This window comes from Carassius gibelio, chromosome A13, assembly GCF_023724105.1.
Source record: "Carassius gibelio isolate Cgi1373 ecotype wild population from Czech Republic chromosome A13, carGib1.2-hapl.c, whole genome shotgun sequence".
NCBI lineage: Eukaryota > Metazoa > Chordata > Actinopteri > Cypriniformes > Cyprinidae > Carassius > Carassius gibelio.
In genome coordinates this window covers 5,539,681-5,683,859 of record NC_068383.1, presented here as the reverse complement: position 1 = coordinate 5,683,859, position 144,179 = coordinate 5,539,681, and the positions used below count along the sequence as shown (strand labels likewise).

At 36.7% G+C, this 144,179-nt stretch overlaps 2 protein-coding genes and 3 long non-coding RNA genes across 6 annotated transcripts in view; 2 read left to right on the top strand and 3 right to left on the bottom strand.

The window, feature by feature from the left end:
• Positions 1-66,656: 66,656 nt before the first annotated feature.
• LOC128025959 (uncharacterized) lies at positions 66,657-108,209 on the bottom strand. 2 transcript variants are annotated; one of them, XR_008186303.1, is made up of 3 exons: positions 108,112-108,209; positions 74,185-74,362; positions 66,657-66,797 (listed from the first exon to the last, which is right to left on the bottom strand). It is a non-coding gene; the product is annotated as an uncharacterized LOC128025959 (long non-coding RNA). The 2 variants fall into 2 exon arrangements; XR_008186302.1 differs by lacking the exon at positions 66,657-66,797 and adding an exon at positions 70,612-70,754.
• Positions 108,210-115,489: 7,280 nt separating this feature from the next.
• LOC128025956 (CDGSH iron-sulfur domain-containing protein 1) lies at positions 115,490-117,989 on the bottom strand. The gene is made up of 3 exons (XM_052612601.1): positions 117,822-117,989; positions 116,996-117,201; positions 115,490-115,919 (listed from the first exon to the last, which is right to left on the bottom strand). The coding sequence occupies exons 1-3, from the start codon at positions 117,847-117,849 to the stop codon at positions 115,830-115,832; spliced, it is 324 nt and encodes a 107-aa protein (XP_052468561.1). The 5' UTR covers positions 117,850-117,989; the 3' UTR covers positions 115,490-115,829.
• A 5-nt stretch (positions 117,990-117,994) lies between these two features.
• Positions 117,995-118,806, top strand: LOC128025960 (uncharacterized). The gene is made up of 2 exons (XR_008186304.1): positions 117,995-118,170; positions 118,611-118,806. It is a non-coding gene; the product is annotated as an uncharacterized LOC128025960 (long non-coding RNA).
• Positions 118,807-120,777: 1,971 nt separating this feature from the next.
• On the bottom strand, positions 120,778-122,554 carry LOC128025955 (N-acylneuraminate-9-phosphatase). The gene is made up of 2 exons (XM_052612599.1): positions 122,389-122,554; positions 120,778-121,938 (listed from the first exon to the last, which is right to left on the bottom strand). The coding sequence occupies exons 1-2, from the start codon at positions 122,476-122,478 to the stop codon at positions 121,300-121,302; spliced, it is 729 nt and encodes a 242-aa protein (XP_052468559.1). The 5' UTR covers positions 122,479-122,554; the 3' UTR covers positions 120,778-121,299.
• A 20,637-nt stretch (positions 122,555-143,191) lies between these two features.
• The window catches only part of LOC128025958 (uncharacterized), a 1,245-nt gene continuing 257 nt past the window's right edge, over positions 143,192-144,179 (top strand). The window contains exons 1-2 of the long non-coding RNA XR_008186301.1: positions 143,192-143,389; positions 143,845-144,098. This is a non-coding gene — a long non-coding RNA (uncharacterized LOC128025958). The remainder of the gene's footprint in view (positions 143,390-143,844; positions 144,099-144,179) is intronic.

Here is a 144,179-nt window from a genome sequence, read left to right as displayed (position 1 = left end):
AGCAGACTTAGAGAATTGGATTAATTCAGACATGCAGAGAATCATCAATCGGAGCACTGATATCTGAATCCCTGATTTGGCACATATTACATATGCAAATATTACAACACACACATACAGTTCAAGGATATTGAATAAAACAAGCTAACGTTTGACACATTTATAGACGAAAGTAGACAAATCAGTTCAAATTGAACCCAAGGCCTTTTATTACAAGGGGGACATGCTGAAAGGATACGAGTTATAGTAGATCTGTGATGGAAAAACAATTTCAGACACCCAGCACAGCTCAATCAGCTTCTACTGATCACAGCTCTTCATCACAAACCCACTCCACTGCAGAGAGCCAAAGAATAAAGCAACAATGTCTGTTTTATTTGTGTTTATATCTGCTTATGTGGGTATTTACATCTTTTGCATCTTGATCGATCAAACCGCTATTCTATTTAACATGCACATTCAAATTATACTTGGCTACATATTGTCTCTGGTAAAATGGATTTAAATTCTATTCTCACACTATATGCAAAACAGAGTTCATTTCTACAATGATTGTAATGATTGGGGGAGTAAAGTTTGGGTTGCACTTTATTTTACAGTGCGTGTACTTTCATGTACTTATAGTGTACTTACAGTCTATTTATCTAAGAAAGTTCTGGTAATACAAGGTAACTACATGGGGTAGGGTTAGGTTTAGGGGTAGGTTCAGGGTTAGTACCTAGTTATTACATAGTTATTGTAATTACTATCATAAGTACATAGTATGTACACGAGGAACAGGACTGTAAAATAAAGTGCTACCAAAGTTTGCTATCTGTCTCATCTTGGAAGGTATTAACTTGGTCTTTTCAAAATCGAATATGTACTTGTACAAAATCTGTACATCTTTATATTCTCTAGCTCTGTTCCAACACCTAATGAACATAGACAGCATTTGAAGCCATCAGTGCTTTAAACGCAAAGACTGCTCCTAACAGAAGGCAGAAAAATTATGCAATATTACTGTATAATATAACAGATTTTGCCCAAATTATTGAATAGAATTACATCCCTCTTTCTTGAATAAAGTAATCCAAGAATGAATTTCGCTGAGCTCAAAAAAACACATTCATCCAAGACAACAGAGAATCCTGAGAAATGGGATTATTATTATTATTAAATGGGAATATTTAGAACTAAAGCATATGCTATGCATTTTTTTTAAAGTATCCACTGTAATCAACTGTGCACTAATTGTTGTTGTTTCCTATACTAGATTCTGTTGTTTGTTCATTTGTTTTTCTGTCTATCTTGGTTCAAAATTTAAGGATTTTAAAAATCTTTTTTCAAAACTCTTCCACAAGACTTTCTTGCTTTTCTAATTAGTTTTTATCGGAATTCCTTACATTCCAGTTTGAAATGCAATTCTGTTTTCCTAATCCAAATTCAGGAATCAGGAATTCAATTCTGAATGGTGTATACTGTAACCTTGGCTGCCATTAAACAATAAACAAAAATGCTATTTTTAATCAATATTTGTGCTTTGATCAATCGTTATGCTTATTTATTACCTTTCTGTAGTTTTAAGAGTAGCACAAGCTGCTAAAAACTTCAAAGTCATGGGTCTGATTCCCAGGGAAAGATAGAAGTGATAAAAAAGCACCTTGAATGTAAGTCACTTTGGATAAAAGCATCTGCCAAATGCATAAATGTAAATAATTGCAGCTTCAGCTTAGCAACATGTTAACACTAAACTCTATATAAATAAATTGTGCGTGCACGTGCAGTAATTGTTGTTGCATATATAGCAATATAAATCTTAAAATGTAGCTGTCTTACGTAGGCAGTGGACAGCAAGGCACCTCACCACTGTAGGCTTTGGATCAGAGGTAATGAGTTTCTTGCTGAAGATGATAAGAATATTCTCCCTGCTAAATATTTTAAATCAGTTCTAACAAAGCCTTGGGAGTAAGAGTCTATCTTTAAATAGTTGCTAAAAACTTAACAGTAATGTCTGTATTTGAATTGAACAAATGAGATAATTATTCACTTCGATATTCAGCAGCATTGACTTTCATGTGTTAACTATTCTCAACAGTCTCAATTTCTGCAGGTAGATGTCAGCTATCAGTATAATGAGTCACTGAAATGGTTCAAATCGCATCTCATTTTGTGGCCAATATATCAAAAACAAACAAACAAACAAAAAACACTTAATATGTTTTAACTATGCAGAAATGCACAATTTGGAATTCTGACTTACCGAGTTCAAATGGAATGCAGTATTGGCTAAATGCTGGTCCTCAGATCTATTGTACTCTGCAGTGTAGATCAAGGGCTCTGTTAGTATGACCATGGGTATCCAAGCTGGAGTTTATGCTCTTTCTGAGAACCTGATGACTGAAGCACAGATGGAACAAAGCGCCTGTGAACTTCTGATATAAAGCTAAAGTTGATGGGCTGATAATAAACACTCTTATAACACTGTCTTCCACCTACCCACATCACACATACAGTACATTACCTCTAAAATCAGACCCTTCAATAGACACACACTCAAACATATGGGCTAACCTCACACCTACATTCAGACCTTCACACAAGCAGCTGTCCACAGTCTGCTGTAGATGATTACTTTTGCAACCAGAGGCACAAAATCTCTGGAGACTCCATTAGGACCCTTACTTTGAGGCTGACAGAAGTGGAGGTAACTGGGACTTTTCCTTGACAATCATCCAAACTAAAGCACAGTATGCTGTAAGCTCCCAATCATGTCACTTTGCAACGCACCTTCATCAAAATTACTCCTTATTTCTATTTTTTATGCACTGAACTGCTAATTCAGCACAATTTCCCTCTTTGTCAAAAAATAAAATTATTACATCCAAGAAAGGTGGTTAAGACCGAAATCAATCAATCAATCTATCTATCTATCTATCTATCTATCTATCTATCTATCTATCTATCTATCTATCTATCTATCTATCTATCTATCTATCTAGTCTGTCTGTCTGTATGTCCATCCATCCATCCATCAACCCATTTTCAAACTTCAAGGCTTTAAAACTTTCAAACAAGACAAGACTGCTTTTCAGTTGCTTTTTACTTCCTTACATTTAAATTTGAATTGCAAACCAGTTTTCTATCTCAATTCAAATTCAGGAATACATTTGGAACTTTAAATGCAGTTATAACAAAACCTTGCAGTATATATGCTTCAGATAGCATTAGAACAGCTAAAAGCACAGTAGTCCTCCAATTACTGAAGAATTAGAGCTCAAGCCCTGAGGTTATATTCCTCTCCACCCGATTGCTCAGCTATCTTTCTGTGGATTAACGGTTCTCTGTTCTTATCTGAGACTGCAAGCTAAAATCCATGAGATACAGGCACATAAGAGCAAGGCAATAAGCAAAGAAGATGCAGCAAAGAGAAGAGAGGCAATATGAACTTCAGTATGTAAGACAACTCCTACTGACCTAATACAATATTTTAATAAACTGTACAGTATTTAAATGAGCTTATACAGTAGTGACCAACATGTTGGGAGGTAGACGTAGTTGCAGCTCTGGTCTGGTAACCCACAGGTTGCTTATTTAAATGCCATTAGGGGTGATTGATGACCTGGGGAGATGCTGAGTTCCCTATTTGAATCTGTTCTGCTGTTTCACTAGTTTTTATCCTCCGTTTGTCCTGTTGTTTTGGTCAAACCAGCAGTGTGTGACCGGATTGAGTGTTTGCCAACGCACTGTTCTGTGAAAAATGGAACAAACAAAAGATATATACAGAATACATGATGCAAACAGATATCCAGTTCACATATACTTCACATTCTGAGATACAAAATCACACACACACACACACACACACACACCAAGATCAATGTAATGACGAATTAGTTTGACTTTGAAATGATGAGAAACTCATACAGAGGGGTTGCAGTTTAAATTGAGGGCAGAGCTGATAACAGAAAACTATTGCAGTGAAAAGATTTCTTGAAGAAATGACAGCAAGAGCGGTCAGAGTAGAATACTCTCAGACATTGAGAATAAACACATAAACATATGTGTTTGTGTGTATTCATGTGTTAAGATTGTTTGACTGCTTGATAGGTGATTTTCAGCATGTCTGCTCACTCGTAGTCTTACAAAACAGTAGTTTCCTCTTTACTCAAGTGTCTTTCCATCTTGGTTTTGTGGAATTTATTAAATGTCTGTTCCTGCATTGTTTTAGGCTAATTCAAATACTTGATTGATTTCAGTCATTATGCTTAATAAAGCATTATTGATTCATTACTTTCTAGTCTGGCAGATGCATCAAACAAATCACCCTCCATAAATGATTTGCAGATATTTAGTAGCTACAAGATGCCACATAAATTTAGTTTGTACAAGGCAGCCAGTGATGAATCATTTGTTTTATTATGGTAGATAAACAAAGATCTGTTATCTATCTATCCATCAATCCATCTATCTATGTCACGTACGGGAAGACAGGAGACGGAAGATCCAAATGCAGTGTGAGATTTATTGGGGTAATCCAAATCAGAGTCAAAAACAAGCCGGGGTTGTAACAGAACATCAATCCAAACACAAACAAACTGTCAGGGTTTGCAAGGGAGGAACTCAAGTGCAGACAGGATTCAACACAAAAGGGTTTATTAAATACAAAAAGGGAAAACAAAAACCCACGAGGGGGAAAACAAGGGCTAGGGTAAGGACTAAATAACCAAACAAGACAGGGCTGACCAGATAAAGACACTAAACACTAACTATAAACAAACACTCACGGTATACAGGATACAATCACAGTCACCAGTGTGGAACACATCTGAGAAGCACATAAGTAACACAATGAACCGACGCAAGACAGAGCACACTAGGAGATCTAAATAGGGGTACTAATCAAGACACGACAGGTGGCACAGATAGCAATCACGACACGACTAGGTTAACAAGGGGGGCGGGGCAAGGGAACGAGACAACACAAGCACATGGCCCAAAGACAAGGCCATGCGCTTGTACACAAAACACGGGTCTGTCATGATCCTGCCTCAAGACTAGGAAAAATCAAGGACACGAGGGCAGAATCATGACAGAACCCCTCCCTTAAGGAGCGGCTTCCAGACGCTCCTCAAGGGAACATCAAACACGGGACACGACTGACATGACAGACTGGGACACCGACACAAACCAACAAGACATGACAAATAATAACAAAGGCAGACATGAATACACGACAGCAGGGTTGGGGTGACAAATCAAAAAAAACAAACAGGGAAGGGGAGGGGGCGGGACCACAAAGTTCATGGGGGACAGACCAGGGCGGGTGGGAGGGGTAGGAATCTTAGGAGGACAGGACAAAGGCTGACGACGGGGGGTACGGGCAGGTCTGGGTGGTGAGGGGCGGGGAGGGGCCTCGGGACAACTGACCGGGGACATGATGGGAGCAGACAAGGGACGCGGGGCAACACTTACGGGACGCGGGGCAAGACTTACGGGACACGGGGGGACAACATCTACTGGACACGGGGGGACAACATCTACGGGGCACGGGGGGGCAACATCTACGGGACACGGGGGGGGCAACATCTACGGGACACGGGGGGACCACATCAACGGGACACGGGGGGACCACATCTACTGGACACGGGGGGACCACAGGACACGGGGGGACATCAACAGGACACGGGGAGACAACGGCTGGACATTTGGGACTTCTGGGGACAGGGTCAGGGGACAAGACAGGACTGACGGGGATTTCTAAAATCTGGACAAGACGGGACAAATACTCAGAAAAGGCCTTAGCAGCTAGGACAATTGGCATCTCCTTATGAGATGAGACCGACTGTACAAGAGTCTTTGCTGCAGAGTCGGCCGCGGCTCTCTCCTCCGCTCTCACGACTGCCGACTTGAATACGGCTTTCTTCTTTGCCGCCTCGGGCACGCCAGCGCTCACCGCTGCTGGCTCGGGCACGCCAGCGCTCTCCGCTGCTGGCTCGGGCACGCTCACCGCTGCTGGCTCGGGCATGCCAACGCTCACCGCTGCTGGCTCGGGCACGCCAACGCTCACCGCTGCTGGCACGGGCACGCCAGCGCTCTCCGCTGCTGGCACGGGCACGCCAGCGCTCTCCGCTGCTGGCACGGGCACGCCAGCGCTCTCCGCTGCTGGCACGGGAGGAGACAGGGTCACAGGACCGGCAGGCCCCCTCTTCCTCCTCTTCCTCCTTGGGCGCGATGCAGAGGCCACAGCTGGGTCAGAGGCGGGTTTGGGGAGTTTGGTCTCGGGCAGGGCAGTCTCGGACGCCGAAGACTCAGAAGTTGACTCCCATGAAAACCGTCTCCCTCGTTTCATGGGGAGACTGCTGGCTGTGGAGGGCACCTCAGGACTCTGGGAGGGGCTTGCCTGATCCCCCAGGGTTGCCACGGCCAGGACACGACCCTCAGGGATCGTTGGCAGCTGGGTAGGTGGAGGGGACCTCTGTGGCTCCTCCTGGGAGATGCTTTCCCACAGCCGGGCATAATTACGGAGGACCCATTCCCCCTCAGGCGAGTATGGGAGGGTGACCCCCTTCCTGTCGGCGGGGGACGACGTCCAGCACAGCCTCCGGAACTCTGCCTGACGCTGAAGCTCAGAGGCCCTCCTGCCTGCTGAGTTCCTTGGTGGTCGGTTCATTCTGTCAGGGTTTGCAAGGGAGGAACTCAAGTGCAGACAGGATTCAACACAAAAGGGTTTATTAAATACAAAAAGGGAAAACAAAAACCCACGAGGGGGAAAACAAGGGCTAGGGTAAGGACTAAATAACCAAACAAGACAGGGCTGACCAGATAAAGACACTAAACACTAACTATAAACAAACACTCACGGTATACAGGATACAATCACAGTCACCAGTGTGGAACACATCTGAGAAGCACATAAGTAACACAATGAACCGACGCAAGACAGAGCACACTAGGAGATCTAAATAGGGGTACTAATCAAGACACGACAGGTGGCACAGATAGCAATCACGACACGACTAGGTTAACAAGGGGGGCGGGGCAAGGGAACGAGACAACACAAGCACATGGCCCAAAGACAAGGCCATGCGCTTGTACACAAAACACGGGTCTGTCATGATCCTGCCTCAAGACTAGGAAAAATCAAGGACACGAGGGCAGAATCATGACACAAACAAGATCAAGAACAGGAACTCAAAGACTAGGAAACGTGAGGAAACTAGGTGACAGAAAGTAAGGACTCCATGACAAAAACAGAACGGTTTAAATAGGCAGGATAATGACTATGAAAGTGAAGACGCCTGAGTGCAATTAACAGCTGTATCTATCTATCTATCTATCTATCTATCTATCTATCTATCTATTACTGTTCTGTTGTTCATTCCATCATCCATCCATCTATTGTTTGTTCATTCTAGTTGTCATTCTATCAGTCGTTCTATATCGTTCTATATATATATTCTATATATATTGTTATTTGTCAATCTATCCATTTATCACTCTATCATTCTATATATTGTTTGTTCTGTTGTTCATTCCCTTATCCATCTGGCTGTCTATTCGTTTATTTATCTTCAATCTTCAAGGCTGTTTATACTTTTTTACTATCTATCTTCAATTCTTCTATCCATCCAGTCCCACTAATAGTTTGGATCTGGGCTGTAGAAACTGATCATAGGCCAGCAAACTACTCAGCAAACTGATCTTATCACAAAGGGCAGTGGATTGAATTATATACAGTCATTCCAGGACAAAACTTAGACAAATCAGTAGTATTTATATTTTACTGTATGCACACATACACAAATCAGCAGTGACTAACACTAACACACAAAATACCCTACTCCAGTAAACTGCTCAATATTAATATTCTCAGAAAACTGATGTTTGCAAAACCATGCAGAGCAGTTAAGCAGCAAAAGCATTAGATGTACAGTCCATCAAATCTGTGTTAATTTAATAAGTGGCAAGTTCAATCTGACCCAGCTGTTGGAGGTTTAGGCTTCTCTGCGGGGTTCTGAAAGTCTGCTGCTCCACTGCATGAACAGATGTGACCACAGCATGATCCACAGAGAGACAGCCGTCTTTTCACTTCTCTTTTGGTGTCACACATGCATAGAGCATTTTTATTTCAATGACATTCAAAGGGTCATATCATCTACAACCAAATTTTCTTCAGAGATAAAAGTATTCAAAGTGTGTAATGAAACTAAACTGCAATAATGGCTTGTTTTACACCTGTGCAACCTGTTAACATTTTATTATGTTTTTATGACTGTGCCATGATGTAATCTAGAAGTTCAAAACCATTTCTTAATAATTAACGGTTTCTTATACTTCTTACGTTTTCTTTTATAGAACTTGGCAAAATCAGTCCTTATTAAATTTCTCATGAACAGACTGACCCCTCTTCAAACTTTGTATGTCTGTATGCATTTCTTTTATTTATTTTCCATTATAGTCATGAAAAACTAAATTCTGACTGATTTCAGAGGTGGAAAGTAACTAAATATATATATAATATACATATACATATATATCAATCACCATGTATAACCGGATGATTTATTCATATCCAAAACGAGACGATAGTGCGATATGGAGCGCTAAACACTCTCATGCAGTGCATGTTTCGTTCATACTTGAAACTGGAGTGCGCTCTCACGTTTGTATAAACCACTCCTAAAACTGTCATTAGGAAAATACAGGAAAAAAAATATACATATATACATATAGAATACCAATTATTGGTTATCATCCAGCAGTGAATTTGATTTCTAATCCAATTAAAATACCTAAGAAAAATAAAGCCTGTCAATTAGACTAAATTAAAGGATTTTTTTTTTCCATTTCTGTCCCCCATTTCTGTGTTTACTCTGCTGCATACACTTCCTTGTGTAAGTGTTCTTTAGCCTGTTGATTTTTATTTATAGTATTTAGCTAACAAGGAAATATTTTGCAAGAGTTAGAACAAATGTGAATGATATCTATGATTTTTCATTATTTATTTATTTATTTATTTTAACCTTATTAGAAACAAAATTTGGAATTGACAAGGAAGTGGAATCATAAAAATTCAAAGGATGCCCACCCTTACCCATACACCATGTTATTTTTTACTGGCACATTTCAGTACACATTATTTTAGACCCTTTCTTTCGTTTTAAACCTTCACTTACCCTTCTTTGCTTTTGCCCTTCTTAAAAACAACCACACAATCTTATACGTGAATGTACTTTTCAAAATTAGTTGTAAAGCAGTTGGTCCTGGCAACAAGGATAGGTAGTATGTTTGCTTAACATACCATCAGACTTGACAATTTATGAGACTAATATCATGTTTTCCTCCAAAATCACTATATAACATCAGCCATACTTGAAACAGTTACCGTGATACAAGCTGTCAATTAGTGTTGTATTGCAATTGTGTTTATTTATCCACATCTCATCAGTCAAAACATCTTTATCTGCATGTTATTTAGCTGTAGTGATATCTGATGCATTTGTCCTTATAAGGGATTTCCTGGGTCTCAGTTGTGAAACAGACATTAAAGTAGGGTTAGGGTTAACTCTGCTCCATAATGATCACATTGTCTCATTTAGGGTAAAAATATTAGAATATAAAAAATAACGAAAGTAGTTTTTCTGATTGAAAACGATCCCTTGGTGATTCTCTCAAGAAAGGCTCTTTGTTAAATTAGCTGTCTAAATCATAAAAAAACAAGTCTCTATATACATTAAGCCTGAAGAAAGTTTAACCAAGAAAGTAAAAGCATCCTTGTAACTGCTTTAGCCCCACATGCAGCTCTTCTGGTTTAATCATTGAACTGTGTATGTGAGTGTTTGTGTGTGTGTGTGTGTGTGTGTGTGTGCGCGCACACAAGGGTATTTCACGCACAAGCTGTTTTCCCTCAGAAAATCAATTTAACTAGTCAGTAGACAAAGAGGCTTATTATCGACCCTAGTTTGTAGGTAGCATTGCCATCTCCTCTCTTCTTAACTATTAGTAATCTACCATCTAATACAGTGCAATGAGGCAAAACACAGCAAGCACAATAGGAAACCAGACTAATAAGTAGTATGTCTCGATATAAACTTACAACATGTATGTTAGACCCTATACCATCTAAGCTCTTAAAAGAGGTGCTTCCAGAAGTCATAGGTCCTCTTCTGACTATTATTAATTCCTCATTGTTATTAGGACATGTCCCCAAAACCTTCAAACTGGCTGTTATTAAGCCTCTCATAAAAAAGCCACAACTTGACCCCAGAGAACTAGTTAATTATAGACCAATCTCGAATCTCCCTTTTCTGTCCAAGATACTAGAAAAGGTGGTATCCTCACAATTATATTCCTTCTTAGAGAAAAATGGTATATGTGAGGATTTCCAGTCAGGATTTAGACCGTATCATAGTACTGAAACTGCTCCCCTTAGAGTTACAAATGATCTGCTCTTATCATCTGATCGTGGGTGTATCTCTCTATTAGTTTTATTGGATCTTAGTGCTGCGTTTGACACAATTGACCACAACATTCTTTTGCATAGACTTGAACACTTTGTTGGCATCAGTGGAAGTGCATTAGCATGGTTTAAATCGTACTTATATGACCGCCATCAGTTCGTAGCAGTGAATGAAGATGTATCATATCGATCACAAGTGCAGTATGGAGTACCTCAAGGCTCAGTTCTAGGGCCGCTACTCTTCACGCTTTATATGTTACCCTTGGGAGATATCATCAGGAAACATGGTGTTAGCTTTCACTGTTATGCTGATGATACGCAGCTCTATATTTCCTCGCAGCCCGGTGAAACACACCAATTTGAAAAACTAATGGAATGCATAGTCGATATAAAAAATTGGATGACGAGTAATTTCTTACTGCTAAATTCAGAAAAAACAGAGGTGTTAATCATAGGGCCTAAAAACTCTACTTGTAATAACCTAGAACACTGTCTAAGACTTGATGGTTGCTCTGTCAATTCTTCGTCATCAGTTAGGAACCTAGGTGTGCTACTTGATCGCAATCTTTCCTTAGAAAGCCACGTTTCTAGCATTTGTAAAACTGCATTTTTCCATCTCAAAAATATATCTAAATTACGGCCTATGCTCTCAATGTCTAATGCAGAAATGTTAATCCATGCATTTATGACTTCAAGGTTAGACTACTGTAATGCTTTATTGGGTGGTTGTTCTGCACGCTTGGTAAACAAACTACAGCTAGTCCAAAATGCAGCAGCAAGAGTTCTTACTAGAACCAGGAAGTATGACCATATTAGCCCGGTCCTGTCCACACTGCACTGGCTCCCTATCAAACATCGTATAGATTTTAAAATATTGCTTATTACTTATAAAGCCCTGAATGGTTTAGCACCTCAGTATTTGAATGAGCTCCTTTTACATTATACTCCTCTACGTCCGCTACGTTCTCAAAACTCAGGCAATTTGATAATACCTAGAATATCAAAATCAACTGCGGGCGGCAGATCCTTTTCCTATTTGGCGCCTAAACTCTGGAATAACCTACCTAACATTGTTCGGGAGGCAGACACACTCTTGCAGTTTAAATCTAGATTAAAGACCCATCTCTTTAACCTGGCATACACATAACATACTAATATGCTTTTAATATCCAAATCCGTTAAAGGATTTTTAGGCTGCATTAATTAGGTAAACTGGAACCGGAACACTTCACATAACACCGTACTTTCTACATCATTAGAAGAATGGCATCTACGCTAATATTTGTCTGTTTCTCTCTTGTTCCGAGGTCACCGTGGCCACCAGATCCAGTCTGTGTCCAGATCAGAGGGTCACTGCAGTCACCCGGATCCAGTACGTATCCAGACCAGATGGTGGATCAGCACCTAGAAAGGACCTCTACTGACCTGAAAGACAGCGGAGACCAGGACAACTAGAGCCCCAGATACAGATCCCCTGTAAAGACCTTGTCTCAGAGGAGCACCAGGACAAGACCACAGGAAACAGATGATTCTTCTGCACAATCTGACTTTGCTGCAGCCTGGAATTGAACTACTGGTTTCGTCTGGTCAGAGGAGAACTGGCCCCCCAACTGAGCCTGGTTTCTCCCAAGGTTTTTTTTCTCCATTCTGTCACCGATGGAGTTTCGGTTCCTTGCCGCTGTCGCCTCTGGCTTGCTTAGTTGGGGTCACTTCATCTACAGCGATATCGTTGACTTGATTGCAAATTAAAACAGACACTATTTCAACTGAACAGAGATGACATCAATGAATTCAATGATGAACTGCCTTTAACTATCATTTTGCATTATTGAGACACTGTTTTCCAAATGAATGTTGTTCAGTGCTTTGGCGCAATGTATTTTGTTTAAAGCACTATATAAATAAAGGTGATTGATTGATTGATTGATATCAGGCAAATTACACAACCATTAGGCAGACATGTCTCTTTGGAGAAAAAAATGCACATTATTCTCTTCTATTAAAAATGCATTTGGGCTATATGGGCCAGTGCTAATCTTTCCAGAGGAATTAACATGTTGATAATTTAACATTCCAAGAGAGATATAGTTTGTGAAACCACCGTGGGGGTATGACAACTGTCCTGCATATGCTTGAATAAAGAGAGGTGCATATTATAGGCAGTATTATGAAAAATCTACGAGGCCTCGGTCTGCTCCTAAAGCTTAATCCAGAGACCGCGGCCTCATCTACTGATGCTACCCACACTGAACGGTGATGCCGGTGTGTGAAGAGAGGCAGACAAGCTAGGCTAAGGGCTAACCCCACTAGACCAGTGATTCCATCACTCATGCTCAGTGATTTGTGCATTTAGCAGATGCTTTTATCCAAAGTGACTTATAGTGTATTTAGGCTATACTGTACATTCTATTATATATTTTTTTTTTATCAGTATGTGTGTTGCCTGGGAACTGAAACCACAACCTATTGTGCTGCTAACAAAATGCTCTACCACTGAGCCGCAGGAAACCTTATTTCAACTCAGTCGGTCTATACAGCATGAGACAAGGGATTGTTTTTGTGTTTGTTTTCACTGAAACATGGCTAAACTACAACATCCTGGACTATTCAGCTGCATGGGTTAACCTGCTACTGAGCAGTCAGAGATACAGCACAGTCTGGGGGTGGCTTGTGTGTGTACGTCAACAAAACACTGTTCATCGCTGGTGGAGTTTATGTTTGTGAAGTGTCAACCGGGGCGGCAGTGGCTCAGTGGTTTATGTAGGTTGTCTACAAACCGGGAGGTTGGTGGTTGAATCCCCGGCTCCACCTGACCAAGTGTCGAGGTGTCCTTGAGCAAGACACCTAACCCCAGCTGCTCCCGACGAGCTGGATGGCCCCTTGAATGGCAGACACCACAGTCGGAGTGTGAACGGGTGAATGTGAGGCAAATTGTAAAAGCACTTTGGATGGCCATGTGGTCTGTTGAAAGCGCTATATAAATGCAGTCCATTTACCATTTACCATTTAACCTTTCTATCTGGCGCGGGAGTTCACGGCCATTGTTTTTGTCACAGTTTACATTCCATTGTGTGCAAACAGCATGGTGTGCTGATAACAATCTCTCTAAACGACAGCAAGACCAAGGAGATGATCGTGGATTACAGGAAGTCACAGAGAGAGGGTCACTTTCCCATTCACATCAATAGAGAGATTAGTAGAGACAATTACGAACTACAAGTTCCTTGGCATGCACATCACTGAGGATCTTTCCTGGAGCCTACACTCTGAGGCCAGAGTGAGAACAGCCCATCAGCATCTCTACTTCCTGTGGAGGCTGAAGAGGTTTGACATCTCCTCTGACATCATATCAAATTTCTACCACTATAGAGAGCATTCTGACCGGCCGCATCACTGTATGGTACGACAACTGCCCTTCTTTCGACTGCAAAGCTCTTCAGCGAGTGTTCAGAACAGCAGAGCTCATCATTGGACATAAACTCCCAGCCTTACAGGACATGTATCAGACTTGCTTCTTGAGAAAGGCTCGCAGCAGCATCAAGGACTACACTCACCCTGCTCATCACCTGTGTGCCACACTGCCATCTGGCAGGGGCTTACGATCCATCCCATCACAGACAACCAGACTGAAGAACAGCTTATATCTTCAAGCCATCAGACTGCTTAACAACCATAACACCATAACAGCCAACGGAGCAGGGAATTCTACTCCTTCAAAAAGGATGGAACTCGGACACTCGGAAGGGAGCAGCATACTCAAAGATGACCCTTTACAGTGATGCTACAGTAGCTAGATCAAAGACAGCTCACCAGGGAGGCAGCATTGTCAACCCAATCCAGCCGTGCTCTATACCCCGATAGAAGGCATGGATCCCGTTTAACCAGAACCGCAGCTCCTGGAAACAACAGGGCCCAAATAATGGATGGAGAGCTGTTCTCCTCAGATCCAGAATATTCAGGAAGGGATTTCCCACAGAAACAGTGAACACAAGCCCACTACGTGGAGGGCTGACTCACTGATTCACTATGACGGTAGTGTGTTGCAACTAGTGGACTGCAGAGTAGAGTTTAGGGTAGTAAAATTGCTCAACGCCTCAGTGAGAGGAGCTCCGTTCAGTCACCAGAAGGAAGGACCTGCTGGCCCTGGGATTGCAGAGCTGTACTGGGGACCTGATGACCAAGAAGGCTCCCATAAAAGCCTAATGACTTTGCCACGTGATCCAGGAGGCATGACAAGTGTGGCTATCACCGTAATGAGTTGATAGCAAGGGTTCTAAGTCCAGCAGACAAATCCTGGAAACACTGCAAAGAAGGCTAGGAGAAGGATTCAACACAACCTCAAAGGTCCAGCAAGTTAGACTGCAATGCAAGCACAGGAAGTTCCCACCTATCCAGTCAGGTGGAGTTGATGGTGGTTACAGGGGAATTAGGAAGGGGAAGAAGACGGCAGATGTTAGACCTCTGAGGGAGGTGAGTAGATGTTTCAAGTATTACTCTGGTCCAGACGAGAGCGTTGAGAATTCCTTGTCTGGATCACATTTCAGGCGCGACACTAGACTTCTGTGCTCATCTCTGCCCCTCAAACCAGGACGGGCCAGGAACCTTGCATTGTTCAGGCTCAGACTAGGAACTTTGCGAAATGAAACAATGAAGGTTTCTCTGTCTGCTGTCTCTCTTTCTTTCCTTTCCCAAACTTTGGTATTTCGTATAAAACATCTTCTCAAATGAGTACCAAAAAATGTCAGTTATTATTTCAAGTAACTTTTTAAGCAATGTGGGTATAATTTTTTCTAGTATCTGTCAATTTACAGAAATTCGTTACACAAATGCAATTATGCTTAATTAATCAACTGCATTCTCCCTTTTTATTATTATTTTTATGATTGCTTTAGTTTCATAATACAGTGTAGATAATCAATCTAAAACACACTTCTCTTTCAACCCATTCAACTGAATACACACACGCTTTGTCACAGAATTATACAGTATGCATTTATCATGATTATTGGTTTAGTTTCACACGCTCAGTCTCTGTTTGGATATATCAGTATACTGTTCATTAAGACTGATTTTTCCATTTCAGAGACCCAATGTATTTCTAAAGAGAGTGATGATGGATATCTCTCTTATTACCAATAAAAGCTGAAGGGAATAGGGGGAATCAGGGTTTTTACATATTATATGTGTGCCTGGAGATAGGTGTGTCATAAAAGGTCTAGTCTGCCCCATTCAAGAGGTTTCATGAAACTTTGAAGCAGGGACATAAGTCTGTGGACATCTCCTTTTGATCAAAACCAGGATGTCAAAACCTCATCTCAAATAACCTTCCAAGCTTTGCATCCAAAAGTTTAATCCAAGTGCCTTCAAGTTTGCTTATGGACACAGAACTGGCAAAAGACTATCCCTTGAGAGTCTCAGAAATGAGCTGCAGCTGAGGAGGGAATAAAATCATTTATTGTTTAGCACATCAAAGGCAAAGGAATGGAAAGAGGGAGGAGAGAAAGAGAGAGGAAATAATGAAAAAAAGAGAAGTGAGAAGAAGGGAGACATGCTTTGAATGCACGTTTCTGCTTATGCAGCATGTAAACTGCAGCAGTGACTGGAGTACGTCCCCATCTGCACAGCCCTTCAGAGTTCTGAGCCAAAGTCCTAGTTATTTCTGGTGCACTGAGAAACAATAATGTCTCTGATGCACTCACCCGATTTAAACCCCCAGTTAAGACCATAAGATGGGGCAATCAGTGCTTGAAACTCTCCGCAAATAAGTAATTTTTGGTTTGATGCTCTACCACTTTTCATGTGTCTTGCATTTTAATCACACAGTGAGTGACTCTTTTTCAAAACCTTTTAAGTACCTTCTAAGATCATCAGTTACACAATATCCATGACTACACCATCCAAAATTTAAAGTCATTGTCTTTGACAGCTGTTTAAAGTTTATGTGCATTCTAATGAAATAACATTTATTGAAATCAACAAATAAATAAAATATTATATATCTCCAAACAGTCAAGATGTTGAACAAAGTGTAAATGATAATAATACAAATTTATAGAATTCAGTAAAAAAAAAAAAAAAAAAAAAAAAAAACTGAAAGAATTGTAAAAATAATTTTAACATTTAACATTAACATTTTATATAAATCTATTCTAACAAAGGAATCATATTTAAAGCTCATATTTTGTTATTTTGGTTAAAATACATTAATACATATTAAATCATCCCTCAACAGCTCATTCACAAACCAGTCCAGCTGGGGCTCAACACTTGCAACTCTGCAACTGGCCTTTGGACTTTCTGACTGGAAGACCTCAGGCAGTAGGTGTCGACAGTAACACATCCAGCACCATCGGACTGAACACTGGGGCCCCCCAAGGATGTGTGCTGAGCTCCCTCCTCTTCACTCTGCTGACAAACGTCTACACACCATCACACAACTCCAACCTCTTCATTAAGTTTGCGGATGACACAACTGTAGTGGGTCTCATTAGCAACAGAGATGAGACAAACTACAGGAGCAAGGTGAACCGCCTGGCTGGGTAGTGCAGTGACAACAATCTCATCGACAGTGCACACTCAACATGTTCCTGTGACCATCAACGGTGCAACTGAGGAGAGAGTAAGCAGTACCAAGTTCCTGGGTGTGCACATAACAAAGGAGCTCTCCTGGACCGACAACACCGCAGCACTGGCCAAGCAAGCACTGGCTAAGCAAGCACAGCAGTGTCTCTACTTCCTCCACAAACTGAGAAGAGCCAGAGCCCCGGCTCCCATCATGTGCACCTTCTACAGAGGCACCATCGAGAGCATCACTGTGTGGTATGATGCTTGCAACACGTCCTGCCGCAAGTCACTTCAACACATAGTTAGAGCAGCTGAGAACATCATTGGTGTCTCTCTCCCCTCCCTCCCAGACATTTATGGAACCCGCCTCATTCGTAAAGCCCTCTGCATCGGAGGTGATCCAACTCACCCGTCACACGTCTTTAATCTGCTGCCATCAGGCCAGGACCAGCAGATTGAAGGACAGCTTCATTCATCAGGCTGTCAGGAAGTTGAACTCCCTCCCAATCTTGCCTCCCCTCCCCTCTTTTTCCCCAGTAACCACTGAACTCTGAACCCCCTAACCCTCAGTCTGAATAATCAATTTTGCACTACAATAATTTTATCTGCACTGTTTGTTTTCTTCACTGGTTTGCACTCTATCTGCCATGTGCCTTGTGCTGCTTTATTTAACTGTATTTAATTTTAATTTGTATTATTTTGTCAACATGCCTTTTTTGCATGGTTGTATTTTATTTTTTATCTGTAACTATCTGAATTTTTATGCTCTACTGTTAGTGTAGTCTGTATGCACCAAGTGTCTGAGAGTAATGTAATTTCAATTCTCTGTATGTATGTGCTGCACATGTGGAAAATTTTACAATAAAGCAGACTTGACTTGACAAATACATAACCAGCCAGTTTTTAAAACCATCTCCTTACCTTAGCCTGATACAAAAATGGTAAGCTTGTAATAATGTTTTCTAATTTGAGTAGTACTGGTAGGTTTAAGTTTAAGAAAACAAGCATGTCGCTGTTTGTCTTTGCATCATTACATCACATCTGTAAACAGACTGTAAACCAAAAGGTATACCACAATCATCAGCCACAACTGATATTGACTCAAAAGTTCCAGCTTTAAATGTGCATCTGATTACAAACACGTGGGATCAAAGATAAACAGTTCTAAGGAACATTAATTTGCTTTATGGGTTAAAAGAACAATTTCTTTATATAAAATTTGAATGGTATGAATGTAGAATCTTTTAATCCTTTAGTTTAGCAGAAGGACAGAACCAGTGTTATTTTATTATCATTTAGATAAATCTACTGTGTATATTTATATTTTGAATATTAAAAAAAGGGTTTATGGCCTTTACCTGATAGAAAAACACAGTTTAAAGCATTTACATGACTTTATATAATTATAATACATTATCAGTGTAAGATTGAGCATGTAAACACAATAATTAATTTGCAAACCCTTTGGCCTGTACTTTTCATACAATTCAGGCCACTAAAAAACACTGAATATTTCTCTTACTGTTATCAAATTCAAATTTGTTCAAAATCAGTGAGTGATGACTGCACAGGTTTGGTTAGATTATGAGACTATAAGGTGCACTACTTTCATTCTGTGTTCCCTCTTTCTTCTCTGTGTATAAGAGACAAGGTTTTCAAGCTCATAACCCATTTAGGTATTGTGGGATCTATCTTAGAGACTGACATCAAACTCAGAAACATGGACTCTCTAGAGAAGGCTAACTCGAACAGATGAGCACTGCATCATGGTGTACACACGACTAGAGCGAATCAACTTGCTGTACTGACACAACACATATACTGCTCACTGCACCCATTCACGACCAATGGCCATTAACAAAATGAAACATGACACAGACTGGAAGAAACACATGCACTGTTTGGTGTCATCTACTGCAGTACAAGAGGAGTCATAAATTGATCAGTGCACTGCAGCAGAATTGTATCGCTGGTCATTTTGACAAAAACACATATTATCTGCAGCAAAGAGACCTTGAGAGGAAAAAGTGTGAAATTAGGAAAACAGAGGGAGGGAATGCACCCTGGCAGCAGAGCTGGCACTTGCCCACAATCCGGGGCAAGCCATGATGGTTGGTGTCCAGGGTGCTGCCTCATCCAATAACATCTCTATGATTTAGGGTATGTGTACGTGAGTTCATATTTATTAACTGTGATACAAGTCCATATGGCTGAGTGTATGTGTCATGAATAGGGAAATTCAATAGGTGCAATGAATCTAGGCCACAACAAAGCAGATACAGGTAGTTCAGTGATAAACTAAATAAACAGTAGTTAATGACAGTAATGGTGCAGCGTTAACATGAAAAGATATAGGATTTTAGTAACATTTAACATTGCCAACACATTCTGAAACTATTGATAACATTGTGAGAATATTGTTCTAACATTTTCTTTTAACATAATGAAAAGTTTAAGAGAAAAAATAACATGATTAGGACATTCCTTGAATGTTGTTCTCGCATTGTTTTATAATAGCTTTATGAAAACATTCACAAAGAACGTTCCAAAAAAATATTCTAAGAATGTGATCTTGGAACATTGAGAACCTTCCTCATGTTCAAATTACATCATAATGACATTCTGAGAATGTTACATAAGAATGTTTACTCTTAACATTATGACAACATCCATCAAGTACAAATAACATCACTAGGTTGTTCCATAAACATTGTTCTCATATTGTATTACTAAAATATTAAGCAAATATTAATACCATCTTAAGAATGTTCAAACAATCAAAATATTTTCTCTCAAACATTCGGGAAACACTCCTCAAATCACAAGTAACATTAAAAGCACCTTCCATTAATGTTTTATTTTTTTATATTTTTTTAATGATAACATTATTCAAATTTTCAGAAAATATTAATAAGGAACGTTGTGAGAATGCTTTATTAAAATAATTTTCTCTCAACATTATGAAAATGTTCAAGCACAAATAACATCAAAAAGATATTAGATGAACATTGTTCTCACAACTTTTTATGATCAAGCAAACAATCAGGAAATATCAATAACAATTTAAGCTTGTGCCAAGAATGTGGATTGCAGAATGTGAAAACAATCAAATAAAAATAACATCCAAAGAAAGTTTCATAAAGATTATTTTAAGAACCCTTTGTCCTTATATTTACGAAAGCTGTAAGAACTTTGCCTATTTGCTAGGTAGCATTTTCTATTAGTAGGTCCCTCTGCTGGCTGATGTACTGTAAGCAGAGGGTCCATGGGGCTAAAGGTTGACAACCCCTGTATTATGTGTTTATACCCAAACTCCCCCTCAAACTGAAGGTTCTTCCTCCTGAAGGTTGCCAAGAAAAGGGAAAATGAAAGGCTCAAAACTTACAGTTCAGTTCTGTCTTTGTGCAAGTCCATGTCAGTCTGTGTGATTCCCACAGCCTGGAATGTACTTTAACCAGTCTGTTATTATTTATTCCGGTGGAAACAGGCATTGTCAGGGCAAATCTGTATAAAATAACCCTGAAGCTGGACTATGACAGTAAGGAGCTTCAAAATAAAAAAAAACTGAAACTAGAAACTGATCACATGGGAGATCAGAGGTCATATGCTTATTAAATCATGCAGTGTTTTGGTTTAAAGGCTTAGGCTTAAGGATTTGTCTTTTTTATCACTGTGAAAATCAATAAAAATGCACTGGTATTCCAAACAGGTCTCGAAATGGGTTTATTCAAATTTAACACAAATACTGTGTTACTATGGCATCTCTGACTGCTCTAATATAATGGGGTCAAACCCCACTGGGGGGAGGGCAGTAGTGTGACAGGACACTGACACTGACAGTGACTCATTGTGTATGAAATATATCTCAGCAATATTTGGTAAGCAGAACCTAACCAAGTTCAGAAACCTTCAAACCAATTCACACTGAATTTTTTTTATTTGTTCTAGTAGCTCAAGAGCATGGAACTAACAACATCAAGGTCATGGATTCACAAGGAAAGCAAAAACTGATAATATATAACCAACATCGTGAATACAATGAAAGTGTATTTTGGCTAAAGGGGTCATGAACTGTATTTTTAAATTATTTGATCATGTTTCCTGAGGTGCACTTATAATATTAGTATGATTTTTATATAAAAATTGCCAAATTTCATTGAATATAATCTTATCAACTCCAGCGATTATAAAGGAAGCATTCTTTGATTGCTTTCTGTGTATAATTTAATCACAATTTAAATAACAGATAATTTTCATGCTACTAAGGGAAACCATGTGTAGGTAGACAGTGGCTTGATTAACTGATGCATAAAGAGCAATAATTGATTCTGAGACATGAATTAGGCATTAGAATGAACACTTACTTATGTATACTGTCAGGTCCATATCTTACAGTAAATGTCTGTCTGCGAGAAAAAAGTCTATACTGAAACTGTGACTGATTTACCAAAGAATCCACAGTGAAATGTACCAAACAAACAAATAATGCTCTGCTGAGACATCCACATAGTTGAAAATAAATAACCACTTTCCTTTGGAAGGTAGTGTTATTTTTAGTCCAGTGATCCATTATTAATCTTCTCTCTGTCTCATCTTAATAACGTTCCAGTGGGCGGAGCCAAAGCTGATGATGCAAAAGTAGGCGCTGATCTGATTCTACAGAGGTGGGCTTTCGTTGCACTATTACATCGTAAAGAGACAAATGGAAACGAGTCATCTTCTGAGCTTGTTTTCAATAAAATATGTTTTGTCTAACAAGGAAGTTTGGGATCTGAAACTCACAAGATGTTTTTATAGTCCAATGACCTCTTACATGTCAAAAGATCATGGAAAACTTGATCACACATGACATGATCCCTTTAAAACAAATGCATAAATATAATATATCAAATGCATAAATATAAATGCATATACTACAAGCCAAAAAAAAAAAAAAAAAAAAAGATCATTCGGTAAATTTATTTTCCTTTCATTCCAATTCAACATCCCGTGGCAATTCTATTCAAGTTCCAAATCATTAATTGAATGGGAATTTTGTCCATGCCTGTCAAAGGGGGTTAAATGTCACACATAAGGGCAGCATTGATGAGATGAAGGCAAAGGTCAACACAAACAGGATTCTTGGAAGTGGGTTGACAGGCTCACAGTCAAAATGCAAATCCCAACATTACCCCCCCCCCCTCCTCCCCAATTTACTGAGTCATATATTAAGAAAAATTCAGCATAACGGCTGCATTTATAAAGTCCAAATCCACTCTCTGTATGTCCAGCACATTTACTATTATTCTGCTAATGAGAACACCTCTGAGCTGCCCAGAGTAAGCGATTATCAAACATCTTTATCCAAGATTATCCATCCGGCCAGCTCTACATCAGACATCTGTAGATTATAGCTTCTCTAATCTTTATGAAAATATTTCAAAAGGGACGCACCGTGACAGGATAATTACATTTATCTTTTCCATTCTCATTTTCCAGAATCACAGGGCTTGAAGGGTGTTGAAACAACATAAGGCCTTTATATTTTTATCTTCCTCTGGTTTAGACACTTGTTTGAGAAGCGCATATTAAATGGAACATTAACTGGGCTGTATTTACTCAACATTAAAAGACTCCCTGTTTCTCTAGCTGTGATGGCGGTGAATGTGGGAAAAATTCAGACTCACAAACCAGCAAAACCATGATGAGACACACATGGCATGCTGGGACTGAATCTCAAACATCTGTTATACAATTTATGCTTATATGAGATGTCCATGTTTCACACACACAGTACACCACGTGCTGGAATGGAAGTCTGATAAAGTGGCATTTAAATACAGGTGAACATGCAATAGAATTTTTTTTAACTATATTTCATTGAGCATTTTATAAATTATTATTTCGATTTTTTTATTTTAATATTTTCCAAGATATCAGTGTCAATAAATGGAAAGTTCCCACAGAAGTGTGACAACATGCACTTTTAAAATCTTTTAATATTTTTCTAAATCATGATATACAGCGAAAACCTAAAAAAAAAATAAAAAAAACATTATTCGAAAGATTTTTTAAAATCCTTAACCTTAAGGTAAAGAGTTTTCATTTAGATTAACTTGATGTATAAAAAGATCTAAAACTGAAATAAAGTAAAAGTTTATAAATGAAAATAAATCAATTGAATGATTAATAAATAAAAAATAAATTAATGAATCAAATAAACAAAAATATAAAGAAAACTATATAGACATTTATAAACTGATAAAAATGACAAAAACAAAATTACTAAAACTTTTACATTAAAATTAAAACATAAAATAAATAATAAAAATTGTTAACATTTTAAATAAATGATAACACTGGTGCTATATAAGCTATATAGGTCAGTGGCATAGCCACAGGTGTGCCAGGGTGTGCCTGTGCCACCCACAGTGGCAGCTGGCACACCTAAAAATAGATGCAGAATTATTTTTTATAGTCTCAATAAACATTTTTTACTAAACTTGGGCTATTGTTGTTTACTTAGAATATATATATATATATATATATATATATATATATATATATATATATATATATATATATATATATATATATATATATATATATATATGTACTTTGTTCGGAGCATGTTCGCGACTCGGTTGATTCAGATCGGCACTTCGGAGCCTGTTCGCGACTCGGTTGATTCAGATCGGCACTTCGGAGCCTGTTCGCGACTCGGTTGATTCAGATCGGCACTTCGGAGCCTGTTCGCGACTCGGTTGATTCAGATCGGCACTTCGGAGCCTGTTCGCGACTCGGTTGATTCAGATCGGCACTTCGGAGCCTGTTCGCGACTCGGTTGATTCAGATCGGCACTTCGGAGCCTGTTCGCGACTCGGTTGATTCAGATCGGCACTTCGGAGCCTGTTCGCGACTCGGTTGATTCAGATCGGCACTTCGGAGCCTGTTCGCGACTCGGTTGATTCAGATCGGGACTTCGGAGCCTGTTCGCGACTCGGTTGATTCAGATCGGCACTTCGGAGCATGTTCGCGACTCAGTTGATTCAGATCGGGACTTCGTAGCATGTTTGAGATTTTTTTTAAATTCAGATCTGGACATCGAAGCAGGAAGTGTTTGTCAAACAGTTATTTGGTGATAAATGAATATTTGGACTTGAGGCTTTTTTTACCTGTCGATTCAGCATGGACATGGACCCACACACAAAGGTGGACACACTCTAGACGGGTGTGCCAGGTAGGGTGACCACCCGTGCCGCGTAGCGCGTGCGCGCACAGCGTTTGAAGCCCAATACATGAGTCCCACAAATTGAGACTGTGTCACGCATAATCAATGCTTGCTCAAAAAAAGTTGGTCGCTATATCTGGAGTCACCAACCCGTCGATCGCGGTCGACAAGTCGATCTTGGAAGCATTTTAAGTCGATCGCGAAGATTTTTCAAAATCTGAGAAAAAAAGGTGCGAGCCTCCGGTGCGAGTTGGGAGGTGCCAGTCTCCGCTGACTGCGCGCGCACCTCCCGAAACAGATGAGACATTTATACTTGACACAACTGTTTTAGACTGAAAACCAGACTATACAACTGATTTAGACGCTGGTGCCGGTGTGATGAGATGTACTAATATCCGTCTGCTCGGGCATGATTTTTTTAGGCCTGTAATTGATTGATTATTGAGGTAATAATCAATAATCAATAAGGTTCAACTTAAATCTGACAAAGCATCTGTAATATCATCTGTAATATGGCTTGCTATAAATGGCACGTAAAAAAAAAAAAAAACAGGGTTCAGCTAATAAATGTTTCTGTTGATGCATGCGCATTCTGGCTTCCCAGACATTACAAAAACATAACAATAAAAAAACCTGGACAAATCATTCACTCTTGTTCAACGCGAATGCTGTATATGAGCAGTCATTTATTCCGTCATCACCTGGGTGCTGATATCTGTGTTTAAACTAAACTCATTTAAGCTTTGTCAGTTTAAACATTTAAGAGTCAGAGGCAGCGAGTTCGCGCGCGCAGTGAGAAGATTTGTGCATGCGCTCATCCGAAGCGCGCAAACCTTCGCCTCAGCACGCGCGATCTATATTGAGCAACTACAATTCAATTTATTTAAAGTGAATAAATTGTAATGAAAAATAAACAAAATGAAATAGCTAAAGTTCAAAATTATCGTATTTGGAAGAAAATTATTACATTTAACAATTAACTACATTTTGACACGACCTGCAAATTAACACTAGGAGTATGGTTGGACGGAAGCAGTGTGACAAAAATACTATCTCATAATTTTGCACAGTAATCTGACAATAAATGTGGCACACCCAGATTTTCACATGCACACCCAGAGTCTCTTTTCTGGCTACACTTTTTATGAGCAAAAAAATGTAAATATTCAATATTGTTTTTGTAGCCAAGTTTTTGGTTTGTGCCTGCACAGAAATTGACTTATCATCCAAATCATATATCATACAAATCATATATATAAGAACATGTCTAAAAATAGAAACATCAGCTCTGTGGTTGTAGGTATTTCATTATGTAGCAGTCCCAGAGGATCTAGACAAAGCTATTTTAAAAGTTGCAGTTATTTACCATACACATAATGTACATTCAGCATCAGCGTGGGTCCACACTGATATCCTCAGATCTCTTTTGCAACTGTTGGATTTGGAGCAGCAGAACAGATTTCGCCTCAGGTTACAATACAGCCAAGGACAGTTTTGAAATCTTTACCAAACCTGCTATTCATCATATTGAGACAGGACCAGAGAGCTTTTGCCTCCAACCCTGTTTCACTGAGCGTGAGTTCCAGCCCATCATCAACTGCTTCTCTAATGCGCACGGCATCCATTAGAGACGGTTTGCTCTGCTAATAATGCGCGTCAGAGTCAATATATTCTAATAGGAAGTTAAAGCCATTGAGTCTCTCTCCATGTTACAATAACAGGCCACTGCAATGACACTTCAACCATAGATGGATGACTGAGATGTGGTCTATTAGACACTTCAGATATTCAATAACAGCGATGGACACAGTAGCACATAGATGAAAGTGAGCAGAACAAGCCCACAAAAACATATATGTGAAAAAGAGACTGCCAGATGGGTTTTTAAAGCTTCTGAAATGGTGGATGTGTTTTATGGATAAACACACACAAAGTAAGTGAAATGTATTTTCTACAGAGTGATGCATGACATTGCACAAATAACGCTTTCCATTAGTGCATCCACAAACACTGCAGATCAGAATCAGCATTTCTGCAAATGACTACTGTATGTTTCAAGTAACTTAAGTTCACCGCTATTCATCATAACCTTTAATAAAACAGCTCACCGCCAAAAAAACTGAACCATCATTTATTCACCCAAGGAGGACAGTTGCAAAAGCATAGCTTTTAATGTAGTCATTTATTTAGTCTTTCTGACTAAAGATGCTGGTGGGAAGAATGCTGCAAAACAAGCCAGTCAACTAAAATGTTGAAGAACATCAATTAGCAGAAATGGTCATTAAAAAATTTATAAATAAATAGTAAAAAAAAATCCATCACAAAACGTCAAAGGTCAGAAATGTGTTAAATCTAATGCAAAGGAGGAGAAGAGAAAAGGAGAAGAGGAAAAAGTCTTTCAATAAAAGGGTTACCACCAAATGTCCAATTTAAATGCTCTTCCTGTTGTTTGGATTGTTCCTTGTGCTATTCAAGTAAATTGGATATGGAAATGTCAACGTTAAAAATTAAAATAAATTAATACAAAATATTAAGTATAAAAACCAAATGAATGAACTGTAAATGCCTAAATAAATGGTAAAACATGTATTAAACATTTGTTAAAAACAACAGCAACAGGATAATCACCAAGTGCACCATGTTTTATTTTTTATTTATTTTATATCTACATATCTGCACACACACACACACACACACACACACGTGTCTATGTACACAAAAGGCCTATTTCTCTCAAATATTGTTCACAAATCTGTCTAAATCTGTGTCAGTGAGCACTTCTCCTTTGCCGAGATAATCCACCCACCTCACAGGTGTGGCATATCAAGATGCTGATTAGCATGATTATTGCACAGATGTGTTTTAGGCTGGCCACAATAAAAGGCCACTCTAAAATGTGCAGTTTTATCACACAGCACAATGTCACAGATGTTGCAAGTTTTGAGGGAGCGTGCAATTGGTATGCAGACTGCAGGAATGTCCACCAGAGCTGTTACCCGTGAACTGAATGTTCATTTCTCTACCATAAGCAGTCTCCAAAGGCATTTCAGAGCATCTGGTAGTGCATCCAACCGGCCTCACAACCGCAGACCACGTGTAACCACACCAGCCCCGGATCTCCACATCCAGCATCTCCACCTCCAAGATCGTCTGAGACCAGCCACCTGGACAGCTGCTGCAACAATTGGTTTGCATAACCAAAATATTTCTGCACAAATAGTCAGAAACCATCTCAGGGAAGCTCACTGGTATACTCGTCGTCCTCATCGGGGTCTCGACCTGACTGCAGTTCGTCATCGTAACCGACTTGAGTGGGCAAATGCTCACATTAGATGGTGTCTGGCACTTTGGAGAGGTGCTCTCTTCACAAATGAATCCTGGTTTTCATTGTACAGGGCATAAAATGAGGGCAAAATGGTAGTAAATGGGGGCAAAAACAAAAGTGTTGTGTTTCTAATTTTGTTCAGTGTGTGTAGTTCAGTAATATATATATATACACACATCTCTCACACACACACACACAGAAAAAGTGAAAAAAGTAGCCAGATTCCATGTGAGCCTACATATGATCAGAGTTTGTAAACAGAGAATCTACCCTTGAACAGAATTACATGAATTGCATCCATTCATTTCTGCTGCCTCTCCACATTAACAGACTAAAGCTGATTTTCCTGCTACAGAAGTGCTGACCGCTGCTGATGGACACTGAGTCTGCTTTCATCAACACATGCGGTTTGTGTGCTGTTATTATACAGCTAAAGCAGCTTTAAATGCACACACACACACACACACACACACACACACACACACACTAATGCTGTCATCAGAGAGGCTTTAGAACCCAAATAGAGTTTTGGAGAAACTATTCAGACAAGCACTTCCTCATTACACACTGCTGGCCATTTAAGCTGGTCGAGCAGGTTTTCCATACTGGTGTTCAGCTGGTTGACAAGAGCTCAAAATCCATCTAAAGCCATCAAGTTAGGCCCTATTAATCAAGTTTCCTAAAAGCATACTTAGCACAACTAACATCACCTTAAGGCCCATTCACACCAATGATAACTGTAATATTAATTATATTAGCATTCATACTGATGCACTGTAATGTTCTGATTATTACATTGTTGTTGTTTTTGTCTACTGCTCTAAATGCTCAATATCTTTAATGCAGGATGAATTCTGATTGATAGCTGATGTTTTTATTGTTCAACAGCTGGATAAAAAAAAGAATTCTGAAAATGATTCCAATAATATAAATAAATATACTTCTGTTGCCATTGATGTCGTTGTAGTGTGGGATTTTAAATTTAGAACCATTTTTTAAAAATATAGTTATAGGTATTTCCCCTGGTGTAAACACTCTTAAAATAAAGGGTTTAAAAGAACGGTTCACAGAAAAGTCGGAACACAAAAAATGGCTCTTCTATTATTTTCAAGAGGGAAGGTTCAAGCTTTTTTTCCCCCTAGACAGGTGATGTTCCTCATCTCAACCTCTATAGTTCATTAACATACACACATTCTGTATTCTGATCTAACCTCCCTCATTAACACAAGGTTGTGACTGTTCTTGGTACATTGGTGAAATGAAACCTATGTCGTAATTATTCTTTCATGCACAAAATCCCAACTGCTCTCTAGATTGTTCAAAGATATACAGTATCATTAATGAAGGTCTTAACCTACATGTCCAAGTCTGCTTCTGTGCAGTAATAAGGCAGCAACAGCAGCAACTGCTGAGCTGTTACCTTGCAGGAGGAACACGTTTATTATTGAATATTGCAGAGAAGCATCACATTCACTCTCCTGCCGCTGCACTAACCAGAATGTCAGCGTGTTAGAAAGGGCTTTGATAAAGTTTACGCTGCATACTGTTTTTATACATTTGGCTTTTTTCTAACATTAAATGCCATCTCTGACATTCAAATAAAAAGTCAGATTTTTTATATCTATTGTTCCCTTCATCTGGAGAGCACTTTGAACCCAGCAGTGAGAGTGTGTATTTGGGCCGCCGTCGCAGACTGATTGGACCAGGGGCGATTCTAAGATTTTCATTTTAGGGGGGCTCAGCCCCCAATAAGGGTATGATTAAAAAATTCTATTTGACTATTAGGGTAGGGTTGTATACTACTAACCTTATTGCAATCCACTATTCCATTGTATTCCCTGTATTTCATATATGGGAGTAGGAGTACTGACTGAGCCATATACAACACTGTAAAAAAAAAAACTAATACAGTTTTTTAGATGTGACCAGTCACTGGAAAATTTTGAATTGGGAATGTAGATTTTTACAATAAAGACTTCCTGATTCAGTATTAGGACATTCATGTTTATCCTTTGATGATACCACAGCTTTTTCTTATGAAATGTACGTGGAAATTGGCAGAAAATTAAAACAACATAAGGGTTCAATGACTGCAATGAATCTTGGGAATACAGTGGTATTGTGTGTGTGAGGCTGTCTGTTCTATTCTCACCTGACTGTTGCTCATTTGCAGACCTACTCCCGCACGACAAAAAAATGTTGTATATCCATCTACAATGAAAAATAAATTATTATATTTTATTATTATTATTATTATTAATTTTTTGCTTTTTAGCCTTTATAATCAACAATACAGTTGGTTATACATCAAGTCAGCCCCCGGAAATTAATTTCATTTCAAATCATTTAACTAACCAGCTAATATTCATTAAGAATATAGACAAAACATGTATTAATGTAATTGTCTATTGGCAATGTTTAATCTGTTCTATATTTATTTCTATTTATTAAAAATAACACCATTATCAATTTGCCACTTCTATAAATCAATTACTTAAAAAAAAAAAAAAAAAAAAAAAAAAAAATCACAGATCCCTTTACTCTTACTCTAATATATGTATCATGATACACTAATGATTCATTATTACTTAATACAAAATCATATTTAATAATACAAAACAAAATAACTCCACATGATGTTTCTCTCTCTGTGACATTTAGTGCTTTCAGACAATGATGTGTGTCTTTAATCATTTCTGTGAATGGCTGCATAATGTAATGCCGAAATACAGTATAATATGTTTTGAATTTTGAAAAGTAAATTAAAATAAATCATGATCGTTTTGTAAAGTATGTTTTCATGGGTGTTAATCGCTTCATTTTTGTTGGAAGAAAAAACAACTGTCACACCGTGATAAAGGCTGAAGGTGAACGCAGCGAAGACGTACTGGTATTGGATGCGAGAACACACGCACACACACACACACACCTTGTATTCTCTGATGTTCGCTCTGCTCGGCGCCCCTGTGGATTGAAAAACGCGCTGAATCCGTGCAGACTCAGATAAGGGGAGGAGCCGGAACTTGATGCAGCTTGCCAACGTTTCAAATGAGTTTTTAAAGGGGACTGAAGCGATCACTAATTAATTAATCAAATATTTTTTTAGGGGGGCTGGGCATAAGTTTAGGGGGGCTGAAGCCCCCCTAAAAAGGGCCTAGCGACGCCCCTGCTGGTTATTATAGGTTGTTTTGGTTGCTTTAAGAGCTGCTAGTGAGCTGAACAAGACCCGGATATGACACACATCATATTTTCTCACAACTCTTTATCTTTTCTGACCCACTTCAGATTTTAAAGTCTTTACTAATGAGCTGACAAGTTGAATCGGATGTGTTAGATGAGGGAGAAACCATTTCAGAGACATGTTCTTAAATGTGACTCAAAGAACAACTACTTAATTTCATGCACAGTTTGAAGGCAGCTTTAATCGTTTTTTGGTAACTTCATGACTTATCTGATGACATAACTACACCATTGTAGTTCTACAAACATCTACAAACATCTGTATACTGAATAATATTCATTATTATTTTATTATTGTTGTTGTTGCATCCAAATAGTTTTAAGCAATTTAATAATAATCCATTGTTCAACAGTCTGAGGTAGATACTAGATCCCTCACACAGAACATGCTTTTGTATTTCATTTTCAGTGCTTATAAATTCTTGGTTTATATACACATGCAGACTTGTGGATTAAGTTAAAATTAATTAAAGTTAAAAAAAAATCTCAATCCTCCTGCACTTTGTTTTATTCCATTGCGCTTTCTTTGAATATTAGAATGCATCCTGCGTGAGCGGCTCTGGCTGCACCTGTAGTAGCAGTTGTAGGCCTGTGAAGAGGTCAGTTTCCCGAGGTGTGAAAAGTGTTTTTGACATAGTAAACAAGAGCATTTATCTTTGGTTTATTAAAGAAACAGCATAACTCATGTGCAGAACCTGAACATCATCTTCATTGCCACTGAAAATGTGCTGAATTCCTGCACTACGCTAATGGACCTTCAGCAAGTTCATTTAATCACAGCTGTCAACATCAAAAAATGACGGCGAGTGCTGAGGGAGGTGAAACTGTGGAGTTCACAGGATCACACTGCACCCACAGGGAGCTGGAGGATCCTCAGACACAGCACTGATTGATCTGAGTCACTCTAATCTTGTGGCAAGCACTTTAATTGTGCCTGAGATATTAACATCAAAGTGCATGTGACTGCGAAGAGCAGTTTGTACCACACGCTCTAAAACCACAGGCGCCTATGCACACAACACACGGACTGTTTCTCATGTTCAGCAACCGATGCCGCCCCCTGCATATTCTCTCAGCGGCTTGCTTCTGAAAATATGTCTCCTATTAATTCTCTCCATAGGGAATACAAAAGCATTCCTCAATAAAGAGTTCTTGAACCAACCATAAACCAAACCAGTCAGCTCCAGGATCAATCCCAACATAAAAATAAAATTTTTTGTATGTACTTACATACATACATACATACACATAAATTATTACAATATTTCTATGGTATATATATATATATATATATATATATATATATATATATATATATATATATATATATATATAATTACAGTGGGGATCGAAAGTTTGGGCACCCTTTGCAGAATCTGAGATCATACTAAATGCATGTTATATTTTATTTAGTACTGTCCTGAGTAAGATATTGTACATAAAATATATTAACATTTAGTCCACAAGACAAAAAAAAATGCTGAAATTATTAAAATAACCCCATTCAAAAGTTTGGGAACCCTTGGTTCTTAATAGTCTGTGTGGTAACCTGATGATCCTCGACTGTCTTTCTGTTTTGTGATGGTTGTGCATGAGTCCCTTGTTTGTTCTGAACAGTTAAACTGAGCAGCGTTCTTCAGAAAAATCTTTAAGGTCCTGCAGATTCTTCAGTTTTCCAGCATCTTTGCATATTTGAACCCTTTCCAGCAAAGACTTTATGATTTTGAGATACATCTTTTCACACTAAGGACATTTGAGGGACTCAAACACAACCATTTAAAAAGATTCAAACATTCACTGATGCTCCAGAAGGAAACAAGATGCATTAAGAGCTGGGGGGTCAAAAACTTTTGAACACGATGAAGATGGCCAAATTTGTCTTATTTTGTTGAAATATAATTTTTTTTCCATTTAGTTCTGCCCTTCGTAAGCAACAGAAGATACTTGTATGTTTCCCGGTACACAAATTAAGTACAATTTACCTTGATCTTCAAATTCCAAAAGTTTTCACCCCCCCAGCTCTTAATGCATCTTGTTTCCTTTTGGAGCATCAGTGAATGTTTGAATTTGACCTTAAAGATTTTTCTGAAGAACGCTGCTCAGTTTAACTGTTCAGAACAAACAAGGGACTCATGCACAATCATCACAAAACAGAAAGACAGTCGAGGATCATCAGGTAACAGAACACTGTATTAAGAACCAAGGGTTCCCAAACTTTTGAGTGGGGTTATTTTAATAATTTCCACAATTTTTTTGTCTTGTGGACTAAATGTTAATATCTTTTATGTACAATATCCTACTCAGGACAGTACTAAATAAAAAATAACATGCATTTAGTATGATCTCTCTTATTTTTTGAAAATTACTCTTATTTTCACAGATTCTGCAAGGGGTGCCCAAACTTTCGATCCCCACTGTACATGGTCACTTATTATGTGAATAAATATATGACAAAAATGTATCATGTAATATAAACAGGACTTCATTAAGAAGTATTGCCAAATCAGAAACTATGATCCAGAGCAAAAATGTGAATTTAGGGTCACAATCAAATAAATAAATAATAATAATAAAATAAAACAAAAGTAATTTAAAGTTTATTGCAATGTAGATATGTGTTGTTATTGTTTTATTACAAATAAGTATTGTTATTGTTGAAAGTATTAAAAATAATTTTCATTAACTGAAACGAAATTATATGAAATAAAATATGGATATTAGATGAAAACTTTAAATAAAAAACATTAAAATAGAAATGTCTTTGCAACTAACTAATATAAAACAAGTTTAAGCAAAAAAAAAAGAAAAACTAAAATTAAATAAAAGCTAAATACACATAGAAAAACTAATAAAAAAAGATGAACAACTCTTAATAAAAAACTTGAAAACTTAAATGCAACTAAATTAAAATAAGTTTAAGTACTAAAATGACTAAAACTAAAATAAAAGTATATTAAGATAAATATGATTAAAGTTTAATGAAAACCAAAAACAAAAACAAAAGCAAATAAATGTCTGACATACTGTATGAATAATTCTGAAAAAAAAAAAAACCTGATGTAAATACAAACTGTTTGAGAGTGTACTGTATCGATGAGAGTGCTTAGATGAGAGAAACTTAATTCTTTATCAGGAATAAGGAAATTAAACATCATTGAAAATGAAGATGAAATCTCCTAAAGCAACATATTTCATCACTTAATCTCAAGAGTTAGAAATGTTTATACATTAAAAAAAAAAATTCTCTATAGTGAAAATAAAGCAGAATTCCAGACTAAGCAATATTCTTAAGGCCCTTTCATTAGTGTCCATTTTCCCCAGTGCACACAACAAAATCATCAAGATGGAAGAAAGGCTGATTCTGTCACTAGATACACCAGGTTGTATGCCAAGGTCAAGGGCATTTAATGATATTTGCAGAGGGGGAAAAACATTCAACAGGTTCTTATTTTCTTTGAGCCATGTCACAAAAGAAATAGCCAGGATTTTCTGAAGAACAAATACGTTTTTTTTTTTTTTAGCTGCTTTAACTATTTCCAATCAACTGTGTCCACTTCCTGCATTCACATTTATTTTCTCTGTATTTACTCACTATTTTTAAACAACATCTCTCATGTGTCTGGAAAATATATGTACACATGTTAAATGTGAACCATGTAAATGTACTTTACAGTAAAGATGTGCATGTACAGGCATGCACGAGCAGCTGAATACCGACACACAGTTCTGGAGGTCAGCATTATCAATCACTGCATGCTGGAAACATGTACACACACAAACACATGTGCACTAAGATTCACGGAAGTTTTCAACACAAGTATAATTGGGCTGCTGCACTCAGATAAATTGGTTATTTAGTCATCAGGAAGAAGAGGCAGGCGGCGTGCTGCTGACAGCTAGGATCTACCCTTCACATCTTTGCCCAAGTGATCTACTTCTCTGTTCCTTACTCAACTTTGCATAGTGATTCCTTCAGTTCACCAAATGCAAATGAGAAACATACACTGACATAAATCACACTAGAAAAAAAAAACTATAGTTAAAAGGAATGGAAAATAAAGTTCACTCTTGAGACTCAAACGTGAGAAGAAAAAAAATTATATGTATTTGTTTTTATTTTATCCATTCATTCTTGCTGGATGAAGAACAGTTCAAAATCTCCCGCAAGCCAAGAGGATCAAAGTTCCAAAGTTCCATGACTGTTACAAACATTCATGTGAAAAGTAAAAGAATACAAGTCATTTCACACTTCTAAAAGCCCTCAAAAAAATAAGGTCACTCGGGGGAAAATTCCAATGATTACAATATATATGGTTTGTTATGTTTTTGAGTCTCTTATGCTTACCCAGGTTGCATATTTTAGATTAAAAATGAAGTAAAAACAACAATCTTGTTAAATATTATTTCAATTTAAAACTACTGTGCCTTATTTGAATATATTTTACAATGTGATTATACCTTTGATGCAAAGCTGAATTTTTAGCATCGCTACTCCAGTCACATGATCCTTCAGAAATCATTGCAATATGCTGATTCGATGCTCAAAACACATATTTTATTGTTATTGTTAAGTTGAAAACATGCCGCTTAATATTTTTCTGAAAACCATGATATATATATACACTCACCTTAAGGATTATTAGGAACACCTGTTCAATTTCTCATTAAGGCAATTAACTAATCAACCAATCGCATGGCAGTTGCTTCAATGCATTTAGGGGTGTGGTCCTGGTCAATCTCCTGAACTCCAAACTGAATGTCAGAATGGGAAAGAGAGGTGATTTAAGCAATTTTGAGCGTGGCATGGTTGTAGGTGCCAGACGGGCCGGTCTGAGTATTTCACAATCTGCTCAGTTACTGGGATTTTCATGCACAACCATTTCTAGGGTTTACAGAGAATGGTGTGAGAAGGGAAAAAACATCCAGTGTGTGGCAGTCCTGTGAGCGAAAATGCCTTGTTGATGCTAGAGTTCAGGATTAATAAAAAGAACATAATCTTTTTGAAATATAAATATTTTGAATGAGGAGGAGGAGGAGGGGTGATTCTTTTCTATACTAGCTGTTCACAAAAGAGAAACAATAGCCAACGGGGATCAATAGTTCTCCAAGACAAAAAAGAAAAAAGAAAAAAAAGTGCTTATCCTTGAGTCTTTTATAATATGCATGTGTGCTTCAGAGCGCCTGAATATATGTATCTTAGTGTTTAATTATTCAAGCATCAAGCGCAGATGCTTACCCTAATGCACCAAACACAATATCAAGAGTCTGTCTTTGTGCAAAGATATCTCTCGAGACATAATTTGTTTTCTCGTTCATCCATAGAGGTAAAATCACAGCCATATGGACTGCAGTTATACCACCCCTCGCTCACACATCAACACCAAGGTTCTGTAAATATACCTCACATACACTGTCATTCTGAAATAAACCTCCCCAAATGAAATTCCAGATGATTATAGACCCGCTTTCACTTTGCACAAGGATAGGATAGGACAGTGATGGGACAGTGGACAGTAGGACAGTGGCTGATAGAAAAGATGGGAGCAAATCTTCACATATCACATCCATATCGAAGTGTCCTTCTTCCACACACTCAGCTTGATAACAGGGTGTGTATTAAGTTTGAAGTATGGCAGCATAAATGCCTGTAATCTTTCTCAAATATGTAATTCTCAGAACTGCATCATTTCCAACCTATCAATGCCTTTCAGTGGTTTCTCTTGAATGCAATCATGTCTTAGGAAGATCCATTATTTTGCTCTGAACGTGCAACAATGGGCAAGCAGCTACCAATAAATAGTACTCATATTTCTGCTACCTCTAAAACAGGATGTGGAAAACATGATTTTTTTTAAAGATGTTCGTTAGGTTTTATCCCATGACATGTTCAACCATAAGTGCCATTTTCACATCCAGATCCAGACATGTCTAGACGTATTAAAAGCCAATAGAGACATTGTTTCTAAAATAAAGTACACTACATCAATTCACTGATTTTCTTTTTCCCAAAGATGCTAGTAAATGTTATTGCATTGGACTAAAACCTGCTGATGGCAACACTTTAAAATAAACTTCCTAAGTTCACTTTAGTCAGCTACATTAGTCAACATGAACTAACAATAAACATTTCTTTATGTTTAATGAATACATTTTTTTTTTATGTTTTTTGTACTATTTTGGGGGATTTTACTTGTTACACTTGTGGTGTTCCAGGTCAAAATTGACTTGGCCTATATAGCAATATTATTACAAAATATCAAAATCAATATTTTATCAGCTTGTTTTCTTTAAATTAGAACAGGCTTTGTATTTATCATCAATATATTCATTTATTTATTCAATAAAAACTGAGGTGCATAAACTTAAAAAAAATACAAAACCTGTGCCAACTGAAAGAAAACAAGATTTAAAAAGATTGAATCTGAAATACATGTATAGTCTTAATATAGCATAATAAGAGATTTACGATCAACTTTTAAAAGGGCGGTCATTTTTGATGGGAAATTAGGTAAAGGAATATTTTAGCACAGCTTTGGGGTTAAACATTCCAAACTTCTCTAAGTGCAACTGTCATCAACAGCACTTTAATCACCTCTTTATTAAATATTCAGTAGCGTCAGATGAAACTCATCATGATGGCCTGTCTTCAAAGTTGCTGTCCTTGTGTGCTGCTCTAGACAGAATTTCAACTCTAGAGTGTCAGGACTACTCTGATTGGTCTGGAAAACTAAACTAAACTTTTGTAGATATCATAACTCTGGGCTCAGTGCATGTTTTGAACATATAAGAGCTGTTGGTTCACAGGGAGTCAAGTTTGAGTATGACCTGGGTCGAGTTCTAATCCCATTGCCTCTAACTCATCCCATACTTTTCTGTTTATAGCTATGTCAATTAAAGCCAAAAAAGGCTAAAAATTTTATTAAACAGAAAACTGACAGTCAGCATTATGAAGAAGTCTTCTGTGAATAAAATATTAAGTGAAGCTTTTTGATGTTAAATACCATCTCATATCCCAGCTTAATATGCAGTGACAACTATAGGTAAGTCATTTAAAGGTTGAGTCCTCGACAATTATGTATAAATTCATCCACCTATTTCTTAGCACTCATACCAGAATCAATAGCATGAGATTGGAGTTGGATTATCTCAACATCTGACCAGTGAAAAACAGAGATCTTATATATTTGCAATTCTGTTTGGTTACAGTGGTGCAAAAATGAATTATATATGTATTATATGTATATGTATTAGTTCTAATGTATGCTTCATTATTCTTGGTAACAATCATTGCATTGAAACATTTAAAAAGCCACAATTTTAGATCTAGTTCATTTTGAGTAAACTACTTTGAAAGTAGTTTTTCTTCCAAATGAGATTAAAGGCAAGAATGATCCTCTGCACAAGAAAGTTTTGGCAAAATTGTGTCCTCTCATAGCTTATTTACTACAGAGAGTAAAAAAGAAACAGTTTTCAACACCTACTATCTAAAATGCTAAACAAAAAGTGAAAGGCTCTTCTAGCAGGATCTGACTACATCATTAAAGCTGATGAAAGCCATTGATGGAGCTCTCATACTGTATTTAACATTTAAAGCTAAGTTTTCTTGAATACTACATCCATTATGACATTTATCAGGATTATCATTTTCCCATGTTTCCAACAGTGTATAACCCTATCATGTGAGTCTCTGAAACTAATGAAAGTAGGAAACCGTTTGGAAGAAACAGCACGTCATTTCTTTCTATACAGTTGTCATGCATTGTACAGAACCACGGACAGCGCCAATACTTTTATGCATAGAAATTAGGCTGATCAGCACCACAGACAGTGACCATTAAGCTAAACCACTATCCAATTACATTTACATTCCTGCATTTAGCAGACACTAATAAAGTGGAATATAAATGAGGAAAACTATAAATAAATTATTCATGCTTAGAAGACAGTAACATAGGGAAGTATAGTTCAAATTGCACTTAGACATATATTCTGTACTAGACACCCTGAAGCTGAATTCTATTTTAATTTAATTTTAATCTACTTTAATTTAATATATAGTTCAAGTTCAAAGTCAAGTTCAACTTTATTGGTATGTATGTGACACAACCATACACAGTAAAACGTAGTAAAATGCTTGAAACGACTCTCCAAACACAATACAATATACTATAAATGTAAATATTATAAAAGTAGTATTAAGAAGAACAACAAAATAAAAACTGTATAATAATGAATGCTATTGTGAATTGCTATAAAGAAAAAAGTTACAACAGAATTATATAATATATAAAAAATGTGTATGTATGCATGTACAGTATACTGTATATAAACAAGTGCTCACATGAGCTGATTTATTATGAGCATTATGAAAGCCAAATGCTCCATCTGAACAGTGGGGCCCACTGAACAAGCTGTGCAAAAAAAAAAAAAAATAAATGTGGCCTAAAAAAAAAAAAAAAGAGAAAAAAAAAATGGTTTGTAAAAAAGCTTGCTAAAACAATCTCAGAGGGAATGGATCCACAATTAATTAAATGCAACCCAACAGTCATTTCAGATGAACAGAACAGTAGACAAAGCTAGACTTAATTTAGTAAATTATTAAGAAACCAAGTGTTAAAAATTTAAATGTCCTGTGGTCAGTTTCATCTTTCAGAGGCAAATGCATGCAAAATAGTCCAAACATCCCATGAGTCCAGAAGAGGAGACAATATTATATATATTATACAATATAATATAAAAAAGTGGTAAGTCTTCATCAGTCATGCATCCCAGCAGGCTTGAAACCAGTCTGTGAGGCCACTATAGTGACTGCCAGATAACTCAACGCTTCACGAGCACTAATCTCTTAAAGCTAGGAAAGTTAGTCGGGATTGTTTGTTTGTTTGTTTTTGGGAAAGTAGGTTGGAATTGAAGAGATTTCATGAACAGATGTTGAAGCTGCTGCCAGCTTGAGAAATGAAAGGAGCTATGTTATTAGAAAGTGCTTACAGATGATAATGTCAAAACCCTGATCGATGACTCCAGTCAAAGAAATAACCAAATCTCTTTGTGCAAAAGGTTTTCTTAGGAATCAGTCTGTAGATCTGTATAGTCTAATTCTAATCTGTTTTAATCTAATTGTCTTAAATGAGTAGAAGTTGTTTGCTTGTCTTTCTTTTTAGACAGACAGACAGACAGACAGACAGACAGACAGACAGATAGACAGATAGACAGATTCTAATATACTGATTTGCTGCTCAAGGAAAATTTCTTATTATTATCAATCTTGATAATTTCTCAGGACAACAGTTGTGCTGCTCAATGTTTTTGTGGAAATAGTGATATAATTGTTTTACATATTTTTTTATAATATAAAGTTCAAATTAAGAGCATTTAATTAAAATCCATTGTAATAATAATAATAATAATAGCAAACTTTTAAACAGGAGTGTATAAAATTTGTATACATACAGAGTTCGTAAAAAATAAATAAAATAAATAACCTTCATTTATTTATTTATTTACACAAGAGCTGAGCAGGGACTTAAACTACATAAGTACTAAAAGCGTGAGGGAGATGATCAATAAAAAAAAAATAAAAAAAACGGCATTCAATAGACTAATCAGGACTGTTAAGAGAACAGGAGTTTGTGTAAAATAAGGTTTTGATGGAATGCCAATAGTGAGCAGGCAGCCCCTCATTGAAGAAAACTCCATAAATCTAAATCTCGTCAAATGAGAGACATTTACAGACAGATGTTTAAGATGTATTTGGCTCTGGAATGACTCCAACCTCGTTTAATACAAAAAACTGGGGGAGGTTGAGGAGATAAGGAGGGAGAGAAAGAAAGACACAGAGAGCAAATTTAGCCATACTCATATGAAAACAAGTTTGATTTTAAAGTCAGCGAATTATGGATTTTCACACAGGTGTGTAAATGTCTTCAATTTCGATTACAGGGTTGGTAAACATGTCTTTTGAATGAAAGATATTGTGCTCCAGAGAGAAGCTCAGGAATAGCAAATGTGAAGCTGAGCTTCAGGTATTTAAGTGAAGAACTTATTTAGAATTGCTCTAAATATCAGCAACTGCAAATTGTGGTAAAGTAAAAAAAGTAAAAAGTCAACAGAACATTCAGAAAGATGACTTATCAATCAAACTGTTTCATTTGAAATCATTAAAATGGTTCTCATTAACGATTGATTTACAGTCTGCAGTCTTACAGAAGCAGAAAATAGCATGACAAGTTCCAAGTCTGGGTTTTGTCGCAGTTTTATATTTAGCAAATTGCAGAGATATTATTTTGCAGACTGGGTGTGGAAAATACATCTGAATCTCTTCCCTTCACACAAAACAAACTGAAAAGTCCTGCTGCTCTGTGAAATTGAAACATTAGTTTATACAAGACAACACCATTGTCAGCACACACACACACACACACACACACACACACGGAAAAACATCAAACTCTTTGGAGAAATGACATCTGTAATGTGATACGAAGTGAAATATTCAATATTGCAAGGATTTCGAGAAAAACACGGAATATTCTTTTTATTCTGAGTGCCTGACAGAAGTCTTTGACCGAAACATTAAATTATTTCATGAACTTTCTATTTTTTCTATTATAAAATAACAAATAAAATCCTCCAATTTGCATCTTTTTATTTCTATAATAATCACAGACTATTGTAAAAATGTCGGAGGCTTCATTAAAGGCTAGTAAAACACCTTATATTTCCCAGTTGTTCACATTATTTTGTCCAACACATGTAAGTCAAAATAATAATAATAATAATAATAATAAATAAATAAATGAACAGCATCAGTTTGGTTAAAAAAATATAAATATAAACTGGGCATATTTAGCACTCTAAAACAGGACTGAAGTGTGCTGTGTGAAGTGAAGCAGATACATTCTTCTCACTCTTTTCACTTAACATGACTCTCAGTGTTTACAAAATATACACTCTCTCAGTGAAAGTGAACCTCTAGAACGGCAGAGAGGTTGAGCAGCTGAGCTTTTGATTGTATCCGATTCGCTGTGACTTCAAAGGTGCTTTATTAGTGTTCTTGTAACACTTTTTTCACAGAAAATAATGTCAAAGAATGAAAGTCAAGCTAGTAAGAGATGCTTTTGTTCTCAGTCTGGAATAAAAAGATTTAAATCAGAAGAAAAGAATATGCCTTATCTAAAATATTGGATGACAGGTCTATACAAAAACACTATCTGAACAAAATCACAGATGCCTGTCAGAAACTTCAGCGAAACTCTTTCTCTGTTCTTCCATTGAGCATCTACATAACAAAGCAGAAGTAATCAATGAACGACACAAGTGAAGATATCTGGGCTGTTTTCATTTTCCAGTCCAATTCTGTGTCAATGGGATTTCTGATGTTAAAAATAATGAGCGTCCGAAAGAGACATCAACATTGTCTCAAATGTAGGTCCCTGTGATTTTGCAATGGATAAAACATGGATGAAATCATGGAATTTAATTATTAAAGTGGAATTTACTGCATAATATAGAATGTCATGGAATTTAGAACATTTTGGATTATTAAATATAAAGTATGACTGTACGATTATAAACAAGTTCACCTCAGCATTTCAGTTGCTGTCAAACTGCTGACAAATGCAAACTGAAACTCTCTTTGACAGTCCACCAAAATAAAAGTTGTTTTAGCTTGAAATTCTTTTTTGACAGAAATATATTACCATTGTATAATACAATATACTTCTCAAATTAACATCATTATTATTATTTATTATTATTTAACAATTATCAGAATAACAGAATAATCACACAATCAAAAATAATTGTATCCATAAATTTGTGTGGTGACACAAATGCAATGTTTTGTTTTAAATACAATTCTTTTAAATCATAAAACACAGAAATAATAATAAAAAAGCTTAGAAAATATAACAATTTCATAGGGCCTTTTTATTCTTAAAATTGCATTATTAAATAGTTTGTGTGTTATTAATTATTTTCTTTAAATTTTATTTAATTTCTTTTTAATGATTCATATGCATTTATACCATTTATAGTAATCCTGAAACATTAAAACAGAAATTACAGAATTTGGTGGGGAAAAATAAAAATGAGCTTGGGATTTGGATTTCAGAGCCCTATGTTAGGAAATACAAATGAGACAATGGTGACACACAATAATAGCACAAATCTTGATAATAGTTAATAATAGCAGTTATGAGAACAAATCTCAGAACACTCTGAGACACTGTTGAGGTTCTTTCTGAAATTGTAGAGAAGATATCTATTGTTTACAATACAATACAATACAATACAATACAAGTATAAGAGGTTCTGTGCTCCCTCTGGCACTTCACTGCGCTGTCTATTGACCATCAACCTGACAGATCAGCGCTCAGTCCCAGAAGCCCTGCCCTATGTGTGTGTGTGTGTGTGTGTGTGTTTGTGAGAGAGAGCAAGGACATGCATAAATACACATGGAAAACACTGTTTACATTAGCTATTCTTCTCAAGAGAGAATCATAACCAGGTGCTTCTGCCTCTGCCTTCCACTGTCACAGGTCAGAGGTCAGAACATCAATATTCTAAATATGTTACACAGTTAAAGGTCAAGTGTGTAATTTATGTGCCACTGACGTCACCAAAAAGAAAAAAAGAAAACCTTTTTCAACCTTGAGCACTCCCCGTGTGTCAAGCAAGATACTCAATGCAAGATTAATCAATGTATAAGAATAAAGCACTTACATTTCTTCACACTTAGCTCTCCTATGATTTTGGAAGACTTGGGAAATAGCATACGAGTTGTATGAACTACTTTACTTTCATGGATCTTTTTAACAGTTTTTGGAGCTGCAGTACTCATTCACTTTTATGTGGCCTGAAAATTCTAAAAAATTTCAACAGAGAAAAGAAAGTAACAGATTTGGAAGAACACGATGGATAAATAATGACAGAATTGTAATTATTTGGGGGAACTATACCTTACAGTCATGACACATCTCCCTAAAGACATTCAGACCCTCCAGACGACTCTAACTCATATACTGACTGGAATCTGATTTCTATGCTCATTGGGCTCTACACTGACGCCATACTAAATGCAAAGGAGTCTTTCAGATGACTGGACACTGAATCAGATGATTCGCAGAACTGCAGCAGCATTAGATCACTTCAGCTTGTGAAACATGAGACCAATTTTCTGGAAAGGCACAAGTCTTTAAAAGCTTTAACATTCAGAAAAATGTCCATACAGTAAGTATACTTTTTCTAAATAGCATCGTTATGATTTTCTAAGTCACTTTCTTTTTCTTTTGGCCAAATTCTAATGCAGTGTCAAATGAAATTCCATAATTATTTGCAATAAGCTCAATGGGGGGAGGGGCGTCTTTATATTTTTGTAAAAAACTGCGATGCCTTTTTAATTAAATATAATTAAAATTGGACTATTTAGAAAATATTAATACTATTTAGACAGTAAAGCAGATCATAAAAAAAACTGAATATTGTAATTAAAAAACTAAAAACAATGTAAATGTTTATATTTACAGTGCATTTGCACATTTAGCAGTTTACAAAGGTGGAACAAAAGCACTTTATCAAACATTTAGACAATTAACATTGAGTTTACATCTAGACAATTAAATATCTGTGTTTTAAGTGAGAAAAAAAAAGAATTCCACCCAGAATATTTCATCAACACTATGTGCTTTCAAAGGTGCTGTGAGTGATGTTTTATAGAGTAGCACGGTGACATGGTCCCCATAAACCTGACAGATATCACTGAAATAGCTGTCCTGAGAAATCCCACCTGTCTGCGACAGCCCTAGGCTCGGTAAACAGCAAACAAAGAATATGACCACAGGATGCTCTTGTTTAGCCAATCAGAAGTCTCCGAGGTGTTCACTTCCTGTCACTCATTATAAGCCTTCAGGTCTGGTGACAAGCCTGTGGAAGGCAAGTGTCGGTTATTGTGAGACGGCTAGAACATCACTTATAGTACCTTTAAGGAAATAAAACACAAAGGCTGAATGTCCCTGAGGTGCAAGATTATACACCTCTCCCTCCAGCATAACACCTGAAGGGTCTACAAGCCCTTCAGCAGATTTTTATTAATATTAGAGAAGAAAATGTAAAAAAAAAAAAAAAAAAAAAAAAAAATTGCAGATTTCATCCGGAATGAATTACAGGCATACAAAACTGAGGACTTGTTCAACTTTAATTATTGAAAACACAAAGGTGAAAATAAAATTTGACGTGAACCTGAATAAATTTGATGATGATATTGTTGGTAAATGTTTCTGGCTGTTCAGAAAACACACAATCAAAAACACACAAGTCATGACTGCAGGGGTTTGATTTGACTGAAACAGCAATAGAGACAAATGCCACAAATAAATAATAATTTCATGCAGACCTCCTGATAAACAAGTGATTCATCACATTGTGGTAGCAGATACATGCATACTAAGCAGCCAGTAACAGAATTCACTCCCCAATCTCATGAACACTCATGAACCGTTATTTGCTGATGTGATTGTCAGAGTTGGTATCACACAAGAGTGCATACATATACAGTACATATACAGTACACACACACACACACACATACATACATACATACATATATATATATATATATATATATATATATATATATATATATATATATATATATATATATATATATATATAATATTACCAAAACACTGTGGATAGTTTTGGACAGAAGTGTAAAAAAATAGACTGAAACAATTGGAAGATGTTCTGATAGACAACATTCAATTGGAAACTATTCAATAGTTGCATGAATCTATTCTAAAAGGTTGAAGGCTGTATCAAAGGCAAATGGTGGAAAAACACCACAATGAAGAAATACTGCCTATTTCCCAGGTGTTCACATTATTTTGTCCAACCTCTGCATATACGTCGTCTGATGTGAGTGCACATCACTAATCAATAAATACTAATCAAACATACTATTCATCTCTTCATACGTCAAACTTGCTGAGAGAATTCTTAACATTAAATAATCTGTAAAAGAACATCAATACGCCATGCACAAATTGTGTGTGATATTTCTATCAGACAAACAAGCTACACTTTCTAGAAATATAGCAGAGAAACCTCTGAGAGTTTATGGATCGCTGTGCTTCATGTCACAGAGTACGTAGGAGCAAGCAAAGCTTTTAGATTTCCAGGCGTGTTGACGTGTGTGAAATCACATGCATCTGATCTCCTGCTGTTTCATCAGCAGCAGGATGGCAGAAATATAAAATTACACACATACTAAACCAAACTGCTCTTTCACAGATCCATTATTTTGTATAGCTTGTGATATTCAAGCATGAAATGAACCTATTTTTTGGATTATATTCATTTATCTCTGAACATACAGGATAAGAACAATTTCCAACAAAGCTACTGCATATTATCAAGTGTTTATGTGTTTATCAAGTCCATTATATAACATTTTAAAGCTATTTGGTCTTGGCTCAACATGCAAGAAATCTCTAGCAATAATTGTTAGTATAATGGTGTAGTTTTTGATCAGCGAGTTTCAGATTTAAACTCTGTTTTAATATATAATTTTGGTTGCACTTTATTTTATTTATATAAATTTCACAAATAATTACAAAGAAACAGCAAGTAACACTTTAAATATTTTATATTTGTTATTGACATAGAATGCACAAAAATGGCTGTGTTTAGAGTTTTGAAGGTGTTAGTGCTATTATCTTTACAAGGCACGTGACATCTTTCACTTCTGTCTCTCTAATTTCCACTAAAGTCCATTTTCATATGTGGCTCTCACTGCATGGGTTTCACAGCACAACCATATTTGATTTTTTTACACTCTCTCTTTGTACGAGTTGAAGTCTGTAACCGTTGGCAACAATCTACAATGGATTTTCACACTGAGAGACTTTAAAAGCATATTGTTATTAGTAGTTCAGCACTTACCCTCGCATTAAAATCAGTAATGAGTTTTAAATTGATCTGATGAACCTCAGAATGCACAAAAAGCTTTAATCAGGTATTCCAATAGTTGTCTGACTACAACGACCAGAAACAGCAGGTAAAATAGCTGGTTATGTCACCCAGGGCAAGTCCGAGTGAGAAAATCCCTGGTGGTCATGATATAAAAGCAAGACTTCTGATAACAGTTTCCGTGTCAGCTGGCTCGCACCCCCTTATCTACGGGAAATTGTTGTGGAAATGGCCTTTCTATACATCAAGAGTGGGGCGGGTAATGAAAAGGGGCAACAGGTGATGGATGGACGGATGAATGGATGGATGTGCAATGTGAGTTATAACATTAGGAAAGATAGAAAACAGAGAGTTCCATCCATTTTCTGAACCAGAAACACTACCTGTGGGAAAAAAAGATGGGTTGTTCATGATCGGTGCAAAAAAGGAAAGAAAAAAAAGAAACACACACAGTGTCAACTTCCGAGTGAACTGTAGGGTTCTGTGAGGGTAAGCATGAGTACAGAAGAGAAAAACCATTCAAGCTGAGTGTGAAAATGAAGTGGGGAATTTGACCTTCGGCTCACAGGTGGGATGAGGCCACTGGAATCCCATTCCACAGGATTATGACCTCCTTTATTTTCTCCCATTCCCCTGGAGAAAAAGCCTCCAAAGCAGAGTCTTCTGTACAGAAACTGTACAAAGGCATCAGTTGTTTCGGTGATGGACATGTGCTGTTATCTCCACAGATGTTGCTGGCTGTCACTCGATTTTCAAGGCTCAAAATGCAATCAAGAAAAAGGTGAGTTCAGTTTTGGGAGCTTGAATTTGTTCAGTTTGAATTTGTTCAAATAACAGCACATATAATTATTAATCATGTGTGAGAATCCATTTGGTCTAAAGCAATAAATGGGTCAGTGAAAGGTCAGGGAAACAAAAACTGAATTTGTGAATCCCATGCATTGTTTGTTGCCAAAGAAACAACTGTCAGATATATAAAGCTCTGGCAGAACCAACTATGTAAATGCACTTGGAAGAGGGCTGGCATATTTCAGGATTAGATTTACATACAGGAAAATCCTCTGGTTATTAGCAGGTGGCGGTTAAATCCCAGCATGCTCATGGTGAGAGGCAATACATTGTGACCTGCCAGTTGTGCCAGCCAAAATCTCATTTTTCTTCATATGCCAATATGTATACATGACTCACAAGTAACTGTGCCCTTAAAAGCTTTGAGATTTAATCTTAAAAGTATAGAAGGCATTTTAAATAAATTTATCAGATGATACAAATTAATAAAACATTCCATTAAGCATCTACAAAAAATGCAAAAAAAAAAAGCCTTAATTTTCTTTTCTGACATGCACTAATTCTTTTTAAACTAAACTTGCTTATTCCATGCATTTTTATCACTTTTCTTATGTGAAATCATATGAATTTTGTCAATCAAAAGTGTGCTGTCACTTTAATTAATTTTGAGCAGCACAGCAAAATGGTCTCAGCGCTGTAACCATAGCTTCACATGTGCAGTTTCTGAAAAGTAGAAATATTCCCAAAGTTAGAAAACATCACTGTTTATTATTATTATTTTTTTTTTAAATAAAATGTTAGTGTTGTATATAGTTTATGTAACACATTTCAGTATCCAGTATCTTTATATCTTCTTTCAGCACACCAGGGAAAGCCGGTTCAATAAACAGATTATTAATTTCCTCATAATTCACAATAAAGCCACCAGATGGAAAAATGAACTGTAGTTTCAGACGGCATGGTGCTTAACGCAAAATATGAAGAGCAAGTAATTTCACGGTCCTGTCCCTCTCTACACTGAGCCAACCACAGAGTCAGAGAGCCTCATTAGTGGACAGAAAACTTCTTGAAACTTCATGAGGGAGAGAATTTGATGATGACGATTTTGGTATGAACTATCCCTTTAAATTCAAGAAATAATATGTTTGCACTGCTAAATCATATGACGTGTTAATTTTTAAAATCTTTTTTATTATCAAGGTCAATGCATTGCACACAAGGAACGAGGTCACACTTTAGTTTTGAGATCAATTGATTTCTCACTATTAAATAACTATTAACTATGACATTTGCCTCATTCAATTCCTAACTTGCTGCTAATTATTTAGTCAGTAGTAGTTAAGTTTGGGTGTGGGGTAGGATTAAGGGAACTAAAATATGGTCATGCAAAATAAGGTATTAATTTATACCCTTGAGAAAGGCACCGAACCCCCAACGACTCCATGGGCACTGCAGAAAAAAAAGAAGGCTGCCCACTGATCCAGGTATGCGTTCATGGTGTGTGTGTGTGTGTGTGTATGTGTGTTCACTACTCACTGCTGTGTGTGTGTGGGGGAGTGTGTGTATATGTGTGTGCGCGCACTTGGATGGGTTAAACGCAGAGCACAAATTGCAGGCCCACCCAAAAAATCACAACCACAAAAATGGTGAAAAACTATGTAACTATATATTAGGGCTGTCAAATGATTAAAATTTTTTATCAAATTAATCAGAATTTTCAGTGGATTAATCATGATTAATCACTATTTGCAATTACACCTGAATCCTAACCATTTTTTTTTCTGAAATGCGTACCAAAAGATAAATAACAGGACACAGATACATAACTTTCATGTATTGATTCATCAATATGTGGTTCTTTTTTTTCTGAATTTCAAAAGTTTAACATTTACTTAATCAAATTTACCTGATCACTATATCAAACCATGCCATTTAACTACAGATATTGTAAGAGTTTTAGGTGAACCAGTGGTTAAATATAGCCACATATCTATGAAATTATGCATAGAGAAACTCGAAAGAATGAACTCAGAAACACAAACATGCGCCCTCTATACTCTGGGCACTCTTGTTTTTGGGAGGTGTTCATTTGCTCTGCCACAATACTTTAGGATCGATATTTTCACGTTCTGAAGGCTTCAAGTGACAGTAAAACCAAGTAAAAATGCATATGCTTTTCCAAACAGCTGTAATTTTCGCAGCATTGCATGTAGGCGTTCTGCGCATGGGCAGTGTGAAACACAGGACGCTATAACAGGAAGAAGCTCCAGCGTATCAACTACCAAAGTCGTCTCTGTTTATCGAGCTTGGCATGAATGTATTTGAGAGTAACTGGGGTAAAACCTTAAGCTTCTTCTGTGTTTTCGTCGCAGCGCTCGCCGCTGTTTTTTACTATCTTGAGAATTCAGAGATCGACGAGACTTTCCTGACCTAAATAATTTGTCACACTGCGCATGCGTGAAATGCGTTAAAAAAAATTGACGTAATTAACGACAAACAGCTAATTAACGTCGTTAGCGCGCTATTTTTGACAGCCCTACTATATATCAAACTTCACAGTTCAATACTGCATAGTTCACAAATTTTGTTGTTTCAGCAATGCAGCTGTAACATTTATAATGTGTTTAGAAACAGTTATCTGAATTGCTTTTACACAGACTTTAATAATACTGCCATGTGCTTCTGAAAAAAAAAAGAATCCCACAAGCTGATTTAAACACATGAGCATATAAAAAACATTAGTCTAATAAATGAATTGTAGTAAAATGCAACCGCCTGTAATAATCGGTTGTAAAATTTTACTTACGCTGAATCCCAATTCGCCTACTTATACTACGACCTAAAAGTATGTACTTTTTTTGTGAGGAAAAAGTACATACTTTTGAGTGTGTAGCAAAAGAGTATGCACGTTCTGGGACAAACTTCGATGACGTCATGCAACGTGAACGACAACGTGGTTGCCTAGTTACGCACACCACAACTGTTAACGTTTCATTCATTCTGTATGTCCAATAAAATTCTTCTACCAAGTTGAGGAGTGAAGAAGCAGGGCAGCGTCGTCATAGAACCAAACGCAGGTCGTTTGTGAGGCGGCTGGTTCTGACGTTCATGTGCAATGTGTGTAACGAAATAAAATATAACTTTAATTAGGGTTAAACATTTTAATTCTTACACTTAAAAGCTGAGGGCGCATCTCCGCTGCTGCATCCGGCTGCAATGCTTACATCACCGCAAAGCCATCGCAAAGCTCCTCCCTCCCGCACGCAATAGGTTGTGGGCAATATTAGCACTTAGAGTGTGCATTGATCTGCACTTCGAATTCTAACCGGAAATAGTAGACCATCCGGGTATCTTTGGAATACTCTTTTCAACATACTACGATTTGGGACGTACTAATTCTAGTTTCGCATATTATTTAGGACGGATAGTATGCGGATTGGGACTCAGCATTAGTGCTTAACTGCACAACTCCTTGATAAAATACAAGGCAAAAGATTAAAAAAATTTTTTTTTTTATAAAAATAATAATAATAATAATTGTATTCTTCCACATTAAATATTATCCCAAAGCAGATTTATAGCTTTTCAGGAAGAAACCTTAAGAGAAACTAGGACACAACAATGTTGTTATTGTTAACAATTTTGCTATTCTATTTGATTTATTTAAATAAAAGATGAAATGCAATAAAATATAAATATCAGATTTATTTTATTTCAGTTAACTGCCAACGATTCTTTTCTAAATTTCATTTTAGAAATACTAAAATCACTACAACTGAAATAAAAGTATTATAGTAAATAGAAATAATTAAAATAGAAAATAAACACAAACATGAACAAGAAAAAAAACACAATTTAATAAAAAACTAAAATGAAATACATGAAAATATAAGAATAAAAGCTAAAATTACAGCTAAAACACTGATGCGCAGCACTTATAATCCAGTTTGACCAAGCAGCATTAGAGTATTGATATTTAGTATGACAAGGTTTAGATATAATATTTGTCAATCAATAAATTCAATGTTTTAGGATGCAGGCAGTAATGAATAATATCCTTCTTGACGTGCATGTTGGTTGCTGATTTCAACTAAATGAGATTCAATTCAGGGGTAAGAAAGAAATAACAAACACACAAGAGCATAAGAACAACAGTACGCATCTCGGTATTTCTGTAGGTTTTTACCTCCAGAACAGGTTGACAGTTGACTCCAGTTTACTTTATGGATCCATCAATCACTAACAGACACTAAGTCTTGCGTAGGCAGACTTTTGACTTATGGCATAAAACCTGGTCCACACTGCAGCTTATTCTGAATCACTCACTCAGACTCGAAGAGAATTGCTGTCTGACATGAATAACAGACAGATGTAGAAAAATAACCACATTCAAGTAATTGCACAGCACTTTCAAACCCAAAGAAATGTGTGTGCAGACTTAAAGGAACAGATTACCCAAAAAAAATTTGCTGAAAATATGCTCCCTCTCAAGCTATCCAAGATATAGATGAGTTTGTTTCTTCATGGGAACAGATTTGTTCACCAATGGATCCTCTGTAGTGAATGGGTGCCATCAGAATCAGAGTTCAAACAGCTGATAAAAAAAATCACACTAATTAACAAACAAGTTCAAAAGTTAACATCCTGTGAAGCAGAAAGCTGCATGTTTGTAAGAAACAAATCCATCATTAAGGCATTTATCCATAATATTGTTTTCTCCAGTGAAAATGCATCTAATCTGAATCAGGAGAGAAATATGCACAGATGAAGCAGTTTATAACAGTCCAAAACAGTTCTAGACATATTTGTCGGTGGATTTTGATGTGAGAGGACAACAGTGGAAGGGAATGTTTCACTGGAGGAAGTGCTATTATGCATTATAGACTGGTGAAGTGATGGTTTAAACTTAAAATGCCTTGACGGATTTTTTTCTTACAAACTTACAGCTTTTCATTTCACCAGACATAAAAAGATGGACTGGAGTCCTTTGAATTACTTGTGGGTTATTGTGATGTTTTCATCAGCTGTTTGGACTCTCATTCTGACAGCACTCATCCACTGGTTGCAATGCACATGGTTGCTAACAATGTTCATTGATTCTATCTGTGACCTGATAAAATCACAAAAAGCAGATGACGCAATGGACCTGTTTTCTCATTAAAAGCACTATAGTTTCTATTTCTGCAGCTGCCATTTGTGTAACACTCATGGTGAAAGAGCTTTGCAGCAGTGGATCAGGAGGCCCAGGAATAATGACATCCCTTCTCTCCTGCCCTGTGAAACCCACCCTTTGTCTTTCTTCCTCCACACAGATCTGAGGGGTAGGAGTCTGTGTCGTGATATTCCAGAGCTTACTGAAGAGCAAAAACATGAAAAGCTCAATGGAAAGACCCCCATTAGCTGTTCAGATTTCACTCTTAGTATATACACCGTTCCACTTTCTCACCCTATTTATGACTGGGAATGTGTTAGTGTCAAAATTTTGTTTTTATTAAACAATAAAACACGGCAACATTCCAATTCTAAGCTTTCTGTCAACAACAGTATAACAACAAGAGGCTTTTACAATTCTCAAAAGGATAGTTACTGTCACAATGCTAGCTAATGCTTTGCTATGTGGTTATTAGGATGTTGAGATTGACTGCTAGAGTGTTCTAGATGATTCCTAAATATAACTGATTACATGTAATCTGGATTATGGAAATTCCAAAATGCTGTTTTAAAATACTCACAATCAGATTACAGTTACTTTTTTATGGAGTACAAGTCCCCCTGATATTTAAACTTAATATTTCAATATTTGAACAACACAATGCATGTTCTCCGAGTAAATAACCACATTTAAAGTTTGACCAAAAGTAATCTAAAGTTAATCCAAAAGTAGTCAGAATACATTACCTGGAATGTATAAATGATTGCATAAATGAATACAATTTTCATCATTCAATATGTTATCATTTATAGACTACAGTTTGTAAGTAATCTACCCAGGACTCAAGTTTTCTAACTGGATGTTAAGGTGTTTTGGACAATTCATTTGGTGCTCTGAGTAGTTGCTAGAATGTTCTAGGTTGTTGCTTATAAATTCAACATGAATGCTAAGGTGTAAACATGCTAGTGTACACATACAAAAACAAAGTATACTTTGGGCTTTAAGATCTATTATATGGTTGCTAAGGTTTCTGAGTGATTGCCTGAGTGTTCTAGATGGTTACTAAGGTGTTATAGGCTTTTTTTTTACTCAAACAGGCCATTTTAAAGTCCATAATATTCTCATCTCTAGATATGGCTTGGATTCCTCCTCCATTGTAAGTCTATTGGATTTCTTGCCTGTTTTATCAGAAACTAGGCTACAAGTTCGATCATTTAGAAAACTAATCGCACACCTTTACTCAATAAGCCATTCAACTGAGGTTCATTGATGTCCAAAACCCAATCAAAAAGACTGAGTGTAACCGTAATAGTAATGACTGCCTTAGAAAACACTAGTAAAAAGCTAATAATTAATGAGGACAAAGCTAATAAAAGTAGCATTTGCATTCACTCTATGGCTTCACAATAGTCACTTCACAGTCTATAATTCCACTTTATCACCAAAACAACACAAGCTCGGTGTCAGCCTAATGAGATAATTGCCAGGCTAGAGCAGACACTGTACTTGACGGCACTAAATGTGTTTTAGAAAGTGAATTTAGAAGGTACTGGCCACTTACAATGTTCTGAAGTTGAATTGTAATAGCATAAATGAGCCTTCGCAGCCCTCGTTCATGAGAGTAATGTAAATGAGTGCTCCACAATGACAAGGAGAGGAGGCAGAGCCCGATGACATCATATGGAGAAGGTTGAGTCTACAAACAGCCCTTCAGAAGCTTTCTGGATTAATTGGCCCTGCGAGGAAACATTAGAACAGTTAGAGAAACTGTGGTGAGTAACACTCCCTGACCCGCGGTTAAGTGTGGGAAGATGCATGTCTGCAAACCTGTTATTACAAACAAAGAAATCTCTCGGGGCACAGGAAAGACATACTCATCAGAGCAAGGGATTCATACTGTAATTGTTGCCCTGTGCCATTGTAATGGGTTTGAGATTACAACAGCATGACAACAGTATCAGAGTTTCATGCACTGTTACCTGATGACAGCACAAACAAATACATCATGCTAATAACACACAATTCAGCAACAGAGAGATGATGATCCCAGTTTTCAGCATGTCCACCAATGTTTTCCTTTCTTTTTTTTTTTATTACAGTGCTTAAAAGGCAGGACTGTACTGATTAAAAAACAGGCAATTCTGTCTTTAAACTGGCTTAATACGGCACATTTTACATATTGCTATGTATTATTAATGTGTAATTTATCTGATTAAAGTAAACAAATAAACAAATATATACTACTATCAAAAGTTATTCATAAAAAATAAGAAATTAATACTTTTATTTAGCAAAAACACATTCAAATCACAAGTGACAGTAAAGATTTTATAATGTTATGTATAATCTTACCATTTCTATTTCATAAAAAATGTATCTCTATATATATTATTTATTTTGTTTAATAATTTGAACTTAACATGTATTATGGTCTCCATAAGCAGCACAACTGTCTTCAACATCAATATGAAATATTTCACCAATTTAGCATATTAAATTGATTTCTGATGGATCACATGAGACAGATCACTAGAGTAGGCTAATGACTGCTGAAAATTCAGCTTCACAATAATAAATGACAAATTATAATAATAATTTGCATTTTAAATTCATTCAAATAGAAAAAAAAGGAATTATTAAGTTGTAAAAATATTTCACAATATTACAGTCTTTTCTGTATTTTTGTAAATTGTATTCTTTGGGTAGGATACAAGACTTCTTTAAAAATATTACAAATATCTTACTGATCCTAAACATTTGAATGAAAATTTTAAAATCTCATAGCGAAATATAAAGTTGCAATTATGAGAAATAATGTTGCAATTGTGCAATATAAAGTTATTTTCTTAAGAAGAAAAAAAGTAAAAGGATAATATTCTTTTACTGCTTTAAATGCCCTGATATTTCTGTTTGGAAATGCAAATCTAGTTCTTCTTCCATAAAGTCTATAAAGTCATGAACCTAAACAGCTTTAGATATCAGAAGTGTCAAACTCGAAATATCTAGCGTCATCAATACGTTTGAGGACATGAAGCCTGTTGTCACCTGTCACCGCTGGCAGGATCCGCGAATGGAAGAGCAATACAGATGAACAAAGATCAAGCGTTCATGTTCACAACAGCACACGGCAGCAGCTTCGCATGTCAAGATCACATGACTTCTTGCTTCATAGTCATATTACTTCTCAAATAAAATCAGTTGTTTAGAGGAATAAAGAAGTGTCAGTCTGTGACAGGCAGGTTGTAGATGATTTATTTACATAAACCCTGTTGTTAAGTGTGCTGTTAGTTGAGGGCACTAAAACAACTGAGCCCCACTTTTACCCATGGATGGATGGATAGATATGTAATACCTGAATAGTGCTTTACAGATGTAATTTAGTTCAACATTGCAATTTTTTACCCTTTCTATGAATTCAAATGTAAGGCTTCTATGTAAACATCATCTTCACATCTGTTCACAGTTTGTGGGGATGTAAGTATAGCTGTGCTGCTCCATCCTTCAATAACAGCCTCTTTGGGAAGCCTGATTAGATTGTGATAGGTTCATAAAACAATCCTTGCTGAAATGGGGCACACAAACTATTAAGGTCAAAGGAAAATCAAACAATAAATGTTTTTTGATGCTCTTTAATGTGGTGTGACAAATCACTGTAGCTGCCGAGTCGATTCAAACGGCATCACTGTATAACACTCTCTCCCCCATCAGCCCGTCGCTTCACTACAACGCAAGAAAAATAAATATCACCATCAGAGGGTTTGTTGAAACACACAGTGCCGCTGAAATGCATCATCTCTCATGCAACCAGTGTTTCAGATGCAGGAAGACATCAAATATGTCAAATTGTCACCTAATATTATAGTTAACTCAGGAAAGGTATTCAGTGTCCACAGCTTAAAGCTAGACAAATGAAGCAGATTGCCAGATTTCAAAGGGATCATGATGAATGTGTTTAAATTATTCTGTTTCCTGAGGTGCACTTTTAGTCTTAGCATGCTTTTTTCATCAAAAACGGTCACGATTTAGATATTAATGTTCATTTTCCTCCCCAAATTAAAACATCTAATATGAACGCTCTATTGGAAGGGGCGTGTCTGCTGCGAGACTTCAATGTAAACGCCCACATCTCTGATTGGCTAACATCTATGCGTAAGAAATGACCATTATACATGGAACTCTTGAGAAAACGTTCCTGCATTTTTACTATAACAGCTGCCTTAGTGAACTAATTGTGAAAAACGTTGATTATAGCATTATATTCAGAACTGCTCCCATTGCATCAAAGGTCTGAGCACACAGTGTAATGATCTCCATATTGCAACAGGATTCTACAATCTGATTTCTTCAGTCTTGTTCAGAACACATCTCTTCATTTACATACAACAATGACGCATGTTAAAGGGCATGTCAAGGAGAATCATGATGTCCCAATTCAAATCCAGGCATTTCAGAAGGGTACAAAACAATAGCCTAATAAATATTTATTTATTTAACAGAAGAATTAGTTTTGAAACATGCAGTTTGTTTTACTGTAGAGCAACCTCTTATAAAGATATGTCTAAATATTAAGATTTTTATTCTCCATTTAATGACCCCTTTTAAGAACCATCACTGAAAAATCATATTATCCTATAATCTTACCTATAAGAGTGATAGAATTTTCTATCAAATACATTAAAGTTCTTTTTTTTTTATTTAATTTATATATACAGTTTTCCTAATATCAACAGTCTGACAGCTAATACATATTTAGATCATTGTGATAAGACTTTTTATTGCATAAAATTTAAAACGTGTTTTTTAGGTCAGAGTGACTCAAAATAACTGTATGCCGTACTTTTTTAATGCAAAAGGCTTGTAAATAAATCAACAATTTCAAAAATAGTCAAATAAGTGAAAGAATAGATCAAAGTCTCCATGTTAGTGACAAAGCCCGATTCTAAATCCATTTTAGTTTAATTAATTTTACTAACTAAAGAAAAGAAAACCTCACATTTCCAGAAAAATCATATTTTCTCTTATATAGTGCCAATGTAACCATATGTCTTGCTGCTGTTTCATGACATGTACCATTGTAATGTGTCTTTCATGTTTTAGCATTCTGTGAAAGACGATACTACAGAGTTTCTGGGGAAAATGAAACGGGGATCTGGACTGATTTCTGAAAGTGCGAGATAGTCTCATCTTCTCTCACATTGTCAACAACCCGCTGTTTACTGTCTCTCTGAGTTTCTCCATCTCACTTACGCATAAAACATTCATAACTGAGATGGCAGATGAAAGAGTAGCGCTGGGTAAAAATGAAGCAAAAAAAGAGATGAAGAGCAAAAGAAGGAGAGGGAGCACGTAAAAGAGGAAGAGGAGAGGAAGAGAGCGATGGATCTCCTGAGGGCCAATCCCTATCTGATTGCCATGCAGAAGTATAAACATGGTCTTTCAAAGAAGGCACTAAACATAGACTTATCATAATCCTCACAAATAATACACAGGATTGCACCTTCCGAAATGTGCAACTCCAAAAAATAACTTCGTAAATCCTACACAATAACAAGTTAAATTGCTACACCTCAGATACACAGTGAAGATATAATATTTGCTTCTTTGGCAGATTTTCAATGTTATCTCTGATACTTAGGAAACGTAGTATTTTTAATGAAAATCACTGTAGGAGACAGCGGGGTAAGTCACAGTGGCTACAGCTCAGTTTTGAGTCAGACACACACAGTAGTTCAACGCTGTCAAAAATTTGAATAATCCAACCCTTCAAATGAACAGTTTCTAGCAAAAAAAAAAAAAAAGGGTTTTACATTCCGTCAGAAGACATAAATGTACCATAAAGTTTCAGGTAGGATAATTTATTCAAGCATTTTTTCAAATTTAATTAAATGAATGTAGCAGAGATACTAGTACTATGTGACGTTTTGGCACAGAGCTTTAAATAAAATGTTGATTCTATAAGATTTCTCTGTTTGATGTCAAATTCATTTGTTTCTTTATTGGAACAGATTTGAAGAAATTTAGCATTATATCACTTGAATGGGTGTTGTCAGAATGAGAGTCCAAACAGCTGATAAAAACATCACAATAATCCACCAGAAATCCACATGACTCCTGTCTATCAGTTAACATTTTGTGAAGTAAAAAACTGTGTTTCCAAGAAACAAATACGTTAAGGCATTTTAACTTTAAAGTGCCACTTCTGGTCCAAATACATGTCCATAATCCATAATAATGCTTCTTTCAGTAAAAAAGGTAAATCCCCCTCTCACATCCAAATCCACGCACATATTTGTTTAGAACTGTTTTATCTTGTAATAGCTACTTAATGCATTTATTTATTTATTGGGGGGGGGGGGGGGTGTTAATGTTTGGTTTTCTCATTTTGACGATATCCATTCACTGCAAAGAATCCATTGGTGAGCAAATGATGTTATGCTATTTTTTTTACCCCAGATCTGTTCAGATGAAGAAACAGACTCATCTACATCTTGTATGGCCTGAATGGGAATAGATTTTCACCAATTAACATTTTTGGGTGAACTATTGCTTTAATTCATTCAAGATCTGTGCTTATCTTAACGAGGTCAAAACAAGTGCAATGCTGTGTGGCATTCAAAATACCCCTCCAGATGTCATATCAAAGCCACTGGAGCAGTTTAATCAATTATAATGACTAATTAGATGATTACCTGGTATAATCTGCATTTGGCATGTTTTCAATACTGTCAACCGCTGCTGAACAAACCCTGACAGCAACGACACCATGCTTTGAGTTCAATCACTCAAATGACAGTCTACTGAGCTGTGGCTTCCTTTACAAATAGTTAGAGAGCCATAGGTAGGTCTGAAGATTTCAAAAGAAAAAAAATATTGTCTGGTAAATAAGCCTAGTAATTATGGACAAGCATGGGCTAAAAGGAGTCCACTGAGTGGTGCAATGGAAATGCAAGGAAATAACTGACTTAAATGTTATAACTCGACCTAGAGGCAAACTCACCTAAGTGACTCTATAATGCGATGCCTACAGCGCTTCTGTTTTTCTTCAAGCTCAATTATCTACAATTGTCCTGAGAAATTTTAACTAAAGAATTTAATTTTCTCTCTAGGTAGCAATATGCATTTTTACTCAGATGGTAATGAACTTTTGCAATGCTAAAATTAAAATGAATTCTTCTCTTAACATATAGTGCACAAATAAAGGTTTATCTCTTCAATCACTTACATTTGACATTCATATAGTCAAGGCTTTTAGTGAGCAGCTAAGAAAATTATTTTTCCTTTAAATTACCCTGGGAATAATTTTCTGATATTACTTGCTAAATATTTCTAGTGTCTTTCTTTGATGATTGGCTGTTTGTTATGATGCGGCCTCTACAGTAACGCCTCCTGTCAACATCAGTATGTCAGAGAGTTTATTCATTTATTTATTACAATTTTTTGATAAATACAAATCTGAGAAATATAAATATTTCGAAGCATAAATGTCTTCAGTGTCACTTTTGATCAATTTTAATACATGCTTGCTGACTAAATGTCATTAATAATAATTATTATAATAAATCTTACAAACTATGAACATTTGAAACGTCTTGGTAGTGTATATAATAAAATATTAGCAATTAATGTAAATTGCAAATTAAATTATTTTCAGAATACAGGGCTATATTTAAATGGTTATGACATCTATATCTATAATAATAATAATAAATAAATAAATAAATAAATAATCTGGTGACGTATGCAAGACTCTAATCATTGTGTTTGCCCATATACCACCCCTCCGAACTCATATTCATCTGCCTCCACTTTGGAGTGCCACGCCCACATCTCAAAAAACAATCAACACATAGAATCAATTCACTGCCATATTTTTTTTTCTTCTTCTTCTTTTTTTTATGACAATAATCTATAATATAAGTCTCAATACAGAAGAAAAGCTCTGTTGCTACTTCTGTTTCATTGCAACTTTTAATGATAGTCCACCCAAAAATGTAAATTGTGTCATAATTGTTCAACCCTCATGTTGTTTCAACCTGTATGACTCACTTAGTTTAATTCTGTGGAAAACATATAAGATATTTTTTAAACAGGTCTCTTCATTTCTATAGATTTTAGGATGAAAAATAACTGTGATGTTTAAAACAATACTAAACTTGTTTCCTCCTCCTGTATAAATGCCCGTGCAATAAAGAACCAAACACAGAGTACTTTACAGAGTACTTTACACAGTACTCATATACTGAGCAAAGATTAAATCATCATATTTAATGATTTTATGAAGCCTTCATGCACCACCTAATGAAAGAGAAACATCCCTAAACAGGTCTGGGCCGGGTTTCCCGATAACGATGTATCTTAGCTCTTAAGAGCGTTTTCTACGTGCAAACTTACGAACGCTCGCAGCAATTCCACGAGCGTTTCCCAAAAATGCACTTAACATGAACGCGCGAGAACGCGCTCTACGTGCTACTTACGAGTCGCTGTCCATTCGCGAAGTGCTAAAATGTAACCTTATATGGAATCGTATTCTGAACGTTTAACCTAATAATTGTCACCTGTTTTGGATTACCAATCAATACAATCAAGTCTATATAAAGCACCTACATACAGGCGGAGACACTGACAAAATGGCTGAACAAAAAAAAAAAAACAAGAAAAGATACCTTTCAAAAGGATGAAATTAATGTCCTCTTAGAGGAGATGGAGAAAAACAAAGATGTGATTTTTACCAGATTTAAAGGACACCATACTAATAAAGAAAAACAAAACATTTGGGAGGACATTGCTACCAAACTAACTGCAACCAGGGGTGTTCAAAGGTCAGGGAAGGAGGTCCGCAAGAAGTGGCAGGATTTTGCAAGCCTGGCAAAAAGGAAGAGGGCACTGCAGAGGACTGCAATTAAAAAAAACATGTGGTGGGACCAATGAGTCCCCCCTTCTTACAGCCGAGGAAGAAAAGGCATTGTCAATACTTGGCACAAGTGCTTCAGATGGAATTAGTGGTGGTATTGACATCCATGGAGGAGTAGGGATAACTCAACCTGAGCCTGAGCCTGAACCTGAGTCAGGTCCTTCATGCTCAGAGGAACCATCAGTTTCATCTGCCATCTCCGAGCACCTACCATCTCCTAGTCCTCCAAAAAACCCTCCCAGGCCACAGCCTCCATCTTCAGTGGTCCAGACTGCAGCCACAACAACTCAGCAGTTTGAGAATGTCTGTAGCTGTAGTCAGGACCTAGTGCAGCTGGAGAGAGAGAAACTAGATGTCTTGAAAGACATTAGGCAATGCCTTCAAGAAGCCAATGAGAGAGACAACAACTTCCAACAGCAGCTCATTGAGCTCAAGAAGGCCAAACTGGCCTTAGAAGAGAGGAGGCTTGCACTGGAGGAGATGAGTTTTGCAAGGCCCTCAATTTCTGTGCCAATTATCTTGCCAGAAGACACAGGTAATGTGATTTATTGTTTCAGTAATTTGTGTAATGTGAAATGTTTTCTATATGTAGTTATGACTCATCTCACTGTACAATGTATTTTGCAGGTTGTGGGGAACTGAATAACCCAAATTAATAAAACTATGCAATGTTTTTTATTAATAAAGCTATATGCAGTGTTTTTAATGTCCATGTGTTTGTTGAACCATGCACACGAGGCCTAAGACCATATGAAATAATATAATAATTGTTATGAGTTCTTCCAAATGTTTCTGAAGTAAATGGCTAATGGTTGATGATTATTTTCAGACATAAGCATTTAAGTTTCAATATTATTAATATAAAGTCTATATATTTGGTGTGACAGATAACACAAATATATATACAGTACTTCATCTAGCCAATACATTTCTACAGGTATAGACAAAAAAATCAGTTCTATGTATACATTTTTATAATAAGCACAACTTTTCATCATTATGAACAGAGGATAGATTAAAGGAATATAATATGTAATCTATACAGTTTCTAAGTATGCCACACCTTCACTTTCTTCAAGGTAGGGCCTAATGTCATTACTGAAATTGATGATAGGCAGTGGGATATGTGAACATTATCACAGCCTGATGACCTTCACATGGTTTCTTCAATTAAGCTAGGATTAGTATAGAGTTTACACCTCACTAGACTTGCAGAGGAAATCATGGCTGCACTACAGCGTGTTCTTCAATTGAGGGTCAGAGAAAGACAAAGACCGAGACGACCACGAAGTAGACTGGTGACTTTAAATGCCTTCATCAGACAGCATCAAACCCCCTTGGATATCCTTGATGACATGGCTATAATAAGGCGATACCGTCTGCCAAGAGGACAAATAGCCCAATTGCTAAATAGCATTGGACCTCAGGTGATGCGTGCCACCAGGAGAAATTTTGCCTTGTCCCCTGAGATCCAACTCCTATCAGCCTTGAGATTTTATGCAACAGGCAGTTTTCTCCAGGTACTTGGTGATGGGCTTGGACTAAGTAAGGCATCAGTTTCAAGAGCTGTTCAAGCGGTCACCAATGCATTACTTCCACTTGCTGTGGAACACATTCAATTTCCAGCATCAAGACAGGACATCACAGAAATACAACAGTATTTTTTAACACATCATCACATCCCACAGGTCATTGGAGTGATCGATGGTACCTTGATCCCTATCCTTACACCATCTGTGGATGGCCATGTATATATATGCCGCAAAGGCTATGCAGCTATCAACTGCCAGGTGATCTGTGACCATAAGGGTTTGATTACAGACATTGTGGCAAGGTGGCCCGGAAGCACACACGACTCCTTCATGTTCACCAATTCATCTGTTGGTCAGGAGGCACAAAACTTACAGGGACAGTGGAGGCTGCTTGGGGACAGTGGTTACCCACTGAGGCCATATCTCTTCACGCCTGTGGCTAATCCTATGAATAACAGGGAGACAAATTTCAACGAGGCACACCGTGTTGCACGTAGTATTGTGGAACGCACAATAGGGAGGTGGAAGATGCGCTTTCGGGCAATTCACCAGTACAGCGGAGGTCTTTTGTTTGCTCCACAAAAGTGCTGTGCAGTAATAATAGTAACAGCTATGCTGAACAACATTGCAGTGCAGATGAGAGTGCCTTTACTTAACAGGGAGGAAGATGAAGAGGTGGAGGAGGTGGAGGAGGAGGAGGAGGATGTGGAGGACGAAGATGGCATGGGACCACATGGCCAACCAAGAAATGCCCAATACATGGCTGGTTTTCGTGCACGTCAGCAAGTCATTGACAGATTTTTTTGAATTCATTCCTATTTTGCCCAGTCTTTGAAGCAAATTTCCCACTTTACTTTTATGATTTTTTTGTTCATTCATTTAATTTAGATGTGTTTTTTTTTATCTTGTTTTCCCCTTTTTATTTATTTCATTTATAAATTCATGTAAACAAAAAACGAGTACAATAAAGTGTACAATAAAGTACAATCAAAATATTATTATATTACTCGCGTTGCAGTGTGTTAAATCTAGATAAAAGTGTAATCTGCCGGTTGTCCTGCAGGTGTCCTCATAAATCTGTCTTCTTACGATGCACTTGGGGATGTACGATTACTCCAGAGCACTCGTAGATCTACGAAGATTTTCAAGTGCTACTTAAGCTACGATGCTTTTGGGAAACAGACCGTAATAATAAGATCAATCGTACGATCGTTTTTACGATCAACTTAGGCTTACGATGCTTTTGGGAAACGCAGCCCTGATTATTACAAAGCAAATTACTGAAATTCCCCATGGGATCTGATTCAATTAACTGCTGTCTTTTAGTACTCGTCATTAATGGTGCCTGAATTTCCCCAGGTGCTTCAACATGGAGATTTAATCCCATGATTAAATTACAGCTCTAGTCCTTTCAGGCGTGTGTCATATGTCCAGAGCTCTCATGGTACAGTCACATGATGTAATGCATCTCATCCTTTCTGAAGCATAACATTCCCTGCATCTGGCAAGAGCTGCGTAACAATTCTTCCTGAAAATTATTTTTTTCCTGAAAAAATAACAGCATGTGGGTTTGAAATGTCATGTGGCGGAGTAAATAATACAGAATTTTCATTTCTGTGTGGACTACTCCTTTAAAGGGATAAACTAAAACCATTTAATGCAGTGTTTCCCAACCACATTCCCATATTAGTATAGCAGGAACTGGAAATGTGTTCCTTTTGACTCATGGGATATCTCATCAATATTATATATACACACACAAAATGTTAATCATTATTTTGATCTTTTTTATAATTATTGTTTTATTTGATCTTAAACTTAAGAAAAAGAATGATTTGATATAAAATCAACATATATTAAAATAACACACACACACACACACACACACACACACACATATATATATATATATATATATATATATAAAAGACAAAAAAAAAATATTTTCATTTCATCCATTACAACTGGATGTGTTAAAATGACTAAAAAAATAAATAAAAAATGAATAGGCATATTGTAAATAAATAAAATACTGAAACAGAAAATGTATATTACACTACATTATACATTACACACACACACATTATATATATACACATGTGTATATATATATATATATATATATATATATATATATATATATATATATATATATATATATATATATACACACACACACATATATACTGAACAGAAATAGACTGTATTTCTAGGGTTTTAAAAAATCTAAATCTTCCAAAGATTCCCCTTACATACATGTACCCCTGGTTGGGAATCACTGCTTTAATGACAGCTCAGATCCGCAAGAACAGAGTTTTGGAGCTCATGATATAACTTTGTACTTCATCCTGTCAATGATTATAACCTCAATCACATTCAGCTGCACAAGAGACTTTCCAGAGTTTTTTTCTGGTGCTGCTCTCTGAATTTTGACTTCACTGTCAATGAGAACTGTTCTTCTTTTTGTGTTTCTTTACCAAATGCATCACCCGCAGTCATCACACACAGGAATCAAAGCTCACAAAGATAACAACATTTTTCACTGACCTGTAAAACTCCCCATGCAGAATTGAGTCTAATTCTAGGAAACAACAAAGTTTATTCACTAGGTTTTATATGTACCACGGCCTCTCGGGTCAGGACAAAGGGGATTGGTTGACCCTCAAAGATTCTATTTTGAAGTTGATGAGATTATATATTTCATATTGACATTGGTAACCTTGACTCTGTTTAGAGTAGTTCTGTAATAACTGTATTTTATCTGATTAGTTTTCTCAGAGGCACACAGACTATGTAAAAGGGATATATGGAGCTATATATTCATATATTGAATATAATACTTTAAAGTAACAGGATTTTTCCTTTTGATTTTGATTAAAAAAGCCAATTGTGAGACAAAAAAAATAATACAATTACATGAGCAAATACTGTGAACGTTTTACTGTATTTGTACTTCAATACAAAATTACTTGTTTAATTTGATCATGGGTGAATCCTTATGGAGCTAGACAATTCTAAAATAAGAAAATTACCTTAATTTTGGCCAAATGTTTGTAAAATCTTTATTATCTAAAAGTTACATAATATGAAATAAAAACTATCCAAAAGGCAATACATAAATAAATAAATAAATAATAATGATTAAAATGCTTCAACTAAAATAATGTTTTTTTTTTTAAGTTGTAAATTAAAACTAAGATTTTTGGAGTATGTTTTACAATAAAATGTTATCTCAGGCTTTCTATGAATTCATAACTTACTTTTTTGTGTTACTTAGAGCTTCTCTGTAATTAATTTGTGAAATAAGGGAAAATTGTTTTTTCAGAGTGGATCAATTAAATAAAAAAAAATACCTAAAAAGTGCCAGCTTGATATCAATTCTACCAAGATCCCTTAGGAAAAACAACTAATAACTTAATTAACTTTATGAATGAAACAGTCATGTTTAAAAATACTAACAGAACACAACATATTAACACTGATCAGAAAAAAAAATCCTTAAACTAACCTTAAATAAATCTATAAATCTTGACCAGGACCTGCTGTTGCTCAGTTTTTTAAGTCAGTGAGTCTGTCAGTGGTCACAGCGGTGCAGCTCAGTGAAGGTAAGCTCAGGGCCACAGCAGACCCCAGGGAGCTGAGCTCCCCAACACACAAGGAACAACTCCTGTCAATCAAAGCCCAAAGAAACATGAAGCAGAGACAGTGAAGAGCAGAGAAACTTCAGTGCAGAGGTCACATTCAAATGAGTGTTACGAAACTTTATGCACATTCACATAGATCAGCACTCAGAGAAAGATTGCTTTATACTACACATGTGACAAGTGGTGTTTTATTTATTTCAGAATGGCCAAAGAAGTGTTTCTGTGAGACCTCCTAGTTACACAGTAGACACTGCCTGTCTAGAGCACTTCACACTAGACTGTGAAATATTTAGGATTTTTTTTTTTTTTTAAATGGGCAGTAACTTTAGTAAATGTACACACATACTCATCCTGTTTTCATTCAACAACAACAAAAAAAAAAGTACAAAAGCTGCCACTGGGGCCACCTTTGCACCTAAAGGGTTCTTATTGTACATTAAGTATATAGTACATATAAGTCAAAGCCAAACAAAATTGTTTTAGATTTCTGACACTATCTATCCTGAACATGGGGGAAAATATACAGCAATTAATTAAAAAAATATTAAATAAGAAAGAAAGAAAACAAATCTTTCTTTCTAACATATTTTATGCAACTTATAATTCATTTAGAAAGCTGCAGGTAATCCTGTCTGAATTGTACTATACAGCTGTAATTTAGTCCTACATGGCCATTTTCTACCATGTCTATGACTTAAAAACTGCTTTATAAAAGCTTTATAACCTGTATGCGACTTGTATGTAAATGTCCTCTTCACATGTAAAACTAAATATCAATTAGAGTGAAGAAAAAGCAAGCAAACTCAGTGGCAATAATCATAAGAACTTATTTTATTGGAAAAAAAAACAGAAAGAAGACGGATCCTTTGGCGTGTGTCTCTAAGGACACTGAAGTACATTGTGTCTTGTGTTGAGGATATGGTCCTGTTCACACTGTGATCTATAGCTGAAGGTCTAGTGATGTGAACTGATACGTGCTGCTCACCTAGTCAACATGAATCAAAGCTTATGAGAAAAGACATGCATGACATAGCCAGCAGAAGAGTTCTGGCCTGGGTATCCGTTTACAGACCCTTGAGCCCGAATCACACAAACTGACATGTGCAATGCAAATGTAATATGTTACGAAATCAATTTACCTTCAGGTTCGAGCTTATTATTGTAAAAGCATTGAGAATAGTGAGAGGCCTTATAAAGTGTACCAGTTCTGCTCAACAAAACTGGAACAGTAAAAAGACAAATCAAGCAAAAATAAACAAATTCATAATGTCAGCTTGATAAAACCTTGTCTGAGAGTTGTAATAAACCATTTTAAAAAGCATTTGAAGGTTACAGAGAATTACAGACTATCCATTACAGGAAATCTGAAAGTCTGAACCGGTTTGTTAAATTTGTATTTTATTTTTTATGACACACTCAGTAGTAAGTTTTGTGGATATAATGAAAAGTCAGAAAGGAATTAAACATTTTCAACATTAATGTGCAAACGCTGTAAGTATGCTATTTATAGGCTGAATTAAGTGTAGCATTTGGCTCTGTTGTGTTTTTAATAAGCTTGCTCTGTTACTTTGACATTTGTCAGTTTCTGGCTTAAGAAAATTTAGATGTAAAAAAAGAGATTAAGAATTTTTAGTTTATATCTTGCAATTCTGAGAGAGAGAAAAAAGTTAGTCTGAGAAAAAGAATAGTTAATCTGAATTCCTAGATATTGTGTTATTATTATTATTATTATTATTATGTGGCAGAAACTGTCTTCCATAGCCTTCTAAAGTGGAATTACTTTTCTTAAAAATATAAGTCCACAAAATTTTGTTGTTCTTATGTCTTTATACAAAAAAAGAAGACCCTTTACAGATTCGATTTATGTATTGCTCTTATCTGTATGATCAAAACTGAAAATGTAATTTAAGTTCGTTTCAGGGTTATCAGGAGCTGTGACTCATAATGAGTATACACGTTAATCGACTCCAGAGGGTTAAACTAAGTTAGAGAAAGCTTTTTAACATCAAAATAATTAGTCACATCATCCTAAGTTCCACTGATACAAGGAGTATATTAGGTCCAGGCGAGGGCACCTTCATTATCTCCAGTCTGGCAGAAGAAATGGACAAGTGAGTGTGTGCTTGACTTATTAAGGTCAATGAACAAGTGTGTGGGTGAACGGACTTGGCAGATGCCAGCAGGTAAAGACAACAGCTCGAGCACAAGAGACTAATCAGTTCTTTAGCACATCCCTCTGGAGCCACATACACACACATGGTTCTCCAAGCCGTTGAACCAGGACCGACCACGGTGTCAGACAGTGTTTATTCCAGCTGAAATCACATAAACGGTCACTAAACATAAACGCACACCAGCAGCTGCAGCAGTGACCATAACATTGAAGAATCCTTGAAAATAAGAGTGCATATGTAGAAAAAAAAAGTTTGTTGTCAGAGCGGTAAATACAAGGCAGCAGAGAGGAGACCTGAACCCTGTGTTCTGGACCTCTACAGACCTCTGATCCTCAGTCTTGTAGTTTCTGCTCGACTTCATCCTGTGTCCTTGTGAGGTGGGAAGAAAATGAGTTGGGCCTCAGCAGAGTGATGCCTGTACTGCATTTAAAACATATGACTGAAAACTATATCCAGATCCAACCATAAGGATGCCATGAAATTGCTTGACAAGAACAGTCTTCTGCCCTGTGTTGATGTATTTCCTGTTAAAACAGGATACAGGTGAAACTTGAACCAAGAGCTACGTGTCTCAATATGACACAAGCATATTTTTGGTTAGCAATAAATACAATTTACATTTTAATTCATTTTAAAACACCTAAATACACAGTCAGGAAAAGCATTACGTTTATGTTTTATCACTATTTATATCGTATATAGTGTTTATTAATATTTTAAACAAGCCTTTTCTTAATTTTAGCTTTAGTACTTGTTTGTGCTTTTGACATTTTATCAGTTTTTTATGTTTCTATTTAGCTTTGATTAAATTTTTATTTTGGTTTTTGTAATTTGTGTTTTGAAATAAAATGTTCTCAATTTCAGTATTTTTCTCAAATCTATAATACTAGTAATTTAATTTTGTTATCTGCTTTTGTAATTTCTATTAGTTCTTCATTTAAATATCTATACTTTATTTCACCATTTTTTTTAATTAACAAAATTACTTTACTACTATCAGTTTTGTTTAGTAATAACAACATTGGTGAGAAATTACTAAAACCATCACTTGACATTGAATAAATTATTATCATATGATATAACCCGTACCCTAAAAATATATGTAAAAATGAATTATTTTCTTGATTTACTAAAGATTGATGTCATAACATGTAAAGTTAGTCTTTATCTTCAATGAAACCTAAATATTTGTGAAAACACCCAAGCAATCGAAAAGGCCAACCGTGAATGAGTTGCTTATAGAATTTATTATAAGAGCTTCATTCACCAAGCCGTGTTATATCTCTGTAAGAGAGATATGAGTTGAATATTCCTTTAACTTCTTATTAATTCTATTTTCCTGCAGAACATGATTTAGATGTTAATGACAATAAGTTGAAGATGAGGTGAAGTCAAAGCACATTAATTGAGTTTGGTGACTTCTGTGGCTACTTTAGGAAATTTCACTTTCATTGCTCTAACTGTTAGACTAAAAAGGCAGATGTTGGAATGTTTGACAAATATGGCCATTACATTAAGTGAGTGAAGTAAGAATTTACTGGAAATGTCCAGCTAACATTTTCAATGTCTTTAATTTGCTGTCAAGCGTAAAATTGTTGTCCTCTGTCATAAATGGCATTATATAATTTTTTCCTACCATTTTTTGAACATAAAGCATCTTTATTTCACAAGACAGTAAATCACTTGATAATTTCAGAACGCAGTCTGATGTCAACAGTGAATAACAGTCTGCAGTCTGAAAAAAACCCCCACTTCTAAACACTCCAGCCGTGTAATGAGCAAGCAGACTGGGCTAACGGCGTATTCCTGTAAGAAAACAAACACATTAGAAGAACCCGCCTATCTAATGGCCTACAGCTAGAAAGACATGATCAGAGAGAGACTTAACCGAGAGAGTTGGACAGAGACATATGAAGGACGCCATTCTGTGAATGCTCCTGTTCAGAAGATGATTTTCATAACCAGCCTTTAAAATTAGTTCAGATGGATCAGAGAATGTCCACAGAATGTTAAGAGCACAGAGGTCAATTATACTTTTTTTTTAAAAAATAAAACAAAGATTATTGGAGTATGTTTTATAAGAAAATATTATTTCACTTGTTCTACTTTAAAATATTATGTTTATTTCAATGTCAACTTGCCATCTCCTTGTAATTATTTGTGAAATTTAGCAATTTCTGACAGAAAATGAATTATACACAATTTTTTTTTCAATGTATCTGTGATAAAATTCAATAAATTCCCAAAATATCCTGTCCATCATGTTTTTTACTGAATATCCCTTTTTACTCAGTGTCACATTATGCAAGTAAAATAGGTTGCAAACTGTTTACTGTATTTTAATGCATTTATGTCTGTATCAATTTAACATGTAATTTAACATGACCAAATTGATTACTTAACACATTTGCGGATAAATTGATTAATTAATCAACAGCTGGTAAGCTTAACTAATAACTAACAAATTACAACTGACAAATTAAATAAGAAACCTGTTGATATTCCTCTCATGCAAACAGAATCCTATTTTGACAGCCCTAAAAAAAATCAAGAATACAGCAATATTGTGAAACATTATTGTAATTTAAAACAACCTTTTTTTCTGTTTTAATAGATTTTAAAAAGTAATTTATTACTGTGATAAAAAAGCTGTATTTTCAGCATCATTACTTCAGTCACATGATCCTTCAGAAATCATTCTAATATACTGATTGGCTGCTAAAGAAACATATTATATGTAGAAACATATTAGGTATTTTTGTGGAAATCATGATTTATTTATACATTTTTTCATGAATAAAAAGTTAGAAAGAACAGCATTTAATTAAAATAGATTTTTTTTTATTAATTATCTTTTAATATAATCACTTTTAATCAATTTAATGCATCCTTGCCGGACAAAATAGTATTAATTTCTTTAGTGCATTTGTGATACATCTGTAAAACTGAAATGAGTTGACAATTATGTATAGGGCCCATCAATAAACTTTACTTTATAAATCCTAATGGAAAGAGCTTAAGCAGTTTTGCTGTAGTTACATCCTCAGGTGAATGTGACTTCTGTTTGTGAGCATCTATTTAGCACATTGTGACAAGCATGTAAAATTTATGGTGGCTAAAAGGTCACTTACAGCACAGTTTAATGTGTATATATACACTTAACAGTCAAAGAAACAGTAACCAAGCTCTCTTAATGCTGTTCGTGGACAAACATTTAGTCCAGTCCATATCCTGCAAACTGGCTGAACGTCGGACCGTGCTTTCAGGAGCAACGCAACTCTCTGGACGGCAGGCTGTAGTGAGACTGAGCAGTAGGAGCTCACAAGAGCCTGACTGCCTGTGAAGACCTCAGATCCAGCAGACATCCTCAGACATGAGGTTGCCAGTTCAATATTAGCAGCACAGAGCAGGATGTGATCTGAGCCCAGAGGAAGACACACATTCAGGGCCCTGCTGAGTGCTGAAGAGCGCTAGCATTCACAAATCACAGTGTGATCTCTTACTCACAGAGCCCAGAGGAAAGCACCACACTCTTGTGGTTTGTATTTTACTCTTTGAATATTAAATTAAGATTAATTAAGTGTCTGTATAGTGAATCTGCATGCATTGACACATCTCTGTGCATAATATAACAGCAATTCCATTATAAAGATTTATTATCCTTTGCAAAGTTCTGCTCATTCATAAAGTCTAATTACTTGTTGCAATTAGATGAGCAATACACTTCCTTTTTTTCTTTCATTTAGCAGATGATTTTATCCAAAGCCTCTTAAAAAATGAAAACATTACAACAAATCTGATTCATCCTGAGAAGACTTCCTTAAATTTTCTCATTAAGCAGACAGTTACAAATGAGGAAAAACTTCAGCGAAGATGATTTAGAATTGATTTAGATTGCAGACAGTGATATGAGAAGTTTTGCAAAATTTATACGTGAACAACTTGACAGACATAAGTGTTTATGACTCCTTATTAAGAATTTACCAAGGATTTATTAAACTCAGTTTGCTCATGCAATATAACACATCATTCTGAAATGACTGCTTTTTGCCATTTTTGAGGAATCGTAAATATTTCATATTTTTATAACTGTAACTATAACAGTTTATCCATATACGTTTTAGCATATACCCAAAAAAAAAAAGAAAAAAAAAAAGGAATGAACCTTTTCAACCTGCTGTAAATATTATGCACAAATATCTATGTTTAAAAATTTAGACCAGGCTGAATGAATATCATTTGTGGTATATTGTGGATTACAACAAAATATACATTTTGACTCATCCATCATTTTCTTGGTTACATTGTATAATGGGGCTAATTTTTGGAGTACTTTAAAAGCAGGAGGAAGCCAGTCACTGAATTTAGACGGTTAGATGATTGCGTAACAGTAGAAACCCTTTCTCACCAAAATACCATGAAAGATCTACCTGTGGCATAAGACTTAAACCATCAGGGTACAATTATAGTGACATAAGAGGGGACAAAAAGATCCAGTGATTTACAATGTCTCGGGCTGCAGACATGTCTAGAGGAATGAGGACGGATGATCCAGAGCAGCTCTGGCCAGCCGCGAGGCAGCCTCCATTAAATGCCCGCTTCTGAAGCCTGACTGATTGCTAGCAAGTACTTCTGTGAGAGGGAAAAGTTGCCTGATTTAAACCACTGTCTCAAGTGTTTTTGCCATGAACCGGAGGAAAGATATAGGTCTGAACTGTTCTACTGTAGAGCAGTGAATTCTTTTAAAGCAGTGTGGTTAGAATGTGATGGGGCAAATGTCAGTGAGGATATGATGTTTTACTGAAATGCATTTGCAAATCAAACTGATTTTTATTTTAATCTTTTTTTTTTTTTTTTTTTTTTTTGAATGATATTAGAAAAAAAACTGTGTATCAAAAAATAGTAACACTTTACAGTGAAGTTAAAATTAGTTAATATATAAGGCATCATGTACAATTATTTTGTACAGAAATTATTCTCTTTTTTATTTTGCAAACATACAATTATCCACTCCTAATTCATGGGTGGTAAAATTATATAGCTAATGTTAATTTACACAACTTTAAATGTAAAAATTATTTGCCAGCTTTTCTTTCCTCCAAAAAAATAAAATAAAAAAAGCATTTGTGGAAATTGTAAAATAATCAGAGTTGATACACTGAACTGAAGCCCAAACTCTTCTGTCTCAAATCCCAGATGATCTGACTGTGAGCAGAGTCTCTGCAAACTTTCTTACCCTTCCAATCCATGGATGTTACAGCTCTGACTCTTTTCTCACAGCATGGTTTCTTCCCAAGCCTTCTCTCGGTCCTCATCCTCAGGCTGCCCCCCGCGTGTCCGTGTGGCTGTGATTAATTCAGCTAGGCTCTGGGAGCTTTACACAGCTAACGGCAGATCAGCTGTTCAGCAGTGTCCTGCACAGAAGAAAGATCATACATGATATATAACAACAGATGAGAAGGGGAAAAAAAGAGGACACAAGAGAGCAGTACAGACGTATATGAGGAGCAAAAAGGGTTTCAGTGTCCCTTAGCGATCTAGAGATCTGTCTCTAGAGATCTGATTCTACCAAACAGAATTATTGATGAAGCAAGTATAGTAGAAAACAACACACTTATGAAGACACTAGGAAACTCCAGATAGTTGGAAGGGAAACAGAGCATGAAAAAATGAAAAATACTAGTAAGAACAGTAATAACAATTATGAAAGCCTCACTGTACAATTATGATACCCGCTATGATAGTACTTGGTAAAAAAAAGGAAAAAAAATGATGTTTTTTTTTATTATTATTCTATATTTATCTGGGGATATATAAATACTTTTAAGATTAAGTTTTAATGTATGATTAAATGCAGAAAATAGTAAGATGCATTTTTTAATCGATTACCCTAAAAAAAAAAAAGTTCATCAAAATCAAAATGGCAAGTGCCCGTAAAATTTCAATGGAGTAAAAAAGTTAATAAATAAAGAAGAAGCAAATAAAGCAAATAAATAATATTAATTCTTCCTCTCAAAAAAATTGGCCGTTGACATCAAAATGAATAAAATAAACTAAAAACTAAACTTAACTAAAAGTACATTTTTGAAAGCTCCAAAATTATTCTTATAAAATCAAAGAACAATGAATCAATCAAAACCAAAAAGACAACAGCTCATAACACACATCAATCAATCAATCAATCAATTTAAACAACCATTGCTTTTTAAAAAATAAAATCCAAAGTATACAAAATACAAAAATTTAAGCCATTGACATAAAAATAAATAAATGTTAAAAATGTTCTGAAAACTCCAAATTAATTATATGAAATCATAAGCAAATAATCAAGAATCAAAATGACAGCAGTCCTTACCATTTCAAGCTAGTAAATAAATAAGATAATTTAAGTATTTAAATAAATGCATAAATAAAATGTATTCTCACTCATAAAAATGGAAACCACTGATGTCATAAAATAAAATAAAATAAAATAAAATATCACTTATAAATATCAAAACAAATCCAATGTAATGTTAAAATAAAATCAAGAATCAAAAGTTAAAATAAAAATAAAAACACTCACAGATATCAATATTCTACAGAGAAGCTCAGAACCAGAAAACACAGCAAGAAGATGCCTGTGATCTTAATTGTTCACCTTTTTTAGTAGCTTATTATTACAAAGAAAAGAGCTGGTGACAAAAGGCCAAGAGTAATCAGAGACTACAGCACTAATGAACAGTAATATCTTCTAAGCACACTGAGGCAACAGATACAGGGGTCCGTCGAAGCATGAAGCCCAGTTTGAATAGAGATGAATGGCTCCATATATCATTAACACTCCCAAAGAGCAAATAGCAGTCAGGCAAAACAAAAGCACACAGGTTTCGGACACCATTCATTCCATTTGTAATATTAACCGCTGTGTAATCTCTATGTGGCATAGAGAACTGCAGTGAGAAGAAGGGAAAAGTGCACTGAATAGACATGTTTTATCAATAAATGATACCACACTGGGGGATTCTGGGAGGCTCTGCTCTCAATTTAAAAGCTCATCATCTTGTGACAGCAGGAGAATGTGCATGCATGGGCTGGGATCTCCTTTGTCCTGTTCATTACACAACCCTCCACATTTAAATCTCATCAATGGTGAATGTTTTTATCTCAACTGTAACAGAAGCCGACCTTTCTTATTTCTCATAGAAGAGTGATTAGAAATCAAATGGGATAGAGGAGCGGATGGCATTCTCCCATCAGATCCTGAGCGAAAGGTAACGTAGTAGGAAAGTTACAAGCATTTCATCATTGTTACGTCACTGTCATGAGCACGTAATGGAGATGCCTTGTGAGATTTCTATGTGGTGTTTGAAGGCTTCACAATGGACCGTACAGAACTCAACCCAACCTGACACCTTTATTCAAGCTAAACTCAGACAAACTGCCAAAAAGTGAGCAAACACAAACATATAAATGATTCTCATATCATTTATCCCTTCAAAATGTTAGACATACTCACATTTAGTGGCAAAAATTAGCATTTACAAAATAAAAAAATAAAAAATTACAATTAATCTTGATTCCCTACAAAACCAAGCAAACTCAAACAATTTATCCCTTCAATCCATTCTATCCATTCAATATTTGAAAAGTTCTCAAATAATGTGTCAAGAACAAGTATTAATGTTCAAAACGTGTTGTCCAGACATGCAGTGCACACCAGGGTTGTTAATTAAATTACATGATATGCAGAATAATTAATCAGATTAAATCCCAATTACTTACAAATCTACATTAGCTGAAAAAAAGCCTCTAAATAAAGATAATTTAAAGACAGATTGAGGCTATGTCGATTTTGGATTTGCAAAAAAAACTACAATAATTTCCGCAGTATTTATTCATGATTAACTGCATTCATTTGTCACTTTAATTTAATGTAACCCTAATCTAACACATATTTATTAACTGATCAACCCCACAGCAAACACTCAATCATACCAACGTACAAGGAAGGTTTCTCCAATCATAGACTCTAGAATACCCTGTTAACAGAAATAATCCAACCCAATTAAAACTGATTCATGTTTTAAGCTTCAGCAGGTTTGGAACCGAAAAATTGTGTGGACATTAGCAGGCTCATTGTTTATGAATGAACCCATATTTTTGTTTTGCTAGTGGAGATGTTCTTGAGGGTTGCTAATATTGAATTCAGTGATGAATGTGTGTAACGATGTTTACGAGCAGTAATAAATCTAAGGGCTTCATGGTGAGATGAGTCAAGAGCATCTGAAGTTGAGCAGGCGAGAGTATAGAGATGCAGTCTGGGGCGGGGGGATGAGAATAAACCAGCTTCTCCTGAAAATGACTTGTTTTGTGCCAAAGCTAAATCAAAGAAGGACCTTGGGTTTCACTGCCGAGTGAGCCAAAACAGTTTTTTAGAGAACAAGTCGCATGGACTGTTTTAGTGTCTAAGGCTCTTGCTAAATGATGTGCTTTAAATGTCCAGTCAATGTAATGCAGAAACAGAATAGTTGCCTAAAGCAGTCCTGTTTTATCACGACTATATCCTTAACCAATATAAAGTCACTTTCTGAGGATTTTCAGGGTAATTTGTGTACTGCAATCCACGTGTCAAAATAATCACGTTTCATAATGCATGAGGTAGGAAAAGTCACAAGCATGTGAATTTATTAGTTCATAAAAACTATCAGTGCGGTGACTCATCAGATCAGACCGTACATCTTATCACTGTTGTATGAGCAACATGTCATCTGCGCTTAATTAGCATGCTAAATCAAACCTGCGCTGTGCCGAAATACTCAGGAGATATTTTGTTATCTTAAAAATTTACAGTCAAGCAGTCAGGGCCAGCCCAAGCCTTTATGGGGCCCGAAGCAGAATTTTATTTGAGGGCCTCTCGGTGCCACAAATACAATGAATTATTTTCAAATACTTGATTATTCGCACACTATAAATCTAACACAACCATTGTTCTAGCTGTGTTGATTACATCATACCAATGTCTGCCTGGCATGTTTTTACCCTTCTGTGATTTTTAATTGTAACAGCAGCAAAGCCACAAGATTGGTCAGGTGTTAATTTTCACTTTAACATTCAGTCTTACAGTATTAACACGTATGGTACTTGTTAATGTGGAGTACTGAAAAGTAGCTAAATAAGTCAGCAGACAATGTATTTACGGAACAGAGTGTTACTTTAACAACATAAATTATTAAACACAGAAGCAAGCCATCTGTACACCTAACAACAACTCTTAATCTATAACTAGATAATTGAGGCATAATGATATGCAAAGACCCAAAATGTAGGCTAAGGTAAACAATGTTAAGCTGTTATTAGAGCCAAGTTTATGAAACATTAGGAGGTTTATTTTTATTACAATAATATATACCCAGGAAAGTTATTTTTATAAAGAAGACAAAAAACTTTAATCTAAAACTAAATTAAATGTTATGTTATAATATACTGAGATGTCAAGGCTATTTATGGACGTATAATCAAACGTTAACTTCCATAAAACAAGAAGATACCTTAATTACTAATTAACTAGCCACCACTGTGGAAACAATGAGATGATACATATAGATTATTTAACAATGTTTTTGCATAATTACCATTTGCCAATTAACATACGAAATAAATAAATGAAACTTAGGGCCACGGGGCCCTAAGCATCCCTTTAGTTCAGTTAGACCTATGTATTTGTGTTGGAAAGCTTGCTGCACAACAAGCAGTAAATATACCAATTTAGTTGTCAAATGACATAATTATCGAAGCTAGACAAATTTATACAGTTGTATTTTGTATAAGATTGTGTCCAATTGCTTTTTGATTCGCGAACCCGCTCCGAACTCCCGAACTGACTCAATTGAGTCGCGAACCCGATACAAACTCCCGAACTGATTCAAATGATTCGCGATCCCGTTCCGAACTCCCGAAATTACTCAAATGATTCGCGAACCACAAACTGACTAAATTGATTCGCCAATTTGCTCCAAATCCCCAAACTGACTCAAATGATTCGCGAACCCGCTCCGAACTCCCGAACTGACTCAAATGATTCGCGATACCAAAACTGACTCAAATGATTCGCGAAACCGCTCCGAACTCCCGAACTGATTCAAATGATTCGCGATACCCAAACTGACTCAAATGATTCGCGATCCCGCTCCGAGCTCCCGAACTATTTAAAATGATTCACGCTCCGAACTCCCGAAATGACTCAAATGATTCGCGATCCCCGAACTGACTCAAATGATTCGCGCTCTGAACTCCTAATCTAACTCAAATGATTCGCGAACCCGCTCTGAACTCGTGAACTGATTCGAATGATTCACGATTCCCAAACTGACTCAAATGATTCGCGAACCTGATTCAAACTTCCAAACTGATTCAAATGATTCGCGAACCCGCTCAAATGATTCACTCTCCGAACTCCCAAGCTGACTCAAATGATTTGCGAACCCGCTCCGAACTCCCGAACTGATTCAAATGATTCGCGAACCCGAACTCCCGAACAGATTCAAATGATTCGCGATCCCCAAACTGACTCAAATGATTCGCGATCCCGCTCAGATATCCCGAACTGAGCCGAAGTCAGTGGACAAAGAGAATGATAGTAGAGAGAGAGAGCAAGAACTATCCACACATCTGAGATTCTGCTGAATAACAGTTGACATTAAATCAAAATAACCATTTTACTGACCAACATGACCAACTTACTGACCCCACACTGTTGTATATCACAGTACCGGATTTCTTGCTGCATTTTCCTAAAATAATGCATCCTTGGTGAGCAGAAGAGACAACTTTCCAAAACATATGCACATATTATGACGTGACATACGTGGTGACCCATACTCGAAATTCGTGTTCTGCATTAAATCCATCCAAAGTGCACACACACAGTAGTGAACACACACACACACACACACACACACACGGAGCAGTGAACACACAGCCATTTGTGTTTCGGCACCAGAGGAGCAGTTGGGGGTTTGGTGCCTTGCAAATCTTCTCAAACCAAAATAACAAACACACTTACTTTTTTTTTAATGGAGCAAATCTTGATATAAAAATAATTTCATCCCACATAAACTCAAGCATTCCATGTCTCCTGGAAATCAATTAGCAAACAACAAAACAACTACAACAAAAATACTTGCAAAACTATTACAGCATATATACAGTCAGGTCCATAAATATTGGGACATCGACACAATTCTAATCTTTTTGGCTCTATACACCACCACAATGGATTTGAAATGAAACGAACAAGATGTGCTTTAACTGCAGACTTTCAGCTTTAATTTGAGGGTATTTACATCCAAATCAGGTGAACGGTGTAGGAATTACAACAGTTTGTATATGTACATCCCACTTTTTAAGGGACCAAAAGTAATGGGACAGATTAACAATCATAAACCAAACTTTCATTTTTTAATACTTGGTTGCAAATCCTTTGCAGTCAATTACAGCCTGAAGTCTGGAGATCAATTAGACATCAGCGTACGCTGGGTTTCATCCCCGGTGATGCTCTGCCAGGCCTCTACTGCAACTGTCTTCAGTTCCTGCTTGTTCTTGGGGCATTTTCCCTTCAGTTTTGTCTTCAGCAAGTGAAATGCATGCTCAATCGGATTTAGGTCAGGTGATTGACTTGGCCATTGCATAACATTCCACTTCTTTCCCTTAAAAATCTCTTTGGTTGCTTTCCAAACACCAAACTACCCGGAAGACCATGGAAAACAACTGTGGTGGATGATCGAAGAATTCTTTCCCTGGTGAAGAAAACCCCCTTCACAACAGTTGGCCAGATCAAGAACACTCTCCAGGAGGTAGGTGTATGTTGTGTGTCAAAGTCAACAATCAAGAGAAGACTTCACCATGTGAATACAGAGGGTTCACCACAAGATGTAAACCATTGGTGAGTCTCTAAAACAGGAAGGCCAGATTAGAGTTTGCCAAACAACATCTAAATAAGCCTTCACAGTTCTGGAACAACATCCTATGGACAGATGAGACAAAGATCAACTTGTACCAGAGTGATGGAAAGAGAAGAGCATGGAGAAGGAAAGGAACTGCTCATGATCCAAATCATACCACCTCATCAGTGAAGCATGGTGGTGGTAGTGTCATGGCGTGGGCATGTATGGCTGCCAATGGAACTGGTTATCTTGTATTTATTGATGATGTGGCTGCTGACAAAAGCATTAGGATGAATTCTGAAGTGTTTCGGGCAATATTATCTGCTCATATTCAGCCAAAAGCTTCAGAAATCATTGGTCAGCGCTTCACAGTGCAGATGGACAATGACCCGAAGCATACTGCGAAAGCAACCAAAGAGATTTTTAAGGGAAAGAAGTGGAATGTTATGCAATGGCCAAGTCAATCACCTGACCTAAATCCGATTGAGCATGCATTTCACTTGCTGAAGACAAAACTGAAGGGAAAATGCCCCAAGAACAAGCAGGAACTGAAGACAGTTGCAGTAGAGGCCTGGCAGAGCATCACCGGGGATGAAACCCAGCGTACGCTGATGTCTAATTGATCTCCAGACTTCAGGCTGTAATTGACTGCAAAGGATTTGCAACCAAGTATTAAAAAATGAAAGTTTGATTTATGATTGTTAATCTGTCCCATTACTTTTGGTCCCTTAAAAAGTGGGATGTACATATACAAACTGTTGTAATTCCTACACCGTTCACCTGATTTGGATGTAAATACCCTCAAATTAAAGCTGAAAGTCTGCAGTTAAAGCACATCTTGTTCGTTTCATTTCAAATCCATTGTGGTGGTGTATAGAGCCAAAAAGATTATAATTGTGTCAATGTCCCAATATTTATGGACCTGACTGTATAATCAGTTTACATATTTCAGTCACTGAAGTCTCAGTGTTGTTTAAGATATTTTAACTCTGTATTTAATGGTGCTATATAAGTAAAACTGACATTGACATTAAATTCTTAAAAGATGTAATATATATAAAAGATGTTATATATATATATAATAAAAAAGTTTAGGCAGAGTACATTGTACTCATTTTATCTAGAAAATACTACTTTCAAAATGTTAGTATAATTTTCAGTGTATGTGTATATATTATTTATTATTTAGTATTATGTATTATTTAGTCACTAATTTTGGATTATTTTAGTGACTTTGCGGTGTATCAAAATACGTTAATAAGTTACAGAAAGGATATGGAGTTAATGCTACACTATGAATAAAAAATGAGACTGCAGATTCAGATATTTTGGTCTTGGAAGATTCTATTGAAAAAGTTTATATTGAAATCTGAATTATAATGCAGACTTTAATTCAGTCTAAGCACAATTTGAGACAACTGAGACAATGTTAAGATCTCTTTTGAAGCTCTGAGAGCTTTTGTCTAATAAGGAAATAGCTGTAAAACAATATCTGATTTTTAAAATATCACATTTGTGGGTTCTGTTTGCTGTGGGTTGAGTTCTCTTAAATATTTAGATTGTTTTATTATTATCCTGTCTCAGTTTTTTTATTTTATTTACTGAAATAGTAAGGTTCACCTAAAAGTTCCTCTTTTCAACACTTTCACAAAACAACAAACATTCATTTATTCAGAGCTGGAGGCAAAACAGTTGCTTCTCTTTTTTCTTCTGTGCAGATAAATGGTTGGTGGGACTGATAGTTTAATGTGCTGTGGAGTTTAAAAGAAACACATTAGCATGTCTGTTTCATATTCAAATGTTTGTGCTAATCAGCAGTTGTGTTAATTGGTTATAGCTGGAGGAATGCCTCAGAGAACCTTTAAGAATAGACCATGAAAAATGACAAATGAGGACAACAGGGAGAAAACCTGCATGAAATAAGAGACGGACTGGGAATTTTGTGTTTTCCCTAGATGCCGCCTTTGCAAGACCATCCAATAGAGCAGCTACCTGTAAACTAGATTTTAAAGTACTTGGACATATGTGAGGACTCTGGAGAGCAATTCCGTATCATTTCATGTGCGAAATACACAATAAAACTTTATAATAAACCCAGCAGTCCTGATGCAAAAACAACAGCATGTTGCAAACTGCCCATGGTTAAATACACACACAATCCAGATCATTTTCTGCCATTACAACTGTTTGTTTAAGGGTTGATCATAATAGTGTCACTTATAAAAGTATGAACTATTACAAATGTTTGGTCATGTGTGCAAACACACCTGTCGTGAAGTACAAGGCTTTTTAAAAAAGATATTTGGTCAAACATTCTATTACTGCATTCAATTTAATTAACGATGTTTTAGAAGTGAGTGAAGCACTTAAATGTAGCAGAAGAAAAAAAAAAGAATAAATAATTAAAAGCTAAATCTACTGTTAAATTGGTTTTTACTGTTGAACAAGGTCAGGTTTCTTAAATTTAAATTAAAGCCCCACAATCAATCCATGATCAGAGCGTTAAATCCATTTTTAGCAACAATGGTTGGGTTGTGCTGAACACTTTGTCATTGTTTGACTTGTTTTAAGTTAATTTATACTATTAAGATGGCTACTTCTGAGTTACATTTCTGACTGAAATGTAAAATCACTGATACACACTGCATGACTTCAACAATACTCAATGTGTTTAAATAACCAAATCTTTTGAAGGAATAATTCATTTTTATTAATATAAACCCGATTCCCGATGGAATAAATTACAAATATCATAAACGTATATTTTATTCACAGTAGAATATAAATAACATATCAAATGTTGAAAGTGAGACATTTTGAAATGTCATTCCAAATATTGGCTCATTTTGGATTTCATGAGAACTACACATTCCAAAAAAGTTGGGACAGGTAGCAATAAGAGGCCGAAAAAAGATAAATGTACATATAAGGAACAGCTGGAGGACCAAGTTGCAACTTATTAGGTCAATTGGCAACATGATTGGGCATAAAAAGAGCCTCTCAGAGTGGCAGTGTCTCTCAGAAGTCAAGATGGGCAGAGGATAACCAATTCCCCCCAAAATTCTATAGATCAAAAAAGAAACCATATCTAAACATGATCCAGAAGCGCAGGCATTTGCTTTGGGCCAAGGCTCATTTAAAATGGACTGTGGCAAAATGGAAACCTGTTCTGTGGTCAGACGAATCAAAGTTTGAAGTCCTTTTGGAAAAATGGGACACCATGTCATCCGGACTAAAGAGAACAAGGACAACCCAAGTTGTTATCAGCGCTCAGTTCAGAAGCCTGCATCTCTGATGGTATGGAGTTGCATGAGTGCGTGTGGCATGGGCAGCTTACACATCTGGAAAGGCACCATCAATGCTGAAAGGTTTATCCAAGTTCTAGAACAACATATGCACCCATCCAGACATCGTCTCTTTCAGGGAAGACCTTGCATTTTCCAACTTGACAATGCCAGACCACATACTGCATCAATTACAACATCATGGCTGTGTAGAAGAAGGAAGAAGGATAAAGAGGAAGATGCGACAAAGAAGACCTAAGACAGTTGAGCAACTAGAAGCCTGTATTAGACAAGAACATTCCTATTCCTCAACTTGAGTAACTTGTCTCCTCAGTCCTCAGACGTTTGCAGACTGTTATAAAAAGAAGAGGGGATGCCACACAGTGGTAAACATGGCCCTGTCCCAACTTTTTTGAGATGTCTTGATGCCATGAAATTTAAAATCAACTTATTTTTCACTTAAAATTATACATTTTCTCAGTTTAAACATTTGATATGTCATCTATGTTGTATTCTGAATAAAATATTGAAATTTGAAACTTCCACATTATTGATTTCTGTTTTTATTCACAATTTGTACAGTGTCCCAACTTTTTTGGAATCGGATTTGTATTATTACATATTCAGTGAACATGTCTAGCCTAATGAGACAATTTTATCACATTAATGTAGTGTGTACAGTAATGTACATTCAAAGCTTAATGGTTTTTGGATTGATTAAAACATTCATTTTACCAGCTTAGTCCTTTGAGATACTTGAAAGAGACTTGCAGCAATGCATTTTAATTCTTAAAACAGTACTAATGGAATCTAAATATTTCATAATTAGATGAGTCACTGCTGTATTTTATTTAACTTTAAATTCAAAATGTTTTCTGATTATTTCTTTCGAATTTTAGAAATAGAAATTAGTATTTTAGTGATATAAAATGCCTTTATTTAAAGGCCCAATTCTATAACAGTGTGGTGAAATCATGGCCTAATGGTCCGAGATTCTGACTTGTAATCTAAAGGTTGTGAGTTTGAGTCTAGGGCTGGCAGGAATTGTAGGTGGGGGGAGTGAATGTACACTACTCTCTCCACCCTCGATACCAAGACTGAGATGCCCTTGAGCAAGGCACCAAACCTCCAACTGCTCCCTAGGTGCTGCAGCATACAGTAAATGGCTGCCCTCTGCTCCAGGTATGTGTTCACTGCTGTGTTTGTGCACTTTTAGAGCATGAATTCTCAGTATGGGTCACCATACTTGGCTGTATATCATGTCACTGTCACTGTGAAACCTAAAAAAACTCAAACTTAATAATCTTAGGTCAAGTCAAAATTTATGCATCTAAATATTTGAAGAGATTTACGTCATATTCTAACACCAGTTCTACACTTAGTGGCCATTAAAAAAAGAAACATTCATCCACTTAAACCTCCTGTCTACCCTTCAGGCATTTAAGAAGCACTTAAAAAGTTCTTCAGTATTTAACTTTAGACTCCCTGCATATGCTACAAAGAGAGAGAGACTAATTATAAATATCCAGAGAACACAATGATGAATTCCTTTTGGACTGCACAGATGATCATTTTTCCTCAAGAACAAAAGCCTCAGAACACAACTATTCATTTGCTCTATCAAAAGATTGGATTCTTATTCTGTGTTGTGTTTTGCTGGCTGTATACCTAATTCCCCTTCTCCAATTTCCAATCTCCTTCCAAAACCACTAACAATGAAGGCAGAAATGCTTTATGATTGCGTTTCAGGAAATCAATCAGCACGTCACATCACTGGAGATTGAACAGTTGTACTAAATATAGCAAATAAACAAACTGCTATGAGGGGACAAAAATCAGATCCTTTATTCCAGGAAAAAGTGTACATGGTTAAATACAACCTGCTCTGTCAACAACATATGTGTGAAATGGCATTAACCTATTTCATCACTGTATTTCAACAAGTCAAGTCAATTCCCTTTTATTTCTATAGAGCTTTATACAATTCAGATTGTGTCAAAGCAGCTTTACAGTATTAAACATGGGGGGGGGTAATGATCATTATAACCAATCACACATGATTCTGTTGAGTTTATGGATGCGATAGACCGAAGGGTAACGCCCCTTTTTGGGGGAAAACAAACAGATTTCCCTGATACAGAACTCGCTGTAATTTCTTGATAGCAAAAATGGCAGAAACATACACACTCTCTTTGCCGGCCAAAGACCGTGAGAGGTATTTAAAGAAGCTACTGGATACGGTGTTTACAGAGGTGTCCCTTTGAAATGGTCGAAAACTGGATTAATAACCCCATGCAGTGGCCAAATATGGACATCTAACGTTACCATTATCTCGTGGAATCACCAAGTAGCCTATTTTTTGTCATTAACATACTCACAGTATGATAATCTAGACGATGAGGCCATGTCAAGAGGAGTCGGTGGTTTACTTGGATCATATTTCACTTGATTTAAGCTATTGACAGTTTTATTGTAGTTAGAAATGCAAGTGATTTTAAAAGGGGTGGATTTAGTGATTTGGGGACAGTTGGGTCCAATGTTTCTAATTTTTCCATGTACATGTTATAATGGCTTTCTTTCATGCTGTAGACCATGAAATAATAAACCTCACAATTGAGACTTTAAAAAAAAATTTAAGAAAAGAGATGAGTCATAAGTATAAATTATGATATCAATTTAAAACCGGGTTATGTGGGGAGATTTTCGCATTGGTCTGAACAAAAACTGCAGATGGGATTATTGAAAATGCTCATTGATTTCTACCAGCAGGAAGCACTGTTGGAACATCAGAAATACAGTGGTTTCCCTGGTAACAGCTGTAAACAAAGCAGCGCTGCTCATAAATGCTACTTTATCAGATAAAATGAAAATGTCAATGAAACTTTTCTGAAGACAGTGGGTGCCCTTGAGAGAAACTTGAATTAGTGGGAATGAGAAAAATATAGCCTATATTAAAAAAGAAAGTCCATTGATGAATTACCAGCATAAGCCTGTGTGCCAAACGCTGTCTAATTCTAAGCTTTAAAATAAAAACTTAATTTATGAAAATGAAAAATAATTATGAAATGGAAGTGATACATTTACATACCTACGGATTATCTCAACTAAACAAGTAACTGCGTATGCAAGTATGCAATAAACATATAATAAGCACCGTTGAGTAATATTTAATTATATTTTCATTTTCCACAAGCAGGATATACTTGAGAAGTGTGTTAAACAAGATGGTTGTCATGGTGATAAACACTGTAAAAAGCAACCATTCTCATGTCAGCGATTAATGCACATCTCGTATCTGAAAAGCATTTTAGGGGGCCCTTGGCTTTTGGGGGCCAAAGGTGGTCGCCTACCTTTGCCTAATGGGTAAGTCCGCCTCTGGATTTTAGTGGGAGTCATTGAAAATGCTTGAACCATGCCTAGAGTGAAGACAGTGATAATGTTTTAGATAATGTAAATGTTCTTTCCTTTCTTTTTGTACCATGAAAGTGTTATAATTAGTAACTGCAGGAGCAAATACTTTTAACTTTCAGTTGTTTATCACGCTTGCTTTTAAAGCAAAAAGTTGGGTTCCAAACTTGGGTTTGGAACAATATTAGGGCAAGTAAAATACTACATTGAAAAAAAAAAAGTGATGAAATGATTTCAACAAAAATTAGTGGTAAATGTCCCAATAATTACAAAGAAACAGCAAGCAACTCAAAATGTTAAAGTACAAAAAAAAGTTAAATGCTACTTCACCACCCTCCATACATCCAAAATACTTTTATAGAAATTACAAATTGTACATTGTTCTGGCCAACAATCCCACTCCATTAGAGTGAGAACCAATTCTAGTACTCTAGACCCACATTTCAATCTCACCTATCTTGACTGTCCTTCACAGCCACAAGCGTGGTGAGAGATCGGCCCACTGAAGCCAGTCCATGGAGAGAGGCTGCTTTTTCACAGAACCTTGCTTTGATTTGAAGGTCAGCCATTGGTTTGCATTTTTACACAAGTGCAACATCAATTCTTCGATTTTATATCATTCTTATTATTCCAGGACTTTTTATGTTTCTTGACAAAGACGTGTGAGTATAGCGTGTGTTTGTCTTCCCTCAGCTATTCTCTGAGCTATGGAAACAATCAGCTGTGTGAGTCCTGTGTGCAGGAGATAGCAGAATTGGCTGTGAGGAATGAGCTTTGCTGTTGAGCAGAATACCTGCTCATCTTTCACCGTCTGCATAGAGCCAATACCCAGCCAGCCAACACTTCACACCGCCGCAGAGACATAACCTACACCGAGCTGCATTTGTCCTTGAAACTCTCTTTCATTAAAACTTTCACTCTGTGATTGACAAAATGTTTCCGAAGGATATTATACACTAAGCTTAGACTGTAGAAATATAAAGAGCCACTACGTTTCAGTCAATCGATGTGTGAACTCTCCATCACTGTCATTATAAAATCTCTGAGGTGAACTGAGAAAGAGAGTGAAATTACTTTTGAATGGCAGGTGAAAATAAGAAAATGAAACAAAAATAATAGCAAAAGAAACAACAATTGTAATAATATATATTATTAACATTTTATTTTTCTTTATAAGAAATTATTAATCAAATGTGTTTTTATTGTTAATTTTTTGTAGTTTTTTTGTTTTTGTCTTTGTTTTGTTTTTCTATTCACCAAAGAACCCTGAAAAAAACTGCATCATGGTTTCCACAAAAATATTAAGCAGCACAACTGTTTTCAACATTGATAATAATAAAACGTTTCTTCAAGAGTAAATTAATATAATAGGATGATTTCTGAAGAATCCTGTAATACTGAAGAAATACATTAAACTTTAAAAGGTATTCAAATAAATAAAAAACTGTTTTAAAATGTAATAATATTACACAATATTAATGTATTTTTGATCAGATAAATACAGCCTTAGCGAGAATAACAATCTTCTTTCAATTTTTTTTTTTTTATATATATCTTGCCTATTCCATAATTTTGAATGGTAATGTATTGCAAATGCAATAACTGTGGAAAAAAAGTATTTTATTATTTAATTATAATATTATAATAATAATAATACTAATTATTGTTATTATTAAGATTATTATTATCTTTTTTTAGGAAATGTTTGTAATAAAAAAAACTAACAATATATTCTAAAGATGAGGTGGAAATGCTTTCAACAAAGACTGAAAATATGGTTGAAACATAGAATATAACAATCTCAAATAAATAAAAAAATAATATAAATTATCCCATTTTTGTATGTATTCTTCTAAGTACTTTTGTGTTTGTAAATCTTCAGGTTTGGTATCTTGGGAATTGACTGTTCAGCACAGCATCTTAAAAATCAACTGTGAAAAGCTTTTCCTTATGAATGCATATGAGGACATGATTGGTAGGTCCCTAAGCCTAATTTGAGACTAAATACATTAGCAAAAATTATCCTCACTCATCAAACGATTTAAGGGCATTAAATGCATTTCAGAAAGAGAAAAAAAAATAACCAAAATAATATGCATAAGCAGACTGCTTGACCTGTTGTGGAGCTCCAGACTGAAGCCCAGAACCGACGGAGTGAGACAAACTAATAGTGACTGATGTTTAGAGTGCGTCCCTCTCATCTCTGGATCTCTCATCTTACTCTTCTATCATTCCTTCAGGCTGACAACCAATATGCTTTGGTAAACAGCCCCCAAAAAATGTGAAGGGCCAGATTCATTCATGTGTTTGAAGGTGGCCAATTCTTGCTCCTCTTTGATAGCAGGCAGAAAAAAAAGAGGAATTTGATTGGAATGATAGAACGGAAATGGGAGCAGACGAGGAGGGTGAGACTGAGTGACAGAAAGTAATTACCCCAGAGAAAATAGGAGGAATAGAAGGAGCATCACTGCTTCAGCGGAGGTGCCGAAGATTTAATGTCCGAATGATCATGAAAAATCACCATCATCTCATGAATACACAGGCAAAGACGCCATCAAGAGACAGAATGATGGAGTGTGACACAGGATGAGAGTGAGAGAGAGAGAGAGAGAGAGAGAGAGAGCAAACCAGGAACATTTAACAATGATACAACAAAATCCAATCAGAAAATTATTAAATAAATCACTGCAATCACATTCTAGAGTTTCACTCTCCACAAACTTGTAATACTATATAAAGTATAAGGATGGGAAATAAAATTTCTTAATTGCACTGCAGAAATGCACCCATTTTTTCTGACTACCATGCACGAGAAAAGATTTTTGGATGACAGGCAAAAGTACAAGAAAATGTTATTTGTTTTTGGAGTCAGTATAAGATTAAATGTTTCCCATTCAAGGCCCATTAAAAGAATAGTTCACCCAAAAATGAAAATTTAACTCATCCTCAGGTAATCAAAGATATACATGGGTGCTGTCAGAATGAGAGTCCAATCAGCTGATATAAACATCACAATAATAGATAAGTAATCATCACCACTTCAGTCCATCAATTAATGTCTTATGAAGTGAAAAGCTGCGTATTTGTAAGAAACAAATCCATCATTAAGTTGTTTAACTTCAAACAGTGTTTTCTGGCCAAATACAAGTATTCATAATATTGCTTTTTTTCTCTCGTCTGAATCAGGTGAGAAATATGAACAGATCAAGCATTGTTTACAAGTGAAAAAATTCCAAAACAGTTCTAAACAAATATATCATGGTTTTTAAAGAGAGATGACACATTTTCACTGGAGCAAGCATTACTATGGATTATTGACTCATATTTTGGCCAGAAGCAACGGTTTAAAGGTAAACACTACAACTTTATCCAATAGATTCCCTCTCCACAATCTTGTAATATTAAACACACAAAGTACAAACATGGGAAATTGCTAGAAATAGCTTAATTGCACCACAGAATTGCACCTATTTTTTCTGACAGGACGACTGAACACAAGAGACTATGTTCCAAACCACTCTCACGGTTAAACTCTGCAAACAGCTCATTGGGATAGTTTTAAATGGTTATTTTTAAGACGTTATAAATGAACACTTCAGATCCTAATGGTGTCATCCATAGCATGGCCCAGACCGAAATCATGGATCATGTCCTAACCTCACTAGGAGGGGTGAGAGATTAGCGTAATGTGCCGTCCTCTTCCAGCAAGGAGACAAATAACTCCAACAAAGCCGCAATTACCCAAACACCCAGAGCACGCTTATTAGCATACCTGCCACGGATTGGCTCACATCAAAAGAAAGTTCCCCCCAGACGAGGCTCATGCAACGTTACCCATATTTCATTGACCAGGTTTGCATTAATGTCGTCTCAATGACCAGCCTCATCTGTATTAAACTGACTGATGTTATATTAGGGATTTTCAAACTGGATAACACAAGGGGGTATATATGTATACATATATATATATATATATATATGTATGTATTACACTCACTCACAAATCAGAAATAGCTACTTTGAGTAAATAGCAAATGCTTATATTGTTTCAAAGACATGAACAATAACAGGGAGATGCAAGTACCACAGCTGCTTGTCCTCTAAGGGAAAAAACAATTAGTTTGATTAGAGCAATACTGCGCTAGTCCTTGAAGAAGTGCATGATATTGACCTTTCAAGGTCTCACTAAAACTTATTGTATTACACAAGTGGCATCCCAGCTCAGCGTGTGTCAGTAGTTATATTTCTCCAGCCAGGATGCTGCCATTTAGGCCTGTTCCATATATGAGGAACAAGGTGTAGCAGCTTCTTTGAAAATATTTAATGATCCTCTTTTTGCAATGCCATTTGTCTAGTAAATCACTGATCATTATTAATAATGCTTGATAGACTGTAGCTGTCCTCAATTTTCTGTTCACTAAAAAAACAAAAACAAGAGTGTTTGTGATGGTGGGGGATGATGAGATTGTCCTGCCTGCCTCTCATAGTTTTGGATGAGATGTGACAGCAATGCTTCATAGCACCATCTGGCTCTCGGGATAAAAATCATCAGTGCTAAAACCTCCCCAACATAGCAAATAATGAATGAAGAGGCTCCTTTGCCAAGGAGATGTACAAAGACTGGCCCAAACTTTCTCTTCTCTTATTCTCCTCTCGCTGTTGTTTATGGAGGAGAATGATATACAGCAGCATCCAAACGGAACAGACCCAAATATTTGCCCACAGCTCAGTCCAGCTCACTGGGAATTTCACATCACAAAAACACGCAACTTCCTCCCATGAGCCAAACCATAATGCAATTAATAAATTCCCATCTGAAATGACCTCTTCTAAGTAAAGAACAATTAAAATCTTAATATGTAGTGGTGTACAAAAGTCTGAGATTACTCTAAATGTTTAATTTTAAATAAATAAAACTCACAGACTAATACAATTAATTTTAAAATGTTTTTTTTTATGTATTTGTCATTTATTTATGTAGTAGGGAAAATGTAAATGAAGGAGATTACATATTTAATATAGATATGTATTTGGGAAGATATATATTTTGTATATTTTATGATATACATTTTTTTTAAAGTTTTACAGCAATTGAAATTACTATGCATCCATTTAGAATAATAAAAAAGGTATTTTTTGAGAATAAAATATTAACAAACAGTGGGGTCCAAAAATAAAAAAATCTAAATCATAGAACTTTACACACACACACACACACACACACACACACGGCACATGGACACGCACACGCACGCACGCACGCACGCACGCACACACACACACACAAAACAGTGTTCCTGTAGCTCAAGTGGTGGAGCATTGCATTAGCAAGCAAGCGCAAGGTTGGGGGTTCGATTCCCTGGGAACACATGATAGGCAAAAATTGTTAGCCTGAATGCACTGAATGCACAATATTTATTTAAACTTAAATTTACAAATAATAAAAAAGTTAAATAGATATATATTGATTTAGAATATATATTTAAAGCTGCAGTAGGTAACTTTTGTAAAAATATATATTTTACATATTTGTTAAACCTGTCATTATGTCCTGACAGTAGAATATGAGACAGATAATCTGTGAAAAAATCAAGCTCCTCTGGCTCCTCCCAGTGCTCCTATTGCCATTTGCAGGAATACATCGCTCCCGGTAAGAAACAACCAATCAGAGCTAGTACACCATGAATCCATTTTCCAAACAGTGTTTTTAGCTTGTCGTGAATCACTAGGGTACACCTATAATAAGTGTTTATATTCTGACTATTTTAGATTGCTTCGGGGGTACCGCGGCGGAGTAACCCAGTACCTTTGTGATTCTTCATAGACATAAACAGAGAGAAATATTTCCGGCAACGATGTTCTTCCGCAAGACGCAAGCAGTTCTGTTTATTGTCCATTGAATACATAATATAGTTCACAGTAAACCAGAAAATAAAAAGATTTTGGACATCAGTTTGAGTATGAATCAGAGAAACATGCCACCTGTCAAAAGTTTTCCCCTTAAATTCCAGTTTCATTACAGACTTTAAAACCAAACAATAGCTACGCACTAAAATTATGATATCTTGCCTCAGTCACAGTGTCACATTACACTGTAATTCATTCATTCTTATCCATTTATCTCAATATCTGTTAATTAGGCCAAGCAAGAGAAAAGCTAATGTTCAACATATGTTGTTTATTTGATGTTATCACCTTCGACTTTGCCCTCTTTTTAGGTTATTAACATAAAAAGTACTTGACATTCTGAAAGACAACTTCATTTAGTTCTAATAGATCCCACCTGTCTCTCATGAATATTCATTACATTTTTTTTAATAGGAATTAATGAGTTGCAAGATACAGCTGGCATTTCTAAGCGCCTGACTTCATCCCTTTCCCTTTAAACACTACAAAGGTGACATAGTCCATTTGCAGTTTCTGCAGTCAAATTTCGTTTAAAAGTCTTTGAAAAGTTTTTTATATCTTGTTCTTATCCAGATGGTGCAAACTGGCAATAATGATCACATAAAATATCCTCATGATATTCATAAAAAATATTACTGAAGACATAATTTCTTAGTCTTACAAAAATAACAAATCCACAGTCAATGTAGAAAAAGGGGAAAAAGAATAATAGCAGAGAGCTTGAGCAGTTTTATCTCACTCCATCTATGCCAACATGTTACACAACAATGCATGAAATATGCATTCATATTGATTTTACACCCACTCCGAATGAATTAACCTATATCGTTGATTTACACACATCCATACTCTCAAAATGCATGCTTGGAAAAGCAAAAAATATAAAATGATACTGGCTAAAATATATAATTTATATAAATAGTAACACTAACCTCCCTTTCACTATCTGTTCACACATGATGCAATCTAGTGCCAAATGTGCTGCAGGACATCCCACACAGGGCTGCTGTGATCACACATCACTAGCAATAGATATACTGTCTGATCCACCAAGGATCAAATGAAAGAGCTCAAGCAGAGAATTAAATGATTTGCCTTCAGGACTATACATGGATATTTCAAAGTGTTTAAACCTCAACATCAGATTCCATCAAAACTTTTCTTATCTTTTTTTTCTGAAAGAAATTAGAACTTTTTCAGCAAATTAATAAAAACAAAATTACAATAGGCCTATATAAATATATATATATATATATATATATATATATATATATATATATATATATATATATATATATATATATATATATATATATACACACACAGTAGAGACCAAAAGTTTGGACACACCTTCTCATTCAAAGAGTTTTCTTTATTTTCATGACTATGAAAATTGTAGAGTCAGACTGAAGGCATCAAGGGCTATTTGACCAAGAAGGAGAGTGATGGGGTGCTGCACCAGATGACCTGGCCTCCACAGTCACCGGACCTGAACCCAATCCAGATGGTTTAGGGGTGAGCTGGACCACAGACAGAAGGTAAAAGAGCCAAAAAGTGCTAAGCATCTCTCGGGGAACTCCTTCAAGACTGTTGGAAGACCATTTCAGGTGACTACCTCTTGAAGCTCATCAAGAGAATGCCAAGAGTGTGCAAAGCAGTAATCAAAGCAAAAGGTGGCTACTTTGAAGAACCTAGAATATGACATATTTTCAGTTGTTTCACACTTTTTTGTTATGTATATAATTCCATATATAATTCCATATGTGTTAATTCATTGTTTTGATGCCTTCAGTGTGAATCTACAATTTTCATATGAAAATAAAGAAAACTCTTTGAATGAAAAGATGTGTCCAAACTTTTGGTCTGTACTGTATATATATATATATATATATACTTTTTTCAGAATTGTGCAATAATTTTTTTTAATTTTGCGATAAATAAATAAATATATATATATATATATATATATATATATATATATATATATATATATATATATATATATATATATATATATATATATATATATAAAAGCTGCTTTGTGAGAACATTTTGAGCAATGAATCAGCATGTTGATTTCTGAAGGATCACTTGACACTAAAGACTAGTAATGATTCTGAAAATTCTGCTTAAGACCCCTAAACCTATATGTAATGGCACTTGTTATCAAAAACTTTGCAAAACAGGGACTGGAATTTTTATGGTTTAAATGCAGAAATCAAAGTATGTAGCTGATGTATCCCACCAGGCAGAGAATATCTAAAATAAGTTCTTTGAGCTAGTAGAATTGCTCTGAAATGTCATTGACATGAAGGGGAATGTTAATAGATAGCTCTCTCTAGCTATTGCAGATGTCCTTGCTTACTGCAGTTTTAACAAGGTTTGTGATTAAAACATTTATCTTAAATGTTTCTGCCGTGGTGTTATTGCATTAGAGCTCAATAGCCACTGATCACCTTGGGCTCAGTTATGGATCAGACATAAAGCAGAATTCTAATAAATGGCCCATAAAACAGTAACATAATGCAAACATCGACACGCAGCATGTAATCAAACCTAAGACGCTCTGATCTCATGATAAGCTGAATTTAATTTTAAGTTGAAGCTTATTGACCAAACATGATTCGACTTAATCTGGAGCGCAAACTGAACACCCACACACAAGTCAGCACTTAAACCCAGCATGTCAAATCAGTAAGAGACTCTGACTCATCAACTAAGAGCGTGCACACAGTGTAAACACCGCTCTATTGGTTTTATTCCATCAGTTTTGCTTCATTAAACCCTCCCAGGCACTCAATACCCTTATATATGATTAAACCTTCTCCCCCATCAGTAGCCACATACTGAGAGCCAATTCTATGGTCCACACTCTCAAAGCGATCTAACAATCAGAATATTTACCAACTCTTTTACGAACAGCTCTTTACAAACTGCATGAATGTACTGCATGCTGATTTAGACACTAGCCCAGTTGTTGATGATTTCGTTCAGAGTAAACAATGAATATTCATTGCCATCTAGTAATCACTGACCATGTTTACAAGCACATAATTCTCCTTTATTCTGAAAAAGAGACACGCATGCATCGCAGCTAAAGGAATATTCCTGTAAACACGGTAATAAGCATATTCTGAATAAATTAAGAAATGCACATTTAACTTTAAAATAAACATTTAAATAAAAAACAAACAAATAAATAAATGGCATGGTTTATCAAATGCCAAAACATTAATTCATAAATACAAAAAAAGAAATTGTATTTAATATTATTTCATATAAAAAAAGGCGAAAGTACTTCTTGTGTTTTTTGCCTCAGTTTTGCATGCTTGTAAGAAACATTAAAGATTTCTTAATATCCTTTTAGATGTTTCTGAACATGTTTCTTAAAAGAAAACCTTTCCTTCATTTTGAAGGCCCTCAATTGTTCAAGTCCCAAATATATGGGCCTGCTTTCACAGACATGACTTTTCAGACATAGACATAGTTCAATTAGGACATTTAAGTAATTTTTTATGTTTTTGTTTTTTGTTTTAAGTAATTTTACATTTTTATAAATGCGTGTTTATAAATTTGACATTTGACTAATGATTTAAATTTGACTCAAACTGAGTGAATGCTAGTAAAACCCTTTCCGATATTAGCAAAATCAATGATGTAAGCAAAGCAATAACATAATAAACAAATCTGCTTACAACTTTAACTCATACAAAAACATGAATACAGCAATGAGTTCAAAACGAGTTATCAATATATTGGTTCCATTTTCCCAGAAGAGACAAACTGCAATGTTATATTTCAGTTCATTTTGTCATCTTTTATGAGTACACTTGCATATAAATGTCCTCAAAGCTAACACGTGTGGACTAAAAGTCACGTACACTCAGAGCTCCTGCTGTTCAGAGTCTTACTCCAGGACTGTAGATTGTGAAAAGGCTGATCTGAGAGCTGAAAAGGTTTTAAAATCCGTTCAAGAACAGCATGGGGCGAAAAGCTCACAGCTAGTAACCCGATGGTTGCTAGGTTAAGTCACCAGTTCCATTGAAAAAGGCATTTAAAATTTATCCAGAGAATTGTTGCTGTAATAAAAATATATATTTCTGTTATAAAAAAAGACAAATTATATCAAATAATTGATCGCAAATGAAGTGAAAATTAAATTGAAAGTGTTGAATGCAGAATTCAGTCTAGATCATATTCTTTTGATGCATTTTAACAGTGTTGAGCCTTGTAACCAATGCAGTGTCCAATTAGAGTCATTCAGATTACCCATTGTCATCACACTGAAATGCCGAAGTTTTGTTCAGTGCGCACTCGTTGACTGAAATAGCCATTGTAAAAAAAGTCAGAAAGAGCTTTATTGCCAAGTATTAAGCAATGTACACACTAAAGAAACAGATATAGTACAGACTGATAGTGCAAATATACATATGAAAGTATTATTAACACCAATATAAAAATAGAACATTAAATAATGCAATATAAGAAAGAAGTAGAAATATAGCGAAAAAAAAATGTTGTAATTGTTTTAATGAATGTATAAATATGTTATTTACAAGTGTGTACAGTTTAAGTCATTTACAATTGAAAAATTTTCATATGCTAGTTAAAATGGACAATGTACAGTTATGAAGGTTTTATTTGTTCAGGCTGTATGAAAAAAAAACTGTTCTTGTAACTGGCTGTTCTGGTGGTTAGTGCTTTGTAGCGCCAGAGGGCAGGATGGGTGTGTGGGTCTCAAAGTGATTTTCTTGGCCCTTTTCCTCAGTCTAGAAATGTAAAGATCTTAGAGGTAGGGCAGGAGAGAACCAACAATCTTCTCAGCAGTCCTGACTGTCTGTTGGAGGCTCTTGATAGCTGATTTAGTAGTTGAACCAAACCAGACAGTTATGGATGAACACAGAACAGAAACAGCAGATCAGCTCTGCTGCAGCCACAGTGCTGTTCATGATAGTGAGTGGGGGAAGTCCACTATCATCTCCACTGTTTATAGCGTGTTCAGCTCCAGGTTGTTAAGACTGCAGCACTTTAACCTCCTGTCTGTAAGCAGACTTGTCTCCATTGTGTATGACGTCGATGATGGCAGTGTCATTTGAAAATATGAGAAGCTCAAGTGTGTAGAAGAGTGGAAAAGCTTTGGGATATACTATCATGTCATACAACTGCATATTTAATGGATGCTCTATTGCATAGTTACTCGCACCCTGTCACTGTGAACTGGCCTGTCAATCATCTTGTTACAGTTAACATCCTCCACATTTAATTTAACTTCTTACTGTACTGGAGAGAAAAGAGGTAGCTTGTTGATCTGCCAGCCGTGGGTCTTTATGCAGAGAACTCTGCTCACTTTTTATTTTATTTTTATTTTTTTCATAATGATGCATTTAAAAGTTAATGGCCAAACAGATGTTTATAAAAGTTCCCATTGTTGTTCCAGATGAAATATAATGCAGATCACATTAAACAAATATAGGCATATTTTACCAGCTTAAAGGTTTAACATTAGTAACTCAAACTCCTTTATCTAAAACTCTCTACTTACCCGTTGGTCGTGCACATCTGCCATGTTTGTAGTTTTTTTTATGCTTTTTATTCATGTTTGTAGGTCTGAACCGAATTTTGCCAAAGCACAATGGATTGTGTACAATGTTAACAATTAGAGTGTGCACGGCAGTAGTGTAGCCAGAAAAGAGACTCTGGGTGTGCATATGAAAATCTGGGTGTGCCACATTTATTGTCAGATTAATATGCAAAATTATGGGATAGTATTTTTGTCACACTGCTTCCGTCCAACCATACTCCTAGTGTTAATTTGCAGGTAGTGTCAAAATGTAGTTAATTGTTAAATGTAATAATTTTCTTCCAAATACGATAATTTTGAACTTTAGCTATTTCATTTTGTTTATTTTTCATTACAATTTATTCACTTTAAATAAATTATAATATATAATTATAGGATTAAAATGAATTGTAGTTGCTCAATATAGATCTTTTTTTCATGTTTTTGTAATGTCTGGGAAGCCAGAATGCGCATGCATCAACAGAAACATTTATTAGCTGAACCCTGTTTTTTTACGTGCCATTTATAGCAAGCCATATTACAGATGATATTACAGATGCTTTGTCAGATTTAAGTTGAAGCGCGTGTCGAACCGTGTGTGGTGAACCGAACGGTTTTTTTTTTTTTTTTTTTTTTTACTTCAGCGATCCCTATTACCTCAATAATCAATCAATTACAGGCCTAAAACAATCATGCCAGAGCAGACGGATATTAGTACATCTCATCACACCGGCACCCGCGTCTAAATCAGTTGTATAGTCTGGTTTTCAGTCTAAAACAGTTGTGTCAAGTATAAATGTCTCATCTGTTTCGGGAGGTGCGCGCGCAGTCAGCGGAGGCTCGCACCTCCCAACTCGCACCGGAGGCTCGCACCTTTTTTTCTCAGATTTTCCGCGATCGACGGGTTGGTGACTCCAGATGTAGCGACCAACTTTTTTTGAGCAAGCATTGATTATGCGTAAGTCTCAGTCACAGTCTCAATTTGTGGGACGCATGTATTGGGCTTCAAACGCTGTATGCGCATGCGCTACGCGGGATGGGTGGTCACCCTAACTGGCACACCCGTCTAGAGTGTGTCCACCTTTGTGTGTGGGTCCATGTCCATGCTGAATCGACAGGTAAAAAAAAAAAAAGTCTCAAGTCCAAATATTCATTTATCACCAATTAACTGTTTGACAAACACTTCCTGCTTCGATGTCCAGATCTGAATTTAAAAAAATCTCAAACATGCTACGAATCCCGATCTGAATCAACCGAGTCGCGAACATGCTCCGAAGTGCCGATCTGAATCAACCGAGTCGCGAACAGGCTCCGAAGTGCCGATCTGAATCAACCGAGTCGCGAACAGGCTCCGAAGTGCCGATCTGAATCAACCGAGTCGCGAACAGGCTCCGAAGTGCCGATCTGAATCAACTGAGTCGCGAACATGCTCCGAAGTGCCGATCTGAATCAACCGAGTCGCGAACATGCTCCGAAGTGCCGATCTGAATCAACCGAGTCGCGAACAGGCTCCGAAGTGCCGATCTGAATCAACCGAGTCGCGAACAGGCTCCGAAGTGCCGATCTGAATCAACCGAGTCGCGAACATGCTCCGAAGTCCCGATCTGAATCAACCGAGTCGCGAACATGCTCCGAAGTCCCGATCTGAATCAACCGAGTCGCGAACATGCTCCGAAGTCCCGATCTGAATCAACCGAGTCGCGAACAGGCTCCGAAGTGCCGATCTGAATCAACCGAGTCGCGAACAAAAAAAATATATATATTTTTTATATATATACTTTTAGGACACACTTACTCTAATCTCACCTACTAGACAGACATAGAAACAATATTAAAAACTTGATTTTCTCCAAGGGGGTCTTTAACTTTTAATGTCCACAACAAAGTAATTCATAAAAAATGCATGTCCTCTACCAACATATTTGCATCTCATACTCAAACTAACATATAACAAATTTAATAAACACGTACAGCTGCTGCTTCCTTCAGATCTCTTAACAGCCTTTAAAAGTATCATAAAATCCTTGGCCGATTGTATTTGTTCCAGCAGCTCTTTCACAAGTGAAAGCCTCCTGCCCTTGTCATCTTTAGCAGAGGATCCGTCCTGTCCGTGTAAATGTCTGTGTAACTTGCAACCTTGTTTGATTTCTGTGCCATCATGACACCTGCATTCTGAGCCACTTACAGTACGAAATGTGAGGACATCATGTGTTGACACAATCAGAAGGAAGGGTTATAGGTCTCCTTCAGTGGGTTAGGTCATCATGACATAAATTGCATCTCTAGAGCGTGTTCAACAGTTACAATTCATACTGTCGCTCTCACCTGAATAGAATCTTAAGTCCTTGAATTATGGATCTGTGAGGAAAGTCAGCTGAAATTTGCACTGTAATTTACCCACAAACACACTCATGAACAGATTTAAAAGACAAGGGCAATTGAAACAGGAGCTATTACTGGAGTCTGACCTGCTGCTATAGAAACGTCCAAAAACATAATTCATCCCAAAAAATTATATTTTTTCTGTTGTTATAGCCAATTACTCATATGACCGTATGTTTTTAAAAAATAAATACATCTGTGAGCATGCATCAGTTTAATTTTATATTAATGCACAAAGTTGCTAGCTTACAATGAGCTACAGTAATTGGTGGATGAAATCATTTTTTTTCACCCCTTCTGATAATTTTCATAAACATGTAACAATTTGTTGAACATTAAAGTGATTTTAACACAATTAAATAGGTTAGAACTCAAGAACACTTCAGATTATTTTTCATTTATACAGTATCAAAGCATAAAACCTAAACTTAACTAAAAATTTAACACCAATTTAAAAACAAAAAACTTTCACAACAGCCATTTTGCTGCTTTACAAACACTATAGATGTGTATTTCCTGAAGCAAATACCAGTTCATTTTGTAGCATGGGGCAATACCATCTGAACAGGGAAAAATAAGCCATAATGTTATACCAGCCAGCATATAACTTATCATTTACAAAATCATTAAAAAAAATAATTACAAAATAAAATAAAAGATAATACGGGACGATGCTGATGCTTTGCCAAACCCTACAAAGATAGCCTTCAATACTCAATTAATACTTCAATTCAATAATACTCATCAACAGACAATTGGTGGAATATATCATATCGGTGACATCTAGGTCATTGATTTTTCTGAAAACCAGACCCTGTCTGTCACTTGCACAAACATACAAAAAATGACTGATAATACTCTCCGGCCCCTACAGAAAAGGTCATCATGTGTGTTAATTGGGTAGCATGAGTTCATGGATGTGTCCTGAATGTCACTGCACATCCGAAGATCTCATTAACTATAATGCTTGCAACACACACACTTTTCTACATAATACTAAACAGAAGGTGCGTAGTATGACTGCGTAGTATTCTTTTCACAACATTCTTTCTCACACAATTCAGAATTCAATGTAAAGACAGCTATATAAACTCCTAATTCAGAGAAGAAAAGTCAGAATTGTGAGGCACAACCTGCAATGACCTATTTTTGCTGCTATTCCATGGCAAAAAAAGATATAAAAATCACATTTTTCATTTCATAATTTCACATTTTTAATCCACAAATCAAGTCAAGACTAGCTGTGATGGTCATAGTGGAGTGATAAGCCAGATGGAATAGTTCAGTCTCATGGTTTTGAAGAACTGCAAATTATAGAGCAAACTAAGTTGGACCATCACCACTGTGACTATGTAAAATTATAAGACATTTTGAAATCTCAACTTTTTCTACATTACATAGTTCATTCGACATTTAAAATAGTATATGCGTGACAAAATAGAATTAGAATTTTGTACAAGCAGGCAGTTGTCTAATGATGTGTGTCATATACTGTAGGTTGCTAGTGTGAAACTGAATTGCCGCAAGACGATTCAGTGCTTTAGATTTCTTCCTCTTGTTTTGTTCTCCCTCTATGCCTCTCATTTACTACTAAAGATGAATATTTCATCAAATTTTTTATTTCAGGTCCAGTGAAACTCCACTTCTCCAGTCCTGTCAATGAAATCTTCTGCAAAAGAAAAAGGTGTCTCTATTCTTGTGGATCCAAGACGAAAGATGCCAGATCTTTCACATGCATTAAATCCTACAAGCCCAAATCTTCATGACAGATCAACTCATCAGATACTGTGGGTCCAGTTGTTTCTCTGAATCCTATCTCATGTCTATCCTCTCTCCCTCCCTCCAATCCATTTACCATTTAAAGTGTCCTGGCATCTTCCTGCAAATGTCAATTAATAGACAAATAGATTTCATCTCCTCTGCCGCACTCCTGCAGTCATGGGGAATGAATTTGACCTTTCTATTCTCTCCATGGTGATATTGTTTGATATGTTTTTTATTGTTTTTTTGGGGACTTGCAGAGATGTTTAACAGTGTGTGTTGCTTCTGGTTGTCCTTTCAGAATTTCACAAACCAATAATGTATTTCCCAGGCCCCATGGTACAAAATACTTGTTAAAGTGTGAAATGTGAGTCAATGGTTTGGCAAGTACAAAATAATAATAATAATAATACATTTAAAAAAGTTCAGAGTATCACCAGTGGCTGATAACTTTATAGAGAACTGAAACAATACATGGTTTAAATAAAATTATATGACCGATACATCACTGATATAAGAGACACTAAATTATTCAAATCAAAGATATAAACAGTAACATGAAAACATGCTGCTATCACATCTGCAAACTTTAGTCCTCTAACAAACCATAATGTGTCCATGTTTTGTGCCAGATGCCACGTCATTAGACAGGGACCGATTATCTCATATTTCTCATTTTTGAGTGCATTATCACAAACATGCAAGAATAAAATGCAAATATTTCAGCTGCCAAGTTGTTTTATCCAAGTTAATTTTGGATCTGGCAGTGCCCTTGTACACAGAAACTGAAAATTTTAAAAAGAGAGGCTTGATGAATAGTTTGGGCATGGCATAATTTTCAATTTTTTTGTTTTTTTATATTAATAGAGAACACGGAGGACATAACATCTGCTGCTCTTTAATACGGGTGCTTCTCAACAAATTAGAATGTCATGGAAAAGTTAATTTATTTCAGTAATTCAACTCAAATCATGGAACTTGTGTATTAAATAAATTCAATGCACACAGACTGAAGTAGACTGAGTGTTTGGTTCTTTTAATTGTGATGATATTGGATCACATTTAACAAAAACCCACGAATTTAAGATCTCAAAAAATTTGAATATGGTGACATGCCAATCAGCTAATCAACTCAAAACACCTGCAAAGTTTTCCTGAGCCTTCAAAATGGTCTCGGACAATCATTGACACCCTTCACAAGCAGTGTAAGTCACAAAAATTATTTGCAATTAAACTGGCTGTTCACAGAGTGCTGTATCCAAGCATGTTAACAGAAAGTTGCGTGGAACAAAAAAGTGTGGAAGAAAAAGATGCACAACCAACCAAGAGAACCGCAGCCTTTTGAGGATTGTCAAGCAAAATTCACAATGAATGGACTGAGGCTGGGATCAAGGCATCAAAAGCCACCACACACAGAAGTGTCAAGGAATTTGGCTCCAATTGTCGTATTCCTCTTAATGAGCCACTCCTGTACCAAAGACAACATCAGAGGCATCTTACCTGGGCTAGGGAGAAGAAAAAAAATTACTGTTGCCATTGGTCCAAAGTCCTTTTTTCAGATGATGGCAAGTTTTGTATTTCATTTGGAAACCAAAGTTCTAGAGTCTGGAAGAAGTGTGGAAAAGCTCACGGCCCAAGTTGCTTGAAGTCCAGTGTTACGTTTCCACAGTCTGTGATGATTTGGGGTGCAATGTCATCTGCTGGTGTTGGTCCATTGTGTTTTTTGAAAACCAAAATCACTGCACCTGTTTACCAATAAATCTTGGAGCACTTCATGCTTCCTTCTGCTGACCGGCTTTTTGAAGATGCTGATTTCATTTTTCAACCGGATTTGGCACCTGCCCACACTGCCAAAAGCACCAAAAGTTGGTTAAATGACCATGGTGTTGGTGTGCTTGACTGGCCAGCAAACTCACCAGACCTGAACCCCAGAGAGAATCTATAGGATATTGTCAAGAGGAAGATGAGAAACAAGACACCAAACAATGCAGATGAGCTGAAAACCACTGTAAAAGAAACCTGGGCTTCCATACCACCTCAGCAGTGCCACACACTGATCATCTCCATGCCTCGCCGAATTGAAGCAGTAATTAAATCCAAAGGAGACCCTACCAAGTATTGAGTACATGTACAGTAAATGAACATACATTCCAGAAGGCCAACAATTCACTAATTGTTTTTGTTGTTGTTGGTTTTATGAAGTATTCTAATTTGTTGAGATACTGTAGTGAATTGCTGGGTTTTTGTTAAATGTGAGCCAAAATCATAAAAATTAAAAGTACCAAAGACTTAGTCTACTTCAGTCTGTGAGCATTGAATTTATTTAATACACAAGTTCCACAATTTGAGTTGAATTAGTGATTTATGGAGAAGCACCTGTAAATAACTTGGAATCGCTGTTTCCTTATAAAAGTCCCGAAATTTGCCAGGTGTCTTTTTTAATTACATGATGTCATTATGTTTCTGTCCTGCTGCCAGCCAATCACTGCATTGCTGGTTGTGGTTTTGAGTATCGATAAATCTGCCCTTTTCGAGGAACACCAGAATGCGCAGTAATCTTAAAACAACATAATCCAGATATTTCAAGTTAGCTAAAGATCAATTATCATGATTAGAAGATCTGGCATCTTTCAAATCATCTCAGATGTATTTAGTGAGGTATGAAGTACGAGCACCCAGAAGCATCTACCTTCTAATAGCTTCCTGATCCGTGAGATTATAAGTGTTTCTGCACCTATTCTGATACCTTGACCTCAGTAACTAAGAAACAGAACAGCAGAGTGACTCATTAGATTTCCTACGCTTCCTTATCTTTCCTTTGCTATGTTCACCTTGGTCTTCGTCATTAATGTCATGTACGAACTAGAAAATTGAAATGCTTACATTTTGCTTTGTTTGTTTTTACCCTTGTCCTGACTCTTCTATTATAATAACCATAAAATCGCATCATATGTAAAATCCACTAAGCCTTCATGTTTTAGTCCTGAGTGGCATCTCAATCCACAGAAGTCTGAGTCACTCACAAAGCTCTGGTTGGAATGATTGACATCTTTGTCCTTTATTTGCCGTTTATGTTTGCCTTGGGAGCTATAATGTAATTTGCTTATAACATGAACAAAACACAACAATTCTGAAGCTTTTTTGCTGTAATTACAATATAGAGCCAATTGAAATCAAACCCTGCTGGAAATGACAAGGATGTTGTTGGAAATAAACCAGGCTGATACATTTTATTAGCACAGCAGTTGAAAAAAGCAGAATAAGCATTCATATTATTTAAAAGATGCATCTTACAAAGATACAAAACACTCACTAACACATTACATCCTTAATAATCTTTATTGACACATTCCCAATAGGTTTTATTTATTTAATGTGACATTGCCACTGAACTGTGCCATAAAGCTATTACAGTGAACTGCCCTGGAGGTTAACTGTCATGCTCAAGGCAACGCGGTCATAGCTAATGGATCACTCTTTCAATTAATTAAACCAACAAAGATCTGGTTACCAGCCCTACGTTCATCAAACTAAAGATCTACAAATATCATTCCAATGAACCAAACATCAGCTAAGATGTCTATCAGATGACATATTTTCCATTGGTTTCATTGTCTATATGACTAAAAAAAAACGCATTAGGAGAATAGCAGACCTGGTTTTTGTGAGATTGCATCTACTGCTCAGCAAACTCCATTTATATAACCAAAATGAGTAGTTTAGATTTTCAAGTGCACTTCACAGCAGGCAGCATTAAGAGTCTTATGTACTAGAAGTAGTAAAGGTTTGTCTGAACCATAAAACAGGAACTTACAGCCCAGATACTCCCTGAGAATTAAGTGGAACTGGCCTTTCCCTAAGACATACATGTATGTCATGACTCCGAATCAAAAACTCAAGAGTCAGTTGATTCATTCTGAATCCTTCGTTCACAGAGTTTGTCACAGTGTTTTTTTGTTTTTTTTATCAATAACAAGTTCCCATTATTAGCAGTAATAATTTACTATATTATTTTCCCAAATACAGTAGTGAAATACAGTAGTATGTAGGCCTATAGCCCTACTTAAATGAATTAGAACTGCATCACATTTGGGAAATGTTTATAGATAACCTTTTCCAGCCCTAATTCACTTACATTCATTTTGTAATATCAGTAATCACTATCAAATAAGGCTTTTCTCTTTTTAGTTTGTGGCATTTGCCTCGATTAAACTGTGGAGATGCCAAATCAAATCACGCCAGTGTAACTGGACAATTTCTTTAAAGAACAACGGTAGATAAATGCTTTGCAGGGTCACACTTTATTCCAGCCCATGAAGGAATAATATCCATTTAATTCTGACACCTTTAAGAGCACATTAAAAAACATGCTGCTGCTGGCAGAAGCATCCAATGTAGGGGAATGCCTAGAATGGGGCATAGTCAATCATAATCACCTCAATAAAATACATCTTACATGACATTCTGAACTTGGAGAACTGTAAACGGAGGGGTGAAAGATCAGAATGAATTATGATTATGGCATTGCTTCGATTCACAAGATAAATGATTTGGATGCATGTGTTTGAGCACTATGAGATAAAGCTTGTCATTTTAATAAAGAATCAATTCCAGTTTTAATTAGTTTCTCTCTTTTCCTCCTGCCCTAAATCTTGATCCGGCCATATAACGATTAACTTCAACAAATCACACAAACTCTCCCAGCATGATCAATGGACACACCAAGAGCTAAAACTGAAGAAAGGTGTCCAAATGCAAATAAAATAGCTTTTAGTCTCAAGTTCATGTCAAACATACTCTCACAAGTGTCCTAAAGGAAGCATGGATCCCAAAGCCAAATAATCATGAGCTCTTTCAGAACAACAATATAACAAGCACATCACGTATCCTGCTACACATATCAATGAGTGCTTTTTGGTTCCCACCGAAATTCTTACCTGGATCTGATGCCAGAGGATTGAGTTTTGCATTTCTCTCCATTTCCAGTCTTTCAATCAGTGCTGCCACACAGGAGCCACAGCGCCACCAAATGAAAATGTGAGGAACTGAACACACACACACACACACACACACACACAATAAGACATTAACGAGCTCAAATCACACAGCCAGAAATATAAATATCAAATGTGTATGTCATGTATGATTTATTAATTCAGAGCTGTGAGAAAACATATCAAATGTGTTCCCATTCACAAATGCATACGTGCTTTGAACCTGCTTTAAATATAAAAGAGATCAAAAGTTGAGGAAGAAATAAAAACATTGTCAAATGTTAAAAAAGCATGATCACAAGCCAGTAAATTCAATTTTAGTTTTAATCATATTTAATGGACACCTCAGAGCTGAGCTTTTCTGGGGGCATTTGATGAGAAATTGCTTCCGAGGTTCCAATTATATTTCAAATGACATTCAAATTAGGAATAATGAAAAATCCCCACAGTTTAAAGAAGAGCAGGAGGATGCAGTGACACTCAGAGAACTGTAAATGAAGACACACAGCAGGACAGCAGCTCAATAACTGTGCTTATCCACATTAAATTTAATTACAATTAATTTGACAGTTTTAATCTATTTTTAAACAACTTTGTTATTATGCTGCTGATGTCTCTGTCTTGACTTGCTTGATCAAATTTGAGTATTAAAAAGAAATGTGCTGTTATTTACTTTGCACATCAGTATAAATAATAGTCCTTTAAGCATCAGGAGAGAATTACTTTTTTAATTTTTATGTTTTAGACCTGTTTGCTTGCACATGAACTTTATTTCTCATTGTGCTTCATCTGAATCAAACTGCAGAGCAACTGTTTTGTCCAGTCACTAAGTATAAGAGCCGTTTGAGGGGAAGAGTTTTTGTGTGTGTGTGTGTGTGTGTTTCATGTGAGAGGTGGTTTATGGGTAATAGCAGACTTTTATGAGAGAGATGAAAAACACAAAGCAACCATTAGGGAGAATTGTAAGTCAGTGGAGAATTTGAAGCTTTCAGCAAAGCTTAATTTATCCATATTAACACAGGAGAAGACTGTTCATATAACTTACAGAGCAAAAAAGAACAGTCAAGTGTTCTGATGATGGAACATTTTATGCTTCTTAGACATTTTTATTCCATTAGACTTTTTACACGCATTAAATAAAGTTCTGAGATTTGGGACATTTGGGGTAAAATGTCAACTGAAAAGTAGCTTTAGAATTAACTTAATTGGATCTTATCAACAAAGAATGTCAGAAACATAAAATCATTACATAAAATGCAATTATTAATTCTGGACATTCAAGCAACGATTTAAAGTTTAAAATGAAATGATGATGGATGTGTTTCTTACAAACAGGCAGATGGACAGGAGTATTACTTGTAGATTATTATGTTGTTTTTATCAGCTGTTTGGATTCTCATTCTGACGGCACCCATTCACTACAGAGGACCAATTGTTCAGCAAGTGATATAATGCTACATTTTCTTAAAATATTATTTTACTGACTGCTCATTGCTAATTTAATGAATATATATATATATATATATATATATATATATATATATATATATATATATATGGTAAACTGCTCTGAAAGCTCAAAGTCTCATGGGAGTTGGTAGAGTTGCTTTGTGGCTCCCCCTGCTGATGTTCTGTTTCTGGCTCAGCAGGCTTATGTTTGGATCCATTGACTGTGTGAGAGAAATGCAGAGTCTGGCTCTCAAACCAGTGGAGAATGCTTTGGATTTCAGAGAGAAACTGCATGCCTCCGTAATTCTTGATCATTATGGAAAAATCTATTCAGACCTAAGGGAATAAAAATTCACAGATTTCAGTTCTTAGCATTATTATAAACACAGTTCCCATTAGTACCAATAGCATTTTAAAAATTCCTGAAATCCAGCACAGCTCTGATACTCATTCATTCATTCACTCATTCATTCATGCATTCATTCATTCATTTTCTTTGTATATAACTCAGTAATCTTAAGTAACAGGAATAATAAGTAATAATAATAATAATAATGAAGTTGGAGTCACACACCAATTTTAATGCTGTTTTTTCCAAGACTGCCTCCACAGAACTGGTGATGAGTAATGTTACTGTCTGTCTATCTGGTACACCTGAGGTGAGAAAATGAGATCCATCAGAAACACTGCAATGAAGAGAAACATGAAAGAAGCTCTGCTTCAAAACAGCAGGTCTGCCTTGCTGTCTAGAATTGAGCATTAGCTAATACACCACAAAGACAAATATTAGGTAAACATTCGGAGTGTGCCTTTGAATGAGGCCTTAAAATGCTGTTCTACACTGGCATCCTACTATAGGTTTAGAACAGCGATGGAGAGACTGGCATGAATACAGACTTAAAACTGTGATGAACCTCACACTGAATGGATCCTTCCACACTACAAAACAAATGAACCAAACTGAAATAACACGGGAACCAAGAGAAACAGAGAGAGAGAGGGGAACGGAAGGAGAGGGTGACAACAGCTAGCAAATATTTCCCAGCCCTGAGACACTGAAACCAATTAGGTGCAAAGAAACCAGAAAAAGCAGAACGCAGTGAGAGAAGTTGATTTACTGAGAGGCTGGAGGAAGGAAACACTGAACAGAGGAAAAGAGTTAGAGACATAATGGAACTCACAAGGCTGCAAAAAACGTCAATAATAAAGTAAAATGCAGCATAATTTCAACAGCTGAGTTGTATTTTAGAGTCAGGGATGTTTCCTGTGTAAATTTTTCTGTCTTTACTGTTATAAAAAGCTGCACAGCAATCAGAACTTGTTTAATTTAATGATGAAGTGACACTGACAAAATGTTTTTTCAGGTGTAATTTATCATGGTTGGTTTTAGATGAACAAAGAACAGATGTTAAAGTCTGCACCACCTACTAGCATTTAGACACATTGTGACTGTCCAGGTCAGGGGTTTCATAGTTTTTTTATCCCAAGGGCCCCTAAATATGACAATCCCATCACGAGCAGGGGCGGATCTACCGTGGTGGCATCTTAAAAGAAAGCCTTGCCACCCCTGCTGCCACCCCAGTTGGCAGCAACGAATTAAAGGTTATGGTCAATTAGAAAATTTACGAGCACGAATCTTTCGTGATTCGTGATCCCACTCCGAACTCCCGAACTGATTCAAATGATTTGCGATCCCCAAACTGACTCAAATGATTCGCGAACCCGCTACGAACTTCTGAACTGATTCAAATGATTCGCGAACCCGCTACGAACTCCTAAACTGACTCAAATGATTCGCGATCCCCATAACTGACTCAAATGATTCGCGATCCCGCTACGAACTTCCGAACTGACTCAAATGATTCGCGATCCCGCTCCGAACTCCCAAACTGACTCAAATGATTCGCGATCCCCATAACTGACTCAAATGATTCGCGATCCCGCTACGAACTCCCGAACTGATTCAAATGATTCGTGATCCCGCTACGAACTCCCGAACTGATTCAAATGATTCGCGATCCCCAAACTGACTCAAATGATTCGCGATCCCACTACGAACTCACGAACTGATTCAAATGATTCGCGATCCCCAAACTGACTCAAATGATTCGCTATCCCGCTCCGAACTCCCGAACTGACTCAAATTATTCGCGAAGTTCGCGAACCCGCTCCGAACTCTGACATATGTTCAGATATAAATGTAATTAAAAAAATAAATGAATAATTTTCGATTTTCAAATATTGCACCTGTCAAACATAGTCTATTTTGCTGTCAATACTGTTGACGGTGTCCTTTATCAGTAGGCTTTATATTTATGCTCAACATGAAGGGTAGAGTACATCAGCAATCCAGCGAAGAGAAAGGAAAACTAAAAGGAAAACTGAAAAAAAAAATTGTGCAATCTATCTATGAATGCATTAAATCTTATATTTGTATTTTAGCATGAAAAACACTACTGTGAATAAAGACCTTACAAATAAGAAGTATCAAGAAATTATTATGTTAATCACCAATAATCGTAGGACTGTTTCTTTTTTCTTTTCTTTTTTAAATGTGACCCTGCATCATCTCACAAGATGTTTTCTCTTCGTAGTTCAAGACACCAAGAGCTTTGCACTTCTGTATATCAAGGCAAAAGCAGCACACGGGTCACACCAAACAAGCATAAAAATAAATAAAGAGCCATATAAATAAATACTCTGCTACGGGTGCAACGACTGTAAGTTTCTTCAACTACTGGATATTTTGTGTGTGTGTGTTTTAGGATTCTTTGATGAATAGAAATTGTCTTTATTGTTACTTTTATACATTTAATGCATCCATGATGAATAAAAGTTTTATTCTAGTTTTTAAAAACTCTTAAAAAAAATCTTCTGAATGATATAATATTTAACTGAAATATTAACATAAACTGAAAAATGTATATGTAAAAAAGTAACTTAAAAATATAAACATTTCTGATTATTCCTTTGCAGCTGAGCCAGTGAAAATGTTGGCTGGGAAAGTGCAAATCTATACAGACCCGACTGAATCTTCAGGAAATAATCATTACTCTTCAGTCCAACATAACATTGTTAAAAAGCATGATGATTTCGTCTGACTGTCTGAATGCTTCAGGACTGATTTCTATAATCATGCCGAACACTAAAGTTAGTGAAGTTTCAGAAGCCACATGACAGTTTGTCAGCTGATAAGCCTCAATGATCAGTCAATTATTTCTGACAAGTTGTTCTCAGTGCTGTCGGCTGACACAGTGATTTATGGTGTGCCATTACCAGGATGGTCACAAACACAAGACTGCAGAAAAAGAACGGCAGTGTAAAGTCTAATACTTATAAACTGAAGATTCCTTTAAAGTATGCCCACTATATACAGACTAAACAAACACATCACCCACAAAGAACATGCACTTTGGACACATTGTAACTCCCATAATGAGGCATAAAATATGAACATCCCAAAGAACATACCACTGCTGGATTACATCCCACACCACATACCAAACCATCTATCAATTATTAACACATTAATAACCCTCTAAATTCACCAAACAAAGAAAAGACTTACTAGAGCTGATGACCTTCAAGCAACTTCTAAAGAAACTTTTTTTAATGAACGTGACTGCTGAGTTCAACCAGGACTGACACAACATGTCATTAGTGTTTTAATAAAGTCATTAAATCACATCTGATCTTATTTATTTTCTTAATCAGTAACATTGGTCTTATTGTGCATCTGTGAATTTTATTTCAAATAAAACAAAGGTTTGCTTTCATAATCATATCAGAATGTAACAGCTTCAGCAAATACCTGTAAATATGTGAAAAGGAAAACATTTAGAAATAATGTCTTTACAACGTTTTTAGAGGATATTTTTGCTTGCTGGGTATACTCTTTCATTCTGACACTCTCAAATAGTGAATATTTAACTGAAAATAAGGAATGAATATTTGTTGAAAACAACTGAGATGCTTAATATTTTTGTGGAAACATAAAACATTTTTTGATGATCCTTTGATGAATAGAGGGTCCTTGCAGTATACAAGCAGTAGTGTAATTACTTCATTTTTAACAGAAACTTGATTTCTGCACTGTGCTTGGCTTGTTTTTTTTTCTATTATTTAGAGTGTTATTTTGGTTCATATATTTTTCCCCCCTTACATTATTTGCATCGCTGTACAGACTGATTCATCTTAGTTACCTGTGTGTAGAAGTTCATCTTTCGTGGGCCTCTCGGAGGAGCTTGTAGCTGTTTCAGGATCGATCCATCAGGATTCTTCAGAACACCTGTGCAATTATACTGTAGCAAACATTGAAAAACTGCTGACACTTCATCATCAAGACAACTGTGTAAAAACATCTGAAAGAAAACTCAGGAGAAAAAGAAAATGCATGTGTCATAATTACATTATAATCATATTATAGCTCAGGATTTAATAAATCCCTAAAAGAGGTTGACAGGATGGACTTCAGGTCAAATTAATGCATCCTTGGTGAATAAATATTAATATATTTCAAAAAAGAAACATCTTCCTGAATTGTTATGTCTATTTTAAAGCTTGATAGTCACTATGAATTGTCATTGTCTTGAAAATATCTCTCAATACTTTTAAAATCAATGAGTTTGGAATAACATGAGGGTATAATGCAGAATTTGTGGGCGAACTATTCCTTTAACACAAGAAAAGACAAAGTGCTGTCTGCTGACAATCTGACAGTCCATAATAAATCCTGTGACTCTTTAAAAAAACTGCAGTTAGTTCTCTAATATGACATTTTGCCCAGTTCAACCTTGCAAGTCTGTTAAAAAAAAAAACCTGAGTTAAGTCTTTACGATTTGCGCCTCTCAGCAAAATGTCCTAAAGGAGTGTATGCTGGAATCCTATTGGAATTTCTATCATAATTTGGGAATCAGTAGTACAGGATCCTAACGGGATTTTTCCCCAAAACATAGACTATTGTAATTACCCATAGTATAAAATGTCATATATAGGATTAGGAAAGTAATTTAAACTAAATCTTTTAGGATTTTAAGAGATTCCCTTCTGTAGGCTATTCCAACATTGTTCTAATTCTACAAAAGTCTCGTGTGGGAATTTTGGTTTATCCAGGATGCCCTTGTATTCTTGTAGGATTTATTTGATCCCTTTATGATGGGTGGAAAATTGGTCCTGTAGTATAAATGAGATAGAAAGGCACACATCCATCCAAGACCCATTATTATTATTTTCTTTTTCCAGAGTTCGAGATGATGAGTCTATGATTTTACCAAAACTTTTAATAATAATAATAATTCCTTATATTTATATAGCGCTTTACATGGTCAGGGGGTATCTCCTCATCCACCACCAGTGGATGTTAATCATTTTCCATTTCTTACAGTTGTTCTAAAAGAACACACACATGTTCATTAAAACTAGAAATGCCTCTTTTATCTGACCAGACGCTCTCCTGGAGCCCCGAGTCTGTTTTTGTTCATTCACTCGTATTTGTGTCTGTAGTTTTAACCTACTCAGGTTACTGAATGGTTCGTGATGAAACCACGCAGTTTACCATTTGCATTCGCAGTGGTTGCGTCGATCTTGTTATGCGTCGTGACGCAGGCATGCGGTGCAACAATCCAATCTAGTGTTCTCACACATTGGGTTCTAGTGTTACGTCTGCAATAAACCAATTTAATTGTAGTTTTATAATTTCGACTCCACTCATGGTTTTAACAAAGTAACGCACACTTGAAACTCTGTTTTTAAATTAAAGTCACTAATCAGCAATAATTACATTTCATTCAAGCAACACAAACTGTGAAATTGTGAGCATTCCATTAATGTTTACAATGATTGTTGTGCTTGGATGAATCAAGCTCTCACAAAATAACTTTGAAACTGTTTATTTAACATCAAACTTGTACAGTGTACTTTTCTGAGAGAGAAAAATAATAATTTCACAGAAAAGACAAGGTCATCAAAACCTGATTTTGCTCTGTGCAACATTTTGTTGTTATATAAATAGACCCTCACCTCCACAAGTACATCTGAATGACAAGAGACAAAATCCTCCTAATTATATTTTAAATTACAAAACAGTACCTGTCAGATTATGTGACTATGATTCAAAAAATATAGATATAGAAGAAAGCAACTTTAAATATATTTAATGTCAGTAAGGTCACATGTGAAGTTTGAGAGCAGGTCTGAGAGCAGGTGAAAGAGGCTCAGGCCTCCTTGTGTTTTAAGATCAGAGGACCAACGTTGTCTCCCGTCTCCTGATTGTGTTTAGCATGTGCACCATCACAGTATGGAAACTGTAAGAGACCAAAAACAATTTAATTAAAGATGTGTCATGGCAAGTTTGATGCTAAAAACCACTGAATCATATCCTGTGACCAATAAGTGACCACACATGTATTAGTAGTGCAATCTTGGAGAAGTTATTTTTATTATTATTTTATTTCAGATAGGATTCAAATACCGCAGGTCAAAAGTGATAGTTCAGAATTTCACAATGTTACAAAAGATTTCTATTTAATTTAACAAATAAAGGCTGTTCTTTTGAGATATGTATTAAATCAAAGAATCCTGAAACAAAATCACAGTGTCCACAAAATATTAATCAGCACAGGTGTTTTGAATATTAACAATAAGAACAAATGTCTGTTGAGCAGCAAATCAGCATATTAGAATGGTTCCTGAAGGATCATCTGACACTGAAGATTGGAGTAATAAGGATACTAAAAAATTCAGCATTGTCTCACAGGAATAATTTATATTTTAAAATATATCACAATAGTACACAGCTATTGTAAGCTGTAATAATATTAAACAATATTTCTGTTTTTATCAGCCTTGGTGATCATAAGAAACATCTTTCAAAACTTATTGATGCTCAACTTCTATTTTCTTTGAATGAAATGGATGTTTTCCCCTTCAGCTGCCTTTAAGATTACAGGTCAGAATAGCCACTAGTGATGTTTCCATGAAAAATTCAGGTGATTGGCTAAAAATTTCAGGAACTGAAAACCCACAAGCAAAGATGATGACTGCTTCCAAAATATTTGGAAAAAAAAATTTGGACATACTATTATTCACATTGATAAACACTCCCCTTGTACCAATCACACCCAACCTTACATGAATTATATGTACAAAACAAACATTTCTCCTGATTTCATGAGGGTTAGATTCAGATTCTGGCATCTGCAAGGCATTTTATTTTCAGTTTCTGCAGGAGTAACCATCTCTACTGCAATTTGCAAAATGAACGTCTATAAACATACAAAAACTCACTTTTCTGATGTAACTGTTTCTCAAATTTTATTGTTGACTCAAAGTAAAAAAAAATTCCTAGTGTCTTAGAATTTTCCATTAAGCTCTTTCTTACCTTTTTGGATCTCCAGCACCTACAGTACACAGCTTTGTCACCCAGGTCCTCAATGTCGAACGCATGCACCACTTTGGGGTTGTCTTTCTGCAGATCAAGGTTGACCTTTGGCTTATCACATTTGCTTTTGCTGAAGAATGTTTTGTAGATGAGGATTCCCACTGCTGCAGCTCCAAATGTCACAGACACTGCAGTGATGATCTCAGCTGAAGGAGGGCAGAAGACTTTACCATACAGAGCCTTTTACTCTAGTAACATCATCACAGTCTAAATCAGTCTAAATGACCCATTTTTAGAAATGCATTTATACATTTAAGTAATAATTTGTTACTTAAATATACAAAAATAAATACTTAAAAAAAGAATATCATTATACTAAAATTGCTATTATTAATATAGCATTAATATTGTTACTTAAAATAAAAACTAAAGATAATAAATATTCTCCAGTAACATCACATTGACAGATCTACTGTTTGAACCATTAAACGTTGAATGTGCATTAAATAAATTATCATATAAGCTAAATCCATGTCATTTAAACCAAATGTAATTAATAGAAACCTGATAAGAACCGAGATGGTCTATTAGATTCTCAACGATGCAGCGAGCAAAAGAGCACAAATGGAGACATTCAGAGACGCTCGCTTAGATATAATTAACAATCTGCAGATGTGTTTGTGCACAACATCTTCATTGTTTCCGTTTATTTCAGTAGTTTCGATTAAATTACTGCTAAACTCCGACCATAAACACATGCAGCGTGAGCAAAACAGAACAGTTGCCTTAAAAAACACATTTATATGAATCTTTCATGGATCTTTACCTTTATGGAAAGATTTGGACGCGCTCATGGTGAATTCTTATTGTTTGTATTATGATTATTTTTGCTCATAATTTGAAGATCTTCAATCGTCCTCAAGACCAAAAAGGAGAGTTAAAGCTAATTAACTTTGCGCTGTATTTACGCAGAAAGCGAGTTATAAAGCCATAGACATCATATAAGTAGACGCCCTATTGGCCGCTGGGCGACGAGATTTGCGGCCGCCATCTTGAACCGGTCGTACTCCTAGTTTCGTTGCGTAGCAGCAGTTAAGATGCCAGAGCACTGTGCAGCATTTTCCTGTTCTAATCGGCGGAGCATCGCAAGTACGGCTCGGGATTACTTTTCACAAGTAAGACTTAACATTACTATTGTACTATTGATTGTAGTTTGTCCTTAAATCCAGAGAATTGAGAAGGAGCAAGGATCTTTGATAGTACTGTACTGAAATCGTAGCTAGCTAACATTAGTTAGACTATGTATCCCAACTCAAGTGTTTCTCACATAACTTACTATTACTATTCAGATCAGAAAGAAGTTCGAAAAAACAAATGTTAGATGCACGAAACTTACTTTTAGCGTTAGGTAACGTTAAGTGCCTAATACCAACACAATCCAATCTGAGTACATACATTGTTCGACATAACATAACTGTTATTTGTGTCAGCGCACGTGATATCAGCAAGTAATGTATATTAAGGTTGCTTTGTTCATATTTTCTCTGTTCTTTATAGTGTATTTGAGTACTGTGTAAAGCGCTAATAAATGCATAATTTGTATTCTTATTATAAGGTGCTGAGAGCTGCAGAGAGGGTGATCCGCCAAGCTTCAGCAATACAAGCTCCTCAGGTGTCAACAGTCACAGAAGAGAGAGTGTGTGTGTGTGTGTGTGTGTGTGAGAGAGAGAGAGAGAGAGAGAACCAGTGTATATGTCACAAATTATAATAAATTGTTTCTTCAACTTATTAAATATCTTATTTTACTGCAACTATCTGTTTCTGCTTCTTTATCATATTTATAGTGTGTGATTTATAAATATTCTACCTCACATATTTATATTTTGGGCGTCTGGTCATTTATATCTTCTATCAGAATAGAATATGTAACTGTAAAGCCTATTATGAATATTAAAATACGCCGAATCATGTGTCCTATATCATAGCTGCATGAATGACCTTTGCAGCAAAAAAATCCGCGTCAAAATCAGTTACGTATTCAGTGAGCTATGATTAATTTAATGCGCTGACAGCTCATTGCACCTGGCAAACAAGTTGCACTGAGTGGAGCTGGCGACCGGTCCAAGATGGCGGCTCCACGGCTCGTTCGTGCCAATAGGCAGTAGCGTTCGTTGGGGCGTCTACCTATATGATGTCTATGTATAAAGCAACTCAATGACTTTTACTTTGACTTTACGGTTGGTCATGTGCTCGGTGAAGGTTGAACTGAGTGTGATTATATTTTACAGGTCAATAAGAGCGTTAAAACCAAAAGAAAAGTGTATGTGATATTTTTAAGGGTAACAGCGATTTATATAAAATTATTTATTTATTAGCGATTTATTTAAACGTTCTTAAGGTTTTTCAAATTAATTCATATTTTAATTTCCCACCATTCTCATACGGTGGACGTGGGTTGTTTAAAATGTTACATGGAGCTCCAAATATTTATAAAACTACATTTATGGTTACAATTCTGGGTTGAAAGTCATGACTGTAAGCCAATGATCTTTTGTGTGGGTGTGACTTTTCAAAACCATTCATAAAAATAATACTCTTATTTTGAAGTAGTGTAACAGGAAGTGGTGTAATCTGAAGTCCGAACCGAGTTTGAAACATTCGAAAGAGGAAGGGTTTGGTGTCCCGAAAGAAAAAACAGCTCATGACATGCTGACTAGTTGATGTATTGAGACAATAACTGCTGGTTTTCTAGTATTATGACATAAAGAAAATAATAATAGTAGTAGTATAATTTATTTATATATATGTGTGTGTGTGTGTGTAGGTGTGTAGAGGGATCAGGAGTTTCTTATGCTCATCAAGGCTGCATTTATTTGATAAAAAAATACAGGAAGAAATGTTTCATATTGTGAAATATTATTATGATGTAAAATAACGTTTTTCTATTTTAATATACATTAAAATCTATTTTATTCATATGATGCAAACTGAATTTTCAGCATCATTACTCCAGTCTTCAGTGTCACATGATCCTTCAGAAATCATGCTGATTTATTATCAGTGCTGGAAACTGTTGTGCTGCTTAATATATATATATATATATATATATATATATATATATATATATATATATATATATATATATATATATATATTTTATTCTTTGATGAATAAAAACTTTTACTCCACAAGGATGTGTTACATTAATAAGAAGTGATAGCAAATATTTATATTGTTAGAAAAAGAGTATCGCAATTTCCAAAAAAATATTTGGCAGCACAACTGTTGCCAATATTGATAATTATAATAATATATCAGCATATTAGAATGATTTTTTTTAAGGATCACTTTACTTTTTGAGTAATGGCTGATGGAAATCAGCTTTGCATCACAAAAATAAATTATATTTTAAAGGATTTTAAAATAGAAACCATTATTTTATATTTCAATATAATTTTGCAAGATTCTTTTTTTTCTGTAAATCAAATAAATGCAGCCTTGATGAGCATAAGAGACTACTTTAAAAAACAATGCAAGTCTTACTGATCCCAAACTTTTGATCGGTAGTGTATATATATATATATATATATATATATATATATATATATATATATATATATTTATCCATGATCAATATAATTTATTTAATTATGTTTAAAGTTTTGATATAATAACAATATTCCCTCCTGGACTGAGATTGTACCGTTTGTGTCTCGGTACAAGAGTGTCTGTTTTTTCGTTTAGTTTTTTTAACCAATCATATGAATGCCCAAAGACATACGTCACCTACCCATGATTATTTTATTCCACAAATTAAATAATTTTTCAGGTATTGGCAAATATTAATATTTCTTATCAATAATTCCAATAATTTAGTATTTTTAACATCTTAATAATGCAGTTATAATCTGAAAATAAAATTCATACAATACAGATTAATGTACCTTGAAGAGAGTTGGATAGCTGATGTATTGTATCCTGTTAATTATGCTAAATGAACATTAAAACGGTATTAATAAAGCATTTGCATAATGACCGTTACGTGATGGATTGTGGTTAAAATATTTGGTAGGACATGAACAGCTTCAAGTAGAAAATCCGGATTGTCATCCGGTGATTACAAGAAAGTATCATTTGCCTGGACATGTGACCCCAACATTATTGTCATTGTAAGAGAGGACCACCCTTTTATAGATTAAAACAGTTGCTGATATAAGACTTCATCATATTTTTCTGACAAATTTTCTTTACAAATTGAAAAAAAAAAAACCCTTGTTGCATCTTTAGGTTCACATATGTAGATATCATCTCAGTTCAAGTAAAACGTCATTCAGATTTAGTACACTAGGTAGAGTGTAGTCTGGAGTCACAGAGCCCTGTGGGAGAGATTTACGGTCACTGTTTATCCACACAGTGGCCCGTACCCCTGCATCAATGCCTCCCTGGATATCGGTACTGAGAGAATCTCCCACCATGACGCAGTCCTGTGGCTGGACTCCTGCAGACTCAAAGCAGTGAGTGAAGATGGAGCGTGCCGGTTTCTCCTCAGGATGATCTCCTCCGACTACCACCAAACTAAAGAGACCCTTACATCCCACTGCTTCGATCTTCTCCCACTGCGTCTGAGTATCGCCGTTGGTAATCAGAAGTAGTTTGTAGTTCTTCTGCAGTTCCTCCAGGAGAGATCGAACCTCAGGAGTAAGAGTCAGCACCCGTAACCTTGTGTTCTTCCATGTGTAGTAGCAGCTGCTGGCCAGAGCCGGATCAGGATCTGTGCCCTGCGTCTCCTGAAGGGCTTCACACCAGTGATGGATCCTCACATCATCTATTGTTTTTCCTTCTGATGGGTCAAATGATTCATGGAGAAGCTTTCGTAAAAAGTGATCACAGATGTCTTTGATGTGGCTCTCCGGCACATGCATTGACTTCAGCAGCTCACACACCTATAAAAAAAGAAAAGAAAATAACATAATGTAAATCATAATATACATATATATATATAATATTTATATATATATATATATCTTTTATAAACAAAAACAGGACAGTTTGGAGTTTTGGAGAACAGTTATCAGCATTCTCAGTGGTAGAGCATTGCTTTAACAGCGCAAACGGTCGTGGGTTCAATTCCCAGTGAATACAAATACTAATAGACTGAATGCACTGTAAGTCGCTTTGGACAAAAGCGCCTGCTAAATGTAGGTAACGTTACGTCCAATAATACTATGGCATGTGTCCAAAACCATGGTAACACAATGGCACTTCAATACAGTGTATGCCTCAAAGTATGTCAAATAATACCATGACACAAGCCCAATAACTATGGCAATACCACACTATTGTCAACCGTTCTTTAAAGTGTTTTTCAGCTTTTTTCGAATTCCTTCATTTACCTTCTGAATGGCAATTCGTCCTGCACCGGCTGTATCGACCAGCGTGTTGTCGAAGTCAAATATAATCGATGAAACTGCTCGCCTTTCCATCGTATTCCACAGCCACGTATGATACTAACAACACATCCGAACACGCGGAACTCCGGCTACTGACGTCAGGCAGGTGTTGTGATGCAACGCTCACATTGCATTCTGGGAAATGTAGTTCCCGATTTAAAAAAATAGTGGGGATTATATGACAGGGCTGTAATGATATGTAGTTTTTAAACGCTAAGATGAGCTTGTTAGGTTCAGTTTCATAACACAGGCATCAGACTTCTTGTTTCTACATTTTTTTCGAGCAACTAAGGTTGTCAAATAAAATACTTCACAGAAAAATACTCTAATTTCATTCCTATTCTATTTGTATAAAAGTAATACAAGGCCTTAATGGTGGTGGTATGTATGTATGTATGCATTTATTTATTTAAACTAAGTTGATAATTAAATTCACAGTATTTCATGTAATTATAAGATTTATTAGCCTAATTTGAAAATATATAGCTACTGAGCTGGGTAGATTACTTGCAAATTGTAGTCACTGATTTCACATTATACATGATGAAACGTCTAGATTACTTATTTTAGGTTTCCAGAACTGGGTTTAATGTAGGAATTTTAGTGGATCTGTTCATTGTTAAAAATAATAAAATAGTTCATTAAATCATAAAAATGTAAAATAATATTGAATATTTAAAAACAGACATGTTTGCCTGCATGTCAATGTGACCATGCTTTAAGCAACACTGTAAACATGCAACTGTATTGTTAAATTATTGAAATATTAACTTCATCAGATATAGTACTTTGCATAATTATTAGTGTCTTATTGCATGAGGGTTTTCCCTCCAAATTTAGAAGCATGGTTTGCAAATGTATTTACACAAATTTGTGAACATATAAAGCTAAATGGCATGACACATTTTTGGAGAGGAAGGTTTAAAAGAGAAAATAAAATCTGATTTAGGGAGAATCATTACATTATGAATAATTCACTTCCATATTGTGTGAATGTTTAGGCTAATTTATAAAAAAGAAACTGTATTCTGATTAAGAGCATTATAAAATGTAAGGTATACTCTAATTACAAGTATTTGCTTTTTGGAATCTGATTATTTAATTACAGAATAAATGTAATTATATTACTAAATGTAGTGTGTGTGTGTGTTCAAATTGCAAAGGTAATTGTATATTTGTAAAATGTAAAAGCTGCATTCTGCAACAGAAGTTGAAGTATTACTGCTCGAGAGAAAGACACTTTTCAGCAGGATTATGCAGCACTCGAGACTGTAATCAGGTGGAAGATCTGAGCGGCAGCTGAATGTAGGGAGAAGTGCAAGTTGACAGCTATGAACTGAGGTTACGTGAAAATCTTAACTCCTATGGTTTGCTCTCAATAAACATGCTCTTTTTTCAGGATCTTATCAGATTACTTGTGCTGGTCTTTGAGAAACTTTGTGTGAACTCATGTCTAAGGTTTCATCTCATGATGGTGTAGCCTACGTGTATAAAGTACAGTCTTCAGTTACCTCCTCATCTTAAATCATGTGACGAGTAAGCTACAGTTTACAATCTTTCCAGTGTAGATAGGCTACCAGTAAGGGGCTTGCACAAATGCACGTTTTATATCAGAACAGATGCTTAAAGTAGAACAATATTATATATTTAAATGTAGGCCTACATATTTGACTTGTCTTACAGTGTAATTGATCTGTTTACAACCAACAAATATTACTTTTGTTTACTAGAACACCTATTTTCACCCAAAATGAAGAAGGACATCACTCATCGTCATACTTGGTGTTATTATTTACACGTGACCGACCGCAACTGACTTATTTTTTTAAGCGACTGAAATGCACTTACAATCATGGCCACACGAGGGCCTCCGGTCATTATTAGCGGAGTGCACCAAAACTCAACCACATCACTGAAACTTCATGGCCCTTTACGACCAAAGACTGAAACTTTTGGCTCTTTTAGTTACTGGAATGAAGGATATATCCTCAACACTAAAACAAAACTGAATGCCTTGTCATCACAACACCTGTGTGCCATGCGATCGTATAGTATCGTAGAGAGTGAAAGTTGAACCTTTGAGAGATCCCTCTGAAACTCGGAAATAGTTCATAGAAAATGTGAATTATTTTATTACTCATCCTCTTGGTGTTGTATTTTAGGAACACAAAACATTAACATGAGGATATAGAGAGAGAGAGAGAGAGAGAGAGAGAATTATTTAAAAAACACTTTTTACTGTTTGATATTGCAAACTGGTATTTATAATGTTAATTTTGATTTATTTTTGTAATTATAAACACTTGTTTGTTTTTACAACTCTTCTAGAAAAGCAGCTAACGCATCAGAAGTTTCTCACATTCACTTTCACGTTGCAAAATAAAGTGGACATTTGCGAATTGAAATGATTAAAACATTTTTGTAATAAATCCACCTTTGATGACAACATAATACAGACTGAAATTTTATAAGTACAGTCAATCAACTGGAGATGTTTACATTGATCAGACGTTAGATAAGTTTATCTATCACATTAGCTTTGTTAATTGCACATTGTCACACAACATTCAAAACCACGGAATGTTTACTTAAAAGTAAATTGCTGCCAAACACAGCACAGAAATTGCATCATTCCATTTATCAGCATTTTCTTTGTGCAAACTCACCTCATATAACCTTCCCTGGGATTTGATTTTTATTTTTTTCCCCTCTACACTCAGCACGCACACACCTTCAAAGGTCTTCACTCACCTTGATGAACTCTTTCAGTTTACACAGTGAGTTTGATTTTTATTTTAAAAGGCTGAGATTTATAAACCACCTTTATTTTATGCAGTGGCCCCAAAAAGTATTTATAAACTTGAGCCAAGATGGATGAATTTCATTGTATAATGTATTACATACAAAATATCAAACCAAAGTGTTTATTTCAAGTACAGCACAAGTACACGTCTCAAACAAAACATTTAACACAAATTTAAAATGATGTTCAGAATGAAAACAAGGTTTTTGGAAACGTTCTGGTTCTGAAACATTAATATGTGGCTACTCATTATACCTGTATGACTTCATACATCCATTAAAATCACTTTAAAAGTCAAAATAGCTCATGAAGGTGAAGATAGTTCAGAGAAAAGTTAAATGGTTCAATTCTACCAGTTTAGAAGGTATCTCATAAAACTCTGTATTTATGACTTATGTTATTCTTAGTATTAAATCAAAACAGCTGCATGTATTATGACAACAACAACAAAAAAATAGCTGTGTTATCTGTTGATGATTTCTGTGCAGCTTGCATGTAGAGGAAGACATTGAGAGTTAGCGTATCCAGAGGAAGTGTCATGTATTGTTACTTCAAGCATTAAAATGACACTTGAGATGACACTTCTCACTCCCTCTCTGCCGGATCTCTCATTATGTAACCTTGCGTGCACTCACACCTGGCCCGGCGCCAAACATTGACACGCAAAAATGTGTCACTGCATTCTGCTCTCATTCTAAGCACGATCAGAAAATTGGAGCATTTCTCACGCATGCAGATTCTACTCATAGCACAGATGCCTGTCTCTGTTCGAACAATTCCTGTTCATGTAACGTTCCTTCCAAAACATGTTCTGTAAACAGAAGTTTCAGGGAGTGGAAGTGTGAGAGTAAGAGTGTGCTGATGCCTACCAAAACAAACACTGCAGCAATTACAGCTTCCAAGCTCAGTTCACTGACTCCATTTAAAAAGTCCTTCTGATATAATAAGTCTTATTAGCAATAATCCATAAAAATGTAATGCAATTTCAACTAATCAGACATCTGCAATCTCATTTTGACAAGTCGCATTTAAAAATAGCATTTTACATTTTTATTATTTTATTAATTGCAATACTATTATAGTTTTTATTAAGATTTTGAATTAATTTTTATTTTATGACTGTTTTAATTCTAGTTTTAGTATAATTTGTTATGTGTTTTCATTATTTATATTGGGGTTTTTTTGTTTGTTTTTTTTAGCAATTTTAAAAAGAGAAATGTGGTTTTGGTAATTAATTGAAATATAATTTATTTGCATATTTTGTTTCAAATAATGAATTATTCTTTATGATTTTAGTTATAGTCACCTAACTAATATAAATAAGAAAGAATGCATTTAATTTGCTTTAGACATTTGTATTTTTACTCATGATTAAGGCCTATTTAGAACATTTTTAAGCTGTATCCAATTCTAACAAACAAAATGCTTTTGCAATTATTATTATATTATATATTCATTAACAGCTATCTCCAAGTAATATTTTAATTTTTACAAAAAAAAAAAAAAACTGCAAATGTATAGTGATATAATAAGATACGATTGAAGATTAAACTATTTAAAAGTGTTGTAGGTCAATATTGCATATTTACGTTTAAAAAAATATAAAGGTGACACAATGAACTGTATTACTATGAAATAGTTTTTTTGTTTGTTTGTTTGTTTTTTTAGTTTTGCACTGCATTGCATTGTGTTTTAGGGTAAATGCAATTGTCCATAAAATTAATGGATAATGTCCAGGCAGAAAATTACCTGTAAATTAAGTCAAAAAGTCAAATTTGCATTACAGATTTAATTGAATTAAAAAGAGTTGCTACTATTCAAAACTGGCATTAAACTGGCGTGTCATGTGCATGAGAAATGACACTGGGAGCCTATTAGCTGTTCTTCTCCACAGACACACAGAGCTCTGTTTGGCGTTTCATCTCAGTGGGTGGTCAGGTCTCCAGTCACACGCGATCTCTGTGTTCAGCACAAGCCTCCCCCACAGACAGCACGGCGTTCGGGTCACCTACTGTTTAAATAGCTCAGATAACACCTGCACAACAACAAATCCAGCAAGTGCATGAGGGCACGGATCTTACAGTAGGAATTCTGATTCGATTCTCCATCTCTTTCCTCTTCTAGATTAGAACTACCACACATCTCACATGAAGATATATTGCATGAGAAAAACAAATGGGATGTTCTTTTTCCTTAAAAACAAGGCCAAAGCAACACAGACAACAGAAACCTATCAACAGTAATACTGTGGCACTCTGGGTCATTGTGTCATTTATGCAACACAAGATCAGCTGATGTTGTATAATTTTCAGCACCTTACACGAACACAATTTGAGGTTTGGAAGAAATCTCAGCGTAATCTCTTTTCAGCCACACCAAACATAAATACTGTATTCAATGGGAAAATGTTGCCTCATTTCAAACCACTGTGTCTGTTTGGAAACAGTGAGTGAAAACTTGCGTTGCCAAAATTAAATCATTAAATTGCATTGCTGAAATATTGCGTTACTGTTAACAATAAAGGATTATGATTAGGAATGATATCATCAGAGATAAAACTGAGTCACTGAGGGAGTTACATAAAACGAACCCATCAAAACCACCCAGTTGTAACTGTTCATCTTGAAAAACGAACAATATAACATTTATTATTAAAAAACAGTAACGATTTCGAAGTAAAAAGACATTTTAGAATTCTACAAAGAGGACTTTTACTTGCTTAAAAATATAAACTATCAATCAGATGACAGAAGGCATGTCATTTTAAAAATATTGATAATTTAGAGGCCTTAGAAATACATGTATTAAATATGACACAATACACTTTATAGGGTTAAGAGACTTGGGCTAGTAGGCAACCAATAGTGCAACAACACTTCAGCAACCACACTGCATTAAACTCCACTGCACTGTGGCGGCTCTGTTTACCTGGACAATTAGACAAGCAGAAGTGAATGAGTGCCTCATTCAGAGACCGGGAATGTAGACAGGAAGTTCCTGCATCCTTTATGATTAGTGATTGTATATCACTCAACACTGAAGTCATTTCAGCTGAACACTGGCTGTTTTCTCCCTCCTCAGGCTGTTGATTACCTGAGTCAACATTTCCATCACAGTCATGGAGTGAGAGGGATACCAGCACATAATAAACCAGATGGGCTTATGGACATTAACTACACACTCCACACCCAACAACAATACATACCCCATGGCAGACATCAGCAGTGATCCTGATCACGAATTTCCATGCATACCACATATATCTTTCATGGAGAAAGCAATACCATGCTCAGTTGTGACCTGCTCTGTGGAAAAACAATGAAAATTAGAAACAGAATTAATTCAAGATATGTAAAACAATTAAATGTGTTCTATAATATGTTATGACATCATATACAACATCATGTATTGACATCATGTTAAACCCACCCACCAGGGTAAGTCTTTTGTGCCCTAATTTCCTAATTTCTTTGATGAAAACTGCTGTACTGAATTTTCAGCATCTTTACTCCAGTCTCCAGTGTCACATGATCCTTCAGAAATCATTGGAATATGCTGATTTTGTGCTTAAGAAATTAATTAATTTCTTAAAATGTACTTATTCAAGATTACATGGATGAACATTCTACATTAATGTTACATTTAACATTAATTATAAACTTTAGAATGTACATACAACAATACCATGTGATTAGAGATCTCATGTTCTGTCTGCTTCATTATGAGTTTCAGACGGTCATTAATGAGGTATAATGACAGATGTCTTCCTAAAATTGAGTGATGAAACATGAAGCTGATGTGAGGGGAACTCCTGTTGAACAATGATGCCCTTTCTTACTCCTGCATCACACCATCAGAGCATTTCTGAAAAAAAAAAAAAAACCTTGTGGTTAGGACTGTGCTAAATATAAAATGAGAAACTTTTTTAAAAAGTGTTTATGTCAAATAGTGACGTCAGAATGACACATCATACAAGGAAATTTTTATGTGAAAGTTCCTTGACACAAGTGCAAATTCAATGCAAAGGCTTGATCTGTTTAGATTAATGCAAACTACAGATGTTTATCCTTTAGTCTATTATAATGAACAAATTTCCATACACACACACCCACACACCCACACACACACACACACACACACACACATGTATGTATATATAGTATCAGTGAGGTACTATTACAGTTTTATTAATACTTTGAATCAGTCCTTATTTTTCAATGTATTTGTCATGAACTTTTTTTTCACCTTTTTTCAGTTATTTCAATATAGTTAACATTTATTTATTTCAAATAACGAACATTTATTTTTTATGCTTTTAATTTTAGTTTCTGTTTTAGTTAAGTCCAATGACCCTGACATATATATAAAACATTATCCAGGAAATTATTTTTCCATACCAAATGATAATATAATAAAATAAATAAAAGGTCTTTCATCAATGTACTTCAAGTCAAACTGTAACTGATAATACTGTGATTCCTGTCATTTCAGAAGATTTTTAATCCCCCATTTGTTTTTTAATCTATTGCATCGGAATCAGTTTAATCATGCAAAAAAAGTTATGAAATCATGATGACTAAAGTTAAGTTTATCATAAAAAGTAATGCATGGCCTCTATATGGTTTACCAATATTAAATAATTATTATCCTGGTAGCAAGCCTAAATATTTACAATACATTTATTTTATATGTACAATGGAACACCCCAAACAGAAGGTGAACATCAGAATCCTGTATTTTGCATACAAATCAATATCAAAATGACACTGGATCCTTAGCATATATTTACCTCTTTTATTCATGAACTTGTATTGTATTTCATTTCTTTGCCTTTGGGTGACATAACCAAATACTAGAAAGTTGTTCATTGATTGATAATAGACATAGACAAAATGTCACCACAGTGATCTAGTAACCATCAGGACAGGTGCATTTTCTTACATCCAACGCAAATTCATAACAAACTCTGTCACAAACAAGTCCATACAATCTTCAACCCAAGATGAACTAGAGAATATCTATCCAAAACAAACTAAATATCTGCTGCAATCTCTCTCAAAGACTAGTGTAATAATACAGGGAATAATAGGAGCTGTCACTGATACTGGAGAGGATGGACACCAGCTAATGAAATGATGTCAATTTTCCCATAATAGGTGAGATTTCAATACATGCAGCATGCAAAAAGAAGGAACATTACGCCAAAGTTTGTGTTTGGAAAGTCCATTATCTGATGATCTGTTGATCTTTGGATCTATATATAAGAGCTTGCTCTTCAAATGCCATCTATTTTAGTCCTTGGTTGCAAGGAAAATGAATTACAGTTGAACATCATATTATTAGATTAGAGGGGAAATTCACTACGAATAAATTTTGCCCAATGACTGCGTTATTTATTTGCCTGTGCGGTCTGTGTTGTTTTAGTAGTCAATTCAGCAAAATAATTATGCAAATTGCATAAATGGCCCAAATTCCAGATCATTTGACCAGCATGTAATACATTTTCGCTGCCACAATATATACAAAGTTATATACAGTATATATAAAAGCATCTTAACTGACAGCTGTTGATGCTGAAAACCATCAATGTTGACGTCAAATAGCAACACACAAACACGGCCAAAACAACGTGTCACCATGCTCAACTAAAAGTGTTGAATTTTCACCCTGCTGTACATTAAAGGAGAGATTTACCACCGCCTCTACGGCAACAGGCTGGCAAGAAATCAAAACATTAATCCTAGAGGCAGAGCAGTGTTATACAGTCAGAGGATAATGGGAAACATGTTTACAAAACATGTCTACAAACTTGGCATAGGCAACAAACCAGCTTGTTTATGCATGTGAAAGTGATTACAAGGCCTTCGTTAGCATGTCAGCATATCCCAGCTGAGTGTCTAAAAATAGATACATTAAAAATAAATAAACAAATAGACTGCATAATCCACTATTAATATGCATAAATAAAAAAATGCTTAAATTAATCAATCGATAAATAAATTGCCACAAATAAATGTATTAAAAAAAACAAACAAGCTACTCTAAATAGGTTTAAAAAAATAGTGTGAAAAGTGTCAAAAGTGTGAACAACCTGTATGTCATTAATTATGCAAATATCTTTGGTTGCACTATGAGATCATAAATTACACACTTCGACTTTAAATATAAAACATATGATTCCTGTGTCCTCCATGTTGAGCAATGTTGCATAAGAGAGCTGTTGAAAAAAAAAAAAACGAAGAAAACATACCATCTGCACCTGTGGTCTCTGCTGCATTTCTAGAAAGATAACGCCTGTGAACAGATTTTATGGGTTTATGCCAATAAAAACAGTTATACTGATTAGCACATCAGAAAATGTCATTCTAACCGCAATGAAGAACATTATCATGTCAAGGTAACATTAATCATTAGTAACAGAGAAATATGAGAATACAAAGTTTATGTCAAAGTGAAGAGCCTTTCCCCTGTCCCTGTGCAACTGTAAACACTGTGAAATATGATATTGTAGTTGTATTGATGAATAAGGGTCAGAGGTCATTAAAGCAAAGAATACTTCCTCATATCAACAATACATTATACTAGAGTGTGGTTTAGCACCAGAAGAAAATAACAATTCGCTAGATGCAATGAAGTCAGAAACCAATAGTAAAAATGTATCTATTTTCTATTTTTTTTAATTAATAATTAATAGTGAAATATAAATGGCCAAAGTAAAAGGGGATCAGAAAAACAAAACTCTAAAATTATTTTTCAATTGTGTTAAAACATCAGAAAGCACTAGTAAAATACTTCTATTTTGCACATTTGTATAAAAAAAGTAACAGTGGAATATTTATTGATTTAAATATTTATGCATTTAAGCACAGTTTCTACATATGTGTGTGTGTATATATTGTATATGTATGTATTTGTGTATATATATATATAAATTCAATTTATGCATTTAGCAGAAGCTTTTAGGGGGAGTGAAGGAAGGCCAGGTCCGTTTGGTGGAAAAGTATCTGAACACTGAAGTTGACCAAAAATCCAGGGCAGAGCCGAAGGAGCAGGAAACCAGTGAAGGAGCTGGCAGCAGAAGACCACCACAGCTGAGCTGGAGAACACAACGGCGGTGTGGGTTGAGCAGGAGACCACGACGGTGGCACAGGCTGAGCTCCAGATTACCAGGGCAGATCATGATGGCTGTAGACTCTGGTGGAGCGTCTATGACAGCTGGAAACTGTGGCGCGGCACCCATGATGGCTGAGATGTTGCTCAGACGAGGCTCTGATGTGGAAATCACTACAAACACTGGGCTCACGACCCTCAGTGGAGGGCATGCTCGAATCTATAGCAGGTAAAGCTCCTTGGAAGCTTGAAAGGGGAACCAACAAGCAGAAGAACATAGTCCAAGAATTCCATGATTGACCCTGGAGGACCAACGCAGACAAGTTTGTCTTGAAGTGGTTTGTTCAGTCTGTAACAGAAGAAATCGATAAGTGCACAGTCTGGCATGTTGGTTAAATACACAATGTTCAAAGGAGATTTATTTAGGAAGTTTTGTTTCCTTTCCATCTCTGTACTTTTCGTGAGAATATGGTTGTTAGGGAGTTGCTAGGGTAGAGCGATGGCAGTACAGAGACAATACGAACATGACAGAAACTCAAATTCCACTTCCATGTGCAGTGACAAAGAGCAATAACAATACACTAGAGTTTTTGTCTATCTGACTCACAGCTTGGAGTTTCACATGCTTGAATTAAACTGAGCAGTGCAGTTTTCATGCACACTATTTTGTATTGTTTGCACGGTCTCAGTGACCAGCTCACAATAAAACAAGAGACAGTAATGCTAGAGAATGGTATTGTGGGTGTTTGTTGGTGTATGTGTGCGTGTGAGCAGCAAACTGCCTCTTCCCCCTCATCTGGCCAATCCAGTTTGGTGTGTTCCATTCACACTGACACCGATTCTGTAACCTGCTTTGCATAAGCTAGTGTAAACTACAAAGAACCAAATGTACAGCCTTGTAAAAGTATCCACAGAGCTTCTTGACTGACACACACACCCACATATAAGGCCAATCTCCCACACATAAAAAAAGCATTATCAATGGAGACTAGAGTAAAGTTTCTCACGTCTTATTCATAAATTCACATGAATGCTGTTCAGACTGTGCTGCACAATACAGTATATACTCAATTAAAATGTTATTAAATTAAATTAATTCAAAAAATGTATTACAACTTAATTCTATATATATAACATCAGGGTGAAAATTCTCTCAAATTTCCATTTCGTTTTTTTTTTTTTTTTTTTTTTTAAGAAAAGTAAAGGAAATCATACATGTATGGAGCAGCTTTCAGCATGATAATTAGCATGCAAAAACATTATGACTGTCTTTTCCAAGCTATCCAATCTTTTCTAGTTTAAAAAAAGTTTGTATAAACACAGTCACACACAGGCCAGCAGTGGCAGGAAACAGTGTGTGCAATGCTTCAGACGGTCATGGCACATCAAAGTGCACCGAGACAAATATAATCCAGACTGACAGGCCAGCCATTCTCCTTTTCAGATTACCTGTGGTAACACCTCTCCTTTCTTGCTCACTGAAGCAACAAAGCAACCAAATACACCCCCTAGCAACCGTTACGGAGGTGACCGACCTGGAACATGCTCCTGTCAGAACAATAAAATAAAATAAAATAATTTTTGTTAAGAATTTTGCAAAATGAACTTAATTGAACTTAAATGAATGTCAATCTATTTGAATTTGACTGCTCATTATACAATGCCTTTAAAACTTGACAGTTCTGTTACTTAATCAAAAAATATGACAGAATAAAACCTTGTTAAAAAGACTTAAACTCCCAAATCACATCCACGTGTTTGTGTGCAGAGGGTCTGAGGTGAGGTGAATTCGGGTTTGTGTTTTTAATTTAAAGGGGGGGTGAAATGCTCATTTTCACTCAATATCCTGTTAATCTTGAGTACCTATAGAGTAGTACTGCATCCTTCATAACTCCAAAAAGTCTTTAGTTTTATTATATTTATAAGAGAAAGATAGTCTGTACCGTTTTTCCCGGAAAAACACGAGCGCCTGGAGGCGTGACGTGTGGGTGGAGCTAAAGAATCACGAGCGCGAGTAGGCTTTTGCGTTGAGAGCGTTTGGAAGCTGTGACATTACCATGAGGAAAAAAACATCATCCAAAACAAACCATGGCTAACAGTCAGATTCAGCGTATATTTATGATCCAGAATCAGATCCAGAGGCTGAAATTTAACAAGAGCAGCAGCAACGACGTCTCTATTTGGTATGTATTAAAACTGTATATATTTGCTTAAAGTTCCATTTTATTTCGTCTTTTTTCTTTTTTTTTTTTTTTTAAGGTGTACATGTGGAAAGTGCAGTTTGATGACAACATCGCATGTTGTTTACTTGATGTGCTCACGCGCCGATAGCAAAGTTAACAACACAGAGATATTTGAAGCAGTTTTACTCACCGCCTGCGGTTCCAACACACGATCGTGACCCTTTTTCGTTGGGACTGCATTATCCTTAAGAAATAAACGATATGCAAGTCCGGCGTCAAACTGGGCCTTGTTTGTAAAACAAGCATCTTCGAAATGCAGGGAACAAACACAAACACTTGCACAACTCCGTTGATGCTCTGTAAAAATAAACTCCATCCACTGGTCCCTTAATGCTGTTTTTTTTTTTTTTTTTTTTGTTAATCTGTGCAGGGTTGTCTTGCCCTGGTAACCAAAAACACACTTCTTTTGTGACATTTCGGTCTCTCGCTCTGATCAGTGAATGTCTCTGCTCTCAGTGCTCTGCTATACAGGAGCGCGCGCTTTTCCGGGAGAAGTGCCCTTAGGACCCATATAAGGAAATTCCGCTCCATCTAACGTCACACAGACCCATACTCGAAAAAAAAACTTTCCGAAACTTGTGACAAACCGGAAGAGGTAATTTTGGAACAAAAATACTCCTTCAAATGTACAACTTAATTGTTGAAACTTTGTCCATGTTTGAAATGGGAATCCAACTCTTTAACAGTGTAAAAAACTCAGTATGCATGAAAAAGCATTTCATATTAAATAAAAGGGTTCATTGGGGTTCAATATAAAACCATAGGGTTCTTTACTCAACTCCAAAGAACCTTTTATGCTAAAAAGGTTCCATAATGACAAGAAAGAACCCTTTTGGCACAAAGGTTATTTGATTTGCGAATCCCAAACTGACTCAAATGATTCGCGAACCTGCTCCAAATTTACAAACAGACTCAAATGATTCGCGAACCCCAAACTGACTCAAATGATTCGCGAACCAGCTCCGAACTTCCGAGATGACTCAAATGATTCAAGCTCCGAACTCCCAAACTGATTCAAATGATTCGCGAACCCGCTACGAACTCCCGAACTGACTCAAATGATTCGCGAACCCGCTAAGAACTCCCGAACTGATTCAAATGATTCGCGATGCCGCTCCGAACTCCCGAACTGACTCAAATGATTCGCGATCCCACTCCAAACTCCCAAACTGACTCAAATGATTCGCGATCCCGCACAGAACTCCCGAACTGACTCAAATGATTCGCGATCCCACTCCGAACTCCCAAACTGACTCAAATGATTCGCGATACCCAAACAGACTCAAATGGTTCGCGATCCCGCTCCAAGCTCCCGAACTGATTAAAATGACTCACGCTCCGAACTCCCGAACTGACTCAAATGATTTGCAAACCCGCTTTGAACTCCCAAAACTGACTCAAATGATTCAAAATTCGAAGTTCCCATCCAAATCAAATGACACCGCCAGCGCTCCTATTGGCTTAGTTCTCTAATTTTATAACATTTACTGAAATTAAGGTACGAAAAGTATGTTGTTAACAAATAAAATGTCAATATTTCCATTCTGAATTGCTTTCCTCTTCGAAACATCCACGAACATAACCAGGTGAGCAGATCACTCTCTCACTATTTGATTGCTCTAGTCTTTATCCACTCATCATCATCATCCACCAATCCGAACACACGAGAACTCTTCGACCACAGCTGCTGTGCTTCAAAAGCTCTTGCAGCAGCTCAACACTGGTTTTCTTTCTACTCTCTACTCTTCCTCTCCCTGCAGTTTGGTAATATAAAGATTCATCCTTTGAACTCCCACCTCTTTTGTGGGTTTTATTGTTCTGGGTCTGAATTTGGGCTCCTGGGGTCTCAAAAAAGAAACATCTGGGTCTGAATTTGGGCTCCTGGGGTCTCAAAAAAGAAACATTTTAAATCTCCAGGGTGAACGTTATGACAACACCAGTGTTGTGCTAGTTACTAAGAAATAGTTACTAGTTACAGTTACTAGTTACTTAATTCAAAAAGTAACTCAATTACTTTGTTGATTACTTACACCAAAAAGTAATGCATTACTGTTAAAAGTAACTTTTTAGTAATGTTCCCATTAATGCGCTTTTATGCGTTGTGGTCTATACAAACACAAAGTAAAACAGAAAGGAATTTAGAAAGAAAGATGTTGTGTTGAGCTCTTAAAAACAAAACTGAACAACTGTCTTGTCCATGTTCTCTCACTTGAATCCTCTTCTTGAGTATTGAGTCTCTTGACCTTCTGCAAGCCCCGCCTTGTCCACGCAGTGATTGGCATGGCGGGAGGAGGCGGACACGTGATCAGCTGGGAATGCATTTTCAATGTGCACATTGAATTTTGCTACATTCATTGCGGGACATTGAATGGAAATGCTATCGTAAGTGTCTTGACTGTGAGTGTTAATGCAATTAAGAAAAATAGCATTTGAATGATAATTTTGCCACAGTTTTTGCTTGAACATGTTATACATATCTAATAATTTCTGTAATACATTTTCATTTTCATTTTGCAACTTATAAAGCGTTAAAATTAGTATTAATTTTACATATTAAAACTAGTGTGTGAAATGGCAAATTAAAATAATGTAATTTAATTTTCATTTTCATTTTGCACCATACGTTGCACAAATGTAGGATAGGACATTCGAACCAGAAAGACACAGCTTACATTTGACTAAAATGTTTTTGTCTTTATGCTCAACTAAAGTGAAATAATGAGCATATTTCCACTTTGAGAAACTCATTTTGCTCTCGCCTTGACTCGCCATGACTGCCGCACATACTTGAATAAACGGAAACACGCCCACAGTGCGTCTTCGTGTTGGCATCCACCAATCCTAAAATGCGTCGCTGCTGCAAACAGGTTAGGCTGCACTTCAGTCAAAATAATTTTTTTTTTTTTAAAGTAACGGACAATGCACCATATGGTAACGGTAACGGAGTTAATTTATTTAAAAAGTACACTCTAAAAAACATCTCGGTTACGTATGTAACCTTGGTTCCCTGAATAGGGAACGAGATGCTGCGGTGACGTCACCACGTATGGGAACACCTCTGGTGTGACGAATGTCTGAAGCCCTATACCATCCCGCCAATCCTATTGGCCAAATGGCGCATAGCACCACCCTGCGCATGCGCGCGCATGATATACCTGGGTGCAGCGCGCCATTTCGCTCAGATTTCATGACTGAAGATGAAGAGTTATCAAGGTACGGAACGGCCAGAACCGCAGCATCTCGTTCCCTATTCAGGGAACCAAGGTTACATACGTAACCGAGATGTTCCCTATCATAGGTCACTTCGATGCTGCGGTGACGTCACCACGTATGGGAACGATATACCAAAACGCCTGACGTACCTGATAACTGAGATCCGAGGAAGCAACTGCTCAAGCGGAGAGAACCCGGGAGCCAGGGGCCATCCTCACATCCAGACTGTAGGACTTGATAAAAGTGCTCGGTGAGGACCATCCTGCCGCAGCACAGATATCATCCATAGAAGAGCCACTGAGAAAAGCTTGAGAAGAAGCTACAGCTCGAGTGGAATGAGCCTTAACCCCTAAGGGCGAAGCGAGTCCGCGCGCCCCATAGGCCAAAGAAATTGCCTCCACCAGCCAATGGGACATGCGCTGTTTTGTAACTGCATGGCCCTTACTTTTATGTCCAAAGCAGACAAACAGCTGGTCAGAACCACGCCAAGGGGCTGTGCGATCCACATAAGTCTTTAAAGCTCTCACAGGGCAAAGACTTAGATCTCCTGACCCGGCCTCGGCAGGTGAAAAAGCTTCCAGAACCACTTGCTGAAAGCGAAAAGGGTTAGATGCGACCTTAGGAACATAGTTAGGCCTGGGCCGCAGCAGCACCTTCACAGAGCCTGGTGCAAATTCCATGCATGAGGGTGAAACAGAAAGAGCCTGTAAATCCCCAACTCTCTTGAGGGAGGATAAAGCCATGAGAAGAAGTGTCTTCAGTGTCAGGATTTTATCCGATACGGTCTCCAAGGGCTCAAACGGATGCCCTGATAAACCTAACAACACAATGGATAAATCCCATGAAGGAACTCGCACAGGGCGGAAAGGCCTCAGCCGTCGCGCACCCTGTATGAAACGAGAAACTAATGGATGACGCCCCACAGAGGCACCGCCTATGCATTCGTGGTAAGCTGAAATGGCTGCCACGTAAACCTTTAAAGTGGCTGGTGTAACGCCATCCGAGAAACGCTCCTGGAGGAACTCCAGCACTGAAGCCACTGGGCAGTAAACTGGATCCACATTATGATTACCACACCAGGCTGTAAACAGTCTCCACTTGAAAGCATATAAGCGTCTCGTAGAAGCTGCTCTAGAACTCAATATAGTCTCAGTAATTTCAGCAGAAAGACCGGGACATACTAACGCACTCCGCTCAGTGGCCACGCCCACAGTTTCCACAGATCTGGCCTCGGGTGCCAAATCAGCCCCTGTGCTTGTGATAATAAATCCTGTCTGATGGGAATCTCCCACGGAGAGCCCGCTAGCAGACTGATCAGATCCGCAAACCACGGCTGCGTGTGCCATCGCGGAGCCACCAGCAGCAGCTGTTCCACTCTGTCCCGGCGTAATCTGCATAATACCGCTGGGATCAAACGAATCGGAGGAAAAGCATACAGACTGGTCTTGGGCCAGCTGTGAGCTAACGCATCCACGCCCAGGGGCGATGGGGAGCGTAGGGAGAACCATAGCGGGCAATGCGTAGTCATGCTCGATGCGAATAAATCCACTTTCGCTTTGCCGAATATCCGCCATAAAAGATCCACCGTCTGGGGGTGTAATCGCCATTCTCCCTGTTCCAGAGCCTGTCTGGATAGCAGATCCGCTCCGAAATTCAATCGTCCGGGGACATGAATGGCCCGGATCGAGAGAAACTTGTCCCGAGACCACAGAAGAACACGCCTCGCCAGCCTGCACAGGGGGCGAGAGCGCAATCCTCCTTGATGGTTCAGATAAGACACAACCGCTGTGTTGTCTGATCTGAGCAGCACATGACGGCCGATCAGCAGATCCGCGAAATACTGGAGAGCCAGAAAAACTGCCAGTAATTCCAGTCTGTTTATATGCCAGCCGCGCTGAGCCGCTGTCCACACTCCGTGGGCTGGTCGCCCTCGACACACAGCTCCCCAACCAGTCAAAGACGCGTCCGTCGTGACAGTCTCTCGGAAAGCATAAATTCCCAATCGAACTCCTGACAGGAGAAATTCGGTTGACATCCAAATTTTTAGCGACATCACACACCGCCGTGTCACCGAAATCGTGCGATGCGGGAGACAACGGGGTGAAATATTCCGCCTTTTCGTCCACCACTGAAAGGGGCGCATTTGAAGCAATCCCAGACGAATCACGGGGGATGCTGCTGCCATTAGACCCAAGAGCCTGAGGCACAATCTCACCGTCACCGTGCGACCCGCTTTGAAGTGCCGCACGCATGACGCAATCGACTGAGCGCGCGGGAGAGAAAGCTTCGCTGTCATCGCGCGAGAGTCCAGATCTATTCCAAGAAAAGTTATCCGTTGAGAGGGAGTTAAAACACTCTTCTTGAAATTTGTTCGTAAGCCCAGGCTGTTTAAATGATTCAGCACAAGATCTCGGTGAGAGTATGCTTGAGTCCGCGATTGCGCTAGCACCAGCCAATCGTCCAAATAATTCAACACACGAACGCCCTGGAGCCGCAACGGGGCCAGAGCTGCGTCCATGCATTTTGAGAACGTACGGGGCGCTAAAGCCAAGCCAAAGGGAAGAACGCGGTACTGATACGCTTTGCCCTCTAAAGCGAATCTGAGGAACTTCCTGTGTCTCTTGACGATCTGAATATGGAAATACGCATCCTTCAGATCGATCGTAATAAACCAATCGCTTGGTCGGATCTGAGACAGAATAGATTTCACCGTCAACATCTTGAATTTGCTCGGTCTGAGTGCAAGATTCAGACGGCGTAAATCCAGAATGGGTCGTAACCCGCCGTCTTTTTTCGGTACCACGAAATAACGGCTGTAAAAACCTGTCTCCATCTGAGAGGGGTGTACTTCTTCTATAGCCCCTTTGCTCAGCAGAGCTGACATTTCTTGTCGCAGCACCGCCATTTCCGTAGACTTCACCGTAGTGGGAAGAATTCCGCGGAAAGGAGGCGGGCCTTTCCGAAACTGAATGGTGTATCCGTGACAAACCGTGCGTAACACCCATTGAGGAATGCCGGGCAAGCGTTCCCACGCGGCCCGAAACAATATTAACGGTTTCAAAACTTCCGCTCCCAGCAACGCCGTCATACGCGTTAAAACGACCGGACACGAAAAACCCGTGGTGTTCGTGCACCGGGGAAGCGTATGCGCCGGAGTCGTTGCGTTCCGTTGAGTATAATCCTGAAACGTGTCCACGGCAGGAATTAGGCCAACAGATGGAACATCGGGCTCTGCCGCTAGCGAAAAAGCGGCGGCTGTGCGAGCCGTCATAAACGGACCGTTTGTGTAGGGTCCTTGAGTCGTCCCTCGAACTCCGAAAGCAGGATTGCGCAGAGTGTCTGAGGGAGCGTCTGTCATTACAGCTCGATCCAATGTTGCTCGAGGCGCTGTTAGCGGCGAGACAATCAATGTTTGAGCATGGGGACTGCAATGAGAGTGTGGGATGCGCGAAAGCGGTCCGACAGCGCTCTCTAGCGGAGGGCACAGTCCCTGGCAAGCAGCAAAAAGATCAGGAGCTGCTATTCGGCACCCGAGAACGAGAGGCTTTAGCCGTCGAGGTCAGGTTCAATCGCTTACGTTGACGCTGGTGCGCCGGAGGAAAAACCCTAGGGCCCCAGTCCTTACGAGGAGGCGCCATGGGTGTAGGTTCCTCTCGAGAGGCTGCTCGCTGGCGGTGAGAGGAGGTTGAGCGAGAACGCGCGGGCGCTTGCCGGCGTTCGACCTCCCTGGGTCTGCGGGGAATCAGCTGGCGGAAAGCGGCTGATTGCTGTTTCGCTGCCCTGAACTTCTCCACTACTGACGTGACAGCCTCACCGAACAATCCATCCCTGGAGACAGGGGCATCCATAAGGAAAGATTTATCCTTCTCCTTAATATCGGTGAGATTAAGCCAGAGGTGGCGCTCAACCGAAATCAAACCGGCCATAGTACGGCCCACTGCACGAGCGGTATGTTTGGTAGCGCGTAGCGCCAAATCCGTAGCTCTACGCAGTTCCTTAACTGCCTCCGGTGTGATGCCCTCACCTTCATCCAATTCCTTCAATAACTCCGCCTGGTAGGCCTGAAGGACCGCCATAGAGTGGAGCGACGCAGCCGCCTGACCAGCCGCCATGTAGGATTTACCCACCAAACTAGACGTGACTCGACACGCCTTCGAAGGAAGAAGGGGGCGAGACTTCCAAGCCGCGGCCGAACTAGGCGCAAGGTGTTCGGCGAGAGTCTCTTCCACCGGGGGCATCATAGTATAGCCATGGTCCGCCATATCAGAAACGGTGGCGAAATCCGCGGCCGCGGCGTTAGTAATCCGCGCCGAAAATGGCTGTTTCCAGGACCTCGAAACCTCCTGGTGGAGGTCCGGGAAAAAAGGCAAAGGCCTCCGGGGCTGTGTAGGTGTCCGACTGGTTAGAAAACGGTCGTCCAGCTTGGAAGAAGGTTGGGCCTCGGCCTTGTCAACCTCCCATTCTAGCCCCAATTTACCCACCGCACGAGAAACCACATCCAACAGCTCACTGTAGGAGGGGGAAACACGCCTCTCCTGTCCGCTAGGAGGAAGAGGGCTAGTGTCGGTCGCGAAGTCCTCAGACCCCGAGGCCGCGGTGGATAAAACATCGTCGTCATAGCGTCCACAACCGAAGGAGATGGCGGTGCATGCCTCCGGTGTGGGAAGTAAATCCTCATTAGAGAAGACGACGGGCTCAGTATAAGTTTTATTCTGCAGCAGGGTAGGGGAGAGCGAGCGATGTGGAGAATATTCCAGCGCTGCGCTGTCCACAAAATCCATGTCGCACGTGTCACCCCAGGCCCTCGCCTCGTGCGGTGCCTCGGCAGTCGCAGAGGTGACCTGACGGGGGTTAGACTCGAGGGCGACATTAGAGAAAACTTCCACCCTGGAGCGCAGTACTCTGAGCCGCAGGCCATCACAATGGGGACAGGAAGAAAGGCCGCTAAGCGCCGCCTGTGCGTGATGTAAACCAAGACATACTACGCACCTGTCATGAGTGTCCCCCGCCGTGATGTACCTGGTACATGGCTCCTTACATTTTCGAAAGCTCATCGCGTCCGCGAAGAGGAGTTAACACTGCTCGAAGAGATCGCTGGAGAACGCGAGACGATAGGGCACAGATGATTCGCTATTCCTGAAGGAATGAAATCTGAGCGAAATGGCGCGCTGCACCCAGGTATATCATGCGCGCGCATGCGCAGGGTGGTGCTATGCGCCATTTGGCCAATAGGATTGGCGGGATGGTATAGGGCTTCAGACATTCGTCACACCAGAGGTGTTCCCATACGTGGTGACGTCACCGCAGCATCGAAGTGACCTATGATAGGGAACGCTGGGTTGTTTTTTCAACCCAACTGCTGGGTTGAGGCCGTTGGATAGGACTTTGGGATGTTTTAACCCAAGTTTGGGTTGAAAATAAGGTTTTTTTTAAAAAAAATTTAACCCAGCAGGTCTGGGTTGAGGACGCGGACGTGAAGGAGAGCACGCACGTCACGTCAAGATCGTACGTCTCCAGAGCGAGCAGCCGCCATTTTCTCAGCGTGATAGAAGCGAGAAGCGAGTGAAAGACTATGGTAAGTAAATATTCAAAATGTAAAATATCTTTTATTGTTTACCCGGTTGTATGAAAGGCGGAAGGTTTTATGAAAGGCGGAAACAAAGGAGCTTAACGTTATATATATATATATATATATTTAAAAAAAAACGGACGCGGTTTTCGCCTCAGACACGGAGGTCTTAACTGCCTCATGTAACAGTACTGAACGGAGGATGTACTTTTAATATAACGTCTGTGAATGTATTTTGTCATATTTACATAAGATTTTACATTATCTGTACTTTTTGAGGCGTTAACAGACTGTTATGGTCACGGTTACGCTCATGTGAATTTGTCTTTTTTTTCGCGGTTAAACTGAATGTATGTTTGTCTCCTAAAGGAAACGGCATTGTGTAGTAAAGACTAGCATAATTATTTTGAGGCTGTTGAAGTGGTAACTGTTAAAAGTATGTTTTACATGTAATATTTCAGACTTGTCAAGCTCCTGTCTTCATTGTCCTCGCGCTGAGAGTTAAAGACACAGAAGCTGTTTGTGTGAGGAGTCTCAGACCTGTGTGAGGATGAGGAGGAGGTGTTCTTCTGAAGAGAGGGACAGACGGTTTAAGGAGAGTAAACTTCAGAATAACATCAAGTTATCTTTATTTTTACTAAGACTAAAATAATGTTGTTGTTTTTTTAGATGTTGCAATCCAGAGACAAGATAACTTCATTCTTTTGAGACTGATGTAAGTTAAGTTATTATAACTTTTTTTTTTTTAGAAAATTAATGTTTATGTTGTGTCCTGCCTGTTAACTTCACATTTTGA

Excerpts from the sequence above, each read along its gene's own strand:
- LOC128025955 (XM_052612599.1), bottom strand. The coding sequence starts at position 122,478 with ATGGAAAGGCGAGCAGTTTCATCGATTATATTTGACTTCGACAACACG. Across the intron at positions 121,939-122,388 it reads GACGAATTGCCATTCAGAAG|GTGTGTGAGCTGCTGAAGTC; the intron begins GTAAATGAAGGA and ends CTTTTTTTATAG.
- LOC128025956 (XM_052612601.1), bottom strand. The coding sequence starts at position 117,849 with ATGAGCGCGTCCAAATCTTTCCATAAAG. Across the intron at positions 117,202-117,821 it reads GTCCAAATCTTTCCATAAAG|CTGAGATCATCACTGCAGTG; the intron begins GTAAAGATCCAT and ends GCCCTCCTTCAG. Across the intron at positions 115,920-116,995 it reads GGTGCTGGAGATCCAAAAAG|TTTCCATACTGTGATGGTGC; the intron begins GTAAGAAAGAGC and ends GGTCTCTTACAG.